The 144,179-nt window shown below is 36.3% G+C and overlaps 1 protein-coding gene across 1 annotated transcript; it reads right to left on the bottom strand.

Annotated features, from left to right (window-relative positions):
* Positions 1 to 37,867: 37,867 nt before the first annotated feature.
* On the bottom strand, positions 37,868 to 103,816 carry LOC145662208 (uncharacterized). Its single transcript, XM_081727542.1, has 5 exons — positions 103,586 to 103,816; positions 101,146 to 101,204; positions 96,512 to 96,686; positions 93,546 to 93,617; positions 37,868 to 38,090 (listed from the first exon to the last, which is right to left on the bottom strand). Exons 2-5 carry the CDS (start codon positions 101,193 to 101,195, stop codon positions 37,980 to 37,982), a joined length of 408 nt encoding a protein of 135 aa, XP_081583668.1. The 5' UTR covers positions 101,196 to 101,204; positions 103,586 to 103,816; the 3' UTR covers positions 37,868 to 37,979.
* Positions 103,817 to 144,179: the final 40,363 nt, after the last annotated feature.

The following is a 144,179-nucleotide window of genomic DNA, read 5'->3' as shown; positions in this document are numbered from 1 at the left end:
GGTGCACATTAGAAGCAGTCCTAAATTTATACTTATTATATATAGAACAAAAATAAACATACCATTGTTTTTTCTGGGGGGGGGGGACTTGCTATTAAAATGAGATGTTGCATGCTATGGTTTTCATTTTTCAAAACTTTAATTGAAAATGACGGATTTCAAGATGGCTGCGGTGAAGGTTACCCTTATCGTACTACTTGCCTCTGGTCATCTAATGTATTACCAAAGCATTTATCTACTTATTATCATTAATACGCGAGTTAGAAACGGAGGTAAAGGATTTACGCACATAGTAAGTATAAACAATTAATATGCCTGTAATTTGTCCCCAAATGTGCGTATATTAAATCTAACTTCACCATTGTTTTTCTGATTAAATTCTAACCCGAAATTATGAATTATATTACTCTATTTCTATTTAAAAACTTGACCTTAATTAGAAATGGCGGATTTCAAGATGGCTGCTATCAAGGTCATACCTACCATACTATTTCTCCCTAGGCCTTTTCTGTATCTACATGGTTGTTTTTTCATTAACACTCCGTTTACAAAGGGTAGTAAGGAACTTCTGCAGTAATCTCTAATAACCACATCACAACTCTTAAAAATTATACAAACATAGAAAACATGCACCATGGCAAACATTTCTGTCATCACAAATAATGCATACATGCTCTCTATCAGAGAGAAAAATCACTGAAATCGGAGCCGGACACCTGAGTGATGTTCCTTGTAAGTACCGAAGATGCCTTCGAAAGTTAGAACGTTTATTGAAAAGTGACAGAATTAGACGAAATATAGAGATCAGATAACAAATGTAACATTGATTTATACGAATTTGGTGAAATAGAAAGGACGAAACTAATAAATGTTTGCAAATAACAATCACTAGTAAATGAGAGAAATTAAACATAAGTAATGTGATTATATCAAAAGAAACCCTGACCAAAGCTTCAACATAGCTTTATTTTAAGTTATAATGTGTTACAGTTTCGAATATCTAACATATTCTTCATTAGACACCATAGAACATAAATGAAATTACAGACATTCAGTGGAACGTGATTGGTTGGAAAATGGACACGGGGACCTATGAGATTGGCTAAAGACTTCAGCCAATAGAATTTAGACTTTTCCATAAGAAAGACTATATATATATATTTGTGTCTGTATCTTCAATTATGTTCTATAGTCAGTGCCGGATTTACGTATAAGCTAAACAAGCTATAGCTTGGGTTCCCACTCGCTTGAGGACCCCCCAAATGTTATTGTAATGTAATTTCTAAATAACAAGAAAAATCAAATAAGATAAAACACACACACTCATCGACGGTGTTTTGTATTGTTATGTACTAGGCTATTATGAAGCAAGTAATAGTGCTCTATTTCTCAGTTTCACATGTAATGAGTACCCTGTTATCCAGTTATCCATCCCCGCTTATAATCAGTGTTGCCAATGTTGGGGAAAAGTGGCTAAATCCAGGGGATTCGCCTTCCAGGATAGCGACAAAAAATAATTTTTCCGATCGGCGACCTTTTGGTGATTTTGGAATGACGATTTGGCGACTTACTTACAAATATAGGGATTTTTGTGCTGCGATCAACTTGTTCTAAATTAAGTACTATTAACTCGAATCAGTTCAGATATATGTTTGTTTTCCTTTTGCTTATTTGACTCAGTGCAGATGTTGACGAGCTAGGAAAGTACATAACATTTATCTCTATATTCCCACTTTGATTGCTGTTATCCCTTACCTTCTAACGGGAAGCAACTCCTGCTTTTAATATCCTTTAGTTTACAGAGCTTCTGTTTAGAAGCACAAATAATACATTACCGATAGCAAACAGATTATCTGTAGAAGCGTGAGTAGAAGTGAAGCACGATTTTTTCTAGCCCTATAATTTTGTTCGTTTTTCTAAACTCATCTTTGATTTCGTTGAAGCAAAATTGATCATAAAGTTAAAAAATATATAAAAAGGAAATTATTGTTGGTTATATATGAGTCTTTCATATATGTTCTTGTAGCGTAGATTGTACTATGGCTTGAATTGATCACGTATATTACGCACACACACTTGATATATATATATATATATATATATATATATATATATATATATATATATATATATATATATATATCAAGAGGCAAAATTCCAGGAATTTTTTTTAGCGACTCTTCACCCAAAATTGGAGTCATTTCATTTCCTATTTAGGGACTTTTTATATCAACTTGTTGGCAACACTGCTTATAATGGAATCACCGTTTACCAGCCCTGCTTGTAATGGACTCTTGTTTGTTTCGATTTAGATATCCATTAGTTCCATAAATTAGCATAAAATATATATTCAAACCTAGAAAACTTCGATATTTTGTCGCTGAAAAGAAAGCTTCCGCATATAAAAGGTCCCTAAAGCTTGACGTATAGCTTAGTGCTCCATCAAACCTACATCCGGGACTGTCTATAGGGTTTGACGAAGGAATTATATAGTGTCTGTTAGAAATTCGAAACTGTCACACATTATAGTTTAAAATACAGTGTGTGTGTGTTGAAACTTTGGTCAGTGTTTCTCTTGTTACAATATCCAATGCAAAGTCATGGATAGTGTTATTATAAAAGTAATGTGAGAAAGGTATATTATCATAACCACAATTAATTAGAATTACAACGTTAAAAACAGGTTTATTTGTCTGCGATCAAAGGAAGCCATCAGCGGAACCTTAGCTAGTCTTTCTATTCATCTCTACAATGTTATTTTTATTGATTTCAGTTACACTGCCATGTGCAACCATAACACTACAAAGTACATCCAAGCAGTCTAACAATTGTATGAAGAAACATAAACAAAGGAAAAACAAAATTCACCTTAATATTTGATCGTTTATAGTGTGCAAAAGTTACCATCAAAGTAACGTTTGAAACAAAAGGTGATGGAAAACTGTGAAGATGCATAATTGAGTTTACATATAATGTGTACTTTACGCGTCACTGTGTGTTTCTTTTCTTTTTTTTTTTTTTTTTTTTAAATACGTTATTCATAACGAAATTGAGGCTGGAACTTGTGTAAACTATAGTTATGAGTGGATATGAGAAGTGTTACAGACCAGAAATGCCACTCCGTTCGTCTATCGATTGTATCAGAGCATAAACGACATGAAATAGGTAAAACAAGTCTTGTTACGTTGATTAGTGACACAAAATCATAGTCATACGTCTTGCAAATAAATAAAAAAAAAAACACTGCTGAACAAGACTGCACTTATTTAATATAAAAACACATTTACACGTGACGTTTCGATCTTCTAGCCAAGATCCTCATCAGACGTACACTCTGATATGTATGTCTATAGTGTACGTCTGATAAGGATCTTGGCTAGAAGATCGAAACGTCACGTGTAAATGTGTTTTTATATTAAATAAGTGCAGTCTTGTTCAGCAGTGTGTTTATTTTTCTACGTTGATTAGGTACGTGAGGAATACGTTCTATATCCTCTATTTGAATCGGAAATGGTGTAAGTGTCCAATTGTTTGTTCAAACAATAATCAAAATAGAATAAAAATCGGTAATCATTGGTGGGATATGTATTGAGCGTTGCAAGACTGTGAATAATTGCAACTCTTTTCATTTTATTGAAACTATAAGTAAGTAAACTTTAGTACAACTTCCGGTTTTGATATTTCTTAACATTAAACAAGACCTGTAAAATAAAACAATACACAATTTTTGATACAGGTTCAGTTTTCACGTTTGCTGCAATTGAAAAAAAGAACTCCTTAATTTTGATTAAAACCCATCTAATTCCAATTTTCCTTTCTTTACATTCTTTCGTATCTTTACATACCAAGGGAGATACAGTAGTAATGGGGTGACTTGGCCTCACTTTTTGGCCCCTGGGTCCCTGCCTCAGGACCCATGGTCCCTGGCCGGGGTCAATGACCTAGGGGTACATAGGACCACCCCCTCTAAATTTTGGCAAGGGTACCTTGGCCCACCCCCTAAATTTTGGCAGGGGTACCTAGGACCACCCCCCTTAAATTTTGGAAATTGCCAAATCTAAAAATTTGGTATGGTAGCCTAGGATTACAGTATGTACCTCTAACAGTATTGGGTGTCTATGTCGTTCCCTTTCATGGGTAAAAAATTGCCAAAAAGTCAAATTTCGGGGGTTTTTGACCTAATTTATCCCCTTGGATGAGGTGTTATTACCCTATATGGTTATATGGGCGTATACAGGGGTCCATTATCTTTCATAAGACAAGGGTATATTAATGCACCCCTTGAAATTTTTGGGAGGGGTACCTTGGCCCACCCCTTCAATTTTGGAAATTGCCCAATTTCAACATTGGGTATTATAGTACAGGACCCTAATATGTACTATGATAAATTTGGGTGGTCCACCTCATTCCCTTTTAGGGGTACATAGGACCATCCCCCTTAAATTTTGGAAATTGCCCAATTTCAACATTGGGTATAATAGTATAGGACCCTAATATGTATTATTATAAATTTGGGTGGTCCACCTCATTCCCTTTTAGGGGTAAAAAATTGCCAAAAATTCAAATTTCGGGGGTTTTTGACCTAATTTATCCCCTTGGATGAGGTGTTATTACCCTATATAGTTATATGGGCGTATACAGGGGTCCATTACCTTTCATAAGACATGAGTATATTAATGCACCCCTTGAAAAATTTGGGAGGGGTACCATGGCCCACCCCTTAAATTTTGGAAATTGACCAATTTAAACATTTGGTATTATATCACAGGACCCTAACATGTATCGTGATAAATTTGGGCGGTCCACCTCGTTTCCTTCTAGGGGTACAAAATTGCCAAAATATAAACGTAAGCAATACGTTGTACCACGTGTTTGGTCTTTTGGCCCAATTTAACCTCTTGGATGAGGTTCTATTACCTTATATGGTTATATGGTTATGTATAGGGGTCTATTCCCTATCATAAGACATAGGTACATTTGTGCACTCCTTTAAAAATTTGGGAGGGGTACTTTGGCCCACCCCTTAAATTTTGGAAATTGCCCAATTTAAACATTTGGTATTATAGTACCGGACCTTAACATGTATTATGATAAATTTGGGTGTTCCACCTCGTTCCCTTTTAGGGATACAAAATTGTCAAAAATATAAACGTAAGCAATACGTTGTACCACGTGTTTGGTCTTTTGGCCCAATTTATCCTCTTGGATGAGGTTCTATTACCTTATATGGTTATATGGTTATGTATAGGGGTCTATTCCCTATCATAAGACATAGGTACAATTGTGCACTCCTTTAAAATTTTTGGGAGGGGTACTTTGGCCCACCCCTTAAATTTTGGAAATTGCTCATTTTATATATTTGGTATTATAGTACCGGACCTTAACATGTATTATTATGATAAATTTGGGTGGTTCACCTCGTTCCCTTTTAGGGGTACGAAATTGCCAAATTTTAGTACAACCACGTGTTTGGTCTTTTGGCCCAATTTATCCTCTTGGATGAGGTCCTATTACCTTATATGGTTATATGGTCATGTATAGGGGTCCATTACCTATCATAAGACATAGGTACATTTGTGCACTCTTTAAATTTTTGGGAGGGGTACTTTGGCCCACCACTTTAATTTTGGAAATTGCTCATTTTATATATTTGGTATTATAGTACTGGACCCTAACATGTATTATGATAAATTTGGTTGTTCCACCTCGTTCCCTTTTAGGGGTACGAAATTGCCAAATTTTAGTACAACCACGTGTTTGGTCTTTTGGCCCAATTTGTCCTCTTGGATGAGGTCCTATTACCTTATATGGTTATATGGTCATGTATAGGGGTCCATTACCTATCATAAGACATAGGTACATTTGTGCACTCTTTAAATTTTTTTGGGAGGGGTACTTTGGCCCACCCCTTAAATTTTGGAAATTGCTCATTTTATATATTTGGTATTATAGTACTGGACCCTAACATGTATTATGATAAATTTGGGTAGTTCACCTTGTTCCCTTTCATGCGTAAAAAAAAATTGCCAAATTTTACTACAACCACGTGTTTGGTATTTTGGTTCACCCCTTGGATGAAGTCCTATTACCTTATATGATTATATGGTTATGTATATTGGTCCATTCCCTATTATAAGACATGGGTATATTGATGCACCCTTTAAAAAATTTGGGAGGGGTATCTTGACTCATCCACTCAGTTTTAGAAATTGATTAATATAAGCATTTGGTATCTTCGTACAGGTCTTCAATATGTACCACTATAAATTTGGATGGTCCACATCGTTCCCTTTCAGGGGTAAAGAACTACCAAAAATCAAATTTCGGATGTTATTGACCCCTATTTAATACGTTATATGGTTTATTACCTCTATATGTTTATGTTCTCTTTTAAATTTGGGAATTATCAAATAACAAAATTCGGTAAACGTTTTCTAGGACCCATTGGTATTCCTCTTATGGCCAAATATTCAAAATTTAAAGGTTATTGACCGGCTTTATTATTGAATAAGTACAGGATTTATTACTTTTTCATAAGACACAGGTGTATTTGTGTACCAATCTTAAATTTTGGGAGGGGTACATTTCTTATTGTCATATCAATAATTGGTAATTGTTCTTTGGGTAAATCATTGTGATCACGTGATCAGTTATTAACCTATGATGGGATTAGGAGTCCAGGACATTGGTACATTGAAACTTTGTAGGATAATTTGAGAATGCGTCATTGGTATTGATTATTCCCCGCCAAATATAAACGTTAGCAATACGATGTACCACGTGATTGACCTTGATGAGGTAGTGTACAGGGATACATAGCTATCCTTATTGAATCTTATGACTCATAGTCTTAAGGGAATACATGCTACAACACTGGCAAAGTTATTGTTAATGCAATTTCATTGGTTGATCACTATCTTTCGTGCAATCTGATTGGTTGCTGATTTTCAAATCTTTGCTGTATTCAGTTTTAAGTTTTGTTGTTTGAAATTTTTTTGTTCCGAAATTTTTTGTTTGAAACTTTGGTTTGAAATTTTTTAGTTTGAAAATTTTTTGTTTGAAAGTTTTTTTGTTTGAAAACTCTTGTTTCAAATTTGTGTTTGAATTTTTTGTTTCAGAATTTTGTTTGAAATTTGTTTCAAAATTTTTTGTTTGAAAATTTTTTTGTTTGAAATTTTTTTGTTGCAAAATTTTGTTTGAAAATTTTTTGTTTTGAAATTTTTCGTTTCCAAATTTTTTGTTTAAATTCTTTTTGTTTCGAAAGTTTTGTTTGAAATTTTTTGTTTGAAACTTTGGTTTGACATTTTTAAAAGTTTGTGCACTCATTAGTAAAGAACCGGAACTGTTAGAACTAAAACCTCTGGCAACATTGTGGTGCAATAGTACACGTCAGAACATAGGGTTGTACTTGAAATGAAAAAAACACAATTCATTGAAATGGATCATTTTATTACACTCCACATACATCCATACCAGATAGTGGTTCTGGATATTGTCGATACAATGTATTTTGAACTTCTTGCACTAGTTTGTCTTTAGCATATAATTTTAATTCCAGTTGAAGTCTTTTAAGGTCTAATGCAATATCAATTGGTGGAAACTCAATGTCCATTTGATCACAAATAAACTGTTTATCAATACAGGTATGCACCCACGAACGATGTTGACAACCATCACAATATCTAGATACATGTTGTACAATATGCATAACACATTTTTCAAAATAGTACTTTTTCAGGAATATACTGGTTTTGTTGCACACTTCCACTGCATGTTTCACACACTGAAATACGCTGATGAATTTGTTCCATTCTGTTTCCGTTAGATACACCATGTTGCGAGGGACATGAAATGTACTCTTTTTACGTAACAGCACCATCTTCTCTTCGAGGACTGTACGCATAACCACTTCATGATTTGAGCCTAATGATTTGACTATGGTCACATTTAGCTCATCATGAAAATAATCGTTCATTTGGTCGATTCGTGAACATAATATTTGCCATTCTTCACAGGTCAGTTGTACACCAAATTGTTCTGCTTTGCCCAATCGAATCACAGGTTCAAATGTTCTAGCACTGATACCAATCATCACATGTTTTGTTTGAAATATATTTATTGGATAATAGCTTGCGAAGATGAACTCTTTATCGTTAGAAGTACACATCTTTCCTCCTGAAAAGCACTTGCTCAAATGATTTCGTGGGATGACAGTGTATTGGTTGATTTATAGTTATTACTGACGTCATTGGTAAGGAATGTGCTGACGTTTGAATTCATGGTTTCATCACAGTTGCTGACGTCATGCTGACCAACCAAATTCATACAACTATGTTTGATGTGCTGACGTTTGAATTCATGATTTTGCTGACGAATCCGGCTGTGTACTAAATTCAAATTGATGACTTCGACCCAAGAATCCTTTGTAACATAAAGATACAGATCCTGTATTTAAGAAACGCAGCAGTTCTTCTTGTTTTGATGCCTCCATGGGAAAATATCTTGCTGGTAAAATTATATTCTTATCATTTTCAAGCTTCACTACGATTCTTAATCCAAACTTTGTAGGTATCATTTGGCTAGCTAAGATTCTATGAGGTACATTCTGTTGTAAATCAGTAATCTTGGTAAATGATTTCATCACATCACGCGTGTTTAGAAACTGCAGACAAGTAGCCATGATGACGTTATCATGAATACTAACGCGAACGATGATGCAAAACTGATGACGTTGCATTATCATGTTCTGACGTGTACTATTGCACCACAATGTTGCCAGTGGTTTTTGCTCTAAACAGTTCCGGCTAGTGCATACCTGTATTGATAAACAGTTTATTTGTGATCAAATGGACATTGAGTTTCCACCAATTGATATTGCATTAGACCTTAAAAGACTTCAACTGGAATTAAAATTATATGCTAAAGACAAACTAGTGCAAGAAGTTCAAAATACATTGTATCGACAATATCCAGAACCACTATCTGGTATGGATGTATGTGGAGTGTAATAAAATGATCCATTTCAATGAATTGTGTTTTTTCATTTCAAGTACAACCCCAGGTTCTGACGTGTACTATTGCACCACAATGTTGTCAAAGGTTTTTGTTCTAAACAGTTCCGGTTCTTTACTAATAGGCGCACAAACTTTTAAAAATGTCAACTGAAACTTTGAAACAAAAATTTCAAACAAAAATCTTTGAAACAAAATTTTGAAACGAAAAAAAAATTCAAACAAAAAATTTCAAACCAAAAAAAATTCAAACAAAAATTTGAAGCGAAAAAAATTTCAAACAAAATTTTGAAACAAAAAATTTCAAACAAAAAATTTGGAAACGAAAAATTTTAAACAAAAAATTTTAAACAAAATTTTCGAACAAAAATTTTCAAACAAAAAATTTCAAACGAAAAAATTTTCAAACAAAAATTTCAAACGAAAAAATCTCAAACAAAATTTTGAAACAAAAAATTTGGAAACGAAAAAATTTTCAAACAAAAAAATTTCAAGCAAAAAAATTTCAAACTAAAAAAATTTTACGTTTCACGGTTAACCGTCAAACTTTATCCGGTTTTTAACTATTCGATTAACAAATAAACGGTTTTGATCATATTTATCAGTGAGTGCAAAATGTTGAACGAAACCAAGATTTTTTAAATGTTAAACAAAAACTTAAAACTGAATACAGCAAAGATTTGAAAATCATCAGCCAATCAGATTGCACGAAAGATAGTGATCAACCAATCAGATTGCAGGAAAGATAGTGATCAACCAATCAAATTGCATTAACAATAACTTTGCCAGTGTTGTAGCATGTATTGCCTTTCGTCTATGAGTCATAAGATTCAATAAGGATAGCTATCAGATTTCAAATCAATCACCACCAATGATCTTAGACTATGAGCTGTGACTAAAGTTCAATGTATTGTTTCTAATTTCGCGCCTTATGTTAAAATTCTGTTTATCACCACTCCCAAATTTAAAGAATACTTCTCCTGATATACCTAAGTCTTAGAGTTAATCATATTATTATATGTTCAATAAGGTCAATAATGTCCGTCAATTGTTTACCTGAGTAGAACCAACTGTTTTCTAGAAGTGTGTGTACTCAAACTTAAGAAGTACCACAACAAAGGAAATGAATCCCTGTACACTACCTCATCAAGGTCAATCACGTGGTACATCGTATTGCTTACGTTTATATTTGGCTGTAATAATCAATATCAATGACGCATTCTCAAATTATCCTACAAAGTTTAAATGCACCAATGTCCTGGACTCCTAATCCCATCATAGGTTAATAACTGATCACGTGATCACAATGATTTACCCAAAGAACAATTACCAATTATTGATATGACAATAAGAAATGTACCCCTCCCAAAATTTAAGATTGGTACACAAATACACCTGTGTCTTATGAAAAAGTAATAAATCATGTACTTATTCAATAATAAAGCCGGTCAATAACCTTTAAATTTTGAATATTTGGCCATAAGAGGAATACCAATGGGTCCTAGAAAACGTTTACCGAATTTTGTTATTTGATAATTCCCAAATTTAAAAGAGAACATAAACATATAGAGGTAATAAACCATATAACGTATTAAATAGGGGTCAATAACATCCGAAATTTGATTTTTGGTAGTTCTTTACCCCTGAAAGGGAACGATGTGGACCATCCAAATTTATAGTGGTACATATTGAAGACCTGTACGAAGATACCAAATGCTTATATTAATCAATTTCTAAAACTGAGTGGATGAGTCAAGATACCCCTCCCAAATTTTTTAAAGGGTGCATCAATATACCCATGTCTTATAATAGGGAATGGACCAATATACATAACCATATAATCATATAAGGTAATCGGACCTCATCCAAGGGGTGAACCAAAATACCAAACACGTGGTTGTAGTAAAATTTGGCAATTTTTTTACGCATGAAAGGGAACAAGGTGAACTACCCAAATTTATCATAATACATGTTAGGGTCCAGTACTATAATACCAAATATATAAAATGAGCAATTTCCAAAATTTAAGGGGTGGGCCAAAGTACCCCTCCCAAAAAAAATTTAAAGAGTGCACAAATGTACCTATGTCTTATAATAGGAAATGGACCCCTATAGATGACCATATAACCATATAAGGTAATAGGACCTCATCCAAGAGGACAAATTGGGCCAAAAGACCAAACACGTGGTTGTACTAAAATTTGGCAATTTCGTACCCCTAAAAGGGAACGAGGTGGAACACCCAAATTTATCATAATAATACATGTTAAGGTCCGGTACTATAATACCAAATATATGAAATGAGCAATTTCCAAAATTAAAGTGGTGGGCCAAAGTACCCCTCCCAAAAATTTTAAAGGAGTGCACAAATGTACCTATGTCTTATGATAGGGAATAGACCCCTATACATAACCATATAACCATATAAGGTAATAGAACCTCATCCAAGAGGATAAATTGGGCCAAAAGACCAAACACGTGGTACAACGTATTGCTTACGTTTATATTTTTGACAATTTTGTATCCCTAAAAGGGAACGAGGTGGAACACCCAAATTTATCATAATACATGTTAAGGTCCGGTACTATAATACCAAATGTTTAAATTGGGCAATTTCCAAAATTTAAGGGGTGGGCCAAAGTACCCCTCCCAAATTTTTAAAGGAGTGCACAAATGTACCTATGTCTTATGATAGGGAATAGACCCCTATACATAACCATATAACCATATAAGGTAATAGAACCTCATCCAAGAGGTTAAATTGGGCCAAAAGACCAAACACGTGGTACAACGTATTGCTTACGTTTATATTTTGGCAATTTTGTACCCCTAGAAGGAAACGAGGTGGACCGCCCAAATTTATCACGATACATGTTAGGGTCCTGTGATATAATACCAAATGTTTAAATTGGTCAATTTCCAAAATTTAAGGGGTGGGCCATGGTACCCCTCCCAAATTTTTCAAGGGGTGCATTAATATACCCATGTCTTATGAAAGGTAATGGACCCCTGTATACGCCCATATAACTATATAGGGTAATAACACCTCATCCAAGGGGATAAATTAGGTCAAAAACCCCCGAAATTTGAATTTTTGGCAATTTTTTACCCCTAAAAGGGAATGAGGTGGACCACCCAAATTTATAATAATACATATTAGGGTCCTATACTATTATACCCAATGTTGAAATTGGGCAATTTCCAAAATTTAAGGGGGATGGTCCTATGTACCCCTAAAAGGGAATGAGGTAGACCACCCAAATTTATCATAGTACATATTAGGGTCCTGTACTATAATACCCAATGTTGAAATTGGGCAATTTCCAAAATTGAAGGGGTGGGCCAAGGTACCCCTCCCAAAAATTTCAAGGGGTGCATTAATATACCCTTGTCTTATGAAAGATAATGGACCCCTGTATACGCCCATATAACCATATAGGGTAATAACACCTCATCCAAGGGGATAAATTAGGTCAAAAACCCCCGAAATTTGACTTTTTGGCAATTTTTTACCCATGAAAGGGAACGACATAGACACCCAATACTGTTAGAGGTACATACTGTAATCCTAGGCTACCATACCAAATTTTTAGATTTGGCAATTTCCAAAATTTAAGGGGGGTGGTTCTAGGTACCCCTGCCAAAATTTAGGGGGTGGGCCAAGGTACCCCTGCCAAAATTTAGAGGGGGTGGTCCTATGTACCCCTAGGTCATTGACCCCGGCCAGGGACCATGGGTCCTGAGGCAGGGACCCAGGGGCCAAAAAGTGAGGCCAAGTCACCCCATTACTACTGATACCCCATAGTATCGTGCTTTTGTCACACCCAATTGAATATATGTATATTCCAGTATAACTTTGGAACAATTGGTAACAAATTTGAATTATTAGGTTTTGTCTTTGTAACGGGATTTTGACATTGAAAAGTGTTGAACAATATATGATGGAATATAATTTCAGAAACTCAAGAAACTTTTGGCAACTAACAATTCTGAAAGAGAAGAGAAACCTCCAAACATTTCAGGTTAATAGCCAACGTTGACGTACAACCTTGATATATTAAGGATTAAAGATGACTATTAACAATGAATATTTATGAAAAATTTCGTGGAAAGAAAATGGGAGATGGAATGGGAGAACCCTAAAACAATCCATGGGTACGGTGATGTCCACCAGAAGCTCACATGTCCTGGGAATCAGGAGTATCATTTATCAGAAGTGGGAGATCTATCAGTGACTCACAATATGGTACATACTAGTTGATGGATAGATAGATTGATCGTTTTGCCTTTTTCAAGCAGCGAGACTTTGTAAATGAAATGAAATTAAATCTTTAAGTGTTACGTCCCACGATTATGATGAGACGGTGATGATGAGAAATGAATTAAAGACGGAATGAGGAGAGTAGAAAGAAACGGGAGAACCCCAAGAAAATCCACGCACATGGTGTTTGTGCACTACAAAGTTCACTTGGCACGTGCTGGGATCGAATCAAGGACATTATGCACCAGAGATGAAAGCTCTACTACTGAGCCACCGCAGTTGCGAGACTGTACTAAGATGCCTGGTGTTTAAGGTGGGAAGAGAACCAGTATTGTGCATTTCATGTCTACCATTGGGGAGCTCCTTCGTGGCTAAGCGATTAGAATATGCGCCTTTGGCGTAGAAGACCCGGTTTCGATTCCCGGTGGGAGCTCCTATGATTCGGATTCCACGTTAATCAGTAGGTCCAGGTCTCATATAGCCTTGCTGTTGAAAGAGACGTTAAACTCAAAATCAACGCATCTCAACGCTCACACATTGGGAATCAAGTCTAGGATGTTATGCACCTAAAGCACGTACTAACATCAGTGACTGTATATACTGTAATTGCAAGACACGAACTGTTATTCCTTCTGTATAGTTATCTATATATTATTATTCTTTAGACATACCTTTCATGATCTTGATGATAAGATCTCAAAGGGTCAAGTTGTGACAGTGTTACATGGATATGATGTGAACGCTTCGTGTCCATATAGAACATCTGATCTCCAACCATTTTCTCCCATGAATAACTCTTTCTCTTCCCATTTGGTATTTGTCCTTATCTTATGGTCCCCCTTTTTACTACCCCATTCTCAAAGAAATCTATATGGGCTTGTCATATATTCAGAAAAAAAAGCATTTTTCCCTTTCTTGCGGCCAAATTTATTCCTCAAAAAAGCAAAAAGATGAAAAAGAAGCTCTCATATGCTCTCTCAAGGGAGATATGTAAAAACGTTCACATATCGTTCTCTCTGGGGAGTTGGAAGTCCATTTGCTACATCTATATATGTTCCTGGAAAAGTGATATTGAAAAGTCGAAGAGCTGGAAGCGAGCTCAACTTTGTAATATGAACTGAGTTTTAACGTATTCTTAAGGGAAGTACGTTTTAGGAGTCGATCGTCCATGAAACCATTGGATATATTAATAGTGTTCAGCGTCTCTTATGATCATCTTCTGTGTATTTCTCAATATTTTCGTATACTTTTGTGAAATACAGCTAATGGATTGTATTTAATTCATGTCTGAAGTTTATCTAACGCATAGAAAACCGAAAGTTAGTTTTCTATAAACAAGAGCGCTGCTGTGAATGTTAACCTGTGACAATCTATCTATTAAAATGCTACAATAGCAATTAAAAGCGCTTGAGCTCCAGACTAAAATCTTGGCTTTCAAATCTTTCATTACGGTTATGTGTGATTTCACGTTTAACAGAGACAAACATTTTAAATATTTGTACTTTAAGTAGTCTAAATTAGTTAACTATATCTTTATCATAAAGTTTATGATATAAAGTTATTGTTCAAAACCTTTGTATTTTAATAAGCCTTCTCTAAAATCAATGCATGTGAATTGTGCTTCTATCTTCCGAGTTCTTTTAAACTATGTTTATATGTTTGTGGTCAATTCTTTCGACAATGAGATCTTGGAAACTACAGTCTCTAGAAAGATGACGTTTTTACTGATCGATTGGAAATCTTACGTAGATTGTCCAGTTCTAATTGAATATTTTTTTAAAGAAAAAAAAACATGGCCATTATTTCTTTATTACTTTTTTTAGGGTACACTGGAAGCGTTGAAATAAAAAAAAAAAACACTAAAGCATCATATCCTATGCGTTATACATTCCAACACCAAAATGTTGTATATTGGGGTTGTATATGTCTCAGGCGTTTATTCCATGGCCAAATAAGAATGAAAAATGAAGGATAACCATTTCTCCAGTCTAAGATAAATCTTTATTTTTTTGAGTGTTTTGCCCAATATACACCACATATCACTGACATTATAATTAATTGTATATGTAATGTATTTGCTTATTACATACTGCATGCAAGAAGAAAGAAAACACTGATCATACATGAATTAGAAACTCCAACCGGAAGTAGGCTCATATCTTTCAAACGGTGCGAGACATTGAGAAAAAATAATCGAAAAAAATCTCCCCTTTTTGATACCCCTTGCAGATTTTTTTTTTTAAAATCAAGATGTCTTTCACTTGTGTCTGTAAAGGGACATGCACATATGTTGTGAGGAATGAGAAGGAGATTCATGTTTATATGTGAATGGTGCGTTGTGTAGAGAGCGCAGGTTCAGCTAGTCTATATATTAAAATGTTAGGTTTATATGTTTGTGGTCAAGAAAAGTTTATATGCTTGTGGCCGATTTTTTCGACTATGAGATGTTGAAACTCACAAGTGGTAGAAGTGTGCCGTTTTCACTGCTCGATTCCAAGTTTTGTGTAGACTTGCCAGTTTGTATTCAAATTTTCAAAAAAAGACGTCTTTGTTTTTCAATTTCACATTTTAGATGTCGTTTTAGGCCTATTGGTTTAATATTTCAACTAAAACGTTAAGGTTGATATCCTTGTGAAAGGCAACCAGTAGAGGAGAAACGTATAGCGGGTTGATGGACATTTCAGGCGCTTTGCTTTAACCTGAATGACAAAACCTATTGGAAGCTGGCAACTTCGAAGGCTTGTGGTTCCACAATGAGATGTACTCAGATATGGAATTATAAGAAAATATATTTACATTAGGTATCATCTATTACTTATCCAAGTTTCTCACAAACTCACCTTAACATTCTATATATTAAAATATTACATTTATATGTCTGTCTATAGCAATTCACCCCTTTTGAGAGCCTTCCTGTCCTTTACTTGTGTCCGAAAAGGGACTTACACAGATATAGTGAGAAGTGGGAAGGAGATTCAAACTCATATTGGAACTCTGCACTGTATAAAAAGCACACGTTCAGCTAGTTCGTTTTTAAAGATTTTAATTGATTTTCTTGTATGCTACTTTTCAGCAGTTTTCGATCTACTATTTAGTATACTCAATTTTTTTTTTTTTTCGTAGACAATTACCAAACAGAAGTATAGAAAAACGTATGCTAATTTTTGGTTCTAGGGTTGTGTTCTGATTATGCTATGCTTGAACTGTCCAATCTTTATGTTTTAGACAGGGATGTAACAACGAGTTGGGATTAGGGGGGGGGGGGAAAGTAGGAACCTGGCCCACAAATAAAGTTTTTCTGTTAAACAAATTCATTACAGAAAATGTAGAACGTTTACAATAGAACAAGGAGAAATGTATATGCTTCAAAGGAAAAGAATAAATTTTAATAAATATAAAACCGGAAATTTGCATATTGTAAAATTTGCACCTCGTTTTCCCTTTAGAATTGTAATTTTCGGAAGAGTTGCAACACATCTTCACTATCTTTTGATTATGATAATATATACTGAAATTCACAACTTCAACGTAAGCGAATTCTCACAATAGGCATTTTCTGAATTAGTAATCGAAAATTGTAATGATAAAACACGGTTCTTCTTTTTTAGGCTAAAATATTTTTCGATTAATTTCAATACGGCATTTATATAAAGGACTTCATATTTCCAAATTAAATTAATAGTCAATTGGGGTTTTCTGTTTTGAATAAATTGAAACTTGCAATATTACATGGATTGCTCTCTTCCCCTCAAGAGAAGTGAAAGTGTTGAAAGTGTCTAAACATGTATTCTCTTATTTCAAAGTAACAATGTAAATACCGAATTTCACACCTCTAACCCTCACACTTGGTAGTTCTACAATCCTCGAAATTTGTTGGTTCTCTAGCCAGATTTAAGAGAGGAGTTTTCGAAAAAATGTTTAACACGTGTTCAGTTACATTTAATGGGAAGCTAATATACCGAGCTTTATTTTCCTCACGTGAGACAGTTACTTTATTCTCCAAAACAAAAAAGTGGTCCTTCAACCTCCCTCAGAATTATTTTTAAAAAAAAAATTTATTATCCCTTGTTTTTATGAAAAAAGTAATTTCTTGTCCAAATTTTATGTTCGTAGCTACAGTAATTTCAGCTTTTGTTGGTACTTTTGCACTTAATGTCACTGCTTTTAGAGTTTTACCTCCAATGGTTATGCCGGGTAGGCTAAAGAAGACGGTGATGATGAGAGATGATTGAAATGGTAGAATGAAGAAATTGGAAGAAAACCGGAGAACCCCAAGAAACCCACGTACGCGGTGTTTGTCCACCGCAAAGTCACTGCTTGAGTCGGTCCACATTGGCCCAGTATGACTCAATACGGACATTTAAAAGAAAATACCTTTCGCACTGGTTGTTCACTTCAAGAAATATTCAGGAAAGAGCAGAGAAATGTGCAGTTTCGACTGTGGCTTACAGAGTGCTTCCACTGGAACCGAACATGGTTGCAAATTGCGAAGACCGACGAAAGCATCCTAATGTTTCTCAATTCGAAAACACGCTGGGATTAATCATCCAAACGTGTGAGAACAGGTGTGTTGTGGAATCGAAACAATGCAGATTTCAAGCGAGAAAAACCTATAGAAGCAATGCTTTTGAGACAAAAAATACAAATAACTAAAGCACAAATTTATATTGAAAAATGAAATTTTGAGTTTTACGTCCCACGATTATGCCGGTTAGGCTAAAGGAGACGGTGATAATGAGTAATGAATGAAATGGTGGAATGAAGAAAGTGGGAGGAAATGGAAGAACCCCGAGAAAACCCACGCACACGGTGTTTGTCCACCACAAAGACAAATCTATATTTTAGGAAACGACTTTATATATTAATGTGTCTTTCAGATTAAATGATTTGAGTCTGAATTGAATGACCATACATAATTTTTTCTCAACTTAGACTCCAGACTTACTTTATCATGGAAATTAATCTTTGCTGGGTAATATAAAAACAGTATGGCTAAAATATAAGACTACCTTGACTATTTTGGTGTTATACTTTCGATTTCTCCGGCGTTTGAAAGTCACAACCATCAGTTAGAAAATGAAATAAAATGAAATCTTTCATATTAACGTCCCAAGATTATGTTTATTTGAGTAAAGAGGTTAATGGTTAAGGCAAGTGAATCATGTTGGAAGTTTTTTGGAATGGTAGTGTGGGAGGAAACGGGGGAACCCCGTGAAAATCCACGGACTCGATATAGTGCACCGTAAACTTATTTGTCCGGGGAACGAACCTGGTACCCCACACACCAATGGCAAATGCTCTACCACTGAGCCATTGTTTCTTCCAGTTAGACATGTGAATAGCACCAAAGCATACTGGCACCAAATTATAAAAATGGTATTGAGATATATATGCAGAAAAGGAAAATCTGTCGCACATAAGAACCATTTTAGGAATATTTTTTGTAACCACTGGCGCAAATCCCGGGGTATGAGAGGGAAATGTTACCCTAATCTTGAGACTGGGGGGACTGTCTCCCAATAACCCGATTCGAAATGTGTTTTTTTGGGGGGGTTAGAAACACTGCTTCACAGTTCCACACTTCATCTACATCACCTGATATATGATACACAAAAGGCTCACCTCAGAAATCAGATTAATCTACCGTAATATGAGTCTCATTCCCCAATGGGGAGAAGCAATAAAGTTCTAGTGAACATGGGGGAAATTCCGTCCTGTTTAGGAGTGACAGAGTGTCGAAAGCGTTGGAACACGAACTTCAGAGATTAACAACTTAAAAACAATACATGGTAGAGAGTGCGGTCAAAAACGTCACTTAAAAAGTCATACCTACTCTATTGAACAATGCATGCTTGAAAACGCAGCTAAGTGTGCGCAAGGGATTAAAAACGTGACACTTCTTTCATTTACAGCATGTCCGGGAATCCCTCCATTCCTTTGGGGAATCCCGTGCGCACGCATAGCTGCGTTTTCAAACATGCATTTTTCAATAGAGTAGGTATGACTTCCTAAGTATACGTTTTTAACCGCACTCTCTACGCTGTATTGCTTTTAAGCAGTTGGCCTATGAAGTTCATGTTCCCACGCATTCGGCACTCTGTCACTCCTAAACGGGACGGAATTTCCCCATGTTCACTGGGACTTTTTCGCTTCTTCTTCTTTTTTTTTTTTTTTTTGATGTACTATCATCCATCCAAGTTTGTCCAGGTAGTTACCGTTCACCCTGTAAATATGCAGGGTGTTTCAAAACAACATCGACAACGTTTGGGAGGTGATTCCTGACACCAAGACAAGACAAAAGTATAGACTAGCTTGGGTGCACAAATGTTTCCTTTCGAAGTTATAAGCTGCCAAAAATATGAGAAAAAGAACTTTAAAGTCCATAGGTCCGAAACCGATTCCTACCGTAGTTGGGCCAAGACTTCACTTAGGAACTTATATGTGCACTATGCAAAAATACATGTTTCACAATCCTAAGGTACTCACACAACAATTTCTATAGAGGGAGTTCGCCTACGGACATTTAATGTGAAATACTCACAAATACCTCCATAAAAAGTACCGTACGATTCTGAAACTTGGATATTTGGATAGGGTACGTAGTTGTTCCTAAGTGAAGTCTTGACCCGACTATGCTAGGCCCCATAGTTTTGGAGCTATGGACCTTTAAAGTTCATTTTTTCATGTTTTCAACAGTATGTAACTCCGAAAAGAAGCATTTGTGTACCCAGGTTGGTCTATACTTTTTGTTTTATTATGGTGTCGGGAATCACCTCAAAAACGTTGTCAGTGTTATTTTGAAACACCCTGTATAATTATAGGGACCGTCTTATCCGTCCCCCCAGTGTTGAAGACAGATTTTCGTCGATGAATGTAACATATATTTTATAGTTGACATAAATATCTCTTTCGCTACGCAAATATCCACCAATAAGTCCAGAGAAACAATAATATATTCCAATCTAAAAGTAAATTAAAAATTAAGAGAAGTTATACTCGACGATTAATAAGAAAACGAGGGTCCTTTAAACAACATTTTGTTATTTTCAGTGTTTTTAATTATTGTAACCGTTGAGTAAGAAAAGAAGAATAATTTCGAGTCATGGCAACTTGCAGACAGACCTCAAAGTAATTTTAACTGCTTTTTTTTGTTTGTTTTTCAAATCTCTTTTAGTATTTTATGGCTGTTAATAACTTAACTAGAAAAGAATCAAAATTTACAACAAACAGAGAAAGAAAAATTGAAAACGTAAAATTCATTAAGTTTGAAGCAAAAGCGGAGAAAATGAAACATGACAAGAAAGAAAAAAAACAGAGGTATAGAGAAAGCGTAACTTGTTTATTTGTTCTTTTAGATCGCTAAACTTTTGAAATTGTTTCCGTGTTGATAATCTTAAGAAGAATAAAGTTGAGGTTCTGCTGAAATCATTTCCTGCGTAATTAAATTTTGTTTTTCTCTGACGCAACATACTTAAGGATTCAAAGCAATAAAGAAAATAATATAAAAGGATAAGAGAAAAAGAAGAAAATCAGCGAATGTCAAACAGAAACGAACGTCAAGGATACATTTTTGTAACGTTTTATACATAAAGGAAATACGTAAATGGAAAATCAGTAATCAAGGTTACTAAAGGAAATTTGTTTTCAGCTAAATAATTATATTTTTCCCTTTTTTTCTTACCTTTGCCAGTTTAAGCTTATTGTAATAATGATGCGATTTTTTTTTTGTTCGCTTACTCTCTTGTTTCTCTATTATTTTATGTTTTAAATTTGTTGTTTACACTTTTTGTTCTCTTTGCGTATGCACAATTTGAAACAATTCCTTACAATACTGCTGTTACGTTGTTTGCTGCAGCTTTCAAAGCAAACAATTTTCTTCATTGTAAGGCCAAGATTTATCTAACCCATTCCAAGTGATAAACATATCAACACAAACTGATATTATACTAATAGACCAAAGACAAAAAAATTAGTAATTACATGCCTTGTAACCACCTACCTAACTAACTCTATGGTCTATGGAACCAGACCCGTATCCACGGGGGGCTAGGGGGGCCCGGACCCCCAAACTTTGGCTGGTCCCCTAAAAGTTTCACGGTAGGCTTGCAAATGAACTATAATATGGTGATGAAGTATAATATGATTGGGTCGGGCCCCCCCCTAAATTTTTGGGCTGGCTACGGGCCTGTATGGAACCCGAAGGATTAATGCCACATTCGCAAAAGCTGTTCATTGACTTCTGTCTTTAGCCAACTAAATCCTGTTTCTACTTCGTATTCTTGTTTCTACTTCGTTTCTACTTTGTATTCCTATTTCTGCGAGATCCATCTTAATATTGTCCCCTCAATTGCGCCTAGGTTCTCCTAATGGTCGTTTTTCGACTGGGTTTCCAGTTAAAACTTTGAAAGCGTTCCTACTTACTTCCATTCTGGTTACATGAGCTGCCCACCTGAGTCTCCTAGACTTCATGGTCCCATCAATGTTTGATGAACGGTATAAATTGTGCAGTTTCTCGTTATCAATTTTCCGCCATTCCACATTCCCGTTCAACTTGGATCCGAATATTCGTCTCAGGATCTTGTTCTCAAATACTTTCAGTCTATGTTTTTGCCTCAGAATAACCAACCATTTTTTTTGCCAGCGTACAGAACAAAAGGCATGATTATCCTTGTATATATTTTAAGTTTCAAATTCCTGGACAAAATTCGCGACGACAAAGGATTTTCGACTGAATAATAACACGAGTTCCGTGCTTTTAGTTTCACATGCGTTGTTCCGTCTCGAAAGTTATTGATGAAAATGTTTCAGGCACAGGTTGGCCCGATGAATCGAATTAGTGCGATTTTTCTTTAACTCATTCCGTTGATCTTGACGATAATGTTCCGTATGTTTTGTTGCACTTCGCCTATTGTTCGTAGAGTGTTGTGGCATGTATTGCCCTTCAGATGCTCCACAAGTACAAGTCGGAATTCTATATATCAAGTTATCGTGTAATCCATAGAACATAAAGAACAGATCTATCATACGTGAAAGCAGAGTGTCACTTTTTCTAAGGAAACACGTGCTTTTGCGCTGTTCTGTTAGAAATACACAATACGTGGTTGTCTGACGTAAGTTGATTCACGAAGCTCTTCAATATGTCGGCAACGCAAAACGCGGAGTTCACATTGTCTAGGAAGAAAATGGGTCTATCGATTTTCGTCCCGTGTCGCTACGTCGAATATATTAGCAATTTTCGATTTTTCATCTTTCATGTCCAATTCAGATTATCTTGGCCCACTGTGAACAATTATTTCCATGTTCTGAGTAAAGTGCTGATAATTTCCCAATATACTAAATTCCTATGGAACATATTTTGAAATTTTGTGGGTGGCAGAAGAGCCAGACCTGTAGTAATTGATGCACTTTTTTGTATTTCAATTAGTTTATTAATCTGTATTTAGATTCTTTGTCAGCAGCGAGATTATATACGAAAAAGATATCTACAGTTTACAGTGGGATATCAACCACTGTAATGCATTAGATGCGTTTCCAATATACCAATGAGAATTAGAGTTAGGAAATACCTATATTTCACGGATTTCGGCATCTATAACCGTGTTAGTCCATCACGTCTGAGGGATGATTTCAGTCGGCGATCACACTATCCGAGGAAAAAGATAGAAGGAAGGGGTATAGGAACTATATGTTAGGTACTATCATGCTATTTACCTGGTGTGAATGAGGGAAACCCAGAAAAACATCACACAGAATTGCTGGCCTGAAAAAATTATACACTTTTTCGACCACACCGGCAATCGAATTAGGGTCTGTTTCCACCTAAGACGAAAGAATTAGCGACTGCACTACACGGGGCACTCCCAATATCCATAATTGTATACTGAATAAATTTCACCCTACGTTGTCCATGTGCCAGAAAAATATGAATATCTAAAGTTTTACAAAAAACTTAATCCCGGTTTTCGGTTCCATTTTGTGTTGAATCGGTTTTGTTCTTTCTAATTCAGGCTAGCATAAACGTAATTCTATCAACTAACTTAGCTCTGATTTTGTATCCTGTCCGTTCTTCTTTCTACTACTACATTTGTAAAATTTATACGATTTTAATAAAATTCGGCAAGTGCTTCTTTAACCTTGAGAAATAACCTTATTATTTAGGATAGAAACCTAACAATAATAAACCGTCTGAATTGGTCTAGGATCTATCGTGTGCGTGTTTGCTACACGAGGTTCCAGGTTCGATTCCCGTAAGAGACCCTTTAAATTTGTATGCATTACATTGGTTTATGAACCCATCTTAAATTGTAGACCCAGATGTCCTATTGCTTAGGCGCTGAAACTGATTTCAGGACCAAAATCCAATAAAATTCAACTAATTATTGAGAATACGAATATGCAACGGGTTAAAATAGAGCCTACATTAATGTTTCCTTATATGTGCCTTGAGATAATAACTAGTGAAATCTTGCAGTGAGACTTTGGGGGACCTATATTTTCTTTAGAGCTTTTAAAATCAATATAACTGGTTGATTTGAAGTCAGTTAACCTAAGAGATAAAGGGGAATAAGTGTGATTCCGTCTTTCAAGTGTCTTCCCATAAATAGCAGGTTGAGAAAAATAAGTAGAAAATAATTTCTGTAAAATAAATTTGATTTGTATATTTTCTTAGAGGCGCCGCTTAGAATTAAATTGCGCAAATCATGAGATTGAATTGCAGATATCTTCCTCGTCTGGTTTAGACTAACATGTACATTACTTCTATGCCATTCACGTAGTTGAATTTATCCACAATAGAGAAAGAATTTTAAAAAAATTAAACATATTTTTCCAAGAAAGTTGGTGATTTTTATGATAAAGTAAAATTTATTTAATGCTGATGTAATATGACATTTATTTTCTTTCAGTCTTCCCAATCATCGCCATTCATTGGATTTGAAATCTTCAGAATGAAGTTATCCACTAATTTAGAAGTATCTATCTTCTGAGGTATTTTTTGCTTTTGAGATGTCAGACTCATCGCTACTGTTTGAGTTTGAAATTAGTCAGAGAAGAGTGGATTAATTTATCCCATCTTGAAAAAAAAAACTTTTATTTATATCTTTGCACACTAAGAAGCTCATGTGCTTATTTGCTTTGAGACTGTTGAATGTAGTCTTTTGTTTCGAGCTGACACCACTGAGGGGTAAACAGGTCAGTGAACCTCTTAAGTTTAAAAAGGAAACATATTTCGAGATAAATTATTTAAATAGAAACAAAAGTCTGATTGTTACTAAAATGGCGTGAGTCTCTTTGAATGCTTAAGGATTATTTTCGTTGGTCTGACATATTTTAGAAAACATAGTCAAGTGTTTAAAACTTCTGCAATACATAATTTATTTATTTATCTTTTATAACATACACCTCATTGGAGACGTTTGCAAATCTGACAGATCTATCCCAAAAGGTCTATGATCTCCACGGTTTTCCTAATCTATCCAGTTGTAATTTTTATCTATAGATCAATGGCAACGTGTACCTCAATAATAAACGAACAACTTGTAATTAATATTCTACTTACAAGGGAACTTTTTCTGGTGTCACACGAAATGTAGAACGAGACTATGGTTAATCGATTTGTTAGGCAACACGAAAACCCATAGGCGGGCAAAACCCTCGATTACAACCGTTTCGTACTTATGGGGGGAGGTAGGGGCACTGTCAACACAGCATGTTGTGCATAATGAGACGAAATATGGAGCGAGTTCGATAAAAATATGCGTAGAAGCACAACATATACTACAATGTGACATTACACTCGAAAATATTCTGACATGTGAGGGCAGAGGCGTAGCACATAACGACAGAGGGTACGGGTCGGCTAAGCACAAAGGAAAACAGAGAAGCAAGACGTCAGGTTAATGGTACAATAATAATACATGGTCAAGTAATCAAACACAAACTATTTACACCCTGTAGACGACACCACGAAGCAGAAATGGAAGAGAGAGAGCTATAGAGGGGATTGTCCGTAAGGTCCGGACTTCCACCCCTCGTATCGTCCTAAGTATAAAGACTGTTGTATACATGTAGGCATTTATTTTTATGTGCTTATGAAGAAAAAGAAGATGATGATGACATAAAAGTAAGACAACAACATGCGCCCCTGTGTGAATGCACTCTATACTCCAATACACCACTATACATTGAAAGATCAGTTCAGGAAAGTGGAGACCGTTGCACCCTTGCCTACCTACTCTTCACCCATATACTTGACCACTTTATGATACATTACTATGCTATTCCCCTCACGTCCGGCTCGTATGTGGTCATACTTTCTATGGAACTTTTCCGTTATACTTCACGCTCCCCGCAATACTCGTCTGTCGTTCCATGCTACACCTCTTCCCTCACTTGTAAGAGTATTGTCGAATGTAGTGTCACATTGTAGTGTATGTTTAACCGCACTTCTATGCATATTTTCATCGAAATCGCGCAATATTTCGTCTCACTATCCACAATGTGTTGTGATAGCAGTCCTCTATCCTATAAGTAAATAAACAATCCTTAAACTCGATGAAGAAAGACGTTTATTGCTAGTATGCACGCTAATTATTCTTCATGACATTAATTAAAGTAATTGCATTAAGCAAGAGTCATGAAGGAGCAGCACAGTCTATCGATATGCATTTCTTGTATCGGTATAAAAAATATACATTCATGTTGTGCGCTACTTTATGAAAGGCCTTTTCATCACAATTCAGTGCGATGAAATAGCATTTGATGAAGTAATATACAAGATACATAAGCTAAAAGAGCATACTTCAAGGCTATCATAACAGACTATCTACCATAGGCCCAGCCCAGCCCATGCTCACCAAATCTAGCAGCAAGTGGCATCTTTGTCCATAAGTCGGTTAATTTATTCAAATCTTGATTGCTATAAACATAATTTTCAATTACGAACATATTTTTACAAATAGCCGCTTTAACAAGGGAAGTCGAAAGCTGTAAAAGTAATAACAGGATGAAATAGAATATAGTATTGTTTTATAAACAGGAAAGTAATACTACATACTTACAGTACCCTTGTATACGAAAAGCTTTTTAAAAAAACTTGATCGCATCAATTATAAATATGGAAATTTCGTTCATTTTAAGTGATGTCAGTTTCCAATTGTCAAAGTACTCGACAATTTCCCAATAGGATGTCCACAGGTATATGTATCAATTTTATTTTCAGTAATATCTTAGTTTGATTCGATGTAGGCCTAGTTTTAGTTTCAGTAATACTTTGCTGTTGCTTTACTTAGCTTGTACTTCGTTGTATACTATATTTATTTGATAGGCTATTGTATATAGTTTAAGTGAGGATATAAGGGGCACGGTGGCTCAGTGATAGAGCGTTCACCTTTGGTGCTTTGGGTCCCTGGTTCGATCCAAGCTCGCGCCGTGTGGACTTTCTACTGGACAAACACTGTGCTCGTGAGTTTTCTCGGAGTTCTCCCGTTTCCTCCTACTTTCTTCATTCCACCATTTCATTCATTTCTCATCATCACCTTCTCCTTTAGCCTAACCGGCATAATCGTGGGACGTAAAACTTAAAAATTTCATTTCATTTCATTTTTTAAATGTTTGGATAGATTTACTTGATAGGCTTCGTAGTTGATACAGTATTTGGTTTGCTTGAGAAAATAGTTTGCGATACAAATAGTCTTGATATTGTAGATTCGTTTCAGTAAGTTTATTTTCTCGTATGCCTCAATCGCAGCATGCAGCAATAAGCAACAATTCCCAATACTAATTTTAATTCATCATATACTATTTACGTTAATTAGTATAGTAACTTTATGACTTAGTTATTCCTATTGCTATCCCTTTGCCATTCAGTTTATTTTGTCATTTATATAATTTTGGTTATTAACTTCCGGAGTAATTATACAGGACGTTATAGTTTCTCTCCATGTATGTGTTCATGAGTGCATATTTGTATGTGACACTTTCATTCTCGGTAACTACAGGACAGTTCTAAACCAAAGTTACTAAAGAATAAAGACCTCAATATCTGTTAGCCGAGGTCGGCAAGGGACAGGTTGGGGTCGCCTTGTATGTTATTCTTATTTTCTAGGTAACTATTTGTCGGATCTAAACGAAATTTGGTGCGGAAGTAGCCCATTGTTTAAAGAATAAAAACTTGCTCTATTTGGCTGAGTTCCATCAGGAACAGGCTCGTGACGGCTCAGCTCATTTAAATGGGTATTTCATTTTCATTTTCTATTGCAATTAATGTTTAAATGGGTGTAAAGGGAAACAGAGGATGTATACAAAGGTTCAACTCCGGAAACTTCTGAATTAAGTTTCACAGACTATCTTTTCCTTTTTTTTTTTTTTTTTTGAGTTTAACATTCCACGATTATGAAACGAGGTTGAGGGATTTGGTAATTGTCAAATCGATTAAAGTTGTGAAATTACGGAAACGGGAGGGACCAGGAAACCCTCTGGAAGACCCACGCACACTATGTTTATCCACCACAAATCCTACTTAGCGGAGGCTGGGTTCGAATCAGGGACTCCAAGCGCCCGAAGGTGAGTACTCTACCATTAAGCCATTGCGAACCCATTATTCTTCTTGAGTTTTATTTATTATTATTATTATTATTTATTTTCAATCATTTACTTCAATATTATAAAGAGAAAATCAATAAGATGTTAGAAAAATTGAGGAAGGATTGTAAAGAATATAGGATGAAAATAAATTTTAAGAAAACAAAAGCCATGGTGATTGGAACGAAGAGATCGGTGTCAAATATAGAAGTAGGAGGGGAGAAAATAGAACAGGTGACTAATTTTCGATACCTGGGTAGTATTATTAGTAATGATATGAAGTGTTAGAAAGACAAAAGTCATGGTGATTGGAACTAAGAGATCGGTGTCAAATATAGAAGTAGGAGGGGAGAAAATAGAACAAGAGACGAGTTGTCGATACATGGGTAGTATTATTAGTGATGATATGAAATAAAAGCAAAGATAGGAATGGCGAAAGAAGCCCTTACCCCATGAACTACGGGATATTTCGTTTTCGAAATACCCTGTTGCTTGTCTTAACTATGGATATTTCGATTTCGAAATGGTACTACAATAACGTTTGTAACACTTTTTGTTTCATGTGTCTTTAATAAATAGGAGTGAGGAAATGGACTTCTTTGTAAACCTTTATGAAAACGCTATAAATATAGTTTAAAGGTCAAATAAGTTACCTCCGTAGTTTAAAGGTTAAGAGTAAAAAAGTAATATTTTGTGGGACCTTGAATAAAGACTTGAGAAAAAGACTCATAAATGCTTCGTGTGGAGTATTGTATTGTATGGGTCAGAAACATGGGCACTACACAAAAAATGATCAAAAACGTCTGGAAGCTTTTGAAATGTGGGTGTGGAGAAGAATGAAGCGAATTAGCTGGTAAAGCAGTAAACGAATGAGAGGATGTTAGAAGTGATGGGGAGAAAAAGAACAGTTTTGGATGTTGAGAAGAGGGATAAAAACGGTTGGGACATTTGCTAAGAAGGAACTGTATCATGAGGGACGTACCAGAGTGTATGGTGGCAGAAAAGGGAGGGACCGGCGAAGGAGACTACACTCAATGGATGATATGTGAAGACGAAAAGGTTAGCGGATGAGCGTATAGCATGGAAACTTGTCAGTTGAAGCAAATGACTTGGCAATAATGACAGAATAACTATGATGAAAATGATGCTAATATTATTTATTTATTGATCTTTATTTACTAATTAAATCAATGACACTAATTAATCATCTCTTCTCTTTCAACTCTTAACCAAGATTAAAAACGACGTCATAAATGCAATCACGTATATGAGGATATTTCATAGAAATATTTCTCTAAAACCCATGCAATTTGTGCATTACTAGCTATTCCACGGAAATAGCATTACGGATGAGCATGTAACAAACTTTAATTGGAATGTGGTTAATGCATTGTGTTCCGGAATGTATAGTATGCGAACAGGAAGGATTCCGTTAAAATTAGTGATTCATTATTTTAGATTCATTCAACGTGACTGTAATTGAAAACTGAATCAAACATAACATAAAATATTACATGGTTTGTGAGAGTGCTTCTATATGTATCTCATGCTTATTAAATTCTTGTTTTATTCATGCTTCCTTCATAAATATGTAGCTGTTTGTTTTATATTTGATTATTATGTAATCAAATTGCACACTTTTAAGAGTAAATTATGCGAGTTTTGATGATATATATAAAGGTAAAGAAGAACGTTCTGTCGCTTTTTCACTCACCACTTTCTAACATCGATATGTACCTGAAGATCCAAAGTAGTCCTAATCAGCATTGACAATCTTCTGCCAACGTTCTGGAAGGCCACGGATTCCATCGCGGTAGAACTTGGTGCGCCGCGAAGCGAAGGTATCAATTTCATTTTACCCCTCTCCCTCTGCTAAAGATTCAAACTGGCGTCCTCTAAGTTGATTGTCTAAGGAATGGGACAGGTGATAATCGGACGGTGCAATGTCCGGAAAGTATGGCGAATACAATAGTGTTTCCCATCTAAGGCGCAGAATGGTGTTCGGGATCATCCTAGCTGCGTGGGGCTTAGCATTCTCCTGTAACAGGAAGACCTCTTTGCTATTCAGAAATGCTGATTCCAGAGTTTTGAGTTTCTCTTGAACATAGCTCAACTGCTGACGATACAGTACACATCTGCATTGATGCTCTAACGAGCTGGTAGCAGTTTCCGATTCACAATATCGCGAGCAGTCCACCAAACACACAGCAGGACCTTCTTCTGGTACAGTGCTGGTTTAGGCTGTTTTGGAACCGGTTCATGGAATGCTAACCAATGATGACGACGCCCTGGAGTTTTATGCACAACCCACATCTCTACACATATCAACGCCCTGTTCAGTAATGGCTCCTTCTTCAGATGAGACAGCAAACAAACACAGGTGTCTGCTAGCGTTGCCTTCTGGATCGGAATCAAATCATGTGGGACCCACCGACCGAACTTGTAGTGTTTCCCAAGTTGATGGAGGTGTTGCCGAATGGTTTCTTCACTCACAGTGAATTGTAGTCCCAGTTCCTCATGTGTGGCCACTGTTAGTCCCAATTGCTTCCTGACGATCTTCATTTTGTACATGTGTTGGTCTTCCGGCACGTGGTGCGTCTTCGGGTGTTTCGTCAGCATTCTTAAACTTGTTAAACCACCGTTGCACTGTCCGCGTAGTCACGATACCGTCACCAAAAGCTTAGCATATCTTCCACCCCGCAGCAACGGCGTTTGGCGCCAGTTTGAACTCGTACAGCATAGAGCATACACGCCCTTATGACGCTCTGTGGAGTTCCCATGTTCACTCTGTTCTTATGCAGTTCACGGTGTATCTGAACTGTCACAACCAGGTTGTATGTTGGATATACTCACACCAACAACTGAGCTTCGCCTTGTCTCTATTCGCATTCAACTCATGGTGTGAGCACGAATTGAACCCAGACCTCCACAAAAAGCGACAGGACTTTCTTGGTTACCTTTATAGATATATGTACAGTGTGCAGCATTTATAATATCCAACTGTAATAACTGAAAAACCGGAAAAGGTAGAAAAGCAAAACCTTGCACGAAACAATTATACTGAGGGGAATACATTTGTAAGTATTAAACAGAAACACCCATCTAACAGTGTTGCCAACCCAACATAAATTTATGTTTTCTAAATGGCACTACTCCAGGTTATTGCATTTTTCAAATCACATTTCAAAGAGAAACTTAAAATACCATATTTATTATCACTATTGCAAACTAAGGTTTTTATAGTATTAGAAACATCCAAAATTTGAAACCATCTATCACACACATACATTCTTTAAGGAGATGGACAGGATCCTGAAATATATCCTGACAGGATCCTGAATGCATATTGAAAATATATTAGCGTTCGATACCATGGTCATGGTATGACATGTTTAGAATGGATAGGAACGAACTTACCAGAGCTGGAAGATTTGATTTTTTTGAAGGACTTTATTGCGAAAAGAATACTTAAATAATGAACTTACAAATTAGCCGTTTATTGCACTTCGATATCTCAAAGCATTCCAGAAATATGATAAACATTGATAAAGTACTCAATACTGCTGAAAATGTCGTATTTGTGGAAAATATTTAAAATGATTGTTGTTTTCTTTTTCTTTTATACCATTACAGCTATAGCTTTTAGTAGCTTTAATTACAGAAAATTCTCGCAATTACATGATTTAAGAAGTGTTGCAAACTTTAACAATATTTATCATATCTCTGGAACGGTTTGACATATCGAAGTGCTGTAAACAGCAAAGTAATTGGTACGTTGATTGCAAACCACACAAATAACTAGATATGATATTATCTAAACCATTCTTCGAAATAAAGTCTGTCAAAAAATGGAAATCTTCAAGCTGTGGTAGGTTCGTTTCTATTCATTCGAAACAAGTCATATCCTGATTATGGTACCCAACGCTAAGGTATTTTCTCTGTGTGACACTATGAGTTTGGTTTCCAGAGGAGGTATTTGCTCTGGATACAAATCCAAGCACTTGTTCGGATTTCTTTTTAAATGGTACCGTAGCTTTCACCCCATGTAATCTGGATGCTAAGATTAAATGTCAACTCGTATATAATATAACCTATATTTTTTCTGATCAGATCTCTCATGCTTGTATTCTTACCATTCGCCTTTCAACTTCAGGTGAAAACTTATGTGATTGTAGACTCATCAGCTGAACTTTAAGTTCATGTGCCATATAGTTTAGGTGCTGAAAAGGGACGATAAAATTAAAACCAATCTATCTATAATGAAATGACAATTTTCTATTGAAAGCCCCATGCGTGTGTTTGATACCTGGGTGATATGGTTGACTGATCTAAGATTCCCGCTGAATATAGAACGTTGGTGGTGGGAATCCGCTCAGAGTATACGGCTTATTTATTGTTGTTTCATTATTCATTCCATGAATGTCACTACTTTCTTATCGTACATTTTGTATAAGGGACAAGGTCGTTAGAAGTGAAATTGAAAGTAAAAAGGGACTGAACTAATAGCTATGTCACGCGTAGACCACTTGAAGATATTTGATTTATATGATGTGAATATTTTCTCAACTAATATTGAAACTGGAAATGATAATTCCTAAATCTGATTTTAGTAGAAAGGTTAAAGTGGAGATGGAATATATATTCTTGCAATGCTTAATTGATTGAAGGAAAATGTTCTCACTATTTATGATAATATTATCAATTCTACTCTATAGTGATCAATGTTAAAACTTGAAGTGCGGAACAAGATGGCTCAGTGGTAGATGACCTACCTCGTGTGCGTAGGGCTCTTGGTTCGATGCTCGACCAAATAAGTTTGTGTTGGACAACATCGTATCTGTCGCTTTTCTCTTGGTACTCCTCTTTCCTCCCACATTCTCATTCCACCACTTCTGCCATCATCATTCAGTTGCTTTAATAATCGTTTCCCTTAGCCTAATGAGCGTAATCGTAAGACATTAAGAGTCTTCATCCCGGCGAAATTAAAATACAGAAATTATGTGATATTTTCAAACAGATAAAAGATAATTGAAATATGGAACAAGAGCGCCCTAGACAATATTATTTTGCGTGAGGTACCGTTATCACAAGTCACCTAGTGGCTTTCCGTTTTCAGCTTTTTAGAAACGCGAAAATAAATGCCGATTTTCAAAATGGCTCGAAATCGAAAGCAGATAAGTGAGTCGTGATAACGGTTTCTTATGTAAGATAATATTGTCTAGGGCGCTCTTGTTCCACATTTCGATTATGTCTTATCTATTTGAAGATATCACATAATTTCTGTAAAATTAGCGGTATTTTAATTTCGCCGGGATGAAGATTCTTAAACTGAAAGAAGAAAACCTCAAACGATTGTTCCTTTTTCGGTTGAATAAAGGGTAAAGAGAGAAGATGAAACTTGTTTTTAAAATGCTAAAACAATTCCAAAACTCCATTTCTCACAATTTCAGATTAGTTTTGCTCCATATAAATCAATGTTAAAACTGAAAGTTGTGGATTTTTATTAGTCCAATTTTAGTGGAGCGTTTTCTTTGAGTCCAATTTTAGAGGAGCGTTTTATATCAGTCCAATTTTAGTGGAGCGTTTTATATACGTCCAATTTTAGTGGAGCGTTTTCTATCAGTCCAATTTTAATGGAGCGTTTTCTATCAGTCTAATTTTAGTGGAGCGTTTTATATCAGTCCAGTGGAGCGTTTTCTTTGAGTCCAATTTTAGTGGAGCGTTTTCTATCAGTCTAATTTTAGTGGAGCGTTTTCTATCAGTCCAATTTTAGTGTAGCGTTTTCTATCAGTCCAATTTTAGTGAAGCGTTAAGGATGTGGATCACATATATTATTGTGGATCTTAATTGATTGCTGGATATAACTTCTCGCTATCTATTATCGTTTCTTCTCTAGAGTGATCAAAGTTAAAATTAGAAATAGTTGATTTCTAGGACTATAATGAATTCAACCCCTGTGCCGTGCCGTGGTAAAACAGTGTTAAGGGCGAGAGTATACAACGGCGTCCCCCCGTACATAAGAGTGAGGTCGATAGACAAGCCGCGAAGCGCAATAAAATTTTGAAAAATTAATCCTGCTTTCCTTTGATTTTTAGCATTATTTATTACTTTTTCCTTCCATTATATATATATATATCATCCTTTTACTTCCGAATTTTTCGCCCGGGGCCGTCGCCAAGCTTGCCCTCCCCTCACGCACGGTACTGCTCTATCCCTAACTTTTGACTCTCTGCACCCTGGCGGAATCTGATTATAATGCATCAAGTAACCCTAGGTCTTAATTTTTTTGTCTCCGGAACGGACAGACAAGAAGGCACGAACTTACATACGGACAGATAACATAAATACACACATGTATACGGACAGACAATATAAATTTACACGTGTACACGTACAGACAATGTAAATATACACATGTATATGGACAAAAAATATAAATATAGACGTGTATGAAGTAGTTTTGGTAAACCAAACTTGTTAATTAAAGTTAAAACCAAAGATAGTGACACCAATTACTAGTGAATGATTCAACAAAGAATCAAAAGGTGTAAAGCGGACAACATATGAAAGAACACAATGTTCTCTGCAACTTATATGGCCAGGGACGAAAGCAGTTATCCTATGAATTAGAAGTAAATTGTTTATTTAGAGAAAAAATAACATTTTTAATAAGAAGAAATAATATTCATTTAAGATTGTAAAATATAAAGTAGCTTTTTATCAGTTTGAAGTTTCACGTAGATCGGTGAATTCCAACTGGTCAGAAGATGACAAATGGCCAGAGTATGTATGACAGTATTTTTGACAATAAGAGAAATTATAAGTTGAAATAGGTAGGAGAAAGAAAGGAGAAGTTGTATTAAATGGTGTAGAAGTTCTGTAATCGCAAGTAGTATCCTTACAAAACCATTGACCACGCTATTGATGTTTTTGTTTGCTTCTTACAACAAAATTATATCAACCTCAAGCTCATATCATTCATCGTATGGTTTACTGAGAAGCGGAGTAGGAGACTAAAATACGAGGGAAGATCATAAACTAAGATTACAAGGCCGATATTTCTGTCTGTTACAGAGGAATGGATACATTTTAATATGGAATTTGAAACTGTGAAGAGTTTCAGCTACTCGCCACCTACAGCGCTAGTTGTAGGTATAAACAAATGCGACTTGTTTAGAAAACTGGTTTCGAGGAAGAAGTTCGCTGAGTTATTAGATTTCTGTGGACGAACGAAACGTGTAACCGCGGCTCAAATTCACTGGCAGCTGGTAAAGGTTTACGGAGAGATTGTAAAGATGCCGAAAGTTTGCGGCTGATAGAGAAAACGTCACCGAGGAGGAGCACAGTGACCAACTCAGCACGTCGTCAAGAGATATGAACACAGTTCACGTGGAGGAGCTGATTCTGGACACCAGGATCACGTTACGACATCTGGTGGCAGAATTGATGACGAAATCAGGACTTAGGAGATCGTCGCTTCGCTTCAGACGAGGATGAGAAACACTTCGTGACAACGTGGATGAACACGCAAGGACTTGATATTTACCATAAAGTAATCTTCAAACTCATCCCACTATCACAAGTGCCACAACCGATATAGATACCATGTCGAAATATAACCTAATGTATGTACTATCTGTTGGCTGTTTTGGTTGGATGCAATATATACATTTCACTGAGACACTGTGACCTTACTTTTTGATCACTTGTCGTATGTGACGTCACACAGTTACAACGGTACGTTGTATATTTGTGGGCCATGTTGTATATTTGTGGGTCATAAGGTATTTAAAATATGTACTAGACTGGCTGATTCTTATTAGAAGAAATGAGACCAAATACAAGAACAATTAAATCAGGTGAACCAACAAATTGCTACCAAATTTGGAGGCGTGGGAGGCCCGGGTTCGATTCCCGGCGGGAGCTCATGTGGTTCGGATTCCACGTTAATCAGTAGGTCCACGTCTCATATAGCCTCACTCCTGAACGTGACGTTAAACTCAAAATCAACTCAACTCAACCAAATTTGGACATTATGATGAAGAAACGGAGAAGATAGTACAGAAATTCACCGACGCACAAGGTTCTGTAGATATTGTAGAAATTGAAGTTACAGTTAATGAACGTATAAAGCTAAGTGTAATGAATCAAAACAGCGAGAATGCAGAGAACGATGGTTGTTCCCAAGAGAATCGGCATGACTCCAGAATTTGTCTTCCATCCCGTGGTAGTGCACAGACCAACAATAACTTACAGTGCTTTGATTTTGTTCCTGTTTTGTAAATCCTTGAAGCGAAAGGAAGCAAAGAATTTACTTCCGATAATATTGCGAGGCTAAGATGGGTTGATAGAAAAGGAAGCAATTCAGATGAAAATTATCGGCCTGGCAGCGAGGAGGTTATTTCCAAGAAGCAGAACAGTGACACAGCAGATGACCAGACGAAGATTCCATGGAACCGAAACCGTGGTAGGACAAAGTACCGTGAATATTGTGGCAAAAATAGGTAGAGCCTTATTAGAAGACACGACATTTCATCAGCAGTCATAAGGATGAGAACTGAATCGAATTTTACCGGTAAGATAATCAAACCTAATCCTAGCAGCAACAGTAATAGTAATCGTGTAACCAAACCTAATCCTAGCAGCAACAGTAATAGTAATCGTGTAACCAAACCTAATCCTAGCAGCAACAGTAATAGTAATCGTGTAACCAAACCTAATCCTAGAAGCAACGGTAATAGTAATTGTATTACACTTATGAGGCTTGTAATCACTAGATGTAGTTTCATTCGAATTGGATTTCATAGAAATTTCGCAGATGGCAAAAATTCTCAAAATAGGAAACAAAGAACTGTAGATGTAAATAACACGCAAGATTGTATTTTGGTTTATGACTTTCAATGTAACCTAAACAAATTCCTTGGTCATGTAACTTAAATTAAAGTTACGGCGTCTGAGAAAACCGTACTCAATTGATTTTTGCTTTATGTCACTTGAAATATCATTAGGATTTCGTTTGTTAATCGTATTTTTTATTATGTTGAGAAGACGTTAATTATTATGTTATGGTCTGATTATTATCGATATTTCAATCTTAATCTATATTTTGGTTAACTACATGTTTATCCGATCATTTTACGTTCAAAGAACAACTATATGAATATCACATACCTCTTCTTAAAAACATTCTTCATGATGCCTAAGTAAATAATTATTAACTTGTAACAAGCATTTAATGGAACCGAAAAAGGACTTAAAATCAAATAACTTGCAAATTAAATTTCGAATGTGCCTTATCGTCTTTGAAATGTATAAATAAATGAAAATGATGATGAAGTTTAAAATAAATATAATAATATCGTTATAAAATTAAATATTATATATATATATATATATATATATATATATATATATATATATATATATATATGTATAATTATATGAATTGTAATTTTCAAGTATACGAGGTGCATTCGAAAACTTGAATGATTATCATGTAAAAATAAACGGTCCAGAATTCTTTTTCTTTTTATTGATTAAATAAATAAAAAGAAAAGTCCGTCGAATGCCATAATATACAACGGTACGTTGAATATTTGTGGGTCATAAGGTATTTGAAATGTGTACTAGACTGGTTGATTCTACTATTAAAAGAAGAGAAAGAAAAAGAAATAGTGTGTAGTTATAATGTTAATATAAAAATATATTAAAAAAATGTTTTAAATAATGAGATTTTGGTGACGTCGTTGTCAGGACAACCAGAAATGAATAAAGCTATTCAGTTTGTATAGAAAGTAGACATCTTGAAGAATAAGTGTGTAACATAATGTACACTTCTGAACTTTAATTATTAAATGAATTGTGAAAATAGATGTTGTAGAGGCTCAATAATTGCTAAATTAACCAGTTATTCGTTATATACAGTCCCGTTTAAAACAACTGCTATATAAGATACTTCTTTCAGGTACTTTTAATTTGTACTGGTCTTGGTTTAAATTGAAGATAAAAAGAGAAATTAAAAATTTTGCTTTTATTATTACAAGTGTACTACAATAGAAAATAACTTTTCCTGATTCACGCTTAGGTCGTCATATTGAAGAAACCATTACTCTCGCTTTCCTGAAGAGTCATTGCTTGGAGCAAGGAATAACTACAGCATTCTTACAACATAAAGGATCATGGGAAGATAGTCCGGTGTATTTCCAGCCAGTGTGGCAAACGTTATAAAACAGGTACACCTAAAAGTAAAAAAGAGGAAACAAGTATTAAGTTAAATGTAGTGTTACCATATTTAAGTTTCTCAGAACAGAGACAATCCAGTTCAATACCTCTGACGGTAAGCAATATAAATAAAATATAATCCACATTATCTGTTATATCATCACAGGGATTTTTTTTACTATAACACTGTCTTCGATTCAGCTTTTTTTATTATCATATTCTGATTGAAATACATATGTACTACGAAGGACGAGGGGATTTCAATTGTTTCACCCCAAAAAAGGAATGCAGACTCCGCCCCCCAAGCTTGGAATATGAAAGTTACTGGATAAACTTCTTATTAAAAAGAAGTGAAAGCATTTACAGTCCGCAGAAAATAAAACTGCAACATGAGCATGTAAGTTTATTGTGAAACTACACCTAACAGTGCATTGAATCAACATAACATCTAAGTGGCACGAATTACGTCAAGAGAATTTTCGGCGTCCCCTCCTGCACACTTACCATATTTCGGAGCAAAAGACTTCGTCGTTTTACAATAAAGTTACATGCTCATGTTGCAGTTTTTTTTTTTTTTTTTTTGCTGCGGACTGTACCAGTGCTTTCGCCAACTGTACTTTCAAGGGAGTGAATGATATTTTATTTATTATTTCGTCTCAAGAAAAAAGTGAACCGTTCGAAATGAACCTTCGAACATAGTATTTGGTTAGGGCTCCATTTTAATACTTTCATTTTTATCTAGTCAAAACTTATACCCTCAATAGGACAAATAGTGTTCAATTTTTCTGCTAATTATAGAGCTTTTAGGATGCCTCAAGTTAGGGAGGTGATATTTATCATTAAACTTATTAAAAATAAATAACACTCGTCTCAGCTAAACTTCTAGTTTTAAGGAAGAAAATACGATTGTTTTCTATATTATATTACTTTCTGGTTCAGTGTTCATAAAATGGCCAATCTGAGAAGACGGCAGAGTTGTTTGAGATTATTTTTTCTAATACTTTGGTTGAACTGGCTTTTTATCATTTCATTTTGGTTGAACATTACATAATACTTATCCTAAATGGGGAATAAAGATTCGACTTTATTATTGTAATATTTTCCATAAACTTTGTTCTTCCCGCACAAAGAACATTCATTTTAAATATTATTACAAAGATGACTCAGACGTCTTGCAATATTCTGGTACACAACATACTTGTATTTATTACAGTATAATAAAAGCAGATTAATCATCGAACTCATCTACCGTTTTAACGGATTTTTTAAAGAATATCTTCTGATGTCTCTATTCACTTTAAATATTATTACAAAGATGACTCAGACGTCTTGCAATATCCTGGTACACAACATACTTGTATTTATTAGAGTATAATAAAAGCAGATTAATCTTCAAACTCATCTACCGTTTTAACGGATTTTTTAAAGAATATCTTCTGATGTCTCTATTCATTTTAAATATTATTACAAAGATGACTCAGACGTCTTGCAATATCCAGGTACACAACATACTTGTATTTATTAGAGTATAATAAAAGCAGATTAATCTTCAAACTCATCTACCGTTTTAACGGATTTTTTAAAGAATATCTTCTGATGTCTCTATTCATTTTAAATATTATTACAAAGATGACTCAGACGTCTTGCAATATCGTGGTACACAACATACTTGTATTTATTAGAGTATAATAAAAGCAGATTAATCTTCAAACTCATCTACCGTTTTAACAGATTTTTTAAAGAATATCTTCTGATGTCTCTATTCATTTTAAATATTATTACAAAGATGACTCAGACGTCTTGCAATATTCTGGTACACAACATACTTGTATTTATTACAGTATAATAAAAGCAGATTAATCTTCAAACTTATCTCCCGTTTTAACGGATTTTTTAAAGAATATCTTCTGATGTCTCTATTCATTTTAAATATTATTACAAAGATGACTCAGACGTCTTGCAATATCGTGGTACACAACATACTTGTATTTATGACAGTATAATAAAAGCAGATTAATCATTGAACTCATCTACCGTTTTAACGGATTTTTTAAAGAATATCTTCTGATGTCTCTATTCATTTCAAATATTATTACAAAGATGACTCAGACGTCTTGTAATATTCTGGTACACAACATACTTGTATTTATGACAGTATAATAAAAGCAGATTAATCATCGAACTCATCTACCGTTTTAACGGATTTTTAAAAGAATGTCTTCTGATGTCTGTATTCATTTTAAATATTATTACAAAGATGACTCAGACGTCTTGCAATATCCTGGTACACAACATACTTGTATTTATTAGAGTATAATAAAAGCAGATTAATCTTCAAACTCATCTACCGTTTTAACGGATTTTTTAAAGAATATCTTCTGATGTCTCTATTTATTTTAAATATTATTACAAAGATGACTCAGACGTCTTGCAATATTCTGGTACACAACATACTTGTATTTATTACAGTATAATAAAAGCAGATTAATCTTCGAACTTATCTCCCGTTTTAACGGATTTTTAAAGAATATCTTCTGATGTTTCTACAAGGGTGCAAACGGAAAGGAAAACTTTTAAGAGTTCCAGTTTTTTCTTGTAGTTACGTAGTATACTTTTTTTTAGGTGTTTCTAAATGTTCGCTGGGAAAGATTCTGAAATTTTGTAAAATAGTTTTATATGTCATTTACCTCCAATTCTGGATCTCGTTATGTTATAAAATAATCTAAAAATAAATATTGGAGTAATATTTTTAAAATCGAAATCTGCTTGTTTAGGAAAGCTCTCATTTGCATCAATAATGAGATACGCTCATGAATGCCTACTCCTAAGTGGATCCACAGATCATGCCACCTAACCGAGTGCTTCTATTGTTTTAATTTTCTAACTATAATCATCCTTCACTAATGATATTTACACGAAAGTTGTAGGAAATACTTTCAAACTAAATGTTGCTATTTATACGACCAATGGGACTCTGAATGCTTGTGTTCAGTTTAAGAGATACCGTACCATTGGTCTCACTTTCGCAGTTATATGTTCTAATTTCGCAGTAGGTGTGCCTAATTTCGCAGTACTACCTGTTTGCTACTAATTTCACCAGCATATAGGCCTATTTGACTTAAGTGTTACAAACTAATAGGATCTTAATTACATAAGTGAACACACCGATATTTTTCATTATAGCTGCATTTTATTGATCGTTACTATTATTAAGTAAACACAACGTTATTCATTTCATATCAATTCTAAAGAACAAAATAAAACTGCTACTGAAACCAATTCAAAAACATTACATCTAATGAAATATTGCCTAGCTCCGACATTAAATAATAGAACACGAAGAGAATTGAGTGTTATAGCATGGCTAGAAACAAAACAGGCAAACAGTTTCTGACTCACATGAAGAAACAAGTGTTAAAAAAATCAAATGGTCAAAATACAAAAGATCAAATTAGCCTAACTAAACAAAAGCTACTACTAAAACAAATTTTTTAAAAATTAAAGTTGATAAAATAGCTACAATATGAAACAACAGAACACGAAGAGAATTGAGTGCTCTAGCAAGGCTATAAACAAACCAGGCTTAGGTAAGCATGACAGATCAAGTAAAAGAGAATCAAATTTTCAAAGCACAGAAAAACTAATCATCTTCCTTCCTGCAACCAAGGTGCACTCATGTCCAAAATAATTGTCGTATATCTATAACTATCTTCTTGTAATAATATCGTTGTGTGCATATGCTCCTGAGTCTTACCTTGTCTCAGGGCACAGCGCACATTAAACGTTCTTGTCTAGATGAGGTTTCCGTACCTTCAACCTAGAACGTATCTTCATTTTTAAGTTATTGGGAGAGCATTTTGGGTGAATGAAAAGGTACACAGTTTCGAGGAGGAAATGTGCGAGCAGAAAGGAAATATTCATTCACAGCAAAGGCAATGTGTGAGGCTTTAATGCGAGTGCCTTTGTTTCTTAAAACGAATCTAATTTGAAATTTAATTCCCGATAGATTTTTGGGTTGGTGTTGGATTGGAAACAACACAGCCTAAAAGGAAACATTCAGATATGAGAGCAGGATGGAGAATGTATGTATAGAAACTGCAACTGACTCGGATTTGCCAATAAATGAATACTACTTACGGCTTTGGTTCCAACCATTCCAGTTCATAGTAGTCTGTATTAACACTCACACTAGCACTTCACTAATACACAGTTCCTGAAGGTTGTTAAGTGACACTAGTCCGAAAAATGAGGTGGGAAGGTTTTTAGTCCATCAAGCATCTAGATTGATTGGAGATTAACTCTGGGCGACGACCAATTATGAGTCTGGACTCCAGCATCGTAGACAGCTAGGCAATTATCTCTTCCTTCTTTTGGGTATGGACGAAGTTTTCGATGATTTTCCCTCTTTTGGGAGGACCACGAGGGTGTCTTCTAAGGATCTGAAGTACCCTAAAAGTCTATGATAGTCCTTTTATCATTTTAGGTATTTTCTTCTTCAGATTCGTATATGTTTGGATAACAAAATAACACAAAGCGGAGTAGCTCGCGCACAGAGGTGTTGCGAGTTTGAAATACCGAGGAAAAAGGCTTAGTATTACAAGTCCTTGCTTCTATTTGTAAGTTCGCTCGGCGTTGTTCGAAGGATCTGGCGTCCCTATCTCAGCAAATCAATTGCCTGTGATGAGAACGTTCTCTTCAGTGTGTTTCCATCCTATGTCTGCAGTTTCGTTGTGTGTTTTTTTTTCTATTCTGCTCTATCTGCATGTTTGCTTCCGGCTAATGTTGAATTATTGCAAGCTAATTGCATGAGACGCGAAAAGAAATCGTTTCTATGCAATGTAAAATTAAATTTAGAATAATCGCGTATCTTTATTTCCTTTTTACTCTTTTCTGATTTATTTTGTATTCCTTTTAGAAATTACAAATTAGATCTGTTTTACGCTCCCTCCGCGAAGTTGCAATTTTCTCAAATACAAAATTGAAAACTGGAAAATACGCAATACGGAGTAAAACGAGAGAAAAAAAAATGAGTTTCTGAAACATAACAAAGTGAATGAAACTTGAATTTGAAAAAATTGAAACATATACATATGTGAAAATTAAACTCAAAATAAGGGCGAATTAAAATGGAAAGCCCTGTATATCATTCAGGTCGTAAACACGTAAATTGAGTGCAAGACTAACTATGACATAAACATACAATAATCAAAATCAAAACATAAATGCAAATATTGAATATAAAATCAAAGCTCAAAGTAATGAAAATTATTAAAATCGCATAAAATAATAATGTATGATTCTTGAAATGAATTCCTAAAATTGCATAATGTAGGTATCATTCAATAAACAAAAAGAAATTCAAAATTAAACATTAAATGAACATAAAATATATGCGTAAGGCACGACAAAATGTTAAATCAATGTACCTGAAATGAAAATTATATGAGTACATACTTAAATTCCCAGCAAGCACTACGTAGTTATGGATAATGAATATTCCCAACTAAAATAAAATGCAAAATGAGTTTAAAATCAATCAAACTAAAATAACATGTAAATAAAGTGAAATCATATTCGCTTCTATAGTCCTGTGTTTCATGAACACATTCAAACACGAATCCTACACAAATGGAGTAAAAGTAATTCCTTGCTAATTGCAAAATGTCAATGTCATTTTGTATATTACTGTAGCACTGAAAATCAAGTCTCTATTAAGTAGATTCAATGTCTGTTTGAGGAATGAACAACTATCAAAATAGTAAACATTTAAAGACAAGAATCCTCAAAATCAAATTACAGTTTCTTATAAGGAGAGGAGGGATTTAAATGCTAAGATGTTTCCACTCCGTCACAGTGTCAAGGGCAACATATGACAAGATAAACAAATGCGCATGCGCTGCATACAAGAGAGGAGGAGCACGGTAGTGCTGCATGGAGAGAAAATGATGCGATACATGTGTGTGTGTATAACAGCAAACAGATCATCACACATGGGTATCTAATCAACGTCCTGTGATAAGCATGCGCTGCTACAAATTAAGCATATATATATATATAGCGTAAATAAATGTTTCCTTAAAGCCCCATTACAAGGATAGGGGTAAGGGAAGGATTCCAGGTAAATCTAAAACAAATGAAACGCATAAAGCAACAAACGTTTTAGTCTCCCGTATACGAAGAGTATTAAAACGTATATGTAAATAAACAATGCTTAAACTTGGAATCGATTTTCCTATCATAATCTAATCTACAAGTAAAAATTAATACGCTAAATAGTTGCAACAAACGAAAAACATTGAAAGGGTTAAGGAATATCCAAGTAGGGTTCGTAGAAAACGGCAGATTACCTATTTGAGTCGGCACCTTGTGAGACGTATGTATTTATCTAAAAGCCGGCTAAAATATATATATATAATAGGAGTTTCTGGTGAATATGCTTACAAAAGAACCAAATTTCTAAGAAGAGCAAATTGGACAGCGAGTCTGAATGGAAACGACCACAGACGAGTAAGCTTATTCACACGGAACGGAAACAAAAAGTAAGGATACAAACAAAAATCCTTAAGGAAAGAGTATCCGTATCCAACAGAAACAGACTCAAATGTATCCGCGGAATTCCAGAACTGGAACAACGTAAACACAACAAAACGAGAATCTACGAAGTTCACCGAGTACGTCCGAGTATCCACATGTGGAAGCAGAGCAGAATGACATGAGCAAATGACTGGCGGGAAGGTGCGATCCCTGTAAACTAACCTAACTTAAACTAAGGCTACTGGCAACGAAAACTAGAAAACTGCGTAGGTATGTTCAAAATACCAGGGGTAAATATTCCAGTTAACGTGTCGTGAAACTACTGCGTTCCCAACATACTTGTTTGACTTGTCAAAAGTCGGTGACGTCGATTGGGATTGGGAAGGTTACTGTATGGCGTGCATTGACTACTGAGTGTGTCTAACACCCTTGTTACGTTATGCATGTGCCTGTTTTTTTTTTTTTTTTTTTTTTTTTTCAAAACCGGCGGATATGTAGGGTTGCGTATTCCGGTCTCTCAAAGGAGAAGAAAGAAAAGTCTGACTACAGGACCAGCCCGATAGGCAAACGAGGATTTGCGCAAAAGGAGAGGAAACGAGAAATACACAAACAAACATTCGCACAGTTGAGTTTCCGGTTGCGTGATACAGTCGAGAGGTGTGTTCGGTAATGCCATAGTAGGACTCACATACGTACTAACAAAAGGATGCGCGCATTTGAGTAAGACTGATCACCATGTCATTCCTATTTAAAATTGCTCACGAGGATGACATGTAAGATTCATCTGGATGTTGAAAGGTACGGAAAAGAACCTGACAACATATATATTTACGAAGTAAACTGAAGTATGAGAATGGAACCTCTATACATGATCAGTTTGCTCCTACCAGAGAATACAATGCAAGTGCCTATGTCATTCCCACATGGGATAATTACTAAACAAGTCGGGAAAGGAAGACAACGGAGAACAAAGACAAATTGTATAAGTGTATACAAAGCGGACAAAGGGCACGCGTGATATACAACAAAAGGGGAATAAATCGTACACGGTACCATCAAGGCAACCTAAGTGCACTCTGAAATTTATATCCCAAATGCAAATTTCGAAAAGCCCAAAGTCTTCCAAACACGAAGCATAAAATCAGGTGACGGAACAAAATAACGAAAACTTAATTCGCAAAGATGACATAAACGACCTAGGAGGTGGGGAATCGCATAAAGAAAGGGGTGCACATAACCGATCAAAAAAAAGAATGGGTTAAAAAATGGATCACAGATTACGGCGTATGATGTGATTCGAAGTAAACAAAGTAACAAAACTCAAAGAAAAGAACAAATTCGAAACAGTGGCAAAAGTACGGTGTACTGAAGGAACTAGTAAATTTCGAAATGTTCAAAAGAACGTCAGTCTGAACAATTAAAAAAATCGGAAGAATTGAAAATGAACGCGAAAAATATCAATCGAAATGAGTTTCAAAAATAGGTGTATGATCTGAAGAGTTTCGTAACTTCCACAAAGTATTTGAAAAGAGGAACAACCAAGAGTAAGCCTGAATACCCTCACTACGAAATGTGAACGATGTACCTCCATACTAACGTGGCTGAACGTGTTATAAACGAAATGGTAAATTCCCTACGGTCATGTCGTATATCCTACGAGTAGGAAAACCTCCGAAAAATCCATGAGCTGAACCTGGTATAATAATTGTCTAAATAAAATCACCCTACACGAGAATGACCAAGCATTCGAAAGTGTACAACTAGAGATGATTTAAAGACAAAAGGAACCGGCCATGTCGTTGAACAAAGTATGTTAACCTCTCATGGAAATGTTTTCAGCTGAACCGGTAGATAACGGAATTAAGAACCTATTCGAATAACCGCCATGTAGTTACGAAGAAAACCAGACCAAACCTAAGAAAGACTACGAATGTGGGTAAGAGAGAACACTCGAAATGGAACCGTGCTTGGCAAGCGGGAACGGTTTGGGAACGCCACAATGGGTGGGAATCCAAGGTTCACCTCCAAAACTGAAGGAACAGTTTGGGCTAGCATTGTGGTACCAAAGAAGGGTTATCTATTCACCACAGAATCAAGTCTTTCGAAGCCAATAAGAAAAAGGGGGAATTTAGGAGGAACGTTATGAACATTCTGAAAGATATTATTGCGCTTCAACATCGCGCGATTCTGCCATAGGATGTGATTCATTATAAGTCTTCATAACTTGAAGAAGGTCGACAGTGATGGAACGAATGCGAATAAATGCATAGACCAACAAACCTGCTAAAATGGCTATGAAAATGAATGCCAATGTTAAAGCGGGATAAGTAACGATCGTAGAGTTGGACCAAGATGGTAATTGGCTGTTAACTGACAAGTTACTAAGTTCGTAACTTAAAAGATCCAATTTTCACTGTAAACTCGTCAAAATTAGCAGAAAAGTTGAAATTCGGCATTACAACAGGAATGACGGTATGATTAACGTCCAAGGGGGTTCTCGATTCTAAAAGAAAGGAACCAGCCATAAGGGTAGTAAAATTGTCATAAGGGAGAAATCGGGTCAAACCGTGCATTGCTGACATGTTCGTATAAAACGGTCTATTGTGAGAGCGTTTAATAATGTGTACATCCAACAGAGATGTAAATAATAAACCAGCCAAGGTATAGCGATACACAAATTTCTCCGAAGTATGAACGGAACGAAATTCACAATTGGATGTAGAGTTGGACAACAATAAATCATTAATACAAAGCGAAGGATGTTCCGGAGAGACGACATCAATCTGACAAAGGAAGATATGACTATGCCATTGACAATGGGCCATATTTACAGTATAAAAATGGGTGTTATGCAGGTAAACAAATGGTGGTAAAACTAGAGATGTTAACGTGTTTCCAGATAAAACTCCGGTATTAACAATGGAATAGAGGTGAGCTATATCCGTGTGGGATACGAGAGGGATCTCCAATAGAATGGTAATTACATCATGGTCAAGGGAGTATTGTAATAAGGAGACCTTCGTAACGGAGTAAAACAAACCTATGTCCGAAAGGTATACTGTATCACGTAATTGTTTGTTTCCCTGTATGTATTGGCGAGCAACATGGGATGGCAACAAACGCATAGTTAAACGATTGGCATATATATCTTCAAACATACGAATTATGTCTTCCCTAGTCAAAATATGAGTCAAATTAGCAATAAGGAAGCCCTCTGTATTCGCAAGATGACAATACAAGGCTCCTAACGAAGACTGAATTCCGGCCAAAGTCCGTCTAGCAGTAAGGACAACATCATGCATGATAGAAATCTCCCTGTGAAGCGTACGTTTAAGAGAGTCAATTTCCGACGCTAAAATTTGATCATGTTTTTCTAAGGAGTTGACCACACCATTTATCTTGTGTATTTGGTAAGTATTGTACGACGATAGTCCCAAGGTGGTAATACCAAGTAAAAAGGGAATAACAGCCCTTTTCGCACGACGATTGGAACAAGTTAAGTCGTCTTGTTTTTCCGCGAGTTGAAAATGACAAGGGATTTGAGAAAGAATCCTATCACGAAATTCCCGATCCGTTTCTCTATGAGACGACAAATGTCTATTCCAAGTAGGGCAACCAGACAATCGATAAGTTTGGAAGCCAAAATCCAAATGGATACGAACAGGTACAAAATAGGTGTTCGAATAAAGAAGGGCCAAGCCCTGGGATTGAAACACTGTTCCAAGAGATGGGAATGAATACTGCGCGGACAGCGGGACTGAGAAAGAACTACCATTACTAACCATGAAGACAATTACACAAACAAGCAAGATGACATGCTTCATGATGATAAGGAGGTTATTCACCTAAAGCAAGTAAAAGTCTATGCGTCTGCACGTAACTCAGCTGAAGCTGACACGACAAAACGAGAGAATTGCAGGATATGGGTTAGACAGCATGAATATGGCATAGTAAACAATCGCGATAAAACTTACGCTAACTATAATGGTCTGTCTACGGATAACGTATTAAACATGGTCCTTAGTTCAGTGAAAACCTGGAGAAGTACAGACACCACAAAAATAGTACGTACGCGGACGTCGAACTCGAGACGAGTCATCCATACAAAAGTTAGTGCGGCCAATAAAAGGGGATCCAGGGGGGGCATGATAACGAAGTATCAAAACCTCGCACAAAACCACGCTTAGGGCGTAAGGGCGACAACGACCAAAAAGTTGAGCGGGTTCGGGCTCATGCCCTGGCGGGGAATGAACGGGGAACCCCGGCCACAAAATCCAAGAGCATTGGGAGTGCGTCGTTCTAGTAAAAGAAACGCTCTGCTGTTCAGCCATAAACAAAGCGAAAATCCTTAAAGGCGAAGAGCCGTAAAAGTATACTAAAGGCCCTAGGTACGAATCAAAGTAAGGTGCATACAAAGCACGGGTACCACGTTGTGGATAAAACGGGTTTCAGCATCACGTTGTTTGTCCGCAGGACCACTACGGGAAAAGTAAGTTTCGGGCAAGACGTTGTGAGCCTGTGGCCACAAGGGTACGAGCGGGGTGCTGCACCACGTTGGGAGTGAAGGATCACGGGTTCAATTCCTAGCGGTAGAAGTGAGGTTGTCGGCACCACGGTTCGTGTAAATCGGTTTGCGGTACCACGTTGTATATAGACCGGGTTTCGGCTCCACGTTGTGTGCCGGTGGCCGCGAGGGTGCGAACGGGTTTCGGCACCACGTTGTGAGCCAGCGGCCACAAGTGTACGAGCGGGTTTCGGTACCACGTTACGGGTAAGTCGGGTTTCGGCACCACGCTACGGGTAAGTCGGGTTTCGGCACCACGTTGTGAGCCAGCGGCCACAAGTGTACGAGCGGGTTTCGGCACCACGTTGTGTGCATATGCTCCTGAGTCTTACCTTGTCTCAGGGCACAGCGCACATTAAACGTTCTTGTCTAGATGAGGTTTCCGTACCTTCAACCTAGAACGTATCTTCATTTTTAAGTTATTGGGAGAGCATTTTGGGTGAATGAAAAGGTACACAGTTTCGAGGAGGAAATGTGCGAGCAGAAAGGAAATATTCATTCACAGCAAAGGCAATGTGTGAGGCTTTAATGCGAGTGCCTTTGTTTCTTAAAACGAATCTAATTTGAAATTTAATTCCCGATAGATTTTTGGGTTGGTGTTGGATTGGAAACAACACAGCCTAAAAGGAAACATTCAGATATGAGAGCAGGATGGAGAATGTATGTATAGAAACTGCAACTGACTCGGATTTGCCAATAAATGAATACTACTTACGGCTTTGGTTCCAACCATTCCAGTTCATAGTAGTCTGTATTAACATTCACACTAGCACTTCACTAATACACAGTTCCTGAAGGTTGTTAAGTGACACTAGTCCGAAAAATGAGGTGGGAAGGTTTTTAGTCCATCAAGCATCTAGATTGATTGGAGATTAACTCTGGGCGACGACCAATTATGAGTCTGGACTCCAGCATCGTAGACAGCTAGGCAATTATCTCTTCCTTCTTTTGGGTATGGACGAAGTTTTCGATGATTTTCCCTCTTTTGGGAGGACCACGAGGGTGTCTTCTAAGGATCTGAAGTACCCTAAAAGTCTATGATAGTCCTTTTATCATTTTAGGTATTTTCTTCTTCAGATTCGTATATGTTTGGATAACAAAATAACACAAAGCGGAGTAGCTCGCGCACAGAGGTGTTGCGAGTTTGAAATACCGAGGAAAAAGGCTTAGTATTACAAGTCCTTGCTTCTATTTGTAAGTTCGCTCGGCGTTGTTCGAAGGATCTGGCGTCCCTATCTCAGCAAATCAATTGCCTGTGATGAGAACGTTCTCTTCAGTGTGTTTCCATCCTATGTCTGCAGTTTCGTTGTGTTTTTTTTTCTATTCTGCTCTATCTGCATGTTTGCTTCCGGCTAATGTTGAATTATTGCAAGCTAATTGCATGAGACGCGAAAAGAAATCGTTTCTATGCAATGTAAAATTAAATTTAGAATAATCGCGTATCTTTATTTCCTTTTTACTCTTTTCTGATTTATTTTGTATTCCTTTTAGAAATTACAAATTAGATCTGTTTTACGATATAATTGGATAATGATTTTGATAATGAGAATTCGTTATCAAATTATATTAATACAACAACATATTTATAGACATGCGTCAACAATTTTGGACATGAGTGTACATGAAATCAGGAGCATGGCTCGTTATATCTTGACAAAGTTCATAGAACCAATCCATGCAGTGGAAACACTTTGTTCATTCCACGCCTTCTTTGTCATCTTTTAAATATCCTCCACATGACTGGCAAATCTTACTGTTTCTCACTTCTGTATTTCTTCTGGTTGCAGCACGCTTAGGAGTAGCCTCTATTCCGGATGTTCCTTGTGACACTTATTCTACTGATTTAGTCTTTTACCGAATATGCGAACCTTCTGAGCATGTGTCTGTCTATGGCACACCTTCCCTCCTTACCCCAGCAAAACTCTAAATAGTTGTAATAATCATTTTAAATGGCAACAAGCGACTACAGCAATAAGGTTTCCACAACAAAATATATCTCTATGCTAGACGTTAAATTTAACATCGTTCCCTCCTAGACAGCTTGTTACAATGAAGTCTCTTTGCTTTTGTTTTCTCGTGTACCGGGGCTACAAACAGCCGTACGAACTTAAGCCTGTACTGAGCTTTATACGATGGTTTGGGATATTTTGCATATATCATGACATTCCTTATGATTTCCTTTACACATTTACATACACATGATATACTATGTTCTAACATCTGTGCTACAAATATCTGGTAAATAAGAAGCGGTATATCACTCCCCAACTAGCACAAAGAATTTCACGGCTTTTTCCATTTCATCTAGTTTCCGAGGGACCCTGCAGGTGAAAGAGCAGGGCAACATTTCTTCTCATAAAGGAGTACCTGCCACAATATTACTCATGCGGAGAACTACTTCCACAACCTTTCCCAAGTTCGTAATTCTTTACATTATGTGATAGTACGAAATTATGCACATTTAACCTACCTTTAAGAGGAATGTAGTTACTGCACTACCTCAAAGCTCATGTTAGAATTTTTGCCTAACAAGTACCTACAAAAACGATTTTCGTTCTCCATTATGAAATAATAATACGCTTACAAAATATGTGAACGCAATACCGCAACTGGAAGTACTAGTATAGGTCTAAGACTTCTGTTTGCAATAGTGAGGTAAGATCAGATATACAATCTGCTTCTTGAACGCTGAATTAATATTTTTTTTTTATTTTTTTTAAAGTTTTCTGAATATCTCGTACAAGTATTAGTATATTGGAACCAGGCCCGCAACCACAAATTTTGTTGGGAGGTACAAGGTTTGCAGAGGGGATCCAATACTACAAGCGACTACATCTATCGTATTTTACAGAGTATAATTCGCACTTTTTCTTGAAAAATTACCTCCAAAATTCTGGTGTATCTTATACTCGAAATTAGTAATCATTCAAGAGGTGCGGCGTATGTAACGCTCCTGACGGCAGTGAAGATCATCGAGAGCGAGAAGACCATCGAGAAGAGGACAACGATGACGACGAAGAAGAATAATAACAAGAAAGTTCAGATGACGATTTTCAGGGATTTTAAAGGTAGTTCCGTTTTATAAATTAAGAAGTTTTTTTCATAAATCTGGCTTTGCAATCTAATAATAAAATGGTAAAAAATGTTATTTTCTTTAAAAAAAAAAAAAGCTGCTTAAAGATTAATGTGCGTCTTGTAGTCCGTAAAATACGGTACGTAGTATTGAACGGCTATTTTTCTGTACCCGTAAGGAGGCTGTTAGCCAGCCCAAAAATGTAGGGGGGAGCGGTAGAAGTGGCGGGGGGCCCGATCCAACCATATTATACATCACTATTTGCTAGCCTACCGTGAAAATTTTAGGAGGGGTCAAGAAAATTTTAGGGGGGCGGTACCCTTGACCCCCCTGGATACTGGCCTGGCCGTAAGTAGCTATAAAATATTTCTACCCATATTTTCATAAAAGAATGCTAGATCGTTTTCACAAGGGAAAGAGTACAAGATGAAGTGTAAGATCAAATTTTCATTCTTACATCAATCATTTCCCTGTTAAACAAGGACAGTTTTATTATAAATTTTACGAATGTATATAGAATTAGGAAGATACTTTTTTTATTGGGTCCGGACCCTATACACCCCCGTGGATGCGCACCTGATTGTAACCAACACTGAAACTAGAAGTTACAGTATTGGAAGTGCTAGTAAGTTTGTACAATTTTTGGTTGCATGGAACCCATAAGTTCAATACCACATTCAAAAAAACGCTCTACACTGCCTTCTATTCTTAGACAACTGGATCTAGTATAGTATACTTTGTTCCTATTTCTCCGAGATCCATCTTAATATTGTCCTTCCATCTGCGCCTAATCTTCCTAATGGCCCTTTTCCGAGTAGATTTCCAGTTAAAACTTTGAAGTGTTCTCACTTTTTTCTGTTCTGGGTTCATGACCTGCTCAATTTAGCCTCCTAGGTTTGCTGAGCCTACCAATGTTTGGTAAAGGGTATAAATTATGCAGTTCTTCGTTACAATGTTTCGCCCAGGGATCACCAAATATGCGATTCGAACTGGTATTGGTTGCTGGAAGTGTGACGTCTCCCGGAAGAGAGGAAATCGCGTCTTCTGCTTTTAGCATATACTTTTTGTATACTTCGAGCATGCTCTTACTTCATTTGTTTTCTAAACTACACAGACAAGAAACTTTTACTGATTCTAATACTACAATTACGCGGAATAAATTACTATCCACTCATCTTTATTGTTTTTTTTTTTTTTTTTTTTTTTTTTTTTTTTTTTTTTTAATATTGATAGTATAGGAAGTGTTCGTATTTCTAATTGCAGCCCCCAGAAGTTACAGAAGCCGGAACACATTCTTTAATTTTCTTCGCATTGTATTTCTTCATTGTTTGGGCTTTAAGTTTTAGGTTGAGATGGCTCACACAAATAAATGTGCTTGTTTTCACATATATTGCTATTATATTTTGGGTTTAGTTCGGGATATTTTGAACTTATTTCTGCACATAAAATGCAAAACACTTTCACACATCGAAATTCTAGAAACATGGAAAGTAGCAAATATCTCAAAATCCAAGATACTTTGAAGCCACTTGTCAGTACTTGATGAAACTGTAAGTTCTTTCAGTGAGATAATGTTTATACAGTTTCCGTGTTTGTTTGTTTCCTTGTTGACATTTCTCGTGGCATAAAAAAATGAAATGAAATCTTTAAGTTTTACGTCCCACGGTTCTGCCGGTTAGACTAAAGGAGACGATGATGCTGAGAGATGAGTGAAATGGTGGAATGAAGAAAGTGGGAGGAAACGAGAGAACCCCGAGAAAACCTACGAGCACGGTGTTTGTCCACCACAAAGTCCACACGACGCGAGTTGGGATCGAACCAGGGACCCCAAGCACAGAAGGTGAACGCTCTACCACTGAGCCACCGCACCCCCATTTCTCGTGGCGTACCCAACGAATTACGAATACCACAAAACTTAATAGCAATGTACCGAACCAGGCATTTCACAGGGGAATTACTCATTATTGTTGGAGTGAGCTGTGCACTATTCCTCCATTATTCCACTACTTAAAAATTTGACTTCCACATCCTCCTGCACTTGTACAGATGAAGTGTCACTCGCTACATCAATACGTAGTTTACATGTAATAAAATTTAAAAAGTTTTCTCCGACTCTTGTTCTAGCAAAGAAACATTGCTAGAAGGGACAGCATCTTCACTATGAGCCGAAGTAAGTGCGTGCCCGAAGCAAATTACAGAGTGCGAGCTACAAGGAACGTAGCTAGTGATAATCTCATTGAAGGATATAAGCTCGAGGCCAAATAAGCACGAGCTTCAACAAGAGTAATGATCGAGAGACCACTAAAGGTAATAAACCCGAGCCCACATTAGTGAAAACCGCAGTGAGCTCGAGCAATATTGATGGAAGTGAGATGGAGCCCAGTTGACAGAAGACCCGCGAGAGTGAGCACAAGTCTAATTAAGACTAGTGACCCCGAGCCTTACTAATCGAGTGCTCGAAAGAGATTAGGATGCGCGGTTTCCAAGGAGCCTAGTTAGAGTGAGCCTCACTGAAGGATATGAGACCCCGCGAGCCTCATTGAAGGATGTGAGCCCGAACTTGAGTAACAGCAAACCTTAAGTAGAATAGTGAGCACTTACCCCACTGAAGATAATGAATCAGAGCACAAATAAGTGCAAGCCCCATTGACGTCATTGAGCACGAGCCTATTGATGGCACAGATCCAGGCTCCAGTTGAGATTAGAGCTCCTCTGTGGGCAAGCGGTTAGCGTACGTGCCTTTGGCGTAGGAGATCTGGTGAGAGCTCATGTGGTTCGGATTTCACGTTAATCAGTAGGTCTCGTCTCATATGGCCTCGCTGCTGAAAGGGACGTTAAACTCAAAATCAATTCAACTTCAGTTGAGATTAGTGAGCACAAGTTTCACTGAGTGTAGTGAGCCCTGGCCTAATTAACGCGTACCCCAACGAAATTAGTGAGCGCGAGCATGCAGCAGCAGGTAAGTGAGTGAGATCCTCATTGCAGGATGTGAGTCCGTGCCTAACTTAGCACGAGCCTAAACGGGAATTCGAAATTGAGAACTATTGAAAATAATTAAGACTAACCCGTAAGATGAACATGAAAAAGTTATGAACGTTTAAGCGAATATTTAAATAAGAGTAAATGCAATAAACACTATATGTTCACATACGGAAAACCTAATGTTTTGAGTGAATATTACTGCGGCAAAGAGAGCAGTCAATCAGGTTTTTCTCGTTTGTTTTTCGGCCTCACTGAGTTTGGAGACAAATACAGTTATGGGCAAATCCTCTATTTTATAACATGTTTGCTCGTCCCCCAGGTTCGAGATCTATAGCTCTAAGTATTTAAATGCCTATATGTTTGAAAAATAAATTATTTTCTCTTACCCGCTTACTTTTGTTCGTTCTTAACAATATTGATCTCCATGCCAATTCGATATATGCCAAAAAGGTATTGCATGAGGACGGAGCTTTTTTTTTTTTTTTTTTTTTTTTTTTACACCTAAATTAAGAGGTTCGTGTTGTAAGTTTTTCTCATAATTTTTGGGTAAGAAAGGAATAGAAAAAATAAAAGCATTATTTACATTGATTCTGTCTACGGGTTTACAGCACGAAACCCACTGTCGTTGTACCAACAACAATTTGGAAAGCGGTGATATATTGTAACTGTAGTCTTGCTTTCTCAATTTGGACTTTGAGCAAAAGTACAATTATTATTAGTTTTATTAATTTTTGTCTCAATAATTATCCATTCTTTCTCAATAATTATGCATCAATAATTATCCATAAATTTCAAGCATCAGCACCGCGCACTGTATTTCGTACAATGTATTTGTTTCGTGCTCTCTCCCGCGTGACGTCACGTCGCGCAAAAATTCTGGGTATTTTTTCCTCACGTTAGTAGCAGAAAATGTGCTAGCTGTAATTCTCTATATACATTGGTTTCCGCCATTCCCGATTCCCCATTTTGCTTGGATCCGAATATTCGTCTTAGGATGTTCTGAAATACTTTCAGTCAATGTTCTTCACTCAGAATAAGTGATTATATTTCGCAACCCACAATAGAGGCTAATAGGCACGACAATCATGCCTTGCACACTGAATTTGAATCAAAACTCACTATTTCTTAGTACTTTTTCTGTAATAGGAATATGGTTGAAACTAGGGATGGGCAAAACCAGTTTTTCCAAAAACCGAAAAACCGACATTTCGGTTTTCTCCAAAACCGGTTCGGTTTTCTCCAAAACCGGTTCGGTTTTCACCGAAACTGGTTTCGGTGAAAACTTTTCGAAAACACATAAAACTATTTCTGTGGAAATGGATTCGGTTACCGGAGAACAACGAAACACAATTCTCGTCAGAAATAGAACAATTAAAAAAAAAAGGAATCGGTTTTGAAGAAAACCGAAACCGGATCAGATGAAAAAGCGAACCGGTTTAGGAGAAAACCGATAACCGGTTTTGAAGAAACTCGAAACCGGTTTTTTGAAAATTTTCAAAAACCGGTTTTTGTGCCCACCACTAGTTGAAACTACAACTGAACATTGTAGTGAATTTCTACCATTTTCGTTTTTGTGGAGAGATAAGTGTGAAAATATAAACCATTGTTGGGATGTTGAATGGATTGCAGAAAACAGTTTCTCCTTATTTACGGCTTTTAAGAGATTAACGTTGAGTCTGAATTCTTGAACTTATGCCATCTCCTGATTAAATAGAGTGGAGTGGAGTTTGAGTTTAACGTCCCGTTCAGCAGCGAGGCTATATGAGACGTGGACCTACTTATTAACGTGGACTCAGAACCACTTGAGCTCCCGCTGGGAATCGAACCCGGGTCTCCCGCGTCAAAGGCGCGTATGCTAACCGCTTAGCCACGAAGGAGCTCCCTGATTAAATAGAGGCTTTAGGGAGGAGATGGCACCTATCAATTAAAAAATGTTTTTAACTATCTCTTCGCTATTGGTTTTCCCTGATACCAGCTAGCTGACAAAAACATAAACATTTGGGAGTATAACAAATAATAATAATAATAATAATAATAATAATAATAATAATAAAATAATAATAATAAACAAGTTTTGGGGACGAGACAGAACATTGAGTGTGAAATTTCAAAAACCCACTGGATGTAGTAGTGTTTGTTTAAAAGAAAACAGTGAAGTTTTTGCATTTGTTTTTTACTATTTAACTTTGTAATAATTGAACTCGTGTGAAACTATCAAAAGTGTTGGCTGTTTTGTTTGTTAAAATTGAGCTAATTACTGAAATAATCACGAAATGTGAGAGAGATGAAACGTGATGATACACGGTCTAATGTTTCATCATTAGCATGCATAAGATACAGCAAGATCTTTCAAACGTTCATAATTATTATTATTATTTCCTGCTGTAATTAATTTTACACCTTCATGCTTAATTTTAATTACAATAGTTACAATTTTCTGAAAATAATAAAAAAAAAAAAAAAACTAGCCATATTAAACCACAAAGTGAACATTTACATTTAACGAGGTACAGTCGTTTTGCCGCATCACTATTGACACAAAGTTACACCATTCCATCATGTTATGTGCCTCCCTAGTTTGTTAAAATTCTCTGGATTATTACCTGCTAAAGCAGATCATGCCTTACGTCTTCTCTCCGGCTCATTCAAATCTTCGTTATTCGTCTTCGGACAAATTAAAAGATGGTTGACATTTTTCCTCTTTTTTGTGTGTACGTGAGCTCCTACCTAAGTAGCAAGAAAGCTTTCGGCTTGTTGGCGCTGCTTGGCTTTTAGCTTTGTACGTTTGCCATTTGAAAGCGTGCTTTCATAAAATCTGCCTTTTGTAGTACTTGCAAACAACACTTTAGATCCTTCGCAGAGCGTCATATCATCACTGGCCATTCATTCGCTATTGACTTGGCCAAACTTGAATGGAATACTGAATGCAAGGTTGCCCCCATGTAACTTCGTTACTGGAATCCAGTTTGTGGCATACTTGCACGCTTTCCAATCAAACTGGATCCAAGCTTGGTCGATTTGTAATGCAAGCTTACAGCAAGCAATTTGCAAGTTGTTTCTGTTATTAGCGTAGGGTTATTGAAGCAGCTACCATTTGAACAAACCGACTTTACTGTGTCTATTCAACTGCCTGTCGTGCACTGAGAAAAAAATGTAGGTGGCGTACTTAAAAAGATAGGTTACATGCGTAATTCCTGTAGTTTTTGGACTTAACGTATAACTGGAAACGCATGTTTTATAATACTTACTGTATAAGTGTTCCATCTGTACGTACTTTCTGTATGAAACAATGTAGGCGGTCAGGGTCTCACATACAAATGGACGTATATAACATATAGCCGGCGAAGGTAACATAAGTATATGTATGTGATATGGGGAAAACTGTTAGATGTCAGACATCTTGCAACGACAAGATGTAACATCTAATGGCAGTGCCTATGTACTCCCATGCGCAAAAAATATTGCGCGTATACTGTAACTCACAATTTTTCGCAATTATTCCATTTTCCATATGTTTATTGGTAAAATTCAGTTATTAGTACGTGGAGATAATAGAAAGCAATCCATCTAAGGAGATATTTCCAAAAAATATAATAAAATAATAAAAATATAAGCAAAAAACAAAATTATGTTCGGTTTTGTGTATACTGGCAATAATGTTTTCGAGGGAATTTTTGGAGTAGCACAGCACGATTGCAGAGGGAATAACAAGATTAGTAGGAGAACAGCTGAATCAAGGAATTGGAAATTGGAGCAAAATATTGCATTTATTGGCTTAAATCTAGGGTGTAAATTGTCTGCCAAATATAAATTAGCTTCTGTAAGCAAGATGTTATACGGAAAATATAAACAAGGAGAAAAACTGTTGTCTTAAGTTTGGAAGTGACATGCTCTATAGCCATGAGCATTTATTTCTTAAGAAAAAGATAGACAACAAAAGAAAATCTGTGTGGGCAAGTGGGTAGAGTGACGGGCTATTTCCTCTGATGACGTATTTATTTAGAATTAGTGTACTATTAGTAATACCGATTGCTTTCAGTTTATGGTGTTGTATAGCTTCCTTTATCATCCTCTTTTCTTGAAAAAAAATGTCTCCAATAAAGTATGAAAAATATATATAGTCAGAAACAGACATCTTAGTATCAAACATGATTTATCGTGATGAAATAAACAAGTTTCCCGTTATTAAAAAATAAAACTATAGAAAATCATTGAATTTGGTCTTAAGGTTTTTACTATGCTATATATATTCTTTATAAGACTATACTTTATAAGGCAAGATGAGCGATCATACCCTCAAATTTAGCTAGTGAGTGAAAGATGTTCCCGGCACAAATATTTTACAGGTTTAGGTGCACGAAACACCAATACTCTATGGTCTTGACCTTCGTTTATTTCACATTATTATCCGACATATCATAGCAGGTAAAAAGCAGCATCAATCGGCAAGAAGAACTGCAAGTTGTAGTCTTAGTCTGTTTCTGATGCTCCGGACTCGATCGCCTAGCACGCTCGTCTATACCTTGACTCATATGTCTATTATTCAGTGCAGGCACATATCCAGCTTTTCTTTTCGGAGGGGACCCGACACGAATCCTCGTAAGCACGTAATTCTAATGTTTCAAAAATATCAATAATAATAATAATAATAATAATAATAATAATAATAATAATAATAATAATAATAATAATAATAATAATAATAATAATAATGCAATAGTTCTGTATTTCTCTTAAACGTTTCTTACTTGTCATTTATGAACCGGTCAAACTTAATTCTAATTCACACGAAATCAAAAAATATTTTCTAGAGAATGTAAGGAAAACTGTCTGCTACGTATATCACATAACAAAAATAGCAAATGGCAATGAGTGTATCGTTCTAATACAGTAATGTTATAAACAGACCGGAAACGAAATTGTAATCCCATTTAAAAGTGTTCTTTAATTCCACCTGGTATCAATGGCATTACGGTATATTCTTACAAGTAACACTTCCCAAGTGTAACACTCCAATTTTGATAAAATTTGACAGGCAGATACTACACATAAAATAAACGAATACATGTTTTTTATTTTCTGCGGAAAAACTGTTTTACGGGGGCAAAAGCACTCACCCAAAATTTTGAAAGTTGACGCCCGAAAGACAAAAACAAGTGGACCAAAGTGTACGAAATTGTGCACAGATATGGCAGACGTAAAATGAAGGAATACCTGTTTTGTATTTTCCTGGAAAAAAAGGTTAGGTGGGACGCAGACCCCTCCAAACCTTTGATCATGAAATATCAAAAGTGCTAGTAACAATATGTCTGATGTGTGTAAAGGACGAAGAATTCCGATGACACTTTGTGTATGGACAATACGCAAAAACTAAACGAATGCCTGTTTTAGGGGACAAAATCCCCCATCCAAAATGATGAAAGTTGACGCCCGAAAGGCAAGAAGAAGTGAACCGAAATGAATGAAATTGTACACAGATATTGTAGAGGAAAAATGAGGGAATATGGGTTCCACAGACCCCTCCAAAACTTTGATCGTGAAATATCAAAAGTGCTAATAACAGTATGTCAGAAGTGCTTAAAGGACATGAAGAATTGGAACGACACATTGTGTAGGGACAATACGCAAAAAAAAAATATATATATATATATATACATATACGGGTTTATTTTCTGCGAAAAATTGGTTTTAGGGGGCATATTTCCCCACCCAAAATTTTGAAATCGTGCACAGATATTCTAGACGTAAATTGAGGTAATTGTGTTTCGTATTTTCCTGAAAAAAAAAAGCGATTGAGTGGGGCACGGACCTTCTAAGCTGTTGATTAGGAAATATCAAAAGTGCAAATAAGTATGTATACGTCAGAAGTTCCTAAAGAATATGGAGAATTGCAACGAAACTTCGTATAGGAACAATTTGCAAAACAATAAATGAAATGCATTTTAATTTGTATGAAAAAACAGTGTTGGGGCCTAGAGCCCCTCCAAAAAAAAGTTAATATTACCGTAAAAGTGCAGGAAGGAGTGGACCGAAGCAAATGAAATTGTGTGTAGATATTGTATAGACTGTATGTAAAATAAGGACTTTCGTGTTTTAAAGATGTCCCTATCAATTTTGGCACATCAAAAGCAAACAGGAAATTAATCGGCACGTGTTTTTGTTTATGCGGAAAAACATTGTAAGGGTTAAAGTTGCCTCGTGAAATACTACAAAATACGCTATACTGTTTGTGCTTGATGTTGATCTGCCAAATTTGAAGAAATCTGATGGAGACACTTGTGAAACACGAGAGGCTTTATTTTTCATATCCAATATCTACAGACAATTTCATTCGCTTCGGTCCAATCCTTCCGACACTCAACGCCTCGGTCCACTCAAAAGCTTTTTTTATCTTTCAGGAAAATACGAAGCACGTATTTCCTCATCTTACCTCTACAACATTTGTGAACAATTTCATTCAGTTCGGTACATTTTTTCTTGCCTTTCTTGCGTCAAAATTCAAAATTCATGCGGGGGACCTTTTGTCCTCTAAAACCGTTTTTTCGCAGGAAATAAAAAAGCCGAATTTGTTTATTTTTTGCTTATTGTCCTAACAGAAAGTTTTGTTCCAATTCTTCATGTAAATTTAGGCACTTCTGACATACTGTTATTAGAACTTTTGATATTTCATGATCAAAGTTTTGGAGGGATCTGTGCCCCACCTAACCGTTTTTTCCAGGAAAATACAAAACACGTATTCTCTAATTTTATGTCCGCAATATCTGTTCACAATTTCGTTCACTTTGGTCCACTTGTTTTTGCCTTTCGAGCGTCAACTTTCAAATTTTGGGTGAGGCCTTTTGCCCCCTAAAACCGTTTTTCAGCAAAAAAAAAAAAAAAAATAAGAAAGCACTTATTTGTTTATTTTATGTATAGTATCTAACTGCCAAATTTTATCAAAATCGGAGTGTTACACTTGGGAAGTGTTACTTGTTAGAATTATAACAACAACGCATTGTCCACAGTTTGGACACTGACTCAAAGTAATCTTACATAAATAAAAAAAAAAAACTCAAAAGGGAAAAAGTAGGTTTATTAAAAAGTGCTTGAGGTTTGGTAAGGGACAGCTTCCAGGACCTCACGCTGGATACGTCACTGAGTCAATGCATTATATTTGTTTCTTGCAAAGATGATAATTAGATGCGTAATGTGTAAAATTATATCATAGTTTGACATTTTATAGGTCTTTCCTTAACACATCCATATTATCCGGCGTTCTGCCTGCCTGTTTTATGTCGGATAAGCGAAACTCTACTGTATTTTCAGATAACATATACACAGGAGCTAGAGGTCTGCACGGGCCGGAATTTTTAGAACGGACCCGGCCCGTCCCCTTTAATTTATAATCTATAGGCATTAGCGGATTAAGGGCGGAGCCAATGGAGCCCAGGGCCCCCAGCTCAGGGGGCCCTTTAAAATCCCTCTGTTTAATACTTACGCTCGCGGTATCGCTAGATTTAAGTCTTTGCATCAGCAGCATTTACCTGTTAATAATGAATGCAATTATTTAATTGTTAATAATGAATTTAACTAAACTAATTATTGTAAACTTGAAGCACATTCAAATATTACAGCATAGTTCTCGGTAGTTGCATAAGTAATTTCAGAGACCACGGTGTTTCAGTAGTAGAGCGTTCACCTTTGGTGCATGGAGTCCTTGGTTCGATTTATGCTCGCGCCAAGTGAACCTTGTGCTGGACAAACACTGTGTGTGTGGGTTTTCTCGAGGTTCTCCCGTTTTATCCCACTTTTTTCATTCCACCATTTCATTCATTTCTTATCATCACTGTCTCCTTTAGCCTATCCGGCATAATCGAGGGACGTAAAACTTAAAAATTTCATTTCAAATCATTTCAATCAAAAAACAGTTGCAGGAAGTATGTAATTTCGAATAAAACAAACTACTATATACAATTCTGAGTATATTATTCTTTTATGAAATTCTCGCGAACCTTATTTCTAAATTGAAGGGTAAGAAGACTAAATTCTTTCTCTTATTATTATAGATCCATTTCAATTGAAGCAGTTGGAATAGTTGGAAAAAAATTTAAAAAAAAACATACCCTATATTCCAGTGTGCCACAATCGCTATAACGCGCCACACTGGTGTGTCCAGCAAAGTGAACAGTGTGACGCAAACTTTTTCCTATTATTTGCAAGAATATTTGTCGAGTTCCTGTTATTTATTATTATTATTATTATTATTATTATTATTATTATTATTATTATTATTATTATTATTATTATTATTATTATTATTATTATTATTATTATTATTAACGATTTTTCCATGGATCAGCTGTCTGTATACGGTTAAGCAACCACAAGTATCACATTGAAGGAATGAGTGTAATTATTTACTTTAATAGTAATACAAAAGTCAATTTGCTTGTATATTCTACCGGTAATAACTGCATCCGTCTAGAAAGCTAGGACTAACAACAAAGGGATACCAAGTTGTGACCACACACCGCCCCAAATCGTGGGTGCCACAAGTTCTCTTCTACGCCTTAGAACAATAAGGGCTGTAGCGTTCAGGGAGAGAGAGAAACAACTTAATTCCATTGCAGTTATATGCTTATTAAATGTTAACTTATATTTATAAATTATGTAAGTGATCGTATCGTTTTCTGTTTTTTATTATTATTATTATTATTATTATTATTATTATTATTATTAATAATAATAATAATAATAATAATAATAATTCTTATTATTATACATTTCTTAATACGTTGATTGCCATGTGTATGGAATTCCATACACACGGCTGTCCTGTACAGTAGAGCGTGATTATTTTCCATACGCAAACAATGTAGATATTCCAAGTTTGTTGTGTTCGTTCTATAGATGTGTATGTATAATAATTAGATACATATGGCGTAGAAATCAAAATTTAATGTCCATGCCACGTATATGAAAAACCATACACAAAGACATTTATGAATAAAGACATTGAGTTTGAGTTTAACGTCTCGTTCAGCAACGAAGCTATATGATACGTCGGCCTACTGATTAACGTGGACTCTGAACCACGTGAGCTCTCGCCGGGAATCGAAGCCGGGTCTTCCACGCCAAAGGCGCGTACGCTAACCACTAAGGAGCTTATGAACAGAGACATTTATGAGCTAAAACAAAGGCGAAAACAAAGATGTGTGATGTGATTTTGAGTTTATCGTCCCTTTCAGCAGCGAGGCTATATGAGACGTGGACCTACTGATTAACGTGAAATGCGAACCACATGAGCTCCCGCCGGACGAAAACAAAGACCTTTGGAATTGACAATTGTTTGGACATTCCAGTCGAACCTACCTAATATTAACAACGTTTCTACGATAATTTCGTAACATTGTATTATTTCTTTTGTTGATTAGCTTGGTTAGGCTTATTTAAACACTTTCTTCTTTGCACCGACGTGTCACATCTCTTGGATGAAGATACACTAGCTCTCACTGGAAATCTAATCCAGAACCAATGCACTTGAACCATTTGATCACAACAAGGCACATTTAAAAAGAAGTTTCGATTTTGTTCGGAAAATTGTGATTAGGTGTAACATTTAAAAATATATTTAAGAAAGGGTACGGAGTAAACGCACTGTACTTTCTCGCTCGAATATTTTACACTGACTTATGTTAGGCTGCAACTGTTATTGATACATTTATTTGGGAAATTGCGAATAAAATAATGTTTTGGAAAACTTTGCTAGAAGAAACTTCACGCCCAAAAGTAAAGTACCCATTGGTCATATTTCCGTTAGAAATAACTTGATCCATATATTAGAATTATAAAGGATATAATTGTATGTGAACTATAAGCAAAAGCGTCTGAGTAATTTCTGAGAAAATTATGCAAAAAGTCACCCCCAAGAATAAATTATCGATTGTGGATCTTTTCAGTATAAACGAACTATGCTATATTGTTAGTGTTTTCATAAAACATTTATTTATGAAATACGAACACAATCGCCTGAGTCGTTCTTGAGAAAATCGCAGGGTAAAACTTACTGTCAAAAGTAATATACCATTTCTAGATTTTCCGGATAAGGGAATTATACCATATAGCTAGGTTATTTATGAAATACGTATTTATAAAATATGAACAACAAACATCTCCTGAGTTGTTTTTAGGAAGGTCATCGGCAAAAGCTTACCCCCAAAGGTAAACTCTTCTATCTGTAATTTTGACAGTATATCGAGTAATTTTTAAGCAAATCGTCGGGAAAAATTTCACTGTCAAAGTAAACTATTTCTTTTGGATTTTTCTTTTCGGAACAAGCGAGTTATACCATATTGTAAGATTATTACAGAAAATATTTTTACTGAAATTAGAACAAAATATTTTTACTGAAATTAGCTAAGTTATTTCTGAGACAATTGTCCAAAAAAAATCAACCCTTGAGAAAACCACTTCTTCTGTATGTTATCGGAATAAACTATTTATGCTCTATGTTAGTTTATTAATGAAATATTTCTTTACGAAATATGAACAAAATTGCCTGAGGCGTTAATGGGAAAACCATCGGGGGAAAGCTCACCCTAAGATTAAGCTACTCCTTCCAACGAGTTGACATATTGTTAGGTAATTAATGATACGTTTATTTATGAAATGTGGTTGAGAAAATTGTGCAAAAAGAACGCATACCATACAGTAAATTACACCATATATATTTTTTCAGAAAAATTATTCATATGTGGTGGAGATTTGTTAATAAAATATATATTTATCAAAAGTAAATAAAATAGTCACAGCTTTTTTTTTATTTGAGAAAATTGAATTATTTTAAATTTTAATCCTTCAGTAAATTAACCTTGGTTTTAGGTGTCGAAGGACATAAAGTTCGAAAGATATTATGTTACTAAAACGTTATGTCTAGAATTCGGTGCAGATACGTTGAACAGTATGGCCTCTATTTGAGTGCGTGTAAAAGCGTGACGAACCGAGAGACAAATAGATGGACAGACATCGAAAAATCATTTTTTTCGCTATGTAGGAGCCATGTAACTTGAATTTATTGAAATCGGGTATTCGGTTTTTATAACTATCACCACACATTCTTTTTTCGTCGCTCGAATGTGAAAACGAATAGGCCTACACCGACACGTAATGTGATAATTTGTAATCCCAAAAATTTAATTTGTTATATTTAATGTGTGGTTACTCTAAAAAAAAAAAAAAAAAAAAAAAAAAAGCTTATGCATCTTACATCATTTTATTATCAGTTTTTCACGCTACTGTATAATTCGGTACGATTATAGTTAATATTCATGGCATCTTTTGGAAGCATTCGCGTTCCTCACAAAGAGAGCTGTAAAATTTAGTTTTGTTTAAAGAAAGCACTCTTTATTTTTTTTTTTCACACAGACTTGCATTTGTTGCACTTGTGGATATGAAACGAAAGGAGAGAGAGAGTGAGTCAATACTTTAAAAAGAAACACACACACAGAAACACTAGAAGAGTTTTTTTCTTCATGACGACGAGCTATCGCTGTGACTGTGTTCCTCACGCTGTGTGTAAAGCTGCAGGTTGCTCTTGTTTTGTTTTTTCCTATTCCTGACTCACAGACACTCGCAGTGAGTTGAAGCTGTGTAAAAACAGAGAGGGAACGGTTAAGCATACCATACCATAAACTAAAAACAATCGCTATTAGTAATAAATAGTAAGCTAATTCTGAATAAATACGTCATCAGAAAAACAAAAAGTTATTTCATTATTATATTATTTCGTTTCTTATTAACATAAAATTTATATACTTTCTACAATGTTTTGTAAAGAAAAAAAATGAACCGGACCGGATGGGATTCGATCTGGTGTCAAAACAGTATTCAGCTGTTCTCCTACTAATCTTGTTATTCCCTCTGCAATCGTGCTGTGCTACTCCAAAAATTCCCTCGAAAACATTATTGCCAGTATACACAAAACCGAACATAATTTTGTTTTTTGCTTATATTTTTATTATTTTATTATATTTTTGGGAAATATCTCCTTAGATGGATTGCTTTCTATTATCTCCACGTACTAATAACTGAATTTTACCAATAAACATATGGAAAATGGAATAATTGCGAAAAATTGTGAGTTACAGTATACGCGCAATATTTTTTGCGCATGGGAGTACCATACGGACAACGTGTGCTTTGAACTGATTTCTGTAGTAAGCAAGAGGATACCGTATATTTCTATATACAATATACCGCTGTCCGGAGAACGGATTTTTCTCTGTGTGCGAAACACAAGTAATCACATATGTGTTCACATATGTTCAAAAAGATGTGAAGGATCGAAATATCCCACATTTAACAAGTTTAACAGAACCAGCTTTTGCCTAAGAAAAGTGCGTTTTTTTTTTTTTTAATTTTACCGATTGACTTACCTGGAGGGTCGCTATTGAATATAAGTTTAAAAGCTGTTACTTAGGTTTCAATTTATTCAGAAGAAAGAGATGAATTCATCTCATCGTGAGAAAGAATGTTGTCTGTAAATTGCTCATAACAAAACGAAAGAAAGCACATATATACGAGGAAAGTATAATAAGTATCTGGACAGCGTACCAGAGTGAAAACATTACGCCAGGTACACAATGATAACATTTTATTCAACGTAGTTGCCTTGTAGGTTGACACACTTAATACAACGATCCTGCAGCAATTCTATCTCATGATAATAAAACATTTTGTCTTGTGCTGCAAACTATACTTCTGCAGCTGCTATGACATAATTAGTATCTCCAAACTCAATTCCTTTCAGGTACGTCTTAAGTTTTGGGAAAAGATAATAGTCTGAGGGCGCCAGAGCTAAAGAATAGAATGGCCAATGATATTGAACTTCAATTTCATGAAGTTTGTGAATTACGATGGCTGCTTTGTGGCAAGGAGCATTGTCTTGCAAGAAGGAAATGAAATGTTTGAAATGACAGTTTTCCTCGCCTCTCTTTCTTCAATGCAGTATGAGCACGTTCACATATGTTTCAGCATAAGATGTGGGATCTTTCTCCACATATTTGCTCAGTATTATTTCCTCACAATCTCAAACAATGACATCACTTTGCCAGCAAACTTTTGTCTGCAACATTTTTTCCGACTTTGACCCACTATGGTACCCCTGCATAGACTGACTGAGTTCTCGTATCGGGATCATACATATATAATTGTGTTTCATCACAATTTGTTTAATAAAGTTGGAAGCACTCACGGACAAACGACGCAACACACTCTGTGCACAGTCCCGTCTCGTCCACTTCTGATCAGCTGTGACGAGTTCGAGCACCAACTTTGTCAACAATTTTTTTATACTAAGTTCTTCTTGCACGATTTAATACCCACGCTCCACACTAATCTCTAGTGTCTCTGCAATACGTGACAGACCAGTTTGCCTATTTGCAAGGATCATGTGCACACGATCCGCAGTTTCCACAGTCACGATGTTATCGGTCTGCCCCTGCTGAAGTCTGCTACCCATGATTTCATTCTGCTATATGAAGGACAGTCATTGGCCATTGTCTGTGTCAATTCATCAAAATTTCCTTCACTTTCGTATTATTTGAGGAGAGTTATTTGATAGCTGCTCTATTCTCACATTTGGTGAAAGTCACAATGTGCTCCGTCATGGTAACTTAAGACCTTCGACGAAAGAGAAGTATTTAAGTTATGTTTACGTTTTTATGCAAAACATCTTCTAAAACATAGTTACATAACATGCTACAAGCACTTTGACATATGCGTTCATTTACTGTGTTGGGCCGAGAACTATATAACCCCAGGGTCGGATTTAGGGGGGTGCAAAAGTGCACGTGCACCCCCTTACTTGTAGATATACACCACCTAAAGTGAGAAGTTAGCAGTGAGTTTTGCAAAATCAATAGTTTAAGTCAATTTTCAGAAGGTTAAAGGAAAAGAATTCATCGAGAGCAAACACTTAGCTCTCCAAAGGAATTCCTCATTCACATCACAGTCCCCTAAAGGCATTTAAAAAACTCAAATTTAATTCAAATGTACTGGTAGTTATTGGTGCAACCCCCCTCATAGAATCCTGGATCCGGCCATATATATATATATATATATATATATATATATATATATATATATATATAGAGAGAGAGAGAGAGAGAGAGAGAGAGAGAGATCACGAAGTATTGCGTACAATTTCCTGCAAATTTTTCAATAAAGCATATTACTTTCCGGTTGATATCAGTCGAAGACAGGACAGCAAATTCGCTTCAATTTTAACAAACGGATTTCGTTTCAGAGTTGTGAAACTACGGAAAACTTCAAAACTACGCGAATTAATTATTAACATCCAGTATAGGGATAATGTAGGAGATGGAGCATATCTGATGCAGAACAATAGCTTATCAAACACAGTTTCTTACTATCTTCTACAAGTATTACTAAACAATCAATATTGAAACTACTCCTACTATTTCTATTCCTACTATTTATTCCTAGTATGAATAAGTTCTACTATTTCTGACTACTCCTAGTTTCAATAGAAAAATAAAGCTGAGATCAAATCTATTCTTCGCATATTGATCTACAAAAAAGTAGTTACTTTATTAATTTATACATATTTCTAGGCAATACCGGCATGTATTGCTTTAAGCCTGTAACGCATGAGAAATGACTTCCTTCGGCGACCACACTATCCGAGGGAAAAAAAATTCAAAATGAAATAAGCGGCCTGGCACTTGTATATTATTTACCTCTCTAATATACGCCTGGTACAAATGAGGAAAAGTCAGGGAAGACCTCAATCAAGATGTCTGTCTTGGAAAGGCTGTTACGTCTTTTCCACAGAGTGTCTCCATCAGCAAGATGGAAATAGTTTGTCCACTGATATTACCGTTTTAACTGTATGGTGATTACTACTAAAACCAGTCACAGTTCAGAAACAAAGTCGAATATGGTACTCATTTTTGTAGTATTAGCTCAATTTTAGAAAACCGCTGGGAGACAGTGGCTCAGTGGTAGGGTGCTTCCATCTGGTGCGTACAGACCCTGGTTCGATCCGCGACCAAGTAAGGTTTTGATAGACAAGATGATGTCTGTGGGTTTTCTCGGGATGCTTCCATTTCCTCCTACAATTTCACTTCACCAATTTTTCCATCATCAATCATTTGCCTCAATCATCGTCGTCTACCTTTGCCTAACGGGCATAATCATGGGACGTTAAAAGATTTCATTTTAGTTTTTTTTTTTTTTTTAAATCACTTCTCTCTATCTATAACAATTTGCGCTATAATGACCACTGTTAAAACCGGAAGTCGTAGATTCTCAGGAATTTCGATTGAAATAACAAGAAAATGGCCGAAAGTTAAGTTGTTTCTGTACGTTCAATTGATTTCGAAAGACTCTTTCTCGATATCTATTACAGTGTTTGCTATATGGAGATCAATATTGAAACAAGAGATGACAGTAAATTATCGCTTCCGGCTTTAGTAGAGCAATACTGGTGGAGACGGTATCTTGCTTGAGATGCTGACAAGTAAAGAGTCCAAATGGATGAATCGAGTTGCGGGATGAGACATAGTGCGCCTGATAGAGGATGTGAAAATATGTGTATGTGTAAAGTTACAGGGGCTGAGCGCCTAAAGAAACGAAAGGGGAGGAGATCAAGGTTGGTGTGAGAAGAGCTATGCTATATTATAGAAATACATCAAATAAACTGCTGAATCGCAAAAATAGTGAACGATAGACAGTCCTAACGGCGGTAGTTTCACATACTGACAAAAGAAGAACGGGCAGAGTAGATCATGAACCTCCGCCGCCATCTTGTAATCCGTCATTTTGAAATCTGTGATATTATTTGAAATATAATGGTATTAATGCGGCACGTGTGTTAAGACTGTGTTTTGATCATAAATTTAGTGCTGCTGTCCATTTTGTCATATAACGTCCTAAATTTTCATAAATAACGATGAAGATGATGTAAGTCTTCCAAATAGGTACAGTTAATGATCAGTAAAGTTCATAATTGAGTCTTTGAGAGCATTCTGGTTCTAATTGATATACCACATACGTACCTTTCCATTAAAAAAAAAAAATATCGCGTATTTCAAAATTGCGGATTTCAAGATGGATGCAGAGGTTCGTGATCTACTCTGCGCATTCTGCTTTTGCCTATATGTGAAACTACCAATGTTAGCATTGTCTATCTTCTGCTAATTTTGTGATTCAGCAGTTTATTTGATGAATTTCTGTAACATAGCTTAGCCCTTCTCCCACCAACATTGACCCCCTCCCCCTCCGTTTCTTATGACGCTCAGCCTCTATAACTTTGCACATACACGTATTTTCATATCCTCTATCAGGTGTACTATGTCTCATCCTGCAACAACTTTATTTTTTTCAATACACTCAGCGTCTAAAGTGAACATACCATTACCACACACGAACAGACTACTTCCTGTAAAACCAGAAGCAGTTCTGGTTTCAAAAGTTATTTCCGTAGAGCGAAAACAATAAGTTATGTTGAAAAACAGTTTTCTTGATACAGATAAAGTGAAGCAAAATCACTTTTATCTCTACTATCATCTATCTATTCAAACCGACAGTGTGAAGGCACGGTGGCTCAGTGGTAGACCTTCCCGCTGGTCTACTGCCTAGCACGTGCGCTTTTAGTGTACAGGGTCCCGAATTGGATTCCTAGTAGGAGAGCCATTGGAATTTTAACTGTCCTCGATGTTTCTGCGTTCGCGTCTCTGTCGTTCTAGGTTATTGGAACAGCGAGTCAGACGAGTAAAATAAGGTAGAAACCTAGTAATAAGTAATTAAGAGTCTTCATCCCGGCGAAATTAAAATACGCTAATTTTACAGTAATTGTGTGATATCTTCAAATAGATAAAAAGATAATCGAAATGTGGAACAAGAGCACCCTAGACAACATTATTTTACATGAGAAACCGTTATCACGACTCACTTATCTGCTTTCGATTTCGAGCTATTTTGAAGATCGACATTTATTTTCGCGTTTCTAAACAGCTGAAAACGGAAAGCCAGTAGGTGACTTGTGATAACGGTACCTCACGCAAAATAATATTGTCTTGGGCGCTCTTGTTCCATATTTCAATTATCTTTTAAGTATTTGAAGATATCACATAATTACTGTAAAATTAGAGGTATTTTAATTTCGCCGGCATGAAGACTCTTAAGCAAGTTAATGAGGCACTTCCGGTGAATCAGTTAACTTAAAAAAGTGGTAGAGCTCTTACCTCTGGTGCATATGGTTCCTGATTAGATCCCCAACCAAATAAGTTTGTGGTGGACAACATTGTGTCCGTGAGTTTTCTCGGGGTTCTCCCATTTCCTCCCACTTCCTCACTCCACCAATTCATGTATTATCTTTCACTTGTTTTAATAATCGTCTCACTTAGCCTACAAGGGCATAATTGTGGGATATTAAACTAAAAGATTTTTTTTTTTTATCTTCAAACCGACAATTGTGAAAAATTTCGATTTCCGATTACAACACTGATCACATAATGCACAAATGAAAATAGATAGCCACAAACTTTTATATATAGGATAGAAGGGAACAACGGAAGGTGATTCTACAGCTAAAGAGAAGGGAAAAAGTTCCAATAAACAGGTGCAATGCGGTGGTGTTTTCAAGCAGCAGCCGTGCCATGTTTCGCTGGCCTCCTTCTTCTAAGTGCAATATCTGCCGAACAAATAGAGATACTGTTTACTAAATCCCCCTATTAGTATTGGACGTTATACACAGCTATTATTAATAATGGTTTCAATATGAATCTCCATATTTTTTAAAAAAATACGAGGTAATGAGTAATGACTTTTTGATATGTATCAACGTCCGAGGAACAGGTTCTATCTATGGTATTTTATTGCACTATTACAACCTAAAGTTAAAGATACATTATTCTCAGTTTCGGTATTGAATTTGCATGGTTTAGAAGTCAACCGTTGTTTCATAGCATGAGACGAAAGTTACTTGTTCTTGAAATTTAAGAAATTAATTTCTCAATTAAATCGATTTGAAGATAAAGTATATATTATATGTAGTTACAAGGTAAATCAATTAATTAATATCAATACTTGCTAATTTCATTAACTTGTTTACTACTTTAAACTTGGAATAACTTATTAAAGTTAATAGCGACACCTGTTCAGCCAGAAAAAGCACTTATTGTATTGCACATAAAAAAGTTTGTTTAATAGAATTTGTAAATAATAGTCGATTTAAAAATGAAGTCATTATGAATGATATTTGATAAAAAAACATCAGTAATATTAAATATGATACAAAAAAACTCCTTATTGCTAAAAGAATATCAGGCGAGACAGTGAGTATATGATAGGATTTTCAGTACGATGTGTCAGAACGACATAGTATTAACTAAGAGTAAAGCGAGTTCGTCTTCATTTATTTCAATTCACATAAGTTCGGTGTGCACTCATGAAATATGCACCGTTTAATCAATCCTAATGCATGTTCTGCACAGTGATGATGTCGCCTGTTGGAAAGGACATAAGACAGATTTTGAATCGCACTTGCCACGGTGAATATGTTGTTGAAAAAACCAGTTGCACCTATAGCGCTCAAAATAATTAATCGCGGAAATGCTTCAATACACAATCCTCTTTTTTTGGTATTAAACATCGACAAGACCTTCGTTCGCGAATTTGACTGGGTTGAAATGTATATATGTACACCTCACTATTAGGTGCGTTATCTCGACTGCATGAGTTGACAATAAATAAATAAATAAAAATAAAACCTATGATTAGTCTTATGCAGCGATGGTCAAATGGTGGTCCATGGTGAGTGTATTTTACTCGTCCCGCGATTAAAAGTTGATTTTTTTCTTTCGTTTCCAACTATATGCTTGACTGAAGAGTGTAGAGTTGAGTTTTCCAACTTGGGTGTCGCGATACCATAACGCGCCGCATAATAGTATCAAAAATGTCCCGAGACTTCGTGTTACAAATTCAGAATATAAAATAAATGAGGAACTTGTACTACTTCTAAATTTCCCCTTTCCGTTCAACATATTAACACTAACTACATGATCGAGGTATTGGTTTCCACAATTTAGTACGAATAATATCCGATGATGTCACTCCCTGTCTGTTTTCTTAATAGTGTCTGTTTTCTTGGAGTCTTGACACCCCAACAGAAAAAAAAAAACAATACGGTAGTCTCCTTCTTCATTCAGAAGTATGCTCACCAATGAGAGGGCAAATATTTAGTTATATGGATGGACTCGAGGATACAATAGTGTATTACTTGATCAGGGAAATAAAAATAATAATAATAATAATAATAATAATAATAATAATAATAATAATAATAATAATAAAATTGGTCGAAGTAATGAACAAATAATGGTTAAGGATATTATTGTTTTTCTTTCATTTTCAGACGATTATTTGGTTAGTACTAAAATAGACGTCATTGATTTTCGCAGCGAGGCATCTTGACGTGAATCCAATGTTCAGGTTATTACTTTTCTTGGCCGCAGTTCAAGCAGATCTGGATTTACATTGAAATATAGGGTACAGAGCCCAGAAAGTTTCCCCTTATTGAGGAATTTCTTGTACCTTATTATTCTTCATATTATCGTTAATTTCGTCTACCTTTCTTACCGGATGGCATCAGGTGGCCATCCGAGACTACCACACATCTTTGTGTCTGTCTCTCGACTCTACCTCGATGGGCAAGGGGACTGACAGAAGGCAAAAGTCTGCCTCTCAAGGCAAAAATAATGTTATAACTCATTCTCGCACACCAGGCTAAATACATCTTCTCATCAGCCACCGTGTAAACGTCACTACACTGTAATTGACTCAGAACAGTCTGTTACGTCTATGAATCTAGAGGACAAAAAATGAATATCCTACTCTGCAGGATTCTTCCAAACTGGATTTATTGAAACGTGCCCTTTTAAAATGCCTGACTTAACATGAAGTGCAGGTTTAAAGGGGATTTATAAAATTAATGTAAATACTTTGACTGCATAAGAACAATTAACTTGGCGACTAAATGCCATATTGACACCTTAATTGCTAGGTATGTAATTTGGTAAATTGCATTTGAAATAAAACATGAACATTTAATATTTTGAGCAGCACTGCAAATTGTAAGAAAACGATAGAGCAAATAGAAAATGCTTAGGAATGATTTTCAGAATGGTTTGTGTGTTAGTTCCAAAGTGTTGGTAAGGTAATTATGAAGCAGGCAAAGATCTATAGTTTTAATCGGAAGCTGTCTTGTCTGTTTCGAAGTTTCCTCTGTGAATATTTTTACACCGAGCCGTAGCGCTAATTGCAATCTCAACTTCAGAATGTCCACTGCATGGTGGTTTTGTTCTTAATCTCTTCTCCGTGTTCCGCCTACAAACTTTTCCTTTTTCTCAAATATGGAAACTGTCATAGAAGATACCATTCATATGTTTGATGAGGATCAAGTTACTCAGTGTCGTATATGGAGATTAAAAACCTTAGAAAGTAATATCCTTAGTACACTACATTTGATTATGATGAACCGAGAAAAGTTTTGATGTAGAAAAAGAAGGACGAATAACTTCTGACTTGTTCAAAAGATTCACACCTAAGTTTGTTTATCTTTCTTGTAGCTGGACGAGTAAGAACTTCCAGGGCGAGGTGACCTGTTCTACGGTACCATTTTTCGAAGGTGGTATGTGAAAAGACGAAAGATCTTTCTTGGTTACCTTTATAGTTGATTCATATATAAATATCTCATCAGTTTTCTCTCTTTCCATTCCAACCCAACCTTTTTTTTAGAACTTCCATCAACAATTCCCAATTCACACGGTCAAAAGCCTTTTATAGATCAACTAATAGCACATACATCTCTTTCTCTTTTTCTATAAACCTTTCACCGACGATCCTTAATAATCCAACTGCATCTCTTGTGCCCTTACCTCTTCTGAATCCGAACTGTTTTCCTAATTTCTTCTTCATTTGTTCTTCATTTTTTTCCATACAACCTTCTGTTCAGAATTGGAAGGAAAATTTTGATGCAGGAGATATGAGACTAATAGTTCTATAATCCACCTCACATCTCTTTGGGTTAGATTTCTTAGCCATGGACATCATGATCGTCTTCAGAAAATCTTTTTGCCACTCTCCTATTTCATATATTTCCTTTCACAGTTTTAACAATTCTTTCCTGCCTTTGTCTCCTATGTTCTTAATCAATTAGATTGATATCATATCTATTTCAGTTGCCTTTTCATTTCTAATCTCGTATATAGCATTCTCAAAGTCATCCCGAAGAATACATACTAAACTCTTTATCATTCTTGCCTACTTCATGTTCTACTTCAATATCTAGGCTACATGGCCTATTCCTACTTTCATACAAGTTCTCAACATATTCTTTCCATCTTCTTAAGACTTCAATTCTCTCGCTGACTACCTAACCATTTCTATTGTCTACTATCATTGTAATACCTCCTTTTTTTCCAATGTTTCATAGATTTCATCTTCTTCTACATTTCCAACAAAGGCTATGAATATTTAAGAGTCAGTATTGTATGTGAAAGCTTAATTTTTGTTAAGAATTAATTCTACCTTTCAGAACGAGACTTGTAACTTAAAGATTTAAATATAGCAAATTCAGTTGAAAGTAGGGCCTTGATTCACGTATATGATGGTGCTTTGAACCAGTACTTTCTAACCTTTCCCTTATGATAATGTCTTAATAATATATACATTTTTCTGCTACATTAATTCACTCACATCCATTCTTATTATAAAACACGGATTATATTGAAGCAAAGATGGTTTTGTTTTAAACTAACTATTTTCTATAGGAGCTTTCCCAAATATAATATACGAAATACTTTTCGTTTTTACAGATAAAAATCCTTTACGTTTATACACTCACAACAGTATTGAAAAGTTGCATCTTCATGTGATTGTTCAGTCACTAATATCGGCACAGCGAACGTTAGAAATATGTTTTATGTAGGGCAAATTTACACACAATTCCTAATCTAACTTTCTATAAACTTTTCCGTTTAAATGATTTTGTATTAATCATAACACAGAAACAACTTTCAGAGGAGTACGTTGTACAAAAGGATGAAGCAGTTTTATATGGCTGAGGAAATATGTGTCGGGGAGAAATCGAGAATTTTTGATACATAAGTTTCTGTTCTTTTAGGTTTGCAAGTTCCATCGTTTTCGTAAATGAGTTCACAAATGCTGGATGGTACAAAATTGTTTCTTATGGAGTCATTTTCGTTTATGTTTTCATCTATCCAAATATGTGTGCTGTCCTGCTCTCCCCTCTGCCCTACATTAATACATTTGTGCTTAAATTTGTTCTCACTTGTACAGTTAGCGACCAAAGTTCTTTTTCGTTTGATAAAATTAGTTTCGTAAATAACTTCCAAATGTAAAGGCAATTTGAGTATAGTTTTCAGTGAATTAAAAAGAATATAGTTTTCTGTACGTTCTAGCTTTGTAATGCGGTGAAACGAGGTTTGTTTTACCGTTATTTCCAAAATAAATTTTACCAAACGGAAAGATATTTTGTCACCGACTGTACCAGAACACCATAATTTGTTCTACTTTCCTTTCAAAGAAAATTGACAGGTAGATGTGGAAAGGTAGAACCACGGAGTAGTTCGCTCCCTCTCCCACAACCTTTAAATCAAAGATAAATGTACGAGGATAGCGTAAGGTGGAATCGATATAATCAAAATTCGCAAGGTATTTAGTTTGCAAGAGAACAGGGACATATCCTAAATTTGAAACACAACAATCTTTAATTAGAGAACTGAACATTGCATCCCTTGACAGCAGAAAACAAAAGGTCGGTCATTCTGCCTTCTACACAAAATTTTACAACAAAATATCGCAACTACTAGAACTTCTGAAATTTCAGGTTCACAACATCAGACGACGTCTAAAAGCTGGCTTATTGCATTGTAGAACTCTGAAAACCAAAAGAGTATAAATCTCAACTATTTGGAGCATATGTGACCTCTACAACAAACATTGTATGGTAGATCGAAATACCGACATATTCAGAATGTCCTTCACTGAATTAGAAAAGCAGTAAACTCTTTAAGTGACAGAATCAATGATTGACCAGTCACTAAAATTTTCACTTGATGTTTATCCTACAATTATATGTTTATCTGTTCTTTTATGAATACTGTAAATAGGTATAGTAACTTGTTTATTCTCTCTTAATAAATAAATAAATAGCTTAAATCGTTGGTGATAAACTTGAGTTAATTTGTTCTAGATTTTAAACCATTAAAAGGAGACAACTAATTGTGGTGGTATCCTTGCAAATGATTTCGTCTAGATTTATACAGTAAGCACATTGTCCATAGTTGGCAATTTCTCGAGTATAGTCTTTTCCAAGAGCGCATGTTACATATTTTCAAGACATATATTATAATCAAACATGATAAACAATTACAAATTTACATTTTTTAAAAAGTATGATTGTAATCTCCATATTTCCCTACATACTTAAGCTAAAAACGATACATTTACACTACTTGCATGTACGCTAAAAGAATAGCGGTGAAAAAAAGCACAATATTCGTATGCTTAGAAATAATAGGATAATGGATTGAAGCAACAAGGATCACGATAGGTAAAAAGAAAATTTTAATTAGTGAATGAACTAAATTCTAACCTTACTTCTTTAATAAGATTTTACTATTAAGTGTTATATCGGGCTCTTCAACTGAAATAAAAAAGCAGCCATTTCGACTACATTCTGATCAACTAACTTAATATTTCATATGCTCTAAGAACCTTAAAAAAGCATCACATGTCAAATAGAGGAGACATGTGAGTGCACACGGAACCATTATTGCAGGCACCTGAGAATAATGTCATTTTTCGAAAATTGCACAGCCAGTAACACATAAATCCAACTAGCTCTCTTACTTTTCAAGATAGACCAACATAAGTAGCATCGTTTGAAAGTTAAGATTATGCTTTATCATTTTTATTTGAGGGATGTTTTACGTTTCGTTTAGTTTCTGAGTTGCATGCCAATAAAACATTATTTCAAAATGAGAATAACTATATTTTTTCACATAATGAGCGCAATTTTTCAGTATAGCTGCAGTACTTAGAAGCATGCAAACTTGCATTCTTTAGGCATGCTATTATCTTGAAACTGATACAAGAACGAAGCTTCCCGCTTAATACTGTGAGTAGATATTGTCAATTAAGTGTGAGTTGATGGTTCGGTCTGGTTGCCATGTTAAATCCAAAATGGCGGATTTTCCCAAAGTGGGAGAAGGTGGGAATTTTCAGGATATGTTCAAAGAAATATACTGAACATAACGTAAGTGGTTTTGCTTTGTTAATATTTTTGTCTAGGTTTGGCACTAAATTTGCCTAATTGCACTTTAACGTAAGACTGTTCCTAGACATAATTATATTACATATCGTCATATCTACGAAGGCCCGTACATTTTTCATTATCTTTTATTTCTCATTTTTACGTTCATTCTTAATACTGGCTTTATCCTAACAATTGGAAATCATCAGAAATATTAATGGTTCTGAAACCGAACAAACCAACTTCACCTGTCTTCCTACCTCCCTATCTAACTCCTTCTTGTTTTCAGTAAGATGGAAGAACGAATTATTGTCCCAGATCTACACACACACACACGCACACACAAATCTCGGCGATCAGAACCTCATTTCCATACACCGAGACGCGTTGCTACCAAACTTCAGTGTTAATGATCAACTGATCCGCCTTACGACGTACATCACTGCTCGGTTTAACCAACCTAAGCCTTAATATCTTGTCCTTTTCGATTTAGAAGAGGCTTGCGATAAAGTCTGGGATCTTGGCCTTCTAAACAAACTATTTTCTTTCCGACTTTCATTCTAAGACATTCGCTTCATTTAAAATTTTCTCTCAAGCTATCTGGCTAATACTCTCTCATTCTGTGTTGATCCATTCTGATGTATCTCAAGGCTCTGCATTTTCTCCACTGCTTTACTCACGTCAATCTCTTCCAATATGATGATGATACTGTTTCTTTGACAATGGCAAATATTATTTAACGTATCTATCGTATCCTTCAAACTACTATTAATGTTTTTCTTCTGTGGTGTGATACGTAACGCCTAAAACTTAAGTCAGTAAAACCCAAGTCATCGTCTTTCTCCCTTCTGGGTAAATGCAGTAATGTTCATTCCAATCTGTCATATCCTAAGTGTTGAGAATGAAAGACCCCCCATCGCTGCTATTCCCACAGTCACGTATCCAGGCATTATCGTCGACTCCTATCTGAAATGGTCTGCTCATCTTAAAGATATCATTCTGAAAGCTACCAACCGTCTGAACCACTCTGATGATAGGATTATCTGGGGTCTGAAGCTTCTTAATACATATAAAGAATTTTTGCGTCCTATTTTAGACTTATGTCTTCACAGCTTGGCTATTCGCACCAGTTATATTATTGGCTTCTGTAGATTCTCGAGTGCGATACCCTACATTTTGCTTTTAGCATTACCAAGCCATACACTACACTTACATAATAAAATTCATCTTCTGCAAATACTTTATTATCTAGAAGATCTGAGGCTCTGATTCGGAGCTATTCTGCATTCACCATTCACTCTTTAATGTCCTGCACCACGACGCTACTCTCCACAAATCCTCTCTTACTCTACGACATTCTTCTCTCTTCCTGCTGTTTACTCTGTACCACTACATATTCCAACAAAACGTTCCGACTTTCAACTCTTTGAGAACTTCCTCGTTGCCAAAGATTTCAAGTGTTTTGTATGGTTGTTAAGAAAGTGGAATCATAAGATTTGAAGATGATTCCGTTGTAAATGCAAACTATTTGGCATTTAGAGAGTATAGTGCCAGAAAAGAGAAGGAATGAGGGAAGGAGATTACAATTAATGGACCATATGAGAACAGAAAAATTGTACGTGAAGACGGAGAGGCTAACAGAAGACCGTGGAACATGGAAACTTCTCCGTTGTACCAAGTGATCTGCGAATGATGGCAGAATACCTATGATGACGAGTTGGTTTAGACACATGACAAAAAGTAGAGAATACCCGACTGCTCAACTTCGAAAGTATAGTTGAAAACGCCGCAAAGTATGGCTCAAATCTTCTCCTGGCCGGAAGTGCGGTATAAATTGGCCGTCAATTTTCTTATGTATTAGATTTATTCTTTCTACTAATATTAGCAAAAGACACAAGGAAACTTTCCGAATAACTAATGGCATTGTCTTATTTGTGAAATATTTTTTCAGTATATCTAACTGAAGAAAATTAATACAAATCATATTATATATATATATATATATATATATATATATATATATATATATATATATATATATATATATGAATTTACTTCAACAAAATTATTATAAACTCAAAGCACTTTGCAAGAGTGATCAAATTTTGTATATGATATTGGCCCGATGATGAAAATGACAGCACAATCAGATACGGGATTTCACGCACCGTAGGGAGGAATTAGCATCGAGAAGTCTATCTATCAAATTACAGCGGTAGCATTTGTTGATCATAAATGATTGTGAAGAAGATAGCTCAGTGACAGAGAGGTAGTCTATAGGGCTGAAGGTTCCTGGTTCCATTGCAAGCGAAGCGATGTGAGTTTCTGGTGGTAAATATCGTGGCTTTACTGGAGGTTCTTCCCTTTCCATCACATTCTCTGTTCTTCCATAACCATTCACTTGTATTAATCACCTGTCCCTAGAGGTTAAAAGTCATATACATGCAATATAAAACTAAAATGCTATTTCATTCATTTTAATCCCGAGGATTAAGTGTCGAGGAAAAAGTTTTAAAAACAGAAAGAAACCCAGAATAGTCTTAATACTGTCTAGTTCTTTCTAATTTGAAAATGCCAAGAAATATAACTTGATTATAGTAAACGACCAAGTATATCGTTATCATTAATTTATACTTCTAAACTGGGCGGCCAGGTTCTTCCAAGGTTTCTCGTTTCAATGAGAGTGAAGTACTCATTAAAAACTCTATAAAATAGGTATTTTCGAAATTATTTAGTTGAATTATAGTTTAGGGTCTGTTTCAGCAGTGAGAGTATATAAGGCACGAACATACAGCTTAACGTAGGATTCGAACTGGTAATCAAACAGACCCCTCTCGTCGGTAGGGTGATGTAGGGCAATGGGCGACACTTAATGATTTAGAAAAGTATTGTAAAAATCCATTACATACATTGAACTCAAAACTTTACTCAAAATTTCTACATACTTTGTGCAACATAATAAAGTCATTAAGTCATGAAAAGTCTTAGTATACTTTATAAATGACTATAAATACAGGTCTACAATTGGTGCTTGTTGCCCCACACCGTGGGCAAAGAGCGATAGTTATGCTTATTATTTATTTTTCATATTTGACCCAGCGGGAGCTTATGTCCTTGAAATCCCAAGTTAAACTGTAGATTCACGTCTCATACAGCCTTGCTGCTGAAAGAGACGCTAATCTTAAAATCAACTCAAAACTGACCGCACAGTATCAAAACAGAAAAGAAATATCGGAGTCGAATCCTGATGTTTCCAAAAATCATAACGAGAATATTTGGCTTGGCTATGTAGAAAATTTAATGGTCTAGAATCTAGAGGTCCCCCTTGCACTTAGAGACTGCGAAATACCTACCCATTACAATATTAATACTAACAATTTCAAAAATTGTTGGTCTTCGCCCCGAGACCAACATCATTTTTCCTTCCCTTGTTACTAGTATCACTGCCATCAGCCTGTCAAGAGGTTGCTACTTAATAAAAAAACAAAGTCTTGTGTATTTAACCATATACGTACTAGTATTTGATCACATTACATAAATGATACACCATTTATCACAATTTGAAAGTTTAACAGCATGAAAATTACGTTTCTTTAATGAAACTAAAACCTTAGAAAAAGGGACACGTCATACTATTGAAAAAAGAGAATCGCATGATACAGTTGACGTAATATGACGTTCCGCAACGTGGGTTCTTCATACTCGCGTTTCTTCGTTTAAGAACGGCTGGTTTTTGGTTAGAGTATCTCAAATGACACAAAAAATTATAGTAAATACCCTGGGCAACAAAGTACTTTTTACGTCATGTTTCTGTGCACAACAGAAGTGTTGCTATACGCTTTTGTTTCATATGCTATAGAAAATCATTTAAATATTCCGCCGTACCGCGAAGTATTCTGGGCGTTCGGGAGTTGTAAACTAACTAGAGAAGGTCGCGAGGTGTTACTCTGACTTCACATCGATATTATGCTCAATCGACTCGACTTTACATATCAAACAATTACGCAAACGGAGAAATTCTCGATCGTAAGCGTGTTTGAATTACAAGCGTTAAAAGTTCAAAATTGAACAGATATTGCAAGAAGTTAGAAGTAACCATTTCTTGAGATAGATGTTTCATGTTTGGTTTCGGGGTTTTTCCTTGGATGTCCAACACAGTGATGAGGTTGAAACAGACGCAATTTGAAAGATAAGAACTCTTATTGGGGAGTAGATGAAGGGTAATGGCGTCTTACAACTTGCAAATTGCCTTCTGTTTTGCACACTGGGTAGATAAGTTAATGAAATGTATTTGTTACCCCTATTCGATTGTGTTGCCATTCAAATATCACTTTCCTCTGTGGCCGCTCTCAAATGGAACAATGACAGTTGTCTCCGAAACGCTTTGCCAGTTCAATGATGAACGTCGTGTTATTCATAGTTAATCTTGTGATAATCTTTATTGTGAAGTTCTTGCCGTCTGTAGGTAGGAGTGAGACCAATATTTTCTGAAAAGGCTCTGTTACCAACGTGTTGTTTTCCTCGGATCAGCTGTCCACCAAAAATTTTGCACTTTGCGCACTGCAACATACAGATGGTGGTCAGAAAAATGGAAACACCTGTAGTTGGCAACACGTCAGATGTATGGATTGGCAGTGGTGTCGTGGCGCCCGCAGCGCCGAACCATTGCTGGTAGTGTGTTAGGTCGGTCTCCATACTACGTCAGGCGCAGTGGAACAGCAGTGTCCAGTGGCTGCAGCAGACGGAGGTAGTGTAAAATGGGAGACCTCTCAGAGTTTCAAAGAGGGCAAATTGTTGGTGCGCGGTTATGTGGAGTGAGTGTGACGGCAGTGGCTACTGTGTTAGGTGTGTCGCGTGGGACAGTGTCGAAGGTGATGACGGCCTACAGAACACACAGGAAAACCACATCGGGGAAGCGGAACAGTGGGTGGAAGAAAATCATGAGTGACAGGTCACGCCGGGTATTGAAGCGTATTGTCACGCAGAACCGTCGTGCCACTGCGGAGCAAGTGACGGAGGAACTCAATCAGCACCTCCCCAACCCTGTTTCGACAATCACAGTCCGCCGCGAATTACATGACATGAACTTACGGGGTAGTGTTGCACGGGCCAAACCGCTCATCAGGGACTATAACGCTTTCGCACGCCGCAAATGGTGCCGCGACCATGCAACTTGGACCGTTGAGGACTGGAAATGTGTGATATGGTCGGATGAGTGATCTTCATCCTATTCCTAACCACGGACCGTGTTTATGTGTGGAGAACGCCCAAAGAAGCTTATGATCTGCAGTGTCTCCGCCCAACTGTGAAACATGGCGGTGGCTCGGTGATGCTGTGGGCCGCCATATCATGGTTTTCATTGGGTCCTGTGGTCACACTTAGCGGACAAATCACTGCCAACGATTATGTTGCAATTTTAGGAGACCACTTGCATCCTATGGTCCGGATGTTGTTCCCGGACAATGACGCCATCTTCCAGGATGATAATGCGCTGGCGTTGTTGCAGCGTGGTTTGAGGAACATCGGGATGAAGTTCACCTCCCCTGGCTCGCCCAATCCCCAGATCTCAACATAATTGAACATCTGTGGTCCGTCTTAGAAACACGACTCCGGCGACGATTTCCACCTCCATCCTCTCTCACAGAACTGGCCGATGCCCTGCACGAGGAATAATGTAAAATTCCACTTGCTACGATTCACGACCTCTATGCCTCCATCCCACGTCGCATCAAGGCTGTTCTGAAGGCGAAAGGTGGCCCGACACCATATTAATCTGGTAAGTTGCAATTTCGTTCAGATGTTTTCATTTTTCTGATCACCATCTTTAGTATCATATGTGGAAAACAACAATCAGTTTATTGTTAAAATGAAGTTAAACCAAATAAATTATCCGCCGAGGCTGGCACTGACAGGAAATAAAGAATATCAGTTTACAAAACCAACATTTTGATTGTAATCAATCGCGCAAAACTGGCGCTTTAAACAAATCGCGCAGCGCCAGAGCGGCCGGTCGTGCCACTATCCTGATCGGTATATCGAATCCTGTTGCCCAATGCTTACACACTGCGGAAGACGGTGATTCAATATATCATTGTCTTCCTTTTTTAAATTTTTCAGCGTATTTAAATGTTGATTATAGGAAAATATTGGTCAAACTCCAGGGAATATTTTAAGACATTTAGAACAAAATAGGCAGAAAATTTTAAAAATCGCGGAATGCGTGCTCAAAGCTGTGTACAAGGTGCTTTTATTCCGGAGAAAACTGATGTTTGCATACATCGTCGCTAGCCGATTGTGTCACATTTATCGCCGAATATCGTAAAATATTTCCTGAATATGGCCAATATTTTCCAGCAATTGCCATTTAAATCCGTTGATTTTTTAAATTGCTAACTTTGAGTTATTGAAACACTATCTTTCAAAATGGTTTGGAGTAAGCAGAGACCAATAGGTTTGGAGTAGTGCTCTCAATGGGTAGGGTCGGGTCGGGTCGGGTTGAAGACCGACCCGAAACGACCCGTGACCCGAATTGACTGACCCGACCTGATGACCCGATCCGACCCGACTGACCCGAACCGTGATCCGACCTGATTGACCTGACACGACAACCCGACCCGAGCTGACCCGATTGACCCGATCCGAGCTGACCCGATTGACCCAACCCGAACACCCGACTGACCCGACCTGACAACCCTACCCGTGTAGCCTGACCCGACAACCCTACCCGAGCTGACCAGACTGACCTGACCCGACAACCCGGGGATTTGTATATGCATCTTAATGAATATTTGGCACTTTTGATGTTTGGTTATTTCTTTTTATAACTGATACCAATGTCCGACGTGGGAATTTTTTTCTTGCTTTAGTTCTATGTGACGAAATTTTTCTTCAAGGTCAGTGTTCTCACCTGCTCGGACGGCAGGGGGTCTTCTCGAAATGCAATATCAAGAGTCTCTTAGCGGAGACAAAAGGAAATCGTTTAACTACAATGATAAGGGTTGAGGAAGCAGGAGAACACCTGTGATTTTTTCAACCCTTCAATTTTCATTCCAAAATAGGTTCTTATGATTCCGGGACCCGTGCCACATTGATTTTTCTTTCTCAGTAATTAAAACGTATTTTACAGTATATATAGTTGCACGTAAGAAGGTACATAATATGAATTTTGTAATTTAAAATTTAAAAATACAGTATGATATTTAATTATAAAGTACTAATTTATAACGAAATATTGGATAGGTTAATAATTACCTGTACCTTGGGTAGAAAGTGCTCATACATAAGCACTATACCTTATAGAATGTTAATTTAATAATAACAAAAGAAGAAGGTTTTTAATATCTGTAAGATATTAGAGAGTAATAGATAGTTCGTTGCTATGTAATTGTTTATGGATACCTAATTCTCGTGTATGTGCACGACAGTGTGAATGACAAATACATTGAAAAGTGTATCAACTAATAAACCATTTAAAACCGTTCATCTACTTTATAATTCTGATAGAGAAGGTGAGAATAGTATTATATACATAATTATTAAAAATATTTTTACATGAAAACAGTTACTACCACTCAAGTTCTTTATATCATCGATCGAACCAGGTTGACGACTACCCTTGGTGAGTCGTTATAAAAATTTTGGTTTACCTCACCCGGGATTTCTTGTAAATTCGCTACCCGAAGCAAAGTAAGGGTGAATTTACTTTTGTAATAAAGTTAATGAATACAAATTTCACAAGACTGAGAAGTGGTAGAATAATAATAAGAAAAATGAACGGTAACGCTATGGAGAATGAACCCAATAATAGTGACAACGGTGAACATAGTGTAACACCAGGAATGACACTAGAAGACCGAATCTTGTTAGCCTTACAGCGGCAAGAACAATATCATAAAGACGATTCGGAAGCTATGAAGCGACTGGAACAAAATTTGGTTCATATATCCAACAAACAATACGAAGAATTGAAACAGACGATAGAACAGAAGTCCGAAGAAAACAACAAGCAATACAAGGAATTGAAACAGACGATAGAACAGAAGTCTGAAGAATCCAACAAGCGATATGAGGAATTAAGTAAACGAATGGAACAGAAGTCAGATGAAACGAAACAATCAATTATCCAGGCGATGGATGACATCACCTCACAGTTCGAGGAAAAGTTAAATAGAATATCTGAGGATTGTCAGGATAATCACGACCACATTATACAAGAAATCAGTGGTGTAAAAAAGGATTTAGAAGTAATGGAATCTTCTGTTCGTCAGCAAAAGGTTCAGGTCACCAATAATTCAAACAACATACGTGCAAATACACGATTGATAGCTACTCTACAGGAGGAAATGAGGAAGCTACAGGTCAAGGACAACGTACACCACAATAATACGGTCAGTGATCATTTGGAGTTTCCCCATTCACAAGAGATGACCTCGCCTCCACCCACATCTGATGAGGACCTTATTTCGGAGGAAATTCATCCGAAGAGTACTGATGGACGGATAAGAGACGGTACAACAACACATCACGTCATGGATAGTAATTGTCACCCAATAAGTACTCGGAACGATAAAAGGAAGGTAAAGTTAAGCGTTAAGATGAGTGAAATACGTGCCATGAGTAAATTCAGTGGTAAATGTAATGAGAATGCTACTTCGTTCCTGGAAAAATTTCAGGACGAATGCAATATAATGTGTATAGATAGATCACAATATATGAAGCTAATCCCTCATTTATTACTCCCACCATGTTCCTTATGGTTTAAGGCAATACGTGATCACATCAATACATATGAGGAATTCAAGGCAGCGCTGATCGCCAATTATGAAAATGATTTTTTGCTTGCAAATAGAGATGCCACGATTAGAAATCAACATTTCAATCCTCGTTTACACAAATCTGTTGTCGAGTTTGTTGTAAATACCTACAACGAATTAAAAGTTGTCAATCCATTCCAGTCGGAATCTAGAATAATAGCATCCATTCGAAATTTGCTCCCATTTAAGTTACAACAAATCTTGTTTTCTACACAGTGTATGAGTTTCAACCATTTGTTAATGCTCGTTCAATGTTATGAAACTCAATACCATGCTTTGAATCAACAAGCAGGTGTGAGTAAAAGTAAGAATAATTCAGATCATTTTGTACCTGTTAGGAATCTAGATATCCGTAGTATGAACGATACGGAATACAACCGAAGCAGAGTAAATTCTAGTAATCCAAACGAGCAAAATAGGCAGAACTATGTAGGGAATAAACCTAACCTAATCAATCATAACAATAATTATGTCAGATCACCCGATCGAAGTAGACATAAAAACAATCGAAAGATATGGCGAAATTCCAGGAATACGACAAATTTCGTGGATAGACATAATCGCTGTTCAAGAGATGGCACTCCGTATCAAAATCAGAATCACGATGCAATACATGTACAACATATAGTGGAACCTAATCAAGATTGTGCCGTACAATGTACCTTATTAGAATCATATGCTAGTACAAATTTAAATTGATTCTAGTTAATGAAGTTAGTGTTAAACCCATATCAGTTGTATATTCTTGTGAATTTTTATTTTTAAAGTATGTGTTAATATCAATAATGAAAACAATTCTTATAACTTCGGTATACAGACAATATGAGGAATTATAATTCGGTTCATAATTGATTAAAAGCAAAGATTATTTATATTAGATTGACTTGTGTTGAAAACTTAATTGTCAGAGATTATGTTAAATATAAGATTGATTCTTTTAAGCTAATTATTCAACGACTATCTTGGATAAGATTCTTCATTATTCTGATGCCTTATAGATCCAATGTTTATTTTGGAATATCATCTGAAATAATTAATATATAATGCGCCCTGCATCATGGTGACTCATGTATTAAAACGTAATTGATTCTTACGATTTTGACTTCGTACCCTTCAAAAATTATATATTAAGCAACGACGTTTAATAAATGAATATAATTAATGTAATAAAATATAAGGAGTAATGAAATGAAAGATTTGTTATAAATGTATATATATATATATATATATGAAATGTAATGAAGATATACGAGGGGCGATCAAAATGTAAAGGACATATGTAATGTAAGATCTCTATTGTAAACGGACCAGTGATTCTTGAAGATAAAAGCCAAGTTCGTTTATGACTTTTATATTCAGTCCCATCGTCGGGCGACATTTTTATATAACGAAATATTGGATAGGTTAATAATTACCTGTACCTTGGGTAGAAAGTGCTCATACATAAGCACTATACCTTATAGAATGTTAATTTAATAATAACAAAAGAAGAAGGTTTTTAATATCTGTAAGATATTAGAGAGTAATAGATAGTTCGTTGCTATGTAATTGTTTATGGATACCTAATTCTCGTGTATGTGCACGACAGTGTGAATGACAAATACATTGAAAAGTGTATCAACTAATAAACCATTTAAAACCGTTCATCTACTTTATAATTCTGATAGAGAAGGTGAGAATAGTATTATATACATAATTATTAAAAATATTTTTACATGAAAACAGTTACTACCACTCAAGTTCTTTATATCATCGATCGAACCAGGTTGACGACTACCCTTGGTGAGTCGTTATAAATTTTATTTCATCACTTTCAGACCAACAAATGAAATTCAAACAATTCGCTCCCTGGGTCTTGGTCTTCAATACTGCGTCTTATTCTTTGTCTTGCAGTCAAGTCTTGGTTCTGCATTTCGTAGTCTTGGTGGTCTCTCATGCTATACAAGAGCCAAGAATGCTCGAGGCTAAGGGATATGGTGACCATGAGAAATTAATGAAATGGTGGAATGAAGAAAGTGGGAGGAAACAGGAGAACCCCGAGAAAACCCACTACACGGCGTTTCTCCGCTACAAAGCCTACTTAGCACAAGCTGGGATCGAACCATGGACACCATGCACCAGAAATGAATTCTCTATCACTGAGCCACCGCAGCCTGCTTGGGCTTGGTCGTCCATATCCAATCTTTCTTTTAGCCTTACTTAAACAACTTCTAGTTTTGTTCTAAATCCAGACTCCATATTGGCGTAGATATTACAGTTGAAGACCAAGTGTGATTTTGATTATGGTCTTTCATACTATACGGAAAGCAAGAAAATACGCTCATCGCTACTTGATGATAACCAAAACAAGGCCAAGAGCAAGATTACTATGCAATTCGTCTTTGCATATCCAATCTTTATATTGTTCTTGTATCGATGTCCTTGGGCTTGGTGAAATAAAGTGAAATATTCAGTTTAAGGTCCCTCGATTCTGTACCGAGGCTAAGGGATATGGTGACCATGAGAAATTAATGAAATGGTGGAATGAAGAAAGTGGGAGGAAACAGGAGAACCCCGAGAAAACCCACTACACGGCGTTTCTCCGCTACAAAGCCTACTTAGCACAAGCTGGGATCGAACCATGGACACCATGCACCAGAAATGAATTCTCTACCACTGAGCCACCGCAGCCTGCTTGGGCTTGGTCGTCCATATCCAATCTTTCTTTTAGCCTTACTTAAACAACTTCTAGTTTTGTTCTAAATCCAGACTCCATATTGGCGTAGATATTACAGTTGATTGATAAAGCCAATCTTCCACATTTAAAAATTAAAGTACACACAATTACAAAAATAAGCATTTACCATAAAAGCACTAGCTGCAAGTGTTCAAAATAGATTTATGGTTTCTATAAAAACAATTGAAAATTGCTATTTTTAATTAGGCAGCTTGTGAAAAACAGCAGCTTTCGACTCCAGCCGAGTTTAAGCTCAACCTAAACTGAGTTGACCAAAGTGAACTGACCCGACTGACCCGACCCGACAACCCGACCCGAGCTGACCCGACTGACCCGACTCGATAACCCGACCCGATAACCCGATCCGAGCTGACCCGATTGACCCGACCCGACAACCCGACCCAAATTGACCTGATCCGACCCGACCCGTTTGAGAGCACTAGTTTGGAGTCCCGTTCACGTTAGTTAAGTGGCCAAGTGTTTCGGAGACAAATGTTATTGTTCAATTTGAAAGTGGACACACAGGAAAGTGATATTTGAATATCAATACAGTTGAGTTGATATTAAGTTTAACGTCCCTTTTAGCTGCCAGGCTATATGAGACAGGACCTACTGATTAACGTGGAATCCGAACCACATGAGCTCTCACCGGGAATCGAACCCAGGTCTCCCACGGCAAACGCGCGTACGCTAACCGCTTAGCCACGAAGGAACTCAAATGACAATGCAGTATAATAAGGGTGGAAAATATATTTTATCGGTCTATCGACCGGATGTGCCAAACAGAAGTCAATTTGCAAACTTGGTAAAACGCTATACTTTCAACTCCTCCACAAAAAGTACGTTCGTTTTGGCCTTACCACTGTACTTCGTACCCAAGAAAACCCCCGATACCAAAACTGAAGCGTATATCTAAAAAAAAAAAAAAAAATAGTTACTTCAAACGTTTTGCAAAATCTGTTAAATTTTGAACTTTTTATGCTCGTAATTCGAACACGTTTCCGATCGAGTATTTCTCCGTTTCCATAATTGTTTAAGAGGTAAAATGGAGACGATTGAGCATAGCATTGATATGAGGCCAGAGTGACACTTCGCGACCTTCTCTAGTAAGGGTTAAAGATGTTTTTTGTTGTTGTTGTTGTTGTTGTTGTTTTTACAAGTGCATAACAGCTCCTCTGAAGAACAATCTCTGCTGTCAATCAAAGCAAGGACAACTGGATCACACGATCTAATCCGTATCGTTCTGCCCCAACAGGTTTCACAAATAAAGAACTAATTACGTTTTGGCGCTCTTTACCCCTTGTTGCTTGTTACCCCAGGTCAGATATGTGGATAGCGTACGAACTTTGGCGTGGAAGACTTGAATTTAATTCCCCTATGGGGCTCATATGTGGCTCACATCTCATGTTAAGCTGTAGGTCAACGTCTCATATAGTCTTGCTGTTGAATAGGACACTAAATCCATATCGAATCCAATCCGAAAATAAAACTCAGGACTACAGGAGAATCTAGAGACTGAAGGAGATAATACTAAAGTTCTGACTACAGTTATATTGGGCCGAATTTGAATGTGCCATATACCTAGGAAGTACCGTGTTTCGGCGGAATCATACGCTCAACTACGCTGCTTTACTGCTTGACCAACCCTTTCGCAATTTATGGTATATAGATGCCATATGTATACCAAATGTGTGTATTCTTTTAAAACGCTGGTTTAACATCTATTACTGTTGTCTTTTATTGTTCAGTCGTGCATGCATTGTGAAAGAGATCATATGTGGTTTGAGAAGGAGCTCGTCATGTTGGTAGTGTTTATGATATGATCTTTTTGGTCTTCATGAGTACAAAGCAAAATGCTTATTTTGTTCTCTCGCAAATGCTATCTAAAATTTATTATGGGATCCCAGAACACACATGTCGACATGACAGACAGAGTACACGTGTTATAGCTTCTTTCCTCCTCTCCCATCCCAAAGGACCGGTATAGAGGGGCATAAACTTTTGAATAATATTTTTTTTTTAAAGAAAAATCTTCATTTTCTCGAAATCCCCTTTTCAGGCATACGATTTGAACATGTGAATTATACCGTTTAGAAGGTTTCTTCATTCTAAAGATGATGAGTTAAGAACCAAAATCCTGGAACAGATAGTAATGATGCAGTAGCTGCTTAACTGAAAGTTTAAAATTTACGTTAACATCCCCAAATCTCAAAAGGGCTAACGAGATACTGTTGTTTGTCTCGTTGCAATTTTACGGAGATGGGTTGCACATGCGCACTACAGCTAGACCTTGACTTTGGCTCAATATAAGTACATCATCTCATGCATGTGCCGAAGACAAGAATATATGTAGTCTTACCTGAAGCCATTTCTCTTTCGCTCACATGGACTACTCCATATGAGGAGCCTCTCTGCCTTTTATCTTACCAATACATTTTAATAGTACTTACCATGACTCCTTTCTCGCTCTCTTTGATCATTGTACAAGCGACCATTCTGGAGACACTCTTGTAAGCGTTTGCCTACAAGTTAGAAAGGAAATATTAATTAGAAATAGTTTTCAGCACGTATATAAGAATTATGTTTAGTACCCTATCCACGTTCGTGAAGAGCAATTACATTCTAGAAGGTAAATAGAATTCTGTATTATGTAGAAACTCCTGTATGGTAACATATATGCTTCTAGTGGACCTAGCTTGAACTCAATTCCACCAAATGCATTCACCTAACATGTTAAGCAAATCAAAACCTTTGTATACTCTTCAAGCACATCTATGATAGTAAAGACAGTCTACATATGCCTTTGAAACGTTAGTTCTAATAAAATGAAGCATTAATGAATATCAGGTCTTACCTATTAGGACATAACTTACTCTATATGTAGTCCAGTAGTCCACACAACGTCTTTTCACTGTTCTATGATTTAATGGTGAAGTCTCATTCATCATCCGATATAAACGGGATATTTGGTTTATGCGCAATCAGTTATTCTATTACAGAAGCAAAAATTTTACTCTCACCAAAAAGTCACGGCGATAGGAATATATGCTAATAAAATGTGGAATTCCTTGGTTACGGTGGCGATTAATAATTGACGATTTCTCACAACCACCTCCGTTAACACTCAGCTATATTTGGAATTCAAAGTGAAGCCAAATTTTGAATTGTGGACATTACATCATGTTCCCACTTCATCACAACATATGGCACAGTGGATCTGGATTTGTACAGGAAGGTTGAAATTTTCCTCACAAGTAAACGTTACATAAGGGTGAATCGACTTGTTGCCCGAGACACATGTGTTAGAGTAGTACTAACAAGGAAATGGTCCCAACATGGCAAGTCCTAATTGGACAAAATTTCCTATAGGTTCTAATTTGAGGTCGGTGAATAACTTGGGAATGATCATTTGATTCGCTTTTGCGTATTTTACGATATATACGGGTTGCTACAAAACAGAATGCAACAAAAGACTACTGTGTAATTCCAGTCCGAATTGGACGAAATTTCGTATAGATACCGTTTAAGATCGGTGAATAACGTGAGAGTAGTAATTCGATTCGCTTTTGAATACTTTGCTAGATATACAGGGTGATGCAAATGTAAAATAACATAGAAGCATTCTGTAATACACCGGTACAGAAAGATTAAACTACATGTGAAAAGATGGCTGATGAGCGTGCTCATTCCTGATGTTACGGATGACACGTTACTGCTATTAGATCCCTGGAATGGACAGACTGATCATGATATTTTTAACGACTCCCAAATACAACAGATGTTAAACAAGAAGACGCTTCGAACACAAATAATTCTTCCGAAGACTACAAGATTTGTGCAACCACTTGACGTTTACTTTTTCCGGCAGTTCAAACTTGTCATTCGAAGAATTGAAAAATACTTTTGTCTCAAAATTATACTTGAAAATAATACAGAAAAGTTGCATGATAGAGTCTTTATGATGAAATTACATTCCGTGGTCTATCATCAATTCTGTTCCCCTGCACTGTAAGACATGTTAGTGTATGCGTGGCGCCAGGATGGATATGTAACAAAAGAACTGAACAGTAGTTTCAGAAATATTCTTCAAATTCTATTTCAAGTTGACGATGATATATGAGCAATAGAAGATTCTGAGGCAGCACTATTTCTTATCTGCACGTACTGTTCCATGGATCTTCGTAGAACTCACTTCGTTTGCAATCCACACTACCATCGATAGGGTATTATCGTTTTAACTTACATTAAGTATATTTCAATTGTAGTTTCTTTCCTTTGTGTGCTATTATGACATGTATTAGGGTAAAGCGTAGGTCTTCAGCAGTTGTTTCTTACATAGTTGCCTTATGGTATATTCTGTTTTACATCATCCTATATATATCGTAAACTACGCAAAAGCGAATAGAACGACTATCCCCACGTTATTCACCTACCTCAAATTAGTATCAATACGAAATTTCGCCCAACTCGGACTCGGATCACATGGTTCTCTTATGTTGCATTCTGTTGCCTCACTCTGTATATCTTGTAAAGTACGTAAAAGCAAATGGAATGACCATTCTCACGTTATTCACTAACCTCAAATTAGTATCTATACGGAATTGCGTTAAATTCGGAGTTGGTAGGTTGCGACCATTTCCTTTTGGAGATAAAACTGCTAAAAGGTGTGACGATATCAAATGTTTCTATTCGGACGTTATATGGAAAAGCATTCCAAATAATAAGAAGAAAGTTCTCCTGTTACTTGATTCGTGGTCTGCAAACAAAGACGACAGTCTTTCGTCAGTTTGTGCTCCAGAACGCTTTGAATTGACCAAACGGCTGATATCTGGTGGATGTACTGGCATAATTCAGACTCTGGATGTTCACTTGTTCATCGACACAAAACTTTTGTTCATCACTGATAGAAGAATAACGGGAAGTGACGTGAATATTTGACATCGTGTCACGTTCATGAAACTTCAGTCGTTCACAATTCACCAGTTCAGTCCCCCTCGATTTCGCAACATGATTCGATTCGCTTTCCATAAGGTTAGATACTTGAATGAGGAACCTGGAAGTTGGATCGCTCCTTGCGATTACTCTGTCGCATGTGTCTCGGGCAGCAACTCCATTCACACAAACGTAACGTTTACTTGGCACACTTGTCCATTTGTTACACTTGAAGAAACCAAACACCTGTCATTAAGTTTGTGAGCTTTACAAAACTACTCACTCCACTCCCTCGCATTGTATCGTTACGACTGCAAGCACTTTTCGGGTGCTGCATACATTAAGTGACGTCACTGTAACTACAACAAGCGAAAACACACTTCCGGACTGGTGTTGAAATACTTTGATCACATAATGCATTTAAGCGTATACCACAAAATTAATAATCTGCAAATAAAAGGAGAAAAATATGTTTCGTGCTTACCATAGCGCTACATTTCCTATTGCATTGGTTGCCGCCTTTCTGATCACAGCTGACTTTGATTCCGACTGAAGTCTTGAAGAAAGGCTTCTTGTTTCCTGCACCTTTGGCCACTGTACTGGTGTTGAAAATACCACATTGACAGTTGGAGAAGCTGGATGTGTTGCACAGAACAATCCTGAAAACACTATCGTTTCAGCAACATAGTGTATTATGATACAATTTCTACTTATAACAATTATAATAACAACACGTAATTGCATGTTTACATACTAAAAATCTTAATATAGGTTGTGCCGATTTACAATTAGAAAATGAGTAATAAGAATAAGGTAGACTCTCATGGTCTAAAGTTAAAGGTACTATCCCGGCATTTACCTGGCCGAACTGAATGAAAAGTCTACAAAAGTTGAGTATGATTGCGAAGACAGCTGCTCTGGCGTTGATAGAAATGAGTCTGCCTACCAACTAAGTGGCTCGGGTCGACCTCCAGTCGGAACAGAAAATTTTACTTTTTCTATAGTCGTTCGGATATGACTCAGAGATTCACCTTGCATCTGTCAAATGGAAATGAAATTAAATATTTGAGTTTTACGTCCCGCGATTATGCCGGCTAGGCTGATGGAGACGGTACAATCTGTCAAATGAGTACTTGGAATAAATTGTACAGTATACACGACCAGAGCCTGCTGTTGACTATGATTTCTTTTATGTAACAGTACACTGATCTGAAGTTGAATTAGAAACAAATGCCTACCTATTACCGTGTAGCACCAACTTTCGCTCTGATAACGGCGGATACCCGCCGTAGCGTGGACTCCACGAGGCACCTGAAGTGTTATTCTGACATCTCAATCCATATGTACTGGAAAGACTCCCACAAAGCCCACAGATTGGTGGAAAGAGGGTCGATCCATAGCCCGAAGATGTCGTTCCATGTCGCTCCAGATGTGTTGGATGGGATTGAAGTCTGGTGACAGTGATGCCCAGGAAATGTTACCAGATCAGAGGAGTACTAATCAAACTGATCTACTGCCATCCTAGAGTGGTGGGTTTCGCATTTTCCTACTGAAAAATTAGGTACCATCTGGCAGGGGAACAAATGGCAGGACATAGTTATCCAAAAGATCGCGGTAGCGTTCACCTGTGATGGACCGTGTCACTTGTGCTAGATGACCCATTTCATTCCAGGTAAACATGTCCCAGATGAGAAAATTACCAATACCGGCCTGCACAGTTCGCTGCTGACACGATGAATGCATTGCCTTGTGCGATTAGCGACGCATCGGTACGCGTCTATCAGCATGTACTAATGTAAAACGTGACTCCAATGTCCAGGCAACCTTTTCCCATATTTCTACGGTCCAGTGGCGGTGTTTCTTTGCCCATGTTTGATGTTATTTCCTGTGTTGTGTCCATCAGAAGGGGTACTCGTATGGGCCGAAGGCTTATGTACAGCATAGTGAGTAGGTGGTAGTGGATTCTGTGGTTGCTACCCCTGTCGTCGACACGCCCCCGTCCCCGGCAGTTTGCCCGTGCGAGTGCGGTTTTACTGGAAGCCAGGTACTCACGATACACCCTTGATTCAATTGCCATTGAAAATCTGAGTGTTGCAGCCATTTCCGAAATCGATCCGTCCAGTCCTCTGACTCCTACAATTTGATCATGGTTAAATGCAACCAGGTTCTTCGTCTTGCCCATCACACACTGCACTGATACGGATACCGAGAGAAAAAGCACACGGCAGCAGTACAGGTTCACTGTGTTTCATTCACTTGCACTAGTGGAGTCTCTGCAGGGCGGTTTCTGAAACTGTCCTACTGTTTCTAATTCAACTGGTGATCAGTGTACAGTAAGAATGGGAAATCCAACTTCAATTCAGACCTTAGGATCATATGGCCTGTACCGCATTACGGTGCCCTTAACCGTCTAACTTAGAATTCCACGGGATTTGACCTGAAGTCAAACAATTACGAAGCATGAACGCTTTTATGCTCACCTCTAGTCATCATCATCATCATCATCATCATTGGTATTCTACTATTATTGCCGGCTCATTTGCCGCAACTGAGAAGCGTTCATGCTCAACAGTTTTCGGCTAACCTCTTTTCCTTCACATGCGATTTTTCTGTTTTGATATTGTCCCTCAAGTGTAACCTCCTTTGCTTCCTCTTTCTTTCCTGCCACAATGCCTTCTACCATGTCTCTCATGATACAGTTCTTCTTACCCAAATCCCCAACCAGTTTCTCTTCCTCTTTTAAATATTCTAATATCTAAAATTGCTGTTCTCTCCACTACCATTTCTAATAGCCTCTCATTATTTTTCTGCTCGACCCAGCTATATCTCTCAATTCTTCTCCATATTCACATTTCAGAAGCTTCCATTCGTTTGTAATCATTTTACGTAATGTCCTTGTTTCTGCTCCATATAGTACAATACTCCCTACGAAACATTTTATAAACATTTCTCAACTCTATTCAAGCTTTCACAAAATAGACTTTTCTTCCTCCTAAAGGCTTCTTCGGCCATTCCTATCATTGCTTTTATTTCACGTTCGCACTTCATATCATTATTAACTATCTAAAACTAGTCACTGGCTGTAATTTCTCCTCTCCTACTTCTACATTTTGGCATTCACCGCTTTGTTCCAATCACCATGGCGTTTGTCCACATTTCATATTCCAATCATCCTAGCGTGGGTTAATCATATTCTTGATTAAAAGCTTTTCCCTTTGGTAGTACGAAAAACAAATAACGCGAGTAATACATCTGCTCCTCAATATAATAATGTATTTTGATCCTTTACACACAACGAAAGAAACGAAACAAGATTGAGAGCAGTATTCTTGGTCAGTGGCTGCCTCTGAGAGAAGTCATATAGGTAAAACTTTACATGCTTACGTAATACTTAGGAATAATTTATTAGGTAAGTTTCCTTACTTAACTTGTAACGATAAAATGGCAACTTCTATCGACTTCTGAAAACAGTTTCCGTTGTTGTTGCTAAAACTCGTTACGTAGAGTCAAAGTAAAACTAATCCAACCTTAATTCAATATATATAGTTTATATATAGTCAATATATATAGTGCATATAGTTTACTAGTGTCAGTTACCCGTTTCCCCGGGTTGAAATAAGAAAAGATAGTAATATGCTCGGTTAGTGAGTTACTTTTTACTATCATTGAAGTGCTCTACTATCTGATATAAGTCATTTTCGGTCGTTTTTATTTCTCTCCTCCTTCCCCCATGTTGCTGGGCTGAATTTAGATATAAAGGGCATCGAAAGTGTTATTATTCATCTCACGACTCCGAAAACTATAGATTCGACACTAATATCGGTAATTTTCGATCATTTTTGTATATATCCTGCAAGTTAAGGGGTTTAATTTGGATTTAAACAGCATCGGAAGTGTCACTTTTCGTCTCAGTGACCCCGAAAACTATGAACTCGACATTAATATCGATCTTTCTCAATCATTTTTATATATCCTTCCTCCAAGTTGCACGACCAAAGTGAAATTATAAAAAAGACATCTTAGGCCCGAACCTCACCTATGTTGAGAATTTGGTAACAGCCACTTTCATTTCTGTTTATAAGCAGGGTGGCCCAAAAGTAGGTACACAGTCCAGTACGTATCAGCTTATTGCAATTTATATCATTTCTTATTATTATTCTTCAAGTAGACTTAGTTTCTTTATTATTCGTTCTTAGTGTATTTTTACTTACATCTTAAATTCGGAACAGACGAAACAAATAAACCTATAAGCTAGAATGTTATACTTGATCAATGCACCGGTATATTTATTCTTTTGGGCCACCCTGTATAGATTTCTGACTTTTCAATGAGGCCTATTACTTTTGTTGTTGATGTCGATCAAAGACAAATAATAATAATAATAATAATAATAATAATAATAATAATAATAATAATAATAATAAATTCACCTCAACTTTCAGAAACAAAATTAAGAGTAACTTCTGCACAAATAAAAATAGATAATAATCATGAAATGAAATTAAACTTGTACCATAACGTTTCACAAATTCAACAGGAGTAAAGCAGGCAGTGATGATGAGAATGAATAAAATGGTGGAATCAGCAAAGTAGGAGGAAACGAAAGAATCCCTTGAAAACCTACATACACCGTGTTTGTCTACCACAAAGTCCACTTATCGCTACCTGAAATAGAACCAGGGATCTCAGATACCAGAAATGAGTGTTCTATGTAATCTGATTATCATGAAAAAAAAATGAGAGTTATTTTCTAGGATGAGAGGAAGTCGAGCGATGTGATGAAATTCTCAATTTTAAACAATATAAAATTGATGTTTCGGCCACCTTTTCTAAACCAAACAAAAACAAGAAATGCTTTAGATTGAAGAAAATATGAGTACTGTTTCATGAAAATTAAATTAAATTTATTTATTTATTTTGGACTTTGTGAATGTTACCGTGTAGCAAGCGATGTTGTGCCACAGAATGTAAGTTTTCCTTTTTTTAAAAAAATCTTACTGCGTCTTACACAGCATCATTAGTTTAAATAAATAGAATCAGAGCTGAAAGGAACGTAAACTTCCCATTAAACCAAGAAATGTAAGTTACTTAGTTGTAAGGAAAACTCAAATTTCTTACCAGAAAGAGAAGCTTATAATGAGTAGGCCCACAGCAATGTTCATCTTCATCTTTGCTACCTGAAAGATACATATGAAACATTAATTACATATAGAACGTACAATATTAATTATACATAATGATATTATTAGTGAATTAATAATTAATTATATAATAATATTATAATTATTAATTATTAACAAGATTATATCAATTAATACTATGATTCTGATGTTGGGACGCTTAATTGACTCCAAGAAGCTACTTCTTGTTATAAAAGTTTATTTAAAATTGAGACTCCATTTATTGTTATTTCCTCTTTTTCTTGATGATTCTTTCTTGTCAAAAAATTGAGACACGTGGCTTCCACATGCCTCGTTTAAAATTAACTTGATTTTCCTCAGGGAGTTCAGTGGAGACCGAAACAAATTATGGTGTAACGGTGCTAGGTCCGGGCTATACGATGAATCGATTAAAACATCTCAACCAATTTGTCTCAATTGGGTCGTTAAGAATGTGCGTCATACGGCATATGACACCTTTTCTGTTCACCAGTTTCGTCCGTTTATTTTGAATTGCTAGCTGTACTCGCGCTATTTTTCGACTGTTTAGGTCTGTGTCTACCGTTTTCTCAGCAGCATTAGCTCGTGATGCACAATGCCCTTCCAGTCCTACCAAACGCACAACATAACCTTCCTGAGCGTCAATGTAGTCCTTGGCACAAACTGTGGAACGTTTCCTCACTTCAATTACAATATTGTTCTCACATTATAGTCAGTGACGTAACTAAGGAGGGCAAATGGGATTTTTACCCCGGGCGAAGGATTGAGACAACACAAAATTTGTAAAATATTTGGGGAGCGTTTCGGTTTGGTTGGTGAAGAGGGTCTAAGGCGAATTCTTGCCCCGGGGGGATAACTAGCGTATATGCGTCGCTGATTATAATAATAGGTTACCCATTTTTCATTATTAGTGATCAAACACTTCAGAATTGGTTCAAATTTTTTGCATTTCAGTAAAGTTTTGAACATATCTATAATGATCAAAGATAAAAGCGGAAATAGTTGCACCTCAATCAACGAACTCCGTGCCTTATCATTTATCAATGATCTCTGGACCTTATCAAGCATGACGATCCATTGAGTATTTTTGAGATATTTGACTCCCGGATAGACACTCACACCCTCGTACATATGGGATAGTAATAAAGATTATAAATAAAGATAAATACCTTGTAAATAAGGATTAAAGATGAATAAATCGTAAATAAAAAAAGTTTGATAAATTAAACTCTTTAAAAATGGACAAAAGAAAACTATTGAAAAAATAAGAAACAGCAAGCTTAAGAAATTCTTTTCTAGTCTTTTTTTTCTATTTTTCAATGGTTAAATTACATGAAAATAAATGTCATTTAAGTCAAAAAACAGACTCAAAAAATTGGTCAAATTTACTCCTCTCCTATTTTCTCCATGTAAACAAGAAGTGCTTTTGCAGTGTATTAGCGTGTATTTGGACTACTTCATTGTTTCACATACCAATTTTTATGACTGTATCCGCAAGAGGGAGTGAATGATCCCCCCAAAATCCTGATGCAAAGCAACAAAAAAATCTACCCTCCCCTTTCTCTGTCGTGGTACACTCATGTCCAAAATTATTGTCGCATGTCTATAAATAAGTTTTTATAGGAATATAATGTGATAACGAATTCGCCCGGTATTTCTTACAGTGTTAGTATGTGTATAATCGGCAAAGATATGTATGTGGCAAATTTCATGTCAAAAGAGCAGTAAATAAGAACAATAAAACGAAAATAAAACTTTCTTGTCCATTTAGCAACATTTTGTTTCACTCATTCTAATTTTCGTATTCATAATTCTTTTCCTATGAAATTTACCACAAATATACATTTCCTGATTATACACATAGTATCAGTATTAAAAGTACCCTGCAAAATCATTATCAAATTATATTCTTACTAGAAGACAGTTATAGATATGCGACAATCATTATGGACATGAGTGTACATAGCAATGCTTTTTTTTAAGTCAAGTTCCTACGTGAACCCGTGTCCGGACCAGAGCGGCACAAAAATTTCGTACAAAATTTGTATATTTTTTTAGATTTCCCATTTTTGGTGTGTAATACGGACAAGTTAGTTGTACCGTTGGAAAGTATGATCTATTCTGAAGAAAGAAACGAGATATGAATCATGATCCACTTATAAATAGTAAGGAAGTAGTATCTTTTTGAGTGAAAGTCTAAAATTTACCTCAAAAAGTGGAAATTCTAAAAGGCTTAAAGCCTTGATGAAGCATTTGCGTCCCTCGGCGTTTAAAAGGTTACATGTTTAGGTTTAACTCCCAATTTCAATTTGTACATTTGTTAAAACGTTTTAGTTACAGTTTTCAGTATAATTCCGATTCAAATAATTGCACTAATATATTAAGAAAGCATGTCTTACCTGAATGTCCTGTTTTGAACTACTCGACAATGTCCTGAAGAATAATGAAGCAGCTATAACCTGAAGGGCTATAATACTGAAATGCCCGAACGAATTGAAAGTAAGGGTGATAATATTCAATGTCTGTAAACCAATAAGCTTTTACTACATCATTTATCATGTGACGTTGACAAACACAGGAAGTTACGTAGTTGTTGAAACTTCATGATTGTTCTAGAACCTTCTTCACCGGATATTTGTATGTATCTTAAGTTACATTTATTGTCCACCTTCGTCTCTGGCTGTTAATTTGGTAGCAAATGGTAGCACAATATATTGTTGAAATTATGACAGGATGTTGATCATATTTGTTTATATTAGAATTACTTCCGTTTCGTGAGTCAGAGAAACGAAATACTTATATTTGTACAAATATTGTGAATAACAGGATACACCAATGAATCACTTTTATACAATAGTATTCTGTGTATGCATAAAAATGCCTAGTTTGCTATTGTTTAAGCACTTGGAAAGGGTATATTTGTTACTTACTGAGCGAGAAAAACAAAAGAATAATAGTTTCAGAATCTAATCTAATATAAATAAAATAAAGAGTTTGCTTGTTTGTTTGTCTGTCTGTCTGCCTGTGTGTAGCCTGGGGACCACACGAGTGGACCGAGAGTTACCAAATTTTGATCAGCTGTACCTTGGCCCAGTCTCCATATCAAGACTAAGCACTTTTTTAAAATTTCGAACCAGGGGGGTCTCAGGGGGGCATATACCGGGACATGTATAAGTAGTCGAAAATGACCGATATTAATGTCGAGTTCATAGTTTTCGCGGTCGCTGAAATCAATGGTGACACTTCCATTAGCGATGACTTCCAAATTTAGATACAATTGTATGCGGGCCGGGGGAGTGAGCGGGGGAAGGGCGGATACCGAGACATGAAAAAATAGTCCAAAATGACCGATATTAGTATCAAATCCATAGTTTTCGCGGTCGCTGAGATCACTGGTGATACTCCCACAGGCGTTGACTTCCAAATACAGCCTCCGTGCGAAGCATGGGTATATTCAACTAGTCTATAATATATTAATGATAACAGAATAATAACAATAGTAGTATGAAGTGAATATTGCATACTTTAATAATACTCAATTTTTGCTCTGTTATGGAACAATCCAGTAACATCTTTGAATTGCTTTTAGAATGCTAAAAATTGAACTGCTTTCTAACTTTTAGATTAGAATTAGAATTAGGAATTAGATTTGAGGGCTCGACATCTATGGCATTTAACCTGTCACGTATGAGGGATGGTGCCCCTTAGCGATCATACTATTAGAAGAAAGGATTGGGGAAGGAAGGAAGCGGCCTGCGACCTATATGTTAGGTACCATCCCTTCATTTGCCTGGTATGAATGAGGGAAATCCAGGAATAAACCTCACTTTATATGGCTGGCCTGAAAAAGATCTTACACTTTTTCGACCGAGAGGGAATCGAATGTAACTTTTAGAATATTATAGATTAAACCAACAGTTTATAAAGACAATCTGGACACCTACTGACCAAGCCAATAATAATAATAATAATAATAATAATAATAATAATAATAATAATAATAATAATAATAATAATAATAATAATAATAATAATAATAATAATAATAAAAATAACAACTTAAAAGTGAGAGTGGTGTTAATACTCAGTATATGCAAAGATTGAACTCCACCATTGAACATTTAGGAAATTACAAAAAAGTAATTGAAAATGAAGTGACATCTTTCCGTTTTACATCTCATGGTTCCGCATGGAGGCTAAAAGAGAGAGTACTGATGAGAATGTATTAAGTTGTGGTAAGAAGAAAGTGGGAGATAACGAAAGAACTACAAAGAAATCAACGAACACAATGTTTGTACACCACAAATTCCACTTTGCACAAGCTGAGATCGAATCAAGGAGCCGACGAAAATTTAATTGAAGCAACTAAAAGCAGATAGTTGTAAAAGTTAGAATATAAAACAAATAATTTATACAATTAAAACATATTTTATTTTAGTCATTTTAAGGGAGGGAGATAGGAAAAACAGAAATTTCTGTTCTGCCTAAGGGTAAGATAGAAACGAGAATTTTAGGAATGATTAAAAGATTGCGATCTTGCCCAATAATTAGTTTTTGGGTCTGGGGATACAAAATTTTGGAACGGCCCCTAAATCGAGTTTTCGTATTTTCTGCTTCATAAGCACGTCATACTAAGTTAATTTATAGTTTGGGTTTGGCTACACTGTTTGTAGTTCTCCAGATATAAAGCATATAAGAAAATTTGTGATTGAAATATATTGGATCTTTTGATCCAAAAATGTGTTACAAAGTGCTGGGGGGTTCTCAGGCAGAACAGAAAAAGTACCAAAGACAATTACTGTGAAAAAAGTTTGGAATCAATTTTCGGAATAAGTAACAGGAAAATTAAAGTATGACATTGTCCTCAGAGGATGAGAATTTCTCGTTAAGTACTTAAATGGTAATGAAAGTTACGGTAAAGATATAAACGTTTAGTTTAGGATATTATCATGAGTATTGAAGGAGCTAAAGTGCTAATGGACGCCTAATCCCGTAAGACTGTTAAATACAGTAGGAGAAAATAATGTTGTACGGTAAAATTTGGCCTTTTGTGCATTACATTCTATTAAACCTAAAGTCGTGTCTGCTAAGGGAAAGTATTCGTTTCTTACATATTTTTTTGGCTAAACTTAAAATTAAAATAAATAAATAAATAGTTCTTACTACTTCATTTAAATTTTTATGGATTTATTTTGGGCAATTAAATGTAACGAAAATCGAGGTTAAAACGTTCTTTTAGATCTCTAGTATAATGTGGAGTTCCAGTCATACGTATATAATGGGAAATCAAACACAGACTTCACACATCAAAGAATCATGCGAAAGAAGAAAAAAATAGTTTGTTGGAGCTTAATGTGCCTCTCCAGCATTGATGCTATAGAAATCGGAACCTGTTTGTTTAGAAGATGAGATGATGATAACATTTATTGACATTAAAGATGTAAATTGTTTGTGCCAACATATGATGTACTGGTTACAATAGGAAGTTGTTAAAAAAAAAAAAAAAGATGATATGGAGAGTACTCATGACTTAGTTTTGAATAGTTTTGAGGTGACGTTAGAAATTAATGCAATGCATATTTCTTTATGGTTTATGAGTTCAAATTTGTAAGCATTATTAATAAGGTACACAATTAGTGTATTTTTTATATTCACCTGACAGCGCTTATTGTGTGTAAAATGAGCGTGGAACATGGTGACTCAGTGGTAGAGCGTTTACCTCTATTTCATGGGGACCTTGGTTCAATCCCCGGCCAAGTAAGTCGTGGTTTTTCTAGAGGCACTCCCGTTTCCTCCCACATTCTCATTCCATCAATTATTCCATCATAATTCACTTGCCTTAATCATCCATTTCCATCAGCCTAATCTAGACATGATCGTGTGACGTCAAACTGAAATATTTCATTAATTTCACTTTTGTATGTAAACAGGTTTTGTATATATACTTATGGATTAGTAAGATATGGAATAGGAGAAACCAATAAGTCTGAAGCTGGTATTGGTTTGTAGTGTTGTCTATGAGGTTGAGTGAGCCCAGCTCTAGTCCAGGAGAATCATTTGGGGCTCTAGACGGGGGAGATTGCCTCCCTGAGTTTGACAGTTGCATATGATTTTAATTCATAATATAGTAATATACGTTGTTATACCTGTAAAAATTGTTCATGGTGAGTGCTGCTTTATACACTTTAGCCGCAAAGTTCTCTTACAATGTTAGGCTTACAAGTTAAGCCTAACGACATATACATTTTTCCACATATATAACATTCCACTAAACCAATCATTGCCAAAATGTCAATGTGAATGTTTACTTTAATATAATCTATAATTCCAATGAAAAGCTAATCTAAACAAAAACATATTTATAAAATATATAACCATGAATAAACAGTCAATACATCATAGCAAAAACTATATAATTTTAATCTAAACAATCCACATATTACAGTTTAATTTTTATTTTCTTTAAAACATTTTCACTTTGACATGTGTGTACTTACTGCAGCACTTATTTCCCAACATCTTTCCCGGGTCTTCGCAAACATTTTAACTCCTAACATTTTCCTCGGGTTTTCGTAAATAGCCCTTCTGTACTTCTCGTTCAACCTTTATGACCAGCAACCTACTCACTGACATAGCTTTCCTGTTCTGAAGCATCTTGACATCCTAATGTTTCTGAGCACTAAGCTCCTTTTGAACACACAGCTCCTCCTGAGCACCAAGCTCACTTTAATCTGAGCACAAAGCGCCACTGAGCACACAGCTCCTACTGAGCACTTAGATACTCTAAAAGCTCCTCCTGAGCCCCAACATAGCACTTAGCTCTTGATAAAATTCCTTTCGAGCTTTCACTGAGCACACAGTTCCTCTTGAGCTTCCCCTGAGCACACAGCGTCGGTACGCAAAAACCAAAATATCAATGCAAAATCTACTGACATTTAGGGTTTTGCCCCTCAGTCCCAAACAAAATCTAAAATGACGCTACTGCTATAGACCCTATGTTTGATTCCAGATAGATGCACAACCAGAATCGTATAAAGTCATTCATCAGGAAGGCATTGATATTTTTCTGTTCTTAGTCTATGTAGCACTCAGCTTTATTGTGATGCACGTTTGTTAAACCACCTGATTTGCTTTTATTAAAATGAGTGTGTATAATAAAATCCCGTATTTCAATAACCTCTATTTCCTCGTATAAAGCATTTCTTTATGTTCTCTTCCCTTTTAAATTAGACTCATTTTTCAGTTTTTAATTAAACTCTGTTGTGTGGACTAATCTTCATTCCATTCACGTCAGCATTGACAATCATTCCTTTAGCGTCCTTTGCTTTCGATCGTGCAGAACAGAACGGAAGAAAATCAGCATGTACGCATCACTGACGTCACAATCCGAAGAGAACCCGGAACTCGAAAATAACAATGTAAGTGTCTGTCTTTCTTTCTTTGATATGTGTCCAGTTTCATGTCACGTTGAGTTTCGAGGATTCCAGAGAGTCTTGGAGGATCGAAATGTGAGGACCCTAGAAACAGTTCGATGGACCGTCGACCGATCTCAGGAGAATCGAATGTTCGTTTTCTATATGTCACACCTACGTCATTCTGATGTTTTTGTGGGAGGCATCTCACCACCACTGAAGGATAACTGAATATGGTAATCGAGGGACTCGAAGGAGGAGTTGGGAGATTCCACTGAGGAATCAAAAGTACCGGAAAGAGTTGTGTCATTTCTGCAAGCGAAGGAACGATAATGTCGTCATCGCGGTATTGTTTATGACGACATAAACACATATTCCATGAAGTCCATCTTATCTAAAATACAGTGAAAATTACATACACACACTGGAAAATACATATGCTAACTCTTTCTAAAAAAGAAAAAAACTTTCATATCTGTCCTCTTTTGCTATGTTTTATACAGGGTGGCCACAAAGTTCCGTTACTCTTCAAAATTAGTAACATAAACCACTAAACGAACGTAAATAACTACACGGGAAGAACTGAATGTCATGAACAACAATGCTTTCGAGAAATCTTATTGAAATACGAAACATTAAGTTTCCAAAGAATCAGTCTGTCGACTGTTATTATCATGACAAAGAATGATACGCCATCAGGTTCTGTTCGATATTTTGCGGAGCATTGTAGGTGTAACTTGAGTGAAAACTTGTTTCACAGCTTTTGTCAGTTCAACAGTGATGTCTTGTTTCATGTGCTTTTGGATAGTCGACCGGGGCAAACCCAGTTCCGCAGATCACTTAAACGTTGAATTCTGCGGCCATCTCTCCACGAACGCCGAGACGAAACAACACGTTTCTGCTCGTGTGGAGGGTCTGCCACTTTTTTCTTATCCTTCACATTTCCTGTGTCGAATAGTTTCCGTTCCCACCGTAAAAGTGTTTGTTTCGGGGTAGGATCTCGTTAAAACTTGGTTCGAGAGTCTTCACGCATTTCTGTCAGTGTCTTATAACTGTGTGATTTCTCATGCACCCAACAATTTGCAATAGCACGATCTTCAAGACTGTAACTTGAAGTACCAACCATCGTTCACGTAATCTGAAACAATGCAAAACCATACATTAGCATTTATAAAGGGGTAACGGGAAACTTATATTGCATTTATCAAGGGGTAACTGGACTTTGTGGCTACCCTGTAAAAATTCAAGTCATGACTTCTCTTTCAAAATTACTGTAATATAAGTTTTACCACATAACTATAATCTTATTGAAGGATTGCAGTTCGAAACCTTTTATGTGTAATAGTCTATAGTAAAGTTTAATGTTTACCGATTTTAATCATCGGTGGTGGAGAAAATATACCTAAATTTAACTTATGGGGTAGCATTCCTCTATCAGTTTTAATTCTGCCTCTTTGCCCAGAGCATTACTGACAACCAGTATTGTATCTGTGTATATGAAAATAAAGAATTTCCTATATCAAGCAGTTAACTTCCCTTCATCAAGATACAATAACAAAATATAACACAAATTTTAAAAATGTGATTCCAGCCACTATTTTCGGATTGGGTCTGAGCTAAGAACCTTTCTCGTGAATCAATCCCACGTCCAAATAACTAGTGGATTAACCACTCGACGTTATTTCGGCCCACAACAAATAGTAACATACTATTGTCGTATATGTCATCATAAAATATTAGATACGCTATCTTGTATAAAAACAGGAAAAAAGACTGTTACTGTCTTTGTTTTTTGATTTAATTTTGAGTTTTGAGTCCCTTTCAGGAGCGAGGCTACATGAGACGTGGATTTACAGTTTAACGTGGGATATGAATCTGAGTATCTCACACCAAAGGCAAGTATATTAACCGCGTTAGCGATGGAAGGTGGTGTTGGATAAACAGATATTCCGAGAGAAGAGTTAGTGTAGTGCTGAGGTACTTGAAAGACAATTAGAGATATTTTAGAACCAGTTTCAACAATTGTTACATAAAAAAATGCGCATCACCACTAGAACAATATGTCATTATCAAAGTCGTACATGAGGAAGGGGATGTTCGAGACCATAACCACTGAATGAGGCATCGCAATTCTATTGCTTTATTGTGGTTTGAAAACAAATCTAGAGTACGGTGGTTCAGTGGTAAAGTGCCTACCTCATGTGCGTGGTGTCCCTGGTTCGATCTCCGTCCAAGTAAGTTTGTGAAGAACAACATTATGTCTGTGCTCTCTCTCAGAGTACCTCCTTTTCCTCCCACTTTCTCATTCCACAATTTCTTCCATCATCACTCACTTGCTTTAATCAATGCCTCCTTTAGGCTAAAGCTCATATTCGTGAGACATAAAACTAAAAGATTTTATTTCATTTTAAAAAAAACTATTACTAGAATTTTAAATAAATCAAGTATAAATAAGATAGTAATGTGACCACAGAACAATTTTCCATTGTAAAATTATATATATATATATAATATATAATACTTACTTTGTGCAAATGTGGTTCATTGTTTGGAGTTGAAGTGGGATAAGGCTTGGAAGCTAATCCACCTAAGCAGAGTGCACGAGACAAGAGTTCTAGTTGTCTCGTCTCAAAAGAAATATCATATTGGAGGAACTGTCTCGACTCGTTGCCAACCGTGATTCACATTCAAAAACAAGAAAAAATCATGAAAACTTCCGATTTTTTTTTTAAAAAAACAAAAAAACATGATGTTTGTTTTCTTTAAGCCGTCACATTATTTCCTTATATTTGAGTTTTAAATCGGCCAAGTACAAGAAGAAATATCCTCTCAATTTGGTTTATTGTGGTTCCGGGTTCGATTCCATGTGGCAATACTCGGTCGAAAAAGTGTAAAAAGTTTTTTTTCAGGCCGGCCATCCTGAATAAGGTTTTTCCTGCGTTTTCCTGATTCCCAACAGGGAAATTCCGGGGTGGTACATAACTTATAGGTCCTAGGTCGCTTCCTTCTTTCTCTCCCTTTCCTCCGATAGTGTGCTCGCCGAAGGACGTCATCCCTCAAACTTGACGGACTAACAAGGCCATAGATGCCGAAAGCTCTTAAGAGTCTTCATCCCAGCGAAATTAAAATACCGCTAATTTTACAGTAATTATGTGATATCTTCTAATAGATAAAAGATAATTGAAATATAGAACAAGAACGCCCTAGACAATATTATTTTGCGTGAGGTACCGTTATAACAAGTCACCTAGTGGCTTTCCGTTTACAGCTGTTTAGAAACGCGAAAATAAATGCCGATTTTCAAAATGGCTCGAAATCGAAAGCAGATAAGTGAGTCGTGATAACGGTTTCTCATGTAAAATGATATTGTCTAGGGCGCTCTTGTTCCACATTTCGATTATCTTTTATCTATTTGAAGATATCACATAATTAATGTAAAGTTAGCGGTATTTTAATTTCGCCGGGATGAAGACTTAAATCTGAATCCTAAATCCCTTAAAAATTTATTGCGTTCGTATCTAATGTTACTAAGCACGCACGCCAGCTCTTGTTACTTATCAAACTATTGATCAGTATATAGCTGGTATTTTCAACGACAGATGTCAGAATAATACACGTGAAGATAATGTAGTTTTCTTTGGTGCCGAAAGATGGCAGTGAAGTTCACTCTTGTTTCGTTTTCCAACATCAAAATTCCCTGTATTGCAGCATAAAAAATTAAAGTTACTATTGCGTTGTAGTAAACATGGAAAAGAGAGAATTTTGAGAAGGGACAATCAAGGTCAATGGAAAGATAGACATATTCGGGTAAATGCTGACATGTTATGAATAAACCAAAGCGCCTATGGTTTCTAATGTGAAATGGATCATGTCCTTTTTTTTCCTTTCATTTTTCTAACTGACGTAAGATATTGACAACTGCAGTGAAGAAACACCATTGTGATGCAAAACGTTTTGAATATAACATGAGATAAAGAGTTAGAATTTGCTGAAAGTAGTTGAAACTCATACAGAATAGTATTCTGTGTAAGTGCGAGGAGTTAACATAAAGTTTGTAAAATCACCTAGACGGTAACGAACTACAAACAACTCCGGACATGCATTTTATACTTAGGTTCTTGTATGTTAACCATGCAAATTCTAACCGTGCAAGAAGTGTGACCCGTGAGAACAACTTTTTCTTTCTTTTTCTTGCAGGTAAATCACCGAAAGTGTGATGCTTAATCAGCTTAAGGCAGGCCCATAGAAAGCCTCAAAATGTAGGGGGGCCCGTCTGAAGTTCGGGGGTGGGCGATCCAACCATATGATAGTTCATCACCGTATTATAGTTCATTTGCAAGCCTACCGTGAAAATTTTAGGGGAACCAGCAAAACTTTAGGGGGGCCCGGCCCCCTAGACCCCCTGGATACGGGCATGGCTTGAGGCAGGAAGTGTCATCAAGTTCATCAATTCACCTTCAGGAGAATTCAGCAAGGCAGATCCACGAAGAGATTAAAATAGTCTATGGGGAGGAAAGCCCATGCTATGAGATGGTACCCAAGTAGAAAAGGCAATTCCAAACTGGACATATGATCTCCGCAGATGCCTCTAGATCTGCAAGATCATCTTTGACTGATGATAACGCCTTCACGAGAAAGTTGAGACCATCATAATGGAAGACAGGAGGATAACCATTGAAAGTATTATGTGTGCAATATATGAGTTATGGGTCTGCCTGAAATAACATTCACAACTAGCCGCATCTTCAGGAAGTTTCAGCATCGTGGGTGGAACAACTTTCCAAGAGAAATGTTGCATCGCTGTGAGGTGGATGAAGAGGACTTTCTCGGCTGACTACTGACAAAGAATGAAAGTTGGGTTTATCTTTATGATCTTGAGACAAAGGAAATGAGCAAGCAACGGAAACATCCCTTTTTCCCATACTTAAAATGCCACGAATGCAGAATATGCTGCCAAGGTAATGTTTTCCCGTTTCCAGGACTGTGAATGGATCATCATGAGAGGGACAAAATACAGGGTGGCCCAAAAGTAGGTATACAGTCCCGTTCGGGATCAACTCATTGATTTTTATATCATTTCTTATTGTTATCCATCAGGTGGACTTCTTTATTATTTGTTCTTAATGTCTTTTCACTTATATATTAAGCTCGGAACAGCCGAAGCATATAAACTTATAAGATAGAATGTTATAATTGATCAATGCAGGGGTGTAGACATACTTTTGGACCACCCTATATTACTTGTACCTATTATTCCTATCTCCTGACTAAGTTAGGAGAACTGAAGAAGAAGCGTCATAGATTTATCACAAAAGAGATGCTGTTTTTGACAATGCATCCGCTTATTCCGCCCATGTATCCATGTGAAGTCAGTGTAACTAGGATACGAAATATTGTTTCACCCATACTTACCGGATCTAGCACCAAGTAAAGTGTTTCTCCTCCCAGAAACGAAGTATCTACTTAGAGGATGTTATTTTGACAGTACGAATTACATTGAACTGGGGTTTTAAAGCCAAACTGCAGAATTACAAAACGGCCTACGAAAGAACCGCTGCGAAAAATGTGTCGCTAGGTACGGTAATTACGTAAAGAAGGGCTAATACCATCACGGTGTCATAACTCTGCAGAATAAATTTCTTTTAGGTAATCGCACGAGTTTTTTTTTTTTTTTTTTTTTTTTTTTTATATATCCGTTGGTATACGTCAACCTACTGACTCATTCATCACCCGATCGAAAATGTTCTGCGTATGTACGAACGTGACAATTTGTGTATATATTTTTCGTAACTTTCTGTGCCTGCCCGCTAATCTAACGACACCGTACAAAAATAATTGCATTTCCTCGTTTGTCCGATTTGGGTGATTTTTTCTTTTTTTGATATGTTGCAGCTAGGAACCTCTCGGGCAATTCTTTATATGGGGCCTACTCCCTGTGACCTTCAGAGGTTATCAAAGGTCACACAACGAGTGTTGGTAGGTCTGGTTGAAACGTGGAATACAAAAAAAAATATTTATTTTGTTATATTGATCTACGGCAATTGAGAGTTGTTCACGTAAAAACCGCGTGATCGTCAGAGGTCACCAAAGGTCACGAGATCAGTTGCATTTGAAGTGGGTCCATTTGCAATGTGGAAACATCAATTGTTCTAATGGACGCCTGCAAAGGAAAGAGTCGTCGGAAAGAAGGAGTTTCGGCTGATTTCTGTACAAACTGCGTTTAATTGTGGAAGCAATAGTTGCAGATAGGGTAAGATGTAAGAAGAGTTGTGAACAAATGCGCCGATCCTGGGGGAAAGGGCCTCCCAAATCTCATGTGGGCCCTCTATTGTATTTATGAATATACAATATTTGACAATTTGAGTGCAATTTGTCGTAAAATCTTCGTATATATATACCTTGTGCATCTGAATGTCCTCCCCCAAATTTACAGAGAAATCAGCGCCCTTGGTTGTAAAGATAGGAATAATTGATACAAAGAGAATTGACACGAACCCTTGAAATAAAAATGATTAAGCGGTTAAGTGGTAGCGGAAGTGGGCCTGAAAAGTTAGTGAAGTTAAGATAGGGAGATTATGAGAGAGCATAGGATCTCGAAATCAGCTGACAGCGACATTCCTACGACCAGCAATTGATAGAAAATGCGTGCTATATATGCGGAAGGACATTTCGAGCTGGTTTCATGAGAAGGTTTACCGGACCAAAGAGCATGAAATAAAGGATGTGGCACAGCAGTATCGAGAAGAGCCCAAGTTGTTGCCAAAAGAACTATACAAAGACAGTAGGTTATGCATTGACTACCACATGCGAATTATAAGCCTAATACATGAGGACGAAGAAGTTAGGATTCCCATGAACTTGCACGTTGTCACAGATTATCTCCATTCATATCTGATATGACATGTTTGAGGACTACTCTGCCGGCTAACGTCTCCCACAACACGTTTCGATTTGTGACTTTCCATACATCACTACTGCATTTTGTGTGCCACGTTTGCGACATTTCCCACATAAAAACCGTTGTGTGACCTTTGGTGACTGGAGGTCACAGGGTTGGTCGTTGAGAGTTGACCCCCCTTTAAACAATTGACCGGGGATTCTCCAGCTACAAAATATCCAAAAATCACCCAAATCAGACAGACGAGGAAATACAATGCTTTTTGCTCGGTGTACTTTCTCGCTCTCTCTATCAGACAATGTTACCGATAAAGACAATAGCATATGTCAAAGGTATAACAGCGATTAACAAAAATAAGCGTTTGTTTGAAAATATATTTTATTTCAGTTTTTCGTTATCAGATTGAACAATAATCAGAACGTCCTGATACCACATAGAATATGATATTAATATTTGTATGAATGTTGTCAATTAACTATAGGGTATGAGTAAGTAGAGTTTCTTATTTTTTGTATAATCTTAAAAAGACGGAGAATAGGAATTGTACTGGTTCTCAACTTTAATCAGATCTTTAAAAAATCTTAATATAAGAAATTGAAGCTTAATACAGATGTTGCGCATAAATCCTAGGTTATGGTTGAAATTGGTTACGCGACCTCAAAGAGAAGAAACGTGTTCATTTCTTTTCTTCCTTTCATGAAATCTTCGAAGCCGTTTGGAGAAGAACATTATAATTTTGTACCTTTTTTTGTGGACCCTATGATATAGATAAGGGTTGCGCGAAATGTCATTCCCTGAAAAAGGAAAGGGGTTCATCTTTCTTCTCACGCTTCAGATCTCTGAATATGTTCGATGTAGGAAGTTGAAATCTACATATGCTCTCCTCAGACCCTTCACTACATCTAATTCGGAATTTTATGAAAACAATAAAAAAAGATAGATATAAATGTAAATGTTTTCTTGCTCTTAGTCAGATTTCAGAAGCCGTTCTGGTCACGAAGTTGGAATTTTATACTAATGTTTTGCTAATACCTTACATCTTTGTTTCTCAATGTGATGGTCGCGTAACCTAGGGTTTCGCAAGAGGAATACATGCCAATCGAGAAGTAAGGTGAAAAAGATAAATGTAAATACGATCTAGAACACCTAATGTAAGTACGATGTATCTAAAACTGAATATTGAAATACAATTTAACAATAAGAATCAATAATCGAAAATCTTATAAGAAACAGGAAATTTCTTATGAGGGGTCATTTGCAAGAGGATATGGTTAAAAAGCAAGTTTTGATATGAAATAAATTCAAGAACTGCCTCAGAGCATAAGCAATACGAATTTGGTGAATTCTAGTTAGAATGATGTTTAGAAGAAATATATGATTTTCAGCAGTATAAATACCGGCCTGCCTTACAATATGAGTAATACGGGTTTTCGTGTAATCTATTCGGAATGATGTTTAGGAGAAATATAAGATTGATAGCAGTATAAGTACCAGTCAGCCTTAGAGTATAAGTAATATGATTTTTGGTTAATTTTACTCAAAATTATGTTTAGGAGAAATATAGGATTTTTAGCAGTATAACTATCTGCCTGCCTTAGAGTATAAGTAATATATATAAGTAATATAAGTAACATCATTCTGCTCAGAATGATGTTTAGGAGAAATATAGGATTTTCAGCATTATAAGTACCTATCTGTTTTTGAGTATAAATAATACGACTTTCGGTGAATTCTACTCAGAATGATGTCTAGGAGAAATATAGGATTTTCAGCATTATAAGTACCTGTCTGTTTTAGAGTATAAATAATACGACTTTCGGTTAATTCTACCCAGAATGATGTCTAGGAGAAATATAGGATTTTCAGCATTATAAGTACCTATCTGTTTTTGAGTATAAATAATACGACTTTCGGTGAATTCTACTCAGAATGATGTCTAGGAGAAATATAGGATTTTCAGCAGTATAAGTACCTGTCTGTTTTAGAGTATAAATAATACGACTTTCGGTGAATTCTACTCAGAATGATGCTTAGGAGAAATATAGGATTTTCAGCGGTATAAGTACCTGTCTGTTTTAGAGTATAAATAATACGTCTTTCAGTGAATTCTAGTCACAATGATGTCTAGGAGAAATATGGGATTTTCAGCAGTAATTAGTATTTCGTTTGAGATGTCCATATAAATGTATAGCAGAATATTAATATACAGCTGATTTGTATGTACTACAATTCAGACCCTAACTTTGTATAAGTTTGATTTTTAATATAGAAAGTATGAATATCTTGCACGGGAGGACGATATTGACTAAGACCAAAATCAGGAAAGTGATTTAGAGATGATATTTGGGTCTAAACATTCTAAGTAACAGTTTCTATGAACCAAAGAATATCTTACAACTTCGACTGTAAAAAAAAAAAAATAAAAAAAAGCCTTTTAACTTGGTCACAACTTTGTGAAAATTCATTTGGAAACTGGCAAATAGGACTTAGACGAATGAAACATAGTTCATAGTAAGTTACATGAATCCGAACAAATACATCCGTTTAGGTGCGAGAAAGTAATACGATGCGATTTTCAAATTATGAAATGTTATTCAAGGGTGAATTGAATGAAGAGTTTACGTTCCACTTGGAAATCGAATTTGCATCTTAAAAATAATCCCAAGAAAAGAAGTATTTACACAGCGGCGCCACCCTGTGCAGTTCAAAAGAGCAAGTGAACTACCAAATATTATGCTCTGTTTGTTGCCCCTTAAGATATTTAATAATATTTAGAATATTATCATATGCATTTAGAATATTAGCATATTATCATATACTATAGTTTGGTTTCTTTCTGTAATTTCTTTCTATTTAAAATAAATCCTCCGCTTGTTTTACACCTTGTGCACATGCATTCCATCATCCCACCACGTTCATAACAGGGCTGCCAGAGTGACAGGCTACTCTGTGTGTAGTACAGAAAGTAAAGCTCGGGCAGTAGAGTGGAGGAACTGCGGTCTCCTGACGTTCAAAAGATTTGGACGTGCAACGTTGATAGTTGTTTTTGACTAATTTTCAGTAATGTGACGCTTAAAACAGAATCAAACAATTAATTTCTGCTACTAAAATATAAGAATACAGTAGTATGTAACTCATTCTCTCAATACGTTATTTACATTTTTTTTATTCCTATTTCTTGTATTAAAAGCAAACTAATGGAACAATCAAAATTACGATTTTTCGACGTCATGCCAAAGGAAATGAAACGTTTAGAACACTTCTCCAGAGATTCTTAAGTTAGGGCAGAAGAAAATTAAATTTCAATTTTAGCACTTCTTTTCAAATATATATATAGTATCTAATTTTTTTTTAGAGCACGATTTTCCTGCCTAAATAAACTAAATGTTTGCAAGAAAAGCGAATAGCTGATCAACACATACTGTAGATTGTAACATTATTACAATGGCAAAATCTAACCTTCCACATTTTGCGAACCTGAAGGAAATTTTGGAATTGATTTTTCTATTTCAACATTCATCTTCAACACATGCGAAATAGAAAAAGTATTGTTATTTGCAGTAATATACGTTTTCTCTGTATATAAGAGGATTTTAAGACGAATTGCATTCAAATTATGCCAACGATTGTATATTCATAAGTATAATAGGGGGTCCACATGAGCTTTGGGGGGCCCGGGCCCACCCGGCCCCGCAGGACCGATGCCCATGCTTGGGATATATAATTGAAAAAGTAAACAAGTATGAGAACTGTAATAAACACATTTATGTTATGCTGAATTTAAGTAGTGTGAGAACGATGGGCGTATTTACATGAGGGGTACACTGAGTTCGGATGCCCCCTCAAAACCGTAACTTGACATACGTTTTTACACTTTCATAACAAAACTATAATTGTTTAGTAGAAAAATGACTTATGTGGCCTAAAGTTTTTATGCCATACTTAATCTGTACTTATTCTTTTCTTAGAAAAAACTTAATTCTAAATTTTTCTGAGAATATAGATGGCTGAACTTAATAATTACTTATCGTTTCTTGAGTGTAGAATTACACCGGATCAGTAGTACATGGATGTAGTATCTTATAGTACTGGATCACCCCCGACTTTGGACTTATCTTAACAATATTTTCTGGGTGCGTGTCTTGTAAATACGTCAAATATTCTATCACAATTCGTTCGCATTATCATTTTACTCACTTTTGATTGATTTAGTCAGATTTTGTGTATGTTTGAACATGCTGTATGTCTCCATTACGACTACAAAGACACAGATAGCTCTAGTGTTTCTCGTGGTTTGGTTGACTTCATGAAGTGTTCTGCTCTCCTGATTTCTATAATGACTACTATATGTCTTTGGCAGATAATTCCAGGGTTCAATTCCCTGTGAGAGACCATCAAAAATGTTAGAGTAGTCTCCTTTTGAAACGGTAAATCTAGTCTTACATAGCCTAATCTCTAAGGGAGAACGTATATACAAAATAAAGTATCATGGAGTGTCTTGAGACAACATTGCAAGAGTACATGGACAAAGGAATCATAATTAAAGGTACCTGTACAATCATCATAAAACATTCATACATATTCATGTTGCGTGTATATTGTTAACAGTTCACAAAAGAGCATACCAGGCAATTCCAGTATATGAGACAGCAGACGTTTCGAGTCTAATACAGATGTCATTAGTGTGTCGTCGTCTAATTGATGGTGAATCTGTAGAAACTGAAAGTTATTTTGCCATATTAAAGAAGCTCAAAATAGTCTCAGTGCATTAGCTATAGTGTCAACTGAGAATTAAATTGTAAAAACTAAACTTCAGAAGAGTTATTGAGAGGTTGATTGTCCAGAATATCAGAAGGGATTTCATATACGGATGAAATGAAGCATTTGTTTATGAATGGGTACTTATTATTATATATATTTAGAATACAGAAAGGATTCTAGAATTAGAATTTTCGAACTGCAGTGAAGTGGCGAAAAATGTCACGATACATCACAGATGAAAACTAGTCTTGTCTTTGTCACAAACAAGTTTTTTATTTTTATCACAGAAGGTGGAAACATCGATCATTTTATTTCAATCTGTTTATAGTTTTTTTTAACATAGAAGAAACATCAAGAAATAAATATAAAAAAGCTAGTTGTACTGGAATTGCAAACTGATATCTTGAAATTGAAGCTCGATATTGAATTCTATAAAAAGGATTACCATCTTTCCTCTACAGATGTGTTTGCTTTATCTTTTACTAACATAACATATTATTATTTAAAGGGAAAACACACACAACGAGATTGTAATTTGCAGTGTTTTACTCCTTTCTGAATGCGAGGACTGTTTCCCGCCCTTTCGTTGTTCATGAGGGGGTAGCATACTTAAAAACATACCTTTTAAGATCTGTTCTTTCTGGAGAAAATGTCGAGCAATTCAGGCTTCAAATTGTCTATGGCCGTCCTGGCGGTGATTGTTACCTAGAATTGAAAATGGTTGAATTCTAGCACTTTTGTTGGATGGACCACCTCTACTGACGAACTCCATTATTCGAGTTACACTGTATGTTTTATTCTTCCAAAAGGAGATTGCACAACTTTTCCGGAAGTGGCATTTTATCATCTTCTTCTTGTTCACCTCAAAGATAGGTTAGTGGGCAACATGGAAATTTTAAAACTTTTCTCTTGCTTGTGAGAGCTGTTTTATACTTTGATAAGACCTCTTCTTCGTATCTGCATCTAGATATTCTATCTTTGGTCTTCCTCTTCCTGGTTTTCCTTTTGTCTTTCCCTCTACAGTGATCCAATCGGAGTATCGAATAAGATAGCCAAGCATGCTGTTTCTCCTTTTTCCTATTATCTTCATGATCTGTCATCCTTCATTAGTTTCCTTTAATACGTCTTCAGTCCGTTTCCTTCCGGTCCATGATATAAGCAGAATTCTACGCCAACATCACATTTCAAATGCTTCAAGCTTGGATATTTCAGCTTTTCTCAATGTCCACGTCTCTGATCCGTACAGCGCCACGCTCCATACCAGTGTCTTAATAAATCATTTACGAACGTTCAGGGAAACATTTCTTGATGTTAGTAGTCCGGTTTTCCTATTGAATGCTTGTTTAGCCTGTGCTATTCTGGAACTTACGTTTTATTCACTTCTTCCGTCCGAGGATATTAGACTTCTTAAATAATGGAACGTCTTAACGTCTTCGATTTTTTCTCCATCTAGCCATACGTTTGCCCTTTCCTGTCTTGCTCTTATGCACTTTCGTTTTCTTCTTACTTATCTTCATTTTGCATGTTCATTTTTCTGTTGGTCGTTCAAGTTCGAAAGTACTTTCAACATATCCTTATTCTCCGCTATCAATCTAAGCGGTTAGCGTACGCGCCTTTGGCGTGGGAGACCCGGGTTCGATTCCCGGCGGGAGCTCATGTGGTTCGGATTCCACGTTAATCAATAGGTCCACGTTTCATATAGCCTCGCTGCTGAAAGGGACGCTAAACTAAAATCAACTCAACTCTCCGCTATGAATGTTATGTCATCAACAAACCTGACCATTTACCTATCATTATATCATACACTCTATAGTACATTGATCTATGACCTTTAAGTACAACATTCTCATCATATTAGTACAAGCTAGCAATTTTATTCTGCCTTAGATATATATTTCTTTAAGAAACTCTTAGGTGAGATGAAAGATTGATGGAAAATTTAACACCAAACTTTTAGTTTGGTTACATAAAATGGTCTCTATAGCGTATTAGTCAAGAAACTGAATGGAAAATAAGCCAAAGGTGAGCTTTTCTGCCATCCGTTGGTACTAGCAAAAGTACCATACATTTTCAAGTAAAACTCTGACATCTACTAGCAAAATTTTAGACTGTATCTTAGTCAATGTTATGATATTGGTAACAAAATCGGATTATCATTGACTGATGTATACTTTCAAACAAGAGGCTTCAATGGAAACGAATGATTTATACATTGTAAAAAAAAAAAATTATTACTTTTCTTTAAACAGAAGTTATCCTGAAAGTTTTTTATTCTCAAGTTATGGCTATATTTATCTCCTTATATTCAGCTCCATGGTTATCATCAAAATAAGGATATTTGTAATAAAATTAGTGTTGAAATCGTTTTGGTTTACTATTAATAATGAATTTAACGCATTACAATGTTTACTGTTGGCAATCCAAAGGATTTGATTTCGCTTTCTGAGATTCACAAAGTATGAAGTGATCATAAAATAATGATCTAATATTTATTTCTAACCAGCAGTAAAGAACTCTTATAACAAATGTAAACAAGTGCAAAATGTTGTTTCATGAAATGAAGTCTTTTAGTTTAACGTTCCATTATTATGCCAGGGAGGCTAACGGAGACGTATGATTAAGAGAAATGATTGCTGATGGAAGAATTGATGGAATGATTGTGTGGGAGGAAACGGAAGTATCCCCAGATAACCGACGGTCATAAAATTGTCCACCTAAACTTATTTGGCTGGGAATCGAACCAAAGATCCATCGCACACGTGGTAAGAGGTCTACCAATGAGCCAGAGTGGCCCCAAATCGTGATAGACTTACAAACTATGCGATTTGAGTATGGGAACACAAAACTAAAGATTTATCACTTTCGTTTGCAATAGAGGGTTAACATCCGATCTTGAACCTGTTTTTGAGACGGAGAATCCACATGGAAATTGTCTATCGTTCTAGCTCTAATACGGTTAACAAACGGGTTTCCAAGTAGATAAGTTCATGTATTTACCATTATAATAAATTAACAACTAAGTGTAAAAATATAGATAATAAAAGTAATAAAACAATATTACTATATTAGCCGAAATTTTAACATTGACGGATAAAATTCTTAGGTGCCTAGGTTAAAAAATAAAGATACAGAAAGATGTTTTCCTTAACAAACCTAAACAAAAATGCACTTCACTCCATACCTCAACCAGGAAAAAAGTTCTTGCACCTGCCTTTGCGCGAGAGTTGATGGTCCTTGTGGCTTTCTCAGTGAAAGAGTGAAAGTTCAGAGTACCGTTTCATGATTCCTGAGAGTCAATCACGTCCTGTCAATCCTGTACCAGAAAATGAAAATTATGTTAAAAATAATTTCAGTAGACTTTCTTAGGACAAAGAAAGGGGGGTGTTATTTTCACTCGGTCGTGAACCAAGGCTAAAGAAGACCGTGATGATAAGGTGGATAATAATGCTTGAATAACGAAAGTGGGAGAAAACGGGAGAACCGAACGGGAATCCATGCACTCGGTTTCTGTCCACATGAAACACAACTTTCTAGTAACTATTATCGGACCAAAAGACCAAAAGTCGCCAGAAGTGAGCGCTCTTTTAGTGCACTACTGCTGCCCCATTTTGTGTGGTGCAGTTGAGAGATAGGGATATATATTGGAAACCTATTCTTGGGACGGTGGGTCCAACCAAAGAGAAGAAAGAACAAAAGCTCTTTGCTATTCATTACTTTTTCCTGGTGTATGAAGATCAACATTGAAATTGTATTTTTTTTTATTTCTACGGCCTCTAGTTTGAATAAAGGCCAAGAAAGAAGATGGGCAGTATTTTTAGGGCGCTGGGTTCTATGTAAAAAAAAAAAAAGAAAAAAAAAGAAAAAAAGAAAGAAAAAAAAGAAAAAGAAAAAAAGAAGCTATTTAGAGCTATTTCTGATCGTTTTAGCCCTGATACCTGTTAAACGGACGGACTGATATAGCGATTTCATACCTGTAAACAGCATAACATAGAGTTCTAAAACTGACAAGTTGCAACATAATGTTGTAGCTTTTACTGAAATCACTGTTTAAAAATGAAATCTTTCAGTTTAATATATCCCTTTAGTTTATGCCCTTTGAGCTAGGGAAGACGGATGGTTAAAGCAAGAGAATGATGACGAAAATATTGGTGTAATGAGAAAGTGGGAGGAAACGGGACTACTCCGAGAAAACCTACGGATAAGGTGTTGTTCAACACAAATTTATTTTTCCGTGGATCGAACCGGGGACCCTACGTACCAGAAATGAGCGTTCTACCAGTGACCCAATGTACCCACAAAATTACTGTTTTGAAAACCAATATACAAATGCATTGAAAGTTACTTACATTTCTGAACTATACGCTAATTTTCAGTATGAAAAACTGTCACAGGGTGTTTTTCAGTTCGGTCAACGTTTTTTTTTTTAAATATATTTTGGTGTATGAGTCATTGGGATACGATCAGTACGAATCTTAAACCAGTATATTTGTATCTAATTTGATTTTACACGCGGTTTACTGATTTGACGGAAATAAATGCAACCCAAATAACTTGACTTCCCTCCGGGTTGCATATACACGCAGGGGAACTACTTTATGGGATACTTGACTATTCACTATTAACAAGTATCGGTCGGTAAGTGACAACTATCTGTGTGACTATTAGCGTATTTTATACGCATAAATATTTATGAATAAATAAACAAACTTATCCGATAGAATAAACCCTGCTAATTATTATTGACAACGAATTAAATATTTTAGGGTCATACATTTTTTTCTCGATTTTTTTCTTTTTCAGAAAATCGATTAATTAACTAACCGCATAGCTTATGATACCCGGAGGTTCAACTCTGCGTTCACAAAAAACTCTCCATTGACTTCTGTCCTTAGCCAACTGGATCCAGTTTCTACTTTGTATTCCTATCTCTGCGAGATCCATCTTAATATTGTCCTCCCATCTGCGTCTAGGTCTTCCTAATGGTAGTTTTCCGATTAGTCTTCCAGTCAAGACTTTGAAAGCGTTTCTACTTTCTTCCATTCTAGCTACATGACCTGCTCACCTAAGCCTCCTAGATTTGATGACCCTAACAATGTTTGGTGAATGATATAAATTATGTAGTTCCTCGTTAAGAAGTTTTCGCCATTCCCATTCCCTTCTCCCTTGGGTCCAAATATTCGTCTCAGGGTTTTATTCTCAAATACTTTCAGTCTACGTTCTTCCCTCAGAGTAAGCGATCGTGTTTCGCAACCATTTAAAAAAAAAACAATAGGTATCATTATCTTTTTATATGATTTAAGCTTCATATTTCTCGTCACAATTCGTGATGACAGAGGTTTTGGACTGAATAATAACACGAATTCCCTCGACATATAATTTCTCAAAAACTACGCATGTGAATTCACTCTCAGGTAAGCCATCATGTTCACCTTGTATGCTCCATCAACTGATATACATATTACCTTTGGACAGTATCATATAGGTAGATAAAAATTGTATTTTTAGTGTCCGTCATAATTTTGTGCTGTATCTCATTAGCTATGGCATGTATGCCCCTTTGTTAATGGCGTATAGAATACCTAGATATCCGCATACTTTAGTATAAATTTCAATGCAGTAGGTCGTATGGTTGTTGTACAGCTTGAATTTTCATAATTTAAAGAAAAACAAAGTTTCTCTATATTTTGTCGAAAACTACTCATGAGATTTTACAGACACCTATATAATCTTGTTTAACTTGATAAATGCTATTGCCTTATATATGTGACATCTGTGGACAACTTTCCCCACGTTAATGCTTATAGTGATAGAAGTAATAGCTTCGTTCAAAACGCTTTTCTGAAAACCTTGAAAAAAATCTAAAGCGAAAATTAATAAATAAGTGTCAAAACGTAAGGTTTGAATTGAATTCATTGTCCTTTTCAGTAGCAAGGCTATGAAACGTGGACTTAAAACTTTGGATCCGAACAAGATGATCTCCCACCGGGAATCGAACCCAGATCTCCTATGCCAAAGGAGCGTACGCTAACCGCTTTGCCACAAGGAAGATCTTAGAAACGTAAGAGAATAAGGAATAAAGAAGCAAGGTGAAATATAAAAAACTGGCAAATAATGGGACGACAATGTAATAATGAAAAGTTTGAATAGAGTGGGAAGCCTGATGCTTATTTCTTACAGTGTTGGTGCAAGTTGTATAGAAGGTGAAATCTATGCCTATTGCCATTGAAGATTCATGACAATAATTAATTCGTCTCATTGCATAATGCAATGTTCACTCTGATCAATTGTCTCGAGTTGTGAACAGTCTGTTATTGAAGTTAAATTATAAAAGATATCTCGACCCAACTAAAAACTATGATCAGAAATTCATTTCAAACGGTTTTAACCGTTTTCTCACACTGCATAGTTTATATATACAAAATTGAAAATGAACATAGGTTCATATTGCAGAAATCCGCTCCGTTTTCAACTTTTTAAAGACGAATTGTCGAGAATGATGGAACATATATCAATTTATTTTTAATAAGTTTATCTGCCGAGGTACATCTCCCTAACATGAAATTCTAGTGATTACTTTAAGTTTTGGCAAAAAAAAGCTATTCTTCGTCTTTAGGCGAATAATATACCAGTCGATGTTAAATCATAAACGTCCAGCTTCACCCTAAAGCTAATTATATTCAAAAACTCATTCGAATGGTTTACCCAGAAGTGAAAAGGAGATATGGAATTTCGATTTCACTTTTATATATATACAAATGTGAGACTAGCTTCCTGGAAACACCTCCAGAACAGACAAAAATATTTTTCACTATGTTTAATGAGGCGGCTCCAGGCATTCAATTAATGTCGCCTTCAAACGCTTTTCTTTTGGGTTCTGCCCTTTCTTCTGAAGCAAGTAGAGCTTTACTAATTGAGAAGACTGACAAGCTGGAGAATTATTTCACATGATTGTCATTAATGTCGGCACACTCAGCTTTCTATTTATTAAGAACTTCTTTTACCATGCCAGGGTTACTATATTTTCTACGAGAAGATCTACTTGAACGTTACGATAACTCCATCAAATCTGGATTAGAATCCATCCTTAATTGCTTTCATGCTTATAATGCATGGGTACACGCTTCTCTTCCGATCAGTCTTGGAGGATTAGGCATCCGACAAGCCTTAGATATGGCTATTCCCGTCTATTTCCGCCATTCTATGGTTCCAAATCCTCGTAGTGTGTGATGTCAAGTATCCTTCGGCGCGCTGCGCTGTGCTAGCAGACGATCCACTATCAACCTTTTTTCCGATCTCTAGTGGGATCTATTCCAATTAACGGCGCATGAGAATAACAAAAGTATTACCAATATACCAAACAATATCGGTATACACACATATTATAACATTAAGAACGAGAGAAAATCTAATACGGGGTGTCAAAATTATAAGATTTAGTAAATGATCTAACGTCTGAAATAAATACGATGTTAGTAACAGCAAATAAAGTATAGCGACATAACAAGTATTTACACAAGTAAACACAAGGTGTACACAACAGATGAATACTTATAATTATAATTGTAGTCGTTATTCAGGCATGTTCATGCATGATAGGACAGAGTTCATGCACTACAAACTTTGATTTCATGTATACAGGGTGTTCCAAAAATCTGTTACAATTATTTGGGAACAAATTCCTCACATGAAAAGAAGAAAAATGTTTATATATGAACCTGTGCTCAAAAATGGATAGTTTCTGAGTTATAAGGTGCCGAAAACGTGAAATAAATTAACTAAAGTACTTATCGAAATATCCATGTTTAAGAGTCTAAGTGCTTCGAGGATAAAGGTGTTATGTAACAAATTATAAATCTCGGGAAAATTGACTTTCACAATTATGTCTGTTAACATACACCCTTCATCGTTTCCAAATCTCTTCACTGAGGCGAGGACTCACTAAATGATGTTTTATATAGCATGACTAATGTATAACACATGCATGAACCGCCAGAATTCAGCGTTTTGAAAACTGTCACCTAGCACCTTTATCCTCCCAGTACTTCCACACCAATTTTAGAGAGGAAGATTGAGATTGATCAAGTACTCCCAATCTCTAAAAATGATTGTGCAGGTGCGGAGGCTCTGAAAAATGGATATTAGGATAGTTCACATACTAGTTCCTCAGCGATGTCTTGACCTTACTACGATCGTTCTATAGTAGTGGAACTATGGACCTTTAAAGATAATTTTTTCATGTTTTCGGCACTGTATAACTACGAAACTAAGCACTGCCAACCACAGGTTCATATAAACTTTTTTCTTATTTTGATATCAGGAGTCTATTTCCAAAATGTTATGAGAAGGTTTTGTAACACGCTTTTAGAAGGTGATCGAAGGCAACGAACGATAGCTGCAAAAGAATGGACTTTGGCTATTATAGTTATTTAAAAGTAAATGTGTAGAAACGTGCAACTAATGAGTTGAGCCGATTTTGGATTTAAGGTCCCGTTCAGCAGCGAGGCTATATGAGACGTGGACCTACTGATTAAGTTTCTGTACAGTAACATACAATAATATCAGAAATTCTACGGGAAACACAGAAGAATCTCCACTATCACAAAACAGAAATATTCCCTTAAAATTCCTACAATATTGCATTAGAAACCTGTGTTGGTTCAAGATTGATTCAATTCCATAAACAGATACTTTATTAAGGATAATATAATGTGACTTTAGACATTTCCGATTAACATTTGTATAACTAAATGAGATTTTTCTTTCATCTGACGATTTTCTTTACAATGGGCGTTAGTTCTTAATATAAAGTAATTTTGTTCATAATTCCGTAAATACATTACTCGGTAATACATCCATTTTGTTTCGTGTTTTAATCTGAACTAATGCTAAAAAGTTTAATGTAGATACCCATAGGTTTCAGCGACAATGTTCAACAACTAACTTCATCAGTACTTCCCATGTTATACTTTAACAAATTGTAATACTTTCTCTATGTTTAAGAAAAAAAGCTTCCAGGACTACAAAGATCAACTTAAAGTCGGTTAACGACATGGTTATTTATTCAGATGGAAAACATTGTTATATTTTAACAAGGTAACAACATTACTTGTATACATATTTCACTTAAGATTATGCAACTTTAGAAAGTATTTCTTTTACAGATATTTTAATTTTCAAATCAATTTTTCCCTCAGAAAACGAGTTACCAACAATTAGAATCCCAAGATCATTCCAGTAGAGAAAACTGTCCTACCATCTGTTGAGAGATTTGTAAATCTATTACATTCACTTGTACTACCGTGACATCTTGTGTGAGTAACTTTAAGTTCGGTTTTCTTGGACACAAAGGTCGATAATTCTCTTAAGTTCTTTTGTTGCAGTGTTCTCTTGATTCTGATTTCATTTCTTTTTTGCTGATACATCCTCTCGGCTAAATACAAAGTGAGTTTTATCTACCGTATTTTGTTCTTTACTATTAAAATCTAAAAAGTATTTAAAAATATAACTCCTTTTCAGCGTTTCCAATGAATGGGTGTTACTCTAGTTTCAACTAAGAGTCTCCACTATTTTACGAAAACTTGATGGCTCAGTGGTAGGTTGGTGCTCTTTATGGGGAGCATAGCTAATGTTTACGGGGATCACAGCTATTTCCTTTCTAACAAATTAAGTTTAGCCTGTCGTCCAACTGTATTCTGAGGGGTGTTCACCACTCCTGATCCCGCTTTTGTTACACTTGCATAGGGTTGCCGATTCATTGATCACAGCCCATGTCGGTTTGTAATGGCCAATACCATAATGAGTTTTTTCCGGATTTTCCGTGTCCTTCCATGTTCTCATTTCACCAATTATTTTTCATTATCATTCGCTTTTAATCAACCACTCGTCTTTTTCAGCTTACAAGTATAAACCTGGGACATAAAACTGTAATATTTCGTATATATATATATAGCTTCATTCCAAAGTTGGATAACTTAGTTTCGTAAATGTTCTATACAGTGGCGCGTACATTATCATACTGAAATACTGGGACATCCTATGGTATTTTATAATATAGTCCACTTACGTAGAAATATCAGAATTCATAAAATAATAGGTTCACGGTTAGTAAACATGAGTGATTGGGAGTGGATATTTTTTGCAATCAATTCATTGCTCAAAGAATAGGTTCAGTCCTTTTCATTATTCCTGTGTTCAAACCGGAAGTGTTTCTAATTAGACTTATCCGGCTTCAACACTCATCGGCATAGAACAAACATGGTTATAGATAAAGGTTTTCTGCAATTTCTTTAGTCTTAAGACAGGATATGATTACAACCCACAACACTCTACTAAAATCAAAAGGAGTTGAAATTTACTGCTAATTTCGGCTTCAATATTTATTTTTATAAAGGAAAAAACAATAATAGGAATCGATATTCAGGTTTTTTACAATTGATTCAGCGTTCCAAGGATAAATTGCATCTCACTCGGTAACCGTCTATTTAAAAAGGTAGGTATTTAAATTAATCATTTCCAGTTTCTTCATTTGTCGCTCTACAACAAAATGGTATTAGAAACACGTAGTTTGCTGCAAACTATTCAAGGTCTTAAAGAAACATACCATTACAATCCAAAACACTCTACCAAAACCGGAAGTAGTTGATATTCACTGCTTGCTTAAGGTTTCAATTCTGATTTCCACATAGCAAGAACAATAAGGGATATCAAGATGCGGTTCTCAGCAATTGATTCAGTGTCTCAGGAATAAGTTTCATATTCTCCGTTAACTTTCTATTCAAACTAGAACTAGTTCAAATTTAAAATTTCCTATTTCAACCTTTATCACCAAGAAAGTAAACAGTAAGCCACAGCGTGTATAATGGTTTCTTTTATATATATTCAACGTCCGAGGAACAGGTTCCTCATTTCTAATCTAGTGTTTTTTTTTTTTTTTTTAAAAAAACTTCAACAACATCTGGAATATCACTGTCCATCTCAGCGACCTCCAATGTGTCACTAAACGAAACAAAATATAAAATGATAACTTTCAGTTTAACGTCCTAGGATTATGCGCTGTCAGGGGAAGGTATACCATGATTATGGCAAGTGAGTGATGATGCAAGAAATGATGGAATGAACACGTTGGAGGAAACGTGAGTACTCGAAAAACCCCACGAACATAATGTTGTAACCACAATTACTTTGTCTGGAATCGAACTAAGGACCCCATGCACTAGAGGTAGCGTTCTACCACTGAGTTACCGTGCCTTCCGTCACTAAACAGGAGATATAAAGATTTCAATTTGGGGTGAAAATTTGCTTTAAAAAAATAATTATTCGCGAAATCGCTCATCTAGATAAAAGTTTTAAACTTGCAGATGAAGTTTATAGAGTTTATTAGGTTTCTCACTAGATCAAAGCCCATTACTACTAATATACTGCAACTACTGTTGCTACTGCAGCTGTTACTACCACTATTACTACACACAATATACTCTAGTTACGTCGATTGGGGGCGCGGTGGCTCAGTGGTAGAGCGTTTACCTCCGGTACTTGGGGTCAGTAGTACTCCCCCGCGTATGCCCGAATGACTCATCCTCACTCTCTTTTATGATCGGGATTTTTGAACTTCGTTCCCTTTTACGGCTAAGATGAATGCTTTGGTACCTCGATTCTGATTGGCTGAGAGAAGTCACGTGACGTTAGGCCCCGCCCACGCGGGAAATTCAAACTTTCCAGGTCACGTGGTATGACGTCATGAGTCACCCCGACCTCACCCTGGATTTTTGAAATTTGTTCCCTTTTACGGGTAAGATGTGTGTTTCTGATTGGTTGATAGCTGTCACGTGATTTTAGACCCTGCGATATTTGAAATTCGTTCCCTTTTACGGGTAAGATGAATCCTGTACCTTGAATTTGATTGGTTGATAGCGGTCACATGATCTTAGACCCTGGGTTTTGAAATTTGGGTATCCTCTTTGATGAGTACTTTGGTACTACAATACATGATCTTAGACCCGCTACACGCTGAACAGGTCACATGGTATGACGTCATGTTTTACCCTTGCGGGGAAATCCATTACTAATTCGTTTCCTTTTATGGGTAAGATGAGTGCTTTGGTACCTTGATTCTGATTGGATGATAGAGATCACGTGATTTTAGGTCCTAGGATTTTTGAAATTAGGGTGTCCTTTCTGATGTATACTTTGGTATCTCGATTCTGATTGGTTGATAGAGGTCACATGATTTTAGACCCATCACACGGTGAACAGATTACATGGGAAAACCCCTCACTCATTTGTTTCATTTTATGGATAAGATGAATGTTTTGGTACCTCAATTTTGATTGGAGGATAGAAGTCACATAATCTTACCCTCACCCCAATGCTAGACATTCAGAGTGGTATGACAGTGATCACCCTCGACCTGGATTTTTTTAATGGTTATCCTTTTTGGTACCTTAAAGTTCCCGTGGAGGGTTCAACCCATCCTTAAATAACCCTTTTATGGTATGATATTGTACTGAAGTTTACATTAAATATTATCGTTCTCTCTTTGACAGATAAGATGATTACCAGCTTTTTTTACCTTGATGGAGATCCTGTCCTTGAATTAGTAGCCTATGTCTCTGGAAGTAACAATGGTGAAAGAGAGGTGTCGCTTGTAGATTTCTTATAACACATTGTTGTGAGTTTAAGCGATTTATTGCTCAGTAAGCGCTTCATTAATGGAAACAGTGTTGCCAGATTTTTTTAAACCTAAACTGCTCCGATTCTTTTCGAAACGGTTCCGCAGAGTGCAAGAAATTTTAAACTAAAAAATTTTTCGAACTAAAAAATTTTAAACAAAAATTTTCAAACAAAAAATTTTCGAACTAAAAAATTTTGAAACAAAAATTTCAAAAAAATTCGAACTAAAAAATTTAAACTAAAAACTTTCGAACTAAATTTTCAAATCAAAAAATTTTCGAACAAAAAATTTTCGAACCCAAAAAAATTCGAACTAAAAAAAATTAAAAATTTTTCGAAAAAATATTTTAAACTAAAAACTTTCGAACTAAATTTTCAAATCAAAATTTTTCGAACTAAAAATTTTAAAAAAATTTCGAACCAATTTTTAAAAATAAGTTTCGTACTAAAGATGTAAACCACATTTGAAAATTTTCAAATTAAAAATTTTTTCGAACTAAATTAAAAATCAAATTTTGGACACTAAAAAAATTCTTTAATTATTTTTTCGAACAAAATCATGTAAACCAAATCTTGGATATATTTTCCACCTTAAATTTTCAAGATTACCATTTATTTGAAAACAAGTGTTCAGGGTTTCAAGAAATAATAAAACATATTTTTTTTTCAACTTGTTGTATTTTAACGAAAAGTATGTGCTCTTCCTATACATGTTTATTAACATAATAAATACAGGATCTAATTAATGAATATGTTGGACGCGTCATCATCTTTGAATGTTGTAGACGTATCCTGTAAAGAAAAAGAAGAAACGACGGATTACTTTAAGAATTTCTTTTTTCTGAAACAATAAAAATGAGTCAATATTGATAAGAGAGAAATAAAACTTACTCGTAAATGATGGATGTGCTTAGGCTCATCTTCCCCCTCCTCGGGTACATTTCATCCACTGATGGTGGTTTACGAACTTTTTTCTGGGTACTGCATTTTTCTAGGTGTTGCTGCTTTGTGGTTAAGGTTCCTCCTTGGATACGAGATGACTGCATTTTCTTCCACTGATGGTTGTGTTGATGGTTTATGAACTCTTGTGGGTACTTCATTTTCTTCTTGGTGTTGCTGCTTTGTGGTTAAGGAGTGGAAAAAAAGGAAAAGGAAAAAAGAAATGGCGGCCTTATTGGGTATTTACAGTTTTTTCTTCTTCATCTTCTTTTTCCAGTTCCATCTTCTGTTTTTTAACGTACCCGTACGGAACCGTATCATAAGAATTGAATTCTTTAAATCGACGTTTTGTGTACTGGATACTGTACATTTTTTCTTCTTTGCGTGTGACGATGGTATGGTCTTTGGTCCTGCATATCTTATGGGGGATAGTGATGGTGACTTGTCCACGGCATTGATTTGTAATCATTTCTTTTAGCGTGTTGAAATTTAATTGTTGTCCTGCATTGTAATTTAATGTAAATCCTCTAATTTTGCATATGTAACTGGTGACGTTGGTATCCGGATTGTATATTTCTAGGCTGTAATTTTTTGGTCCTCCACTGACAAATGTTTTGATGTATGCTCGTGGTCCGTAAGACTCCATCTCATTCGATAAGCATCCCAAGTACGTTGAAGGTTCAATGGTTGGCTCCCCGGGCTTCTCCGTAAATATTACAGAATCCGTGTCGAAATATAAAACACGTTCCTGCAACATTTCCAGGTACTTGTACAGTTCCAGGCGTGCCTGACATGTTGTAAATGCACCTAACACGACATTGGTGTTTCGGTTTTGAACAGGCACATGTTCATTGTACTCCCAGAACGCATACAACATCGTATCATTGATGGGTACAATTTGATGGAGTTTAATGTCGGGGGAAGTGAGTTTTTTATAAAATTCTTCCGGCCGATCAATAATTGTGGTCTGGCTAAAGTTTGATCTTTGCGAAAGTTTTCCCCAAAGAGCATTAAGACAAAGCTTAGATAAACTTCTTCGTGTAGGATTATTTTCAATTTTGGACCGATCCAATGCAATACCTTCACGCTCCAGGACGGTTTGTATGAATTTTGATTTGTCTTCTTCGGTCACACAGGAACTGGGCCAGCCAGACGCTTCCATTTTTGATTTCAAAAACGTATTGATATATTCCGTGAACAAGCCACCTGTTTTCGTGATGGGATCATATTGTTCAATGTCATAATCCCAAATTTCAAAAATTTCCACTGGTTGATATCCTAATTCTACTGCTTTCTGGATTTCATATGATACCCATGTTCCAGTGAGGCACCGCTCCTGATCGTTGTGCGTACACGTTGCTGTAGGGTCTGGGTTCATTTCTTCGGCACACGCAGCACACAGTGGAAAGAGTAGTTTCTTGTTACATCGGTAAGGCAGGAGACCATGATAAAGATGGCGACTTGGTAATATCGTCATTTTGATTAGACCATTGACTTTATTTATTGGTGGTATATTTTCATCACCCTGTAGATAAATTCGTGGATGGCCTACAGGGTATTTAGCACACTTATTTACATAAGGATAAAGCGAGACAATATCGAAATATTTTATTACTTCCCCCGCTTTTTCGTCGACTTGGTGGTACAATTTCACGCAATTGGTCCTTCCTCCAAAAAAGCTATCTCTTGGATTTAATGGTCTGCGGTTCATGTACGGGTGATTCTTCAGATACGTCGCCATTGCAGGATTTTGTTTTAAGAACTGATTAAATTCGCACTCCCACATTTCATGTACAATGTACCCCAATTCACGCAGTCTTGCATTTTTGCGTTGCGTTCGTTCATGACGGAATTCCATGGTGTCTTCTGGATTGCTGTAGATGGGCTGATTACGGCCTGTAGTAAAACATACTTTACACCCGTGGTAAAAACAGCCGGCATGCTCATAGACGTGCTCCTCTAACGTCTCAGGATCTTGGTAGTAACCATCAACATGGAATCCCGCAATAAACACTTCTTTTTGTCGGGCCGCATGTAAGATTTGTTTTTCTTCGGTTTTTTCAATGTAGGCCAGCCATTGCATTGCAGCGATCGATTGGGTACTTCTCCATCGATAGCCATGTGCCGGTAGAATTCCAATGGTGTTGGGTTTAAGGAAATTCCGGCGGAATACTAGATTGGAAGCACTGGCAATCGTGATCGTCTCCAAGAAGGGATTCACTTTGGTTTCTGTTTCAAATGACGTCATAAACGAAACGCATGCTTGTCGCAGTACATTGACATCTTGAATACAATACTTGAGAATTTCTTTCTGGAAATCAAACGTGTCATTACGATGATCGTTGTACCACTGCATGAACTTGTTTCTGTCTTCGACGGCCATTTCATCTGCACCATAATACTTTGTTTCTGGAAGTGGTCCAATATACGATTGATTCTCCTTGGTGTTGAAGAAATGTGGGAAGTAGCCTTTGGTTGCGGGTAAATTGAACGCTTTTGACAATTTACTTAATGCCATAGGTAGGAAGTTCAACGAGTCAATGAACGTCAGATTATTCAAGGTTAAACTCAGTATCTTGGTCCCATTTAATATGACGTCAGGTCTCCATTGGCATTGTTCGACCATAGCCTTTAAAATAAAATGTCCATCGTATCCCTTAGCGTTGTGTGCGACACAGAAAATCCTATTTATATTGGGACGCCGTTCCCGCAAGTACTGAAGAAAATCATAAACTGGATCCTCTCCTTGGAAAATATGCTGGCGCTGACCACACGTACTGCAAGACTGTTGGATATTATTGTTTTCAACACATGCGTAACATACTTGTTGTGCAACCAATAAATTTGGAATGTGTACATACGTATTATCGCCAATATTCGTGTCCTGCATAGATTCTATATCATAGAATATCAACAAGGCTTTCTTTGCGTGCATGAGTAAAGGAACACCAGGTTTCAAACATTGTCGATCAGGAAGCATAAAACATTGATGGGATCCTGGAACAATCTTCTTACAAACATTGCAAAAGATCTCATTGTAATCATGATGTCGTTGTCCAGTATGCACAAAAGAATAAACTCTGTAACATCTAGTACATTGCTTCACCATTTTGCATATAGGTTCCCCACGATGATATACAATATTACGATGATTGTTAAAACATTGTTCGCCGTAAAATTGCCGATTGCAGTCGTTGCATAATATCGGCGTTTGATTCTTGTCGCATAGAGGTCTCTGTAAACATTTGGAGCATGTTACAGGACAATTTTTTACATGTTCATTGCGTTTACTATACTTTTTATGGCACGCTTCACAGTAGAACTTGGTTGCAAAACAAGCAGTTAAAGATTGGATGATGTCAAAATGGCCAGCCAAACAAATTAAATTTATGGGAGTGCGATTTTCGTCGTTCGGTCCCTCGTACATGATGTCACGGCCTGTGAAACTAGTATACACAGTAATTTTATATTCTTTGAGGTATGACTGGAATTGTCGAATTTCATTTACACTGGCACCATGATCCAAATTGACTCTTGCATTTGCACATAGCGCATCGACTTCTTGATCCACAACATATTTCGATTGGCGTTGATACTGCTTATAACGTTGCACATCTACATTCTTGTATGCCTTCAGACCAATAGCAATAACAAGGGCGTACGCCAGGCACCTTGAATCTTGATTTTGTACACGTACAATCCCTTTTTTGCAACGTAACAATTCTTCATTTTGAAGTACTCCTTGCCGCAAACCGCCGCCATAGCCACGTGGAATATCCACACGATGAAAATGAACGGTGAATGGCTCGTGCAGGAGAAATGCATTGTTACTTTGTAACACTCTTTCGAACGAGGCCCACATCGTTTCCAGTGTCAAGTTTCGTGCTTGGCGAAAACTCACCCAAAACGGTTTATTGGTATTCCGTGGTGATATTACCGATAAACCAACCATCGCCTCATCGTCGACATTAACTAACAAATGGTCTAGCATTGCTTGGAAACTGTTGTGTACATACTGTATGATATCGGTTCCTACGGGCGGTGCGTTGAATTGAATTTCGAGCATTCTGCCCTCAATGTTAAATCGTCTATAATGGCGAGTGATTTCATTGCGAACAGTAAAACCCGATTCGGCCATGTTAATAAAAGGAGAAAACAAACAAACAGGTACGGTAAAACAAATATGTAATGTGGGGAAAAAAGGAATTATGCAGCGTGAATTTACTACAAAAGAAAAGAAGAAAGAAAAATCTTAATCACCTGATAACATTCATGATAAATTCTTAACTAAGCAATTCATGTAAAGGTCCTGAGTTTGATTCCCTGTCGGTGACGTTCAGAATCTCATTATGAAAGCATATGTACTAGAAATCAAAGTTTTTTTTTTTAAAATAATTATGTTACTGAAATGAGTGTTTTATTGCTGTCAAACTCGAGAGCATTACATCAGCATGTAACTGACCTACCATTCTATAGTGATAAAAAGAATGCATGAATGAATGTTTCATCAGTACTGAGATGTGATAAAGTACGCGTAAGCATTTTTTCTACTCACAACGACCTTTAAATGATGCGTTTGCAAGTTGAAGAGACTCATCGAACATTAACGATACACATACGTAATTGTCGAAACAAAATCTGTATAGCGTATTTTTTTTATTATTATTGTGACTAAGCGGTTAGCGTACATGGTTCGGACGTGGAAGGTCCTGGTTCAAGCCTCGGTGGGTTTGCTTTCCACGTCGGGGCATGTCAAGCCTTTTCTGTAATTTAATATTCTCACGCGTTATCATATATTCTTTTCAAAACTAAGCTAAATGGTTGACGTGCACACCTCATAATACATAAACGTACATAAATCGTCTATAATGACGAGTGATTTCATTGCGAACAGTAAAACCCGATTGGACCATGATTAAAAATGAAAACAAACAAACAGGTACGGTAAAACAAATATGTAATGGGAAAAAAGGAATTGAGCAGCGTGAATTTGAGTTGATTTTTTTGATTTTTTAGTTTAGCGTCCCTTTCAGCAGCGAGGCTATATGAGACGTGGACCTACTAATTAACGTGGAATCCGAACTACATGAGCTCCCGCCGGGAATCGAACCCTGGTCTCCCACGCCAAAGGTACGTATGCTAACCGCTTAGCCCAGGAAATCATAACATTCATGATAAATTCTTAACTAAGCAATTCATGTAAAGGTCCTGAGTTTGATTCCCTGGCGGTGACGTTCAGAATCTCATTATGAAAGCACGTGTACTAGAAATCAAAGTTTTTAAAAAATAATTATGTTACTGAAATGAGTGTTTTATTGCTGTCAAACTCGAGAGCATTACATCAGCATGTAACTGACCTACCATTCTATAGTGATAAAAAGAATGCATGAATGAATGTTTCAACAGTACTGAGATGTGATAAAGCACGCGTAAGCATTTTTTTTTCTACTCACAACGACCTTTAAATGATGCGTTTGCAAGTTGAAGAGATTCACCGAACATTAACGATACACATACGTAATTGTCAAAACAAAATCTGTATAGCGTAAATCTTTTTAACCACATATTCATACACTCGTGGCTAAGTGGTTAGCGTACATGCTTCGGATATGGAAGGTCCTGGTTCAATCCTCGGCGGGGTTTGCTTTCCCACATCGGATCGCTGTCAAACCTTTTCTGAAATTTAATATTCTCATGCGTTATCATACATTCTTTTCAAAACTAAGCTAAATGGTTGACGTACACGCCTCTGGCCCATGTTCAATCCCGGATGGTTGCTTGAATATCACGTTAAACTGAAGGGGACGCTAATGCTTTCAAAGGTATCGAACCATATTATTCTCAGGCATAGTTTCTGAAATTTTGTAATGTATTCTTTTCAAAACTAAGCGCACACATCTTTGGCCATGGTTCAATTCCCGACGGGTGCTCGCTGAAGGGACGCTAAACCATATCGTTTATCGTGCTTACTTCTAATGTGTGGAGGTTCCTGATTCGTACTCCCACTTTCCCATTCCACTAATTCCTTCATAGTCTAAATATTTCGTACTAAAAGTAAAACAGTGTATGAGTGATCCACCCCCACAAATATAAAATAAAATGATTTTCGAATCTTGTGTGACAAATAAAATCTCACTGAACTTACCTCAAATTCAATGAACAAAAAGTCGGTGCAATGAAGCTTAAATGAAGACACTTTTCAAGAACAGATCTTCTTCACACGATAGTTGAGAGCGATGTAGGATTTGAAAAATGAAATTTAGATTTTTATTTAGGTCGCTGTGAAAACGATGTCACCGTCAGCCAATCAGAAACGAGGAAATTTATAAAATGACATCACAACGAACCAATCAAAACGCTCGCTGCTTTTCGTCATGAATCACGAACCAAAACGATGTGTAACAATCGATCGTGACGTCATTCAAGTTTCTCAATAGTTACAACATCTAGTATCGCAATTCCGATGCCAATTCCCTTCTGCCAGGATCATGTCACTACTTGTCGTAACTGTGACGACATTTCATTTTCCTCATATTCCATACGAGAATGTCAATGTTTGCTTTTTTCCATGAATCATGCTGACACGTTCGTAGTAAAACAAAAAGTAATGCGATCCGCTGACGTTTGCATTTTTTCAATCATATGTGCTTCTATGTCGTCACACAAAGAAGTCTATCAGCATTTTATTTTAATCCACGTTACACTGTCAGATTTATTTTCTTAAAGTGTATGTGTATCCTTTTCAAGGACCATGGTTCGAAACCCACCAAGCATAATTAAATCCGAATTCATTCATAGCTAAGCGGTTAGGATTCACATCTTTGGTTTGAAAGACCTGAGTTCGATTCCTGGAGAAACATTTCTTAGGATTTTTCTAAACTTGGTTTCAATTTCTAGTTCGAAAATTTTAAAAGTTTAGTTCGATAAAAAAGTTTGATTTGAGAAGCGTTACACTGTCAGATTTATTTTCTTAAAGTATATGTGTATCCTTTTCAAGGACCATGGTTCGAAACCCACCAAGCATGATTAAATCCGAATTCATTCATAGCTAAGCGGTTAGGATACACGTCTTTGGTTTGAAAGACCTGAGTTCGATTCCTGGAGAAACATTTCTTAGGATTTTTCTAAAACTTGGTTTAAATTTCTAGTTCGAAAATTTTAAAAGTTTAGTTCGATAAAAAGTTTGATTTGAGAAGCGTTACACTGTCAGATTTATTTTCTTAAAGTATATGTGTATCCTTTTCAAGGACCATGGTTCGAAACCCACCAAGATCGATTAAAACCAAATTCATTTAAGCGGTTAGCATACACATCTTTGGTTTGAAATACCTGAGTTCGATTCCTGGAGAAACATTTCTTAGGATTTTTCTAAAACTCGGTTTCAATTTCTAGTTCGAAAATTTTAAAAGTTAGTTCGATAAAAAGTTTGATTTGAAAATTTTTAGATGTGATTTACATCTTTAGTTCGAAACTTTTGTTTTTAAAAATGTTTTAGTTCGACAAAATTTTGTTTCAATTTTTTTAGTTCGAAATTTTTTTTGGGTTCGAAAATTTTTTTGTTTGAAACTTTTTTGTTTCAAAATTTTTTAGTTCGAAAATTTTTGTTTAAAATTTTTTAGTTTCAAAATTTTTTAGTTCGAAAATTTTTTGTTTGAAAATTTTTGTTTAAAATTTTTTAGTTCGAAAAATTTTTTAGTTTAAAATTTCTTGTACTCTGCGGAACCGTTTCGAAAAGAACCGGAGCAGTTTCGGTAAGAAAAAATCTGGCAACACTGTTTCCATTAATGAAGCGCTTACTGAGCAATAAATCGCTTAAACTCACAACAATGTGTTATAAGAAATCTACAAGCGACACCTCTCTTTCACCATTGTTACTTCCAGAGACATAGGCTACTAATTCAAGGACAGGATCTCCATCAAGGTAAAAAAAGCTGGTAATCATCTTATCTGTCAAAGAGAGAACGATAATATTTAATGTAAACTTCAGTACAATATCATACCATAAAAGGGTTATTTAAGGATGGGTTGAACCCTCCACGGGAACTTTAAGGTACCAAAAAGGATAACCATTAAAAAAATCCAGGTCGAGGGTGATCACTGTCATACCACTCTGAATGTCTAGCATTGGGGTGAGGGTAAGATTATGTGACTTCTATCCTCCAATCAAAATTGAGGTACCAAAACATTCATCTTATCCATAAAATGAAACAAATGAGTGAGGGGTTTTCCCATGTAATCTGTTCACCGTGTGATGGGTCTAAAATCATGTGACCTCTATCAACCAATCAGAATCGAGATACCAAAGTATACATCAGAAAGGACACCCTAATTTCAAAAATCCTAGGACCTAAAATCACGTGATCTCTATCATCCAATCAGAATCAAGGTACCAAAGCACTCATCTTACCCATAAAAGGAAACGAATTAGTAATGGATTTCCCCGCAAGGGTAAAACATGACGTCATACCATGTGACCTGTTCAGCGTGTAGCGGGTCTAAGATCATGTATCGTAGTACCAAAGTACTCATCAAAGAGGATACCCAAATTTCAAAACCCAGGGTCTAAGATCATGTGACCGCTATCAACCAATCAAATTCAAGGTACAGGATTCATCTTACCCGTAAAAGGGAACGAATTTCAAATATCGCAGGGTCTAAAATCACGTGACAGCTATCAACCAATCAGAAACACACATCTTACCCGTAAAAGGGAACAAATTTCAAAAATCCAGGGTGAGGTCGGGGTGACTCATGACGTCATACCACGTGACCTGGAAAGTTTGAATTTCCCGCGTGGGCGGGGCCTAACGTCACGTGACTTCTCTCAGCCAATCAGAATCGAGGTACCAAAGCATTCATCTTAGCCGTAAAAGGGAACGAAGTTCAAAAATCCCGGTCATAAAAGAGAGTGAGGATGAGTCATTCGGGCATACGCGGGGGAGTACTACTGGGTCCCTGGTTCGATCCCAGCTCGCGCCGTGTGGACTTTGTGGTAGACAAACACCGTGCTCGTGGGTTTTCTCGGGGTTCTCCCGTTTCCTCCTACTTTGTTCATTCCACCATTTCACTCATCTCTCATTATCACCATCTTCTTCAACCTAACCGGCATAAGCATGGGACGTTAAACTTAAAGATTTCATTTCATTTTCTAGTTACGTCCTTGTTTACATGACGCAACTAATACTTGAATTTATTGTTCATTTTATGTTTCTTTTTCTGTACTTTTGTTTGTATTTAGAAGCAGTAGCGTCATTTTATATTTTGTTAGGGGAAAGGGGGAGTAGGAGCGCGACCCCATAGATATTCTTAGTGTCCCACTTTTCAATAGTATATTGTTATCAAAACACCCACTGTACTCTAAATCACACATCTGCAGCTAATCGCCTTGCTATCGGTATTTATGGGTAATTTGTGCCTCTCAACGCCAGCTCTGTAAACTAAAGGATATTGAAGGTTGGAATTTGTTTCTTTTTAAAGGAAATGGCTAATAGATAACAAAACAGAATTTGTATATTTGTCCAACTCCTGAAGCTTCCGCTTTTAAAAGAATTTAAAAAAAAGTCAAAAACAAAAATGTTTTCAACTAAACCTCCCCGATTACAGACCGAGTTCGTAACATAAAAGTCGCTGGATTTGTAAGAAAGCCGTCAGAGTTAAAAATAAAAAAAATCGTTAAAGGGGAAAAATGATTTTTTGTCCATCCTGTAAGTCGGAAATAATTTTATTTACGTGGAATCAAGCTCTCAGGTATACTGAGAAAAAAATGTAGGTGTCTTACTTAAAAAGGTAGGTTACATGAGTAATTCCTGTAGTTTTTGGACAACATACAGCAAACGTATAACTGAAAACACATGTTTTATAATGCTTTCTGTATAAGTGTTCCATCTGTACGTACTTTCCGTATGAAACAATATAGGCAGTTAGGATCTCACATACAAATGGACTTACACAGGGTGCGGCACGTAAAACCGGCCCGTAAAGTGAACACATAAAATGAAATGTAATGTATTGAATATGATTAACTACAACACATAAATGAAATGTAAAGTATTGAATATGACTACTCACCTTCACAGCAGCCTTCACAGCAGGTGCTGAAAGTGTCCTCCGCCCACTTCAACACACATGTGAGCACGATGGAGGAGATTCATATATACCCTTGTCAGTTCTTGTGTCGTAATGCTATTGGTGACATCCTGGATCCTGGTCTTGAGTTCTTCAATTGTGTGTCGATTTGTTTCGTATACTCTTCCCTTTAACAGTCCCCATAAGGAAAAGTCACACGAGGACAAGTCTGGTGACCGAGGAGGCCAC

The sequence above is a fragment of the Thermobia domestica genome, chromosome 10 (assembly GCF_964235325.1).
Source record: "Thermobia domestica chromosome 10, izTheDome1.hap1.1, whole genome shotgun sequence".
In the NCBI taxonomy this organism is placed as follows: Eukaryota; Metazoa; Arthropoda; class Insecta; order Zygentoma; family Lepismatidae; genus Thermobia; species Thermobia domestica.
Note: the sequence above shows the minus strand (reverse complement) of the source record. Positions and strands in the feature narration are given on the sequence as shown.

Coding starts and splice junctions, on each gene's coding strand:
- LOC145662208 (XM_081727542.1), bottom strand. CDS start 101,195: ATGAAGATGAACATTGCTGTGGGCCTACTCATTATAAGCTTCTCTTTC. Junction 93,618..96,511: donor ATAGGAAATGTAGCGCTATG/GTAAGCACGAAA, acceptor TCTAACTTGTAG/GCAAACGCTTACAAGAGTGT. Junction 38,091..93,545: donor AGAGCGAGAAAGGAGTCATG/GTAAGTACTATT, acceptor TTTTACTTTTAG/GTGTACCTGTTTTATAACGT.